The sequence below is a fragment of the Cynocephalus volans genome, chromosome 7 (assembly GCF_027409185.1).
Source record: "Cynocephalus volans isolate mCynVol1 chromosome 7, mCynVol1.pri, whole genome shotgun sequence".
NCBI classification, from domain to species: domain Eukaryota; kingdom Metazoa; phylum Chordata; class Mammalia; order Dermoptera; family Cynocephalidae; genus Cynocephalus; species Cynocephalus volans.
This window is the reverse complement of record NC_084466.1, coordinates 121,990,272-122,134,450: the sequence shown is the minus strand read 5'-3', so window position 1 is coordinate 122,134,450 and position 144,179 is coordinate 121,990,272. Positions and strand designations below refer to the sequence as shown.

At 37.6% G+C, this 144,179-nt stretch overlaps 1 protein-coding gene and 1 pseudogene across 4 annotated transcripts; both read right to left on the bottom strand.

Moving 5' to 3' along the window:
* Positions 1-29,148: 29,148 nt before the first annotated feature.
* Positions 29,149-31,728, bottom strand: LOC134381758 (small ribosomal subunit protein eS27-like; annotated as a pseudogene).
* An 18,384-nt stretch (positions 31,729-50,112) lies between these two features.
* HECTD2 (HECT domain E3 ubiquitin protein ligase 2) lies at positions 50,113-132,562 on the bottom strand. 4 transcript variants are annotated; one of them, XM_063101992.1, is made up of 21 exons: positions 132,363-132,562; positions 121,791-121,920; positions 100,037-100,175; positions 99,237-99,339; positions 98,646-98,735; positions 76,122-76,186; positions 73,003-73,048; positions 71,180-71,289; positions 69,583-69,731; positions 68,761-68,884; positions 66,274-66,370; positions 63,064-63,171; positions 61,636-61,768; positions 60,573-60,661; positions 56,898-57,056; positions 55,717-55,791; positions 54,978-55,065; positions 54,785-54,891; positions 53,562-53,677; positions 52,830-52,973; positions 50,113-51,286 (listed from the first exon to the last, which is right to left on the bottom strand). In XM_063101992.1, the coding sequence occupies exons 1-21, from the start codon at positions 132,498-132,500 to the stop codon at positions 51,166-51,168; spliced, it is 2,331 nt and encodes a 776-aa protein (XP_062958062.1). In that variant the 5' UTR covers positions 132,501-132,562; the 3' UTR covers positions 50,113-51,165. The 4 variants fall into 4 exon arrangements, 2 of the variants coding, with proteins under 2 accessions (XP_062958062.1, XP_062958063.1); XR_010024039.1 differs by lacking the exons at positions 50,113-51,286; positions 52,830-52,973; positions 53,562-53,677; ... (4 more) ...; positions 60,573-60,661; positions 66,274-66,370 and having other exon boundaries at positions 61,691-61,768; XM_063101993.1 differs by lacking the exons at positions 50,113-51,286; positions 52,830-52,973; positions 53,562-53,677; ... (6 more) ...; positions 63,064-63,171; positions 66,274-66,370 and adding an exon at positions 67,875-68,018.
* Between the last annotated feature and the right edge of the window lie 11,617 nt (positions 132,563-144,179).

The following is a 144,179-nucleotide window of genomic DNA, read 5'->3' as shown; positions in this document are numbered from 1 at the left end:
ATTTGTATCTTCCAGGGCCTCACTGCTTTCCTGCCCCTTGCTGCTGTCCTGACACTGCTCCTCATCCTGGCCCACCCAGACACACCCTTTGTGGCCAAGGCCCCTTTCTCTCAGGCTCCTCCTGCTCCCCACCCTGTCACCCGCCTTACTGCTGCCGGACATGGCTGAGAGATGACTTGACTCATTTCTGGTAAACTGTAAGCCCATCATTAGATTGGAATACAAATATGGTCACGTCTCAGTCCCTTTTTTTCCAGTTAGTTTCTCTAGCTCCTCTGCTCTTTGTAGCAGGAAGTCTAGCTCCTTTTTTTAAAAGGAAATTTATTAATTTTTAAATCGAAATGTATTGATTGTACATATTTACAGGGTACATAGTTATGGTTTTATATTTTAACACATGTATACAACATGCAATGATCAAACCAGGGTAGTTAGCAAATTCATTATCACAAAAATTTACCATTTTTTGGTGATGAGAACATGTGACGTCCTCTCTTCTAGCCATCTGAGAACATACAATAAATTATGGTTCACTATAGTTGCCTAGCACCACTGTAGACCATTAGAACTTATTTTTCCTACCTAGCTGTGGTTTTGTATCCCTTAACCTTTTTTTTTTTTTTTTTTTTTTAATTTTATTTTGTCGATATACATTGTAGCTGATTAATGCTCCCCATCACCAAAATCTCCCTCCCTTCTCCCTCCCCCCCTCCCCCCCAACAATGTCCTTTCTGTTTGCTTGTTGTATCAACTTCAAATAATTGTGGTAGTTATATCTTCTTCCCCCCCCCCCCCCCGGTTTGTGTGTGTATGTGTGTATGTGTGTGTGTGAATTTATATATTAATTTTTAGCTCCCACCAATAAGTGAGAACATGTGGTATTTCTCTTTCTGTGCCTGACTTGTTTCACTTAATATAATTCTCTCGAGGTCCATCCATGTTGTTGCAAATGGCAGTATTTCATTCGTTTTTATAGCTGAGTAGTATTCCATTGTGTAGATGTACCACATTTTCCGTATCCACTCATCTGATGATGGGCATTTGGGCTGGTTCCAACTCTTGGCTATTGTAAAGAGTGCTGCGATGAACATTGGGGAACAGGTATACCTTCGACTTGATGATTTCCATTCCTCTGGGTATATTCCCAACAGTGGGATCCCTTAACCTTTTTGAAGCTTATCTCCCTCAAAATTAGCCAAAAATCACAAGTGGGTATCAATACTGTTTCCAAATGTAGGCAGAGAGAGAACTGGGATGCTCGACCATTCCAAGAGCATCCTATTTTGGTCACAGCATTCCTCACTGTCCATAGACATCTGTCCAACGCTGCAGAGGGCTCTAGTGATCACAGCGGGGCAGCACTCTTGAATCCAACACTCTTGAATCTCAGTTCTCTCAAGTGCATAGTAGATGCTCCCAAAACATGACACTGGCTACGGTGGACAAGGGACACTGTGTCCTGTGTCCTCACCTCAGGCCAACAATTGCCTTAATTTAGTGGTAATCTCAGACACAGGTCCAGGGTTCTCTTTTCCTTGTGGCAAGTTCCTTCTGAGGCCATTGATGTCCTTTCCGCCAGCTGGACCATAGCTGGGGCTTTTTACTTCTACCCTGCTGCTCTGGGAAGAGGACTGGGGTCACGGTCCCTTTCCTCCCAGATGGCTGCCTTTGCAAATTGCTTTGTATCCTCTCCTGCTTCTCCTTCCCCAGGGCTTGGCATACAAAGGTGTGTGTGTGTGTGTGGTGTGTGTGTGTGTGTGTGTGTGTGTGTGTGTGTGTGTGTGTGTGTGTGAGGGGCAGCTTTGGCTAGACCAGACCACAGGAAAAACTCCCTGTTCCTCCCTTTCCCCGGACAAGGGGCTGCTCACGTGATTTTTTTTTCCTAAATACAAACGTCCACTCCAAGGTGACTTGCTGTCTCTACCTGGAGACACTGAAGAGACTGGCATTGCATGATTCCACTTACAAAACAGATCTCAAATATGCATCAGGGCTGGCTGGTTAGCTCAGTTGGGTAGAGAGTAGTGCTGATTAATACCAAGGTCCAGGGTTTGATCCCTGTACCGGCCACAAAAAAATGGGGTCAGTTCACATCTTGCTTGGCTCATCAAATATGCATCAGTGGCCAGCAGTGACTCAACATTTCACGTCCTGGGGCACTAGTGTCCTTCTAGGTCAGCAATTTGCTCTTTCTTAAATAAGCTCAGAACTTTCTCGTTTTCAGGCTTGTATTCTACCTCCTTCATTCTTTCTCTTCCAGAAATACTGTCTTCTCAGTCACCACCTGTGAATGCTCCCTGTCCTTCAGAGACCCAGCCTCTCCTACATATGTAAACTGAAGGTCACGAAACAACTGATTCTCCCCTCCTTTGGGTGCCCCCACTTTTGCTTCTCCCTCTCTCATCACGCTTTTGTGGTCTCCCTGGCTTGTGAGCTGCCTGGTGAGCACAGTGGGAAATGGCCCTGTCTTTGGAGCTACTTGGTCTGCAGCCTGGCTCACCACTTTTTGGTTATATGGTCTTAAGAAATGTACTTAACCTCTCTGAATCTCATTTATAAAATGAGGATGATAGTGATTCTAGCCTCATGGGGTTAGAGTGCTGCTTAGGTGGAATAAACCATGCCTGGCACACAGAAAACTATTCATTCAATAAACATTTATTTTGAGCCTGTGTGCCAGGCCCTGAGGATCTCGCGGTGAACAGAGCTAGTGCCTGCCTTCATGGGGCTTACGTTTTAGTAGAGGGGAAACACCCTAAGCAAACAAATACATCCTGACAACAGTAGCTATCGTGTGTTGAATAGTTTCTATGTGCTAGTCATTGCTCTAAGAATTTTCATGAATTATTCTAATTTTGTCCTCACAAAAACCCTCTGAGCTACGTACAATTATTATCTGTTTATGGATAGGACACTGAACTGCAGGGAGTTAGTAATTTGACCCAAATCATGCAGCTAGAAAGTGGTGAAGCCAGGACTGGAATCCGGACAATGAGACTTCAAAGCCTGTACTTAAGTGTTAGGAAGAAAATAGAGGCAGGAGAGAGGAAAGGAATTGAGGGGGTGTGTGCAGAGGGGGCAATGGAGGTCGGGGAAGGACTCTGAGAGGGTGACCTGGAGCTGGGGAAGGTCATGGTGGGCAGAGGGAAGGGCAGGAATGAACTAGACTTTGCAGAGGGGAAGAGGGTGCAAGGTGGGGTTGAAGAGCTGTTCGTATTGACTGTTTTGACTGCTATTGGTTTCCAGCCATCATAATTACAGGTTGTGCTTCTCCCATTACCTGTGAGGCAGGGACTGCACAGGGCCCAGCTCTATGCCTTGGTCATAGTAAGTACAGATGCTCCTCAACTTATGATGGGGTCACATCCTGATAAATCCATCAGAAGTTGAAAATACCATAAGCTGAAAATGCATTTAATATACCTAACCTATAAAACATCACAGCTTAGTCTAGCCTATCTTAACTGAGCTCGGAACACCTACGTGAGCCTACAGTTGGGCAAAATCATCTAACACAAGGCCTACTACATAACAAAGTGCTGCATATATCATGTAATTTATTCAATACTGTATTGAAAGTGAAAAACAGAATGGTTGGATGGGTACTCGTAGTATGGTTTCTACTGGATGCATATCACTTTCCCACCATCGTGAAGCCCAAAAAATCCTAAGGTGAACCATGATAAGTTAGGGACCATCTGTATTTAATATCTTTTTGTTATTTTTGAATTAGATTTTCAAATTGTGAAAAACGTGGGCGCTGCCAAAGACAAGAGCTGGCTTTGTGTCCTGACCCCGCCACTTACTAGTATCTGCGGGCAGCTCACTTTCTCTGTTTCCCCATTTGTGAAATGCAGGTCACATTTCCTTTATAGCACTTCGCCAGGATTAAGAGAGATAATGCACATAAGACAGCCAGTGCATAGTAGGTATTCAATAATTGTTACATCTTAATCCTTCTCCTTCTCCTAATACTTTGAAATTTGGCCTTAGAACCATCCGCAAATCACCCCCAAGAAATTTTTCTTTTAATTTCCCCAATGCCTTGGAAAGCTGGCCTGTCCTGACTCCCCAGATGATATCCACAGGCAAAACTTGTCCTCTTCCTATTGACTGGCCTCCATGGAAACTTGGGACACAACCCCAGATCAACATGGCGTTGGCCAGTCCTTGCTCCAGGTGTCCTTGGCAGGCATCACCTTGACAGCAAGCTAAGATTTCAGAGTTGTGCATTGTCTCAAAGCTCACCCAGGCAGAGCCTCACCCTCAGCCCACACATGCCAGCCAACTCAGGATCACAAGGACATCGGTGGGACCCACCTCTCAGAGGAGAGCCAGGCTGCAGCCCTCCCCTGCCGGCCGGGAGCCCACCAAAGTGTGTGGTGTCACTGACCTTTCCCTGCCAACTGGCTCCTTACAGGAGACCTCGGGTCCCTCCAGCAGACAAATGATTCTTATTTTAGCTCTGAGTTAGTTCTTCAATGATTACATTACCCACGATACCCTCAAATGGGAGGCTACCCCTACCTCTTTCAGCACTGGTCAGCCCCACTTCCAGTCACTGAAGGACTTAGGCCTTTTCCTTCTTTAGTCTGTGACCTAAGTCCCAAGACGGCTCCCTCTTCCTCCTTCTCCCTTGAACTTGTTTTGTGGTGAATCATCTGAAGCATGTGACCTTTCCAGGGTTAAATTTTATTACCCTGTGAGGAATTTCAGTGTGTACGTGATATGCAGAAAGGCAATTTGTGGGTACACCCAAAGTCTCATAGTCCAGCTTGGCCTGACTGTATGCATTCCACTCATTTCCCAGTCTGGCCAGCGAGTTGGCTTAGTCCCGCCTCTTGTTGAAACTGGGTCCACCTAGGTCCCCTGAACCAGGGGAAAGTTTTATCCATGTTCAGTATCTCCCGTTCTCACTCAATTTCAAAGAGCTACTCTTTTTGTAAGCAGGCACCCACTCCTGGACCTTCTTTTTTCTTTCATCTCCCCTTCCTTCAAAGAGAAATTTATGTTTACAAAATAATTGTATATTAGGATTATTGTTGTCTCAGCAAAACCAGGGAAGATCTACAGTGTTATCTGAATATGACTACTCATCACGCCATGGAGCAGTTACTCTATGCATTTGTGGAATTAGTTTTTTGAAGACATCAGGTTATATACTTTTCAGAAGTCCAACCCAATCCTTAGTGTGTATGTCTCAGCTGAAATGCTTTTAGCCTTATTACTTACAAGTACTTCCGTAGGAAGGTAGGAGACCCTTTTTCATGCTTCTTTCAAACGGAGCATGTGCTACTGGACTGGGGGCAGAAAGAGTAAGAGCAATGAAGGCAGCAGCTAGGCTGCAGTTTGATCAAAGCTACAACTTTTATCTTTCATCCACAGATGAACTGTAATAGGGCAGGTGGGGCACAGATGAACTGTAATAGGGCAGGTGGGGCAGCAGTGCCCTGTGCCGCCTGGCCTTCTGGCATTACAGCTATAGGTACAGGGTACTGGCAACTGTCACATTGACCAACACAGACCAATATGGAATCCTCTGGCCAGGTAGGCCCTGGAGGCAGAGGCTGTGGCCCATTTAATTTTTCATCCCCTGTGTCTGGACCTGGTACAGAGTTGGTGTTCAATAAATATTTGTTCAATGAATGAATAAGTCAAGATATGAACTATACACACAAGGATACTTCAAAAAGTTCATGCAAAAATAGGATTGAAAGATGATATGAAACTTTCCACCAACTTTTTGAAGTCCCCTTGTATAAGCACTACAGGAATTTCAGAGGAGAGATATTATAGTGGACTTTCTCAAGGCCTTGAGGGATGGACATGAGGTGGCTATGTTTTAAGTAACTGGGTAGGGAACAACCTAAAAAACAATACAGCTTTGAGTAGGAAGCTGCCAGTGTGTCTCTGAGAAGATGAACATAGCCAGTCACCTTGGTTCATGAAGAGTCACTCAAACAGTGTCTCTTGTTAAGCAAGTATAAGTAGACACCTACTGGCCTGGGAGAAAGATATAACAAGGACTTCTTTTGTGGCTTAGCAACTGCTTCTCCCCTTGATTTGCAGCACTCTGAAGAGGGTTAGGTCAATTTGCATAAGAGGCTCAGGATTCTTCTGGTGGGGAAAAATAGGAGCACAAGCTTCTTTTGCAGAGTTTGGAAGTGAGAGGAATCTGATCGGGTGGTCTAGGGTGGCTCAGACCTTGGAATGACTAGCAGGAAATCGCTCTTACATCTCCAGAAAGGGACTTACTGTGAGTGAAAGGAGCCTCTGGCTTTGTGAATCAGGCTCAACACAGAGCTTAATGATTAATGGCTGTGGAAGCCACCAGAATCAAGCTCTGGAGACATGGCTTAGAATAAAGATGTTATCAAATGAGCTATAGCTTGCAACCTGAGTCAGGATCTGGGCCAGAGGCATAGCCACAGGGCAGACAACGTCCTAGGATGCTGCAGGGTGAACCTTCAACAGCATGAGGCAACAGGAAGCAATGGCAGTAACGAATAGGTTAGATTTTCTAGTTGTCATTTCATTTGTACTTAGAAAACATTCTTGTACAATTTTTTTTTTTTTTTTTTACAAAAGATGACCGGTAAGGGGATCTTAACCCTTGACTTGGTGTTGTCAGCACCACGCTCACCCAGTGAGCTAACCGGCCATCCCTATATGGGATCCGAACCCGTGGCCTTAGTGTTATCAGCACCGCACTCACCCGAGTGAGCCACGGCCCGGCCCCTTGTACAAATTTTGAGAGAATATAAACAGGGGATAATAGTTATAATAGGAACGTGTAGGACCTTCAGAGGATTAATTAAAAAAAGATAGTGTGACTCTGTTGTACCCCAAGCTAGTGAAATAGGTCACACCAGTTACAGGTTGAGAAACAAAGGAAGTTTGTCAGGCAGGAGGCGCCAAATGAGCAAAGGGGTGGAGATGGAAATAAGTCTGCTGTGTGGTTTGTGGGGCTGTGAGAAGACCCCACAGTGAGAAGGGTCAAGTTAGTCAGTGGTCAAATATGAGCCTGTGTGGATAAATGAAGTTAGGTTATAGATGGGTTACCAAGGTAGGAGGCCAGGAATGTGGACTCTATTCTCTAAACAGGCTATGGCTTTTGGAGCATGTAAGTCCAAGAAGTCATTCTGATGCTGCCTTGAGGGATGAGTGGCAGAGGCAGGAGTTTGGAAGTGGTGAGCCAGCCAGAGGCTTCGATCCAGGCAAAGGCTACCTGATGCCTTGAGGGCATGGACTGAGTTCTCATCATTGCTGATCCCCAGTAGAGTGCCTGGCACATAGTAGGTGCTCAATAAAGGTTTGTTGAATTGAATAACAGGAATGCTGTCACATGGTGGGAAGCAATCTCTAGGTGCCACGTGGAGCTCCTGGTTTCAGAAACTGGGAGAGACCCAGATTCCAAGTTCTGGCACTTCCTGTGTACGTGATGTTGTGCAGCTCATATTTCACTGTGCTGGAATTGCAATTTCCTTAGATGTGAAGCTCATTCAGCTACTCATTCACCAAGCACTTGTTGATCATAGCCAAGTCCCACATATTGTGCTAAATTTGGGGGAATTGAAGAGGAACAATGTGGGATTCCCATCTTTGAAGAGCTCATGATTTAGTTGGAGAGAGAGATGTGCAAGCACATAATTTATTACTGCACGGAATGTTGCTTTTATCAAGGGATGTACAAAGTGCAGCAGGATTCCAGAATGATCCCTAACATTCATTGAGCACTTACAATGTGCTAGGTACTATTCAAAGTTCACACACGTATTGGCTCATTTAACCTTCGTACCAACCTATGGGCTAGGTATTTATATGATCTCCATTTTCTGGAAAGGGGACTGAAGCACAGAGATTAAGTAACTTGCAGAACAGTCTGAAAGAGCATTTTGTTTACTAGAAGGGGAAGATAGTACATGAGGCTAGAAAATAGTACAGATCCATACTATAATGGGTTTTGAATGCTATATTAGAGAATTTTAAATCGCTCTAAGAAAGCTTTCCAGCATTTTCCAAAGTATACGGAGGAGTTCAAATTCTGGGGGACATTAATAGCTGTGTATTAGTCAGGAAAACAGAATAATAGTCTGTTCTCCAGAGAACAGAAACAGACCCAATAGGCTATTTATTTATTTACCTATTTACTTAAAGAATTAGAGGTTGAGAAGTCCCAAGATCTGCAGTCAGTAAACTAGAGACTCAGGAGAACCAATGTACAGTTCCAGTCTCACTATGAAGACCTGAGAACCATGAAAACTGATGGTGTAAGTTCCAGTTTAAAAGCTAGCAGGCTTGAAACCCCAAAAGAGCAGGTGTTTCAGTCCAAGTCCAAAGGTTAGAAAAGATCCATGTCTCTCAGCTCAAGCAGTCAGGCAGCAGGAGTTCCCTTTTACTTAGCATTTTTGTTATATTCAGGTCTTCAATTGATTGGATGAGGCCCACTCATACCAGGGAAGGCAATCTGCTTTATTCAGCCCACCAATTCAAATGTTATCCTTATCCAGAAACACCCTTACAGACACACCCAGAATAACATTTGACCAAATGTCTGGGCACCCTGTGGCCCAGTCAAGTTCACGCATAAAATTAACCCTCACAGGGTGTTAGGTGTAAAGGGGGCTTATGGTTGCAGTGGACATTGTTGGTTGCCTGCCCATTCTCCTCTTTGCATTCCTAACAGAGCTCCAGTTTTGCTCAGTGATCTATTCCTATTCCATGCAGCCAATGCTTTTGGGTAATTGACCCACCTCCAGCTTGAGAAGAATTGTTCAGAGGAAAATGCTATTTCTTTTGCCAGTGATTGGTTCAGGAGTGGACATGTGACCTGATTCTGGCCAGTGAGACTCGAACAGACACCAGGGGGCTTGTGGAAAAGTTTCATCCCTCTTAAGAGAGGCCACACGAAGAAATTGTCTCTCTTCTTTCTCTATCATGTATCAGGCCTGAGTGTGATGCCTGTATCTGCCATCCACAATTGGCCTGAAGATGAAGCTGGCACTGAGGATGCTTATATTAGTCCGTTTCTGTTGCTTATAACAAAAAACATGGAACTGAGTAATTTGTAAAGAAACTACATTTATTTCTTACAGTTTCAGAGGCTGGGAAGTCCAAAGTCCAGGGAACACATCTGGTGAGGTATCACTTTGTGAGAAAGGCAGAAGCAAGAAAGAGAGTGAGCTCCTCATGTGCTCTTCTTTTAAAGCCCTCAGAACCACGCCCACAACCACCATTAAACTATCAACTTATTAATCCATTTACCAGGGCATGGTTCTCACAATCTAATACCTCTTCAAGTCCCTACCTTTCAATTACCATGAAAGGATTTCCAACCCTCTTAACACTGTCACAGTGGGGGTTAAATTTCTAGTACATGGACTTTGGGGACATAATTCAATCCACAGCATTCTGCCCATTGCCCCCAAAGTTTATGTCCTTCTCACAGGTAAATACATTCATTCCATCCCCAAAGTCTTAACTTGTTTCAACTCAAAGGTCCAATGTCCAAAGTCCCATCTGTGAAATCAAAACAAGTTGTCTACTTCTAAGATACAGTGGTGGAACAAACATATGGTACATATTCCAGTTCAAAAAGGGAGAAATAGGCCAAAAGAAAGGGGTAACAGTCTGAAACTCAGCAGGGCAGGCATTAAATCTCAAAGCTGGTGAATCATGTACCTTGACTTCATGTTCAATGTCCTCTGCACGCTGGTGCAGAGGTTGGGTTACCAAGTCCTTGCGCCCCTCTACTCCTGTGGCTTTCCTGATCTCAGGCCAACTTTCAGCTCTCCCAGGCTGGTGTTTCTCACTGGTAGCTCTACAAGTCTGGGGTTTTCATGGTGGTCCTGCTCACATAGCTCTACTAGATATGGCCTTGGTAGGGTTTCTCTGCTGCAACTTTGACCCCACATTTCCTCTTGGCATTGCTCTAGTGAAGTCTCTATGTGGCGAATCTGCCCCTGTGACAGATCTCTTCCCGGGTCCCCAGGCTTTTCTATATGTCCTTTGAAATCAGGGTGGCACAACTCTGGCATTCGTGAGCCTACAGACTCAACATCATATAGATGCTGTGAAGACTTCCAGCTTGTATCTTCCAAAGCTGCAGGTCCAGCCATGCCTGGGTTCAATTTAGCCATAGCTGAATCAGCCAAAGCAGCTGGGGTGCTGGTGCAGGAAGCATCTGAAGGTGGCCCTGGACAGCGAGCCCATGGAGGGTGCCTCAGGCCTGTTCCCCGAGACCATTCTGTCTCCTGAGGCCTCTGGGAATGGAAGGGGCAGCCTCAAAGATCTCTAAAATGCCTTCAAGTTTTTTTTTCCCTTCTCTTGATAATCGCTTTCTATTATACTAATCTTCTTAGCAAATGGTCACTGGTCTACACTATTGGTTTCCTCTCTTGAAGACACCTTTTCATGCTTTACATGGCCAGGCTGAGAGTTTTTCAATTTTTCATTGCTTCCTTGTTAATTATAAATTTCAGCTTTTCCTCATGCCTTTGCCCCCGTAACTCAGCGTAGGCTGTTACAAGTAGCCATGTAGCTTCCTGAATGCTTTGCTGCTTAGAAATATCTTCTGCCAAATATCTTGAGTCAGCACCTTGAAGTTCCACATTCCATAAAATTTCAGGGCATGAACAGAATGTAGCTAAGTTCCTTTCAAGTTTAAAGCAAGGGTAATCTTTGCCCCAGTTTCCAATAAGCTCCTTCTCATTTACACCTGAGATCTCCTCAGTATGGCCTTTACTGTCCATATTTCTATCAGCATTCTGCTCACCATCATTTAATCAGTCTCTAAAATGTTCCAAACTCTCCTCACCAGCATCTAGGCTTTTCCTAGCCTGTTCCTCAGAATTCTTCCAGCCTCTGCCCAATACCCAGTTACAAAGCTGCTTTCACATTTCCAAGTATTTGTTATAAGCAACACACCTCTTTTGGTACCAATTTTCAGTATTAGTCTGTTTCTGTTGCCTATTTAAAAAAAAATACCCGGCACTGGGTAATTTGTAAAGAAACAAAATTGCTTACAGTTTTGGGGGATGGGAAGTCCGAAGTCTGGGGAACACATCTAGTGAGGGCCTTCTTTGGTGGTGACTTCAGCGATGCTGGGTATCACATTGCAAGAAAGGCAGAAGTAAGAAAGAACAAGCTACTCACGTGCTCTCCTTTTAAAGTCCTCAGAACCATGCCCATGACCACCGTTAAACCATCAACTTATTAATCCATTTACCAGGGCATGGTCCTCACAATCTAATCACCTCTTCAAGTCCCTACCTTTCAATGACCACGACAGGATTTCCAACCCTCTTAACACTGTCACAGTGAGGGTTAAGTTTCTAATACATAAACGTTAGGGGACACAATTCAATCCACAGCAATTCTAGAGTAGAAAAATGTGAGAAAAAAATCTCCAAAGCTTGCCTTACCTCTCTGAACATCTATTTTGTGAAGCATCAGAAACAGTCCTTACCGTTTATCCCAGTTTCGAGTCAATGTTTCTGTTACTTGCAGCTGTGTCCCACCTGATACAATTAAAAATAAGATTAAGGGCTTGGCTTGAACAAAGTTAACGAGGTTTTTAAAATTCCAGACCTTCTCACTCAATGCAATAGCATTTATTATGTGGATGTACATCGCAAATATCCAAGAACAGGATATAATGTGCAGCATTTCCCAAACATATGTGACCATGGAAACCTTTGCAGAGAAGAATGCATGGGACTGATGTTTCACAGAAAAGCTACTCTAGGCAATTGGGAGACTTGGTAGACCCTGAACCAAGCAAATGATAGCATCACATGCTCAGTACCCACCCTGCCCCAGCCACACCAAGAGTCATGTCTCTGGTGACGACAAAATTTAAGGGAACTCAGAAGTAGCTCCCCAGAAAAAAGTCTGCCAGCCCCAACTTACTGTAGTAACTGATTTCTTAGTCTCCTTCCAATTCTCAAATTCTGTGGGTTGTATAATTTGGTACTTCATCTCTGAGCACTGAACAAAGTTTCCCTTCTTTTTTTAGTCACTTGCCAACATCTGTGAATGAAGTGTGTGATAAATGTGTGTGTGTGTATGTCTTTATGTATTTAATCAGTCTTTTTCTGGTGTGAGTTATTTAAAATAACCAACTGAATGAATCACTGCTCAGTGGGTCTCTGACAAACAGGCAAGTTTCAATCAGACTCTGACCACATATTTCTCTGTTTGGGGGTTTTTGTTTTGTTTTTTAGTCCAACAACCCCAGGGAAATGGCTTGAGGCCACAAAGGGCAGTTTTAGAATGCTTTCTCTGCGGTTACTTACAGGGTAGGTGAATGGCATAAAATAGAAGAATATACTCCATTCCAGATGGGGAAAAATGCTTTTCTTAATCTATGTTAAATTCATCATGGTTTTCAAACTGAAACCACTTTGGCCTCAAAAGCAAAAGAAAGAAAGGAAGACAAAAAAAAAAAAATGTGACATTAAGTCTACATTAAGTGACTGGACCCCCTAGGGATATGAACTGTGTAAATTTGGGCTGTCAATTATCCTCAGTTTCCTCCTCCACACAAAGGGGGTACTGATAATTATCTCCCAGGATGGCATGATGATTGTGTGAACTAGGGGTCTTCGCAAGCAGCAGAGCTCTGTGTTATGAGGTGGATACACTGCTGCTATTTCCTGCCCTCATGTTGTGCTGTGGTAAAGTCACCCCTGAGAATGATCTTGGCTCCAGAATGTGAGAGTGTGTATGGTAGGTGGTGACTTACCGTGAACTGAGAGCCATGGGAAGAAACACTTTCTCTGTCACAGTCTCTCTTTTGTTAGAAGAAAGGCTCCATTCTACCCCAAAGCCCAAACCTCAAAAACCTTCACCAGCTATTCCTCTTTAATTTTAAGAGTACCACTGGGTCTCATGTTGACCGGGGTTGCTCAACTCAGAAATCCCTCAATTCCTCAGCAGTTGACTGAGGCCAAACCAACATGGGAGCTGCTCTGAAAGGCTCAGCTAGGGCCATGAAGGCCAGACGAGTGGACTTTCATTGCAGGGCAAGGACTGCATGTTTCTTCTGACCAGGTAATTATGGGTTATGGAACAAAGAGGAAGCCTGATTAATCAACAAAGTGAAATTAAAAATTAACATGCTTCTGTTTGCTCAACTGTAATCTTTGAATTAGTCAATACTCAGAGATTGTGCCAGTAACCTGATTTGAGGGTGGGCACAGATTCTACTCGGAGACCAGCCCAGGTAAACAGTTAAGTCTGAGACCAGTTGGGCAAGACTAGGATTAAATAAATCTGTGAGATGGATGCTCACGAAGTACTTAGAGATTTCTTTTTGTCTTATTTTGTTTGGTTTTGGTGGCTGGACAGTACAGGGATGGAACTCTGGGCCTTGATATTATCAGCACCATGATCTAACCAAGTGAGCTAACCAGCCAGCCTGCTTAGACAGTTCTTGCTGGGGGCTGGCATTAGTGGTGCTGGTGTGGTGGGTCGGAAAAGACCCAGAGCCCCAGTCGTTCCTCCAGCCGTCCATTCTAAGGAAGGCCCAGGGCACCAGGCAGCATCCTTTCCTTTTCTCTCCACTTTTCTTCCCCCTTCTCTCTTCTCAGTCCATATTTGGCAGACCGATATGGCAAATGGAGGTATGTGGGAGCTGGTCAGAGATGAGAGTGATGAGACTGTGGGAGATTCAGTTATCATCTCGGGATGGCTTGTTTCCACTCCCTTCATTTGGGGGGCTGAAAATACCTGGGAAGTAAATACTTAGTAGTAATTGGTTTATTTGAAATACACCTGTAAGCACCGTTCCTAGCACATCGTAGGTACTCAGTACATATTTGATGAATGGATGGATCAGGATCACACAAGACTGGGAATCAGAGGACAGGAATTTTAATTGACATTCAAGCAATTATGTTCAGTTGTCAATCCCTGTATCTATCACTGTCTCCTCTCCCTTGCTCTTGTTTACTTGTTCTTTCAACTTCATTCTCACTCTGTATGTGTATGGAGCAGTGGTTCTCAACAGGGGTGGGAGGTGGGGGTAGGAAAGAGTAGGGGTGTGCGTGACTTTTGCCCCCAGGGGACATTTGGCAATGTCAGAAGATATTTTTGGCTGTCATAACTGGGGGATACTAGAGGCACCTGGTGGGTAGTGGCCAGATATGCCTAATCACCCTACAACCTAGAATTACCTGGATCAAAATGTCAATAGTGCAAGGTTGAGAAATGCTAGTATAAAGGAATGTTGCTTAACTGTTAATAATGATTATTTATGGGGAAAGTGGTGAAATAGAATTTTTAAAAACTTTGCATTTACTAAGTTAGTCATTTATCTATGGTTGGGATTTTTTTTTTTTCCTTAGCAACCCAAGTGTATCACATTTGTTATTAGAATCAATTAGAAAGTTAGAAATATTTACTGCATGCTTAGTCTGTCTCAGATATTATCCAGACATGGGGATATAGAAATGAGTGAACGGTAGATGCTGCTGTTTAACAGGGAAGATCAGACCAGCATTCACCTAGCAAGGTAAAAAGTGCTCAGAGCTTGCTGAAATACTGCCCTTTTTTTCTTTCTATTTTGTTAATTAAGAGGAAAAAGTGCTTGGTGTTCCTGGGTGTAATTACTGTGCAGTGTGGTTCCAAAGCACAGAGAGAGCCTTACAAGGAGGAGGTGAGGTTTTGCCAGGCCTGGGGAACCTCGTCTGGTTCTGGCCTCCAGGGCACCCTCCCTGCCTGCTCCTCTGGTCAGGCTCAGCCTTGGCTCTGTTCTCACTAGCTCCCTTCCAGAGCCCCCGAGGGTGCAAGGTCAGAGTTCCAGTGGGGGATCAGTATATGAGCGAGCTCCCAGCACCAAGGGAGAAGCAAGACTCACCGACCAAACCCAGTGTTTGTGCTGGAAAGGCCTAGGAACATCAGTGTTGCCACCCTCATTTTATGGAAGAGGACATGAAGCCCAGAGAGGGTAAACGCTTGCCTGAGGTCACACAATGAGTTAATGTCAGGGCTTCCCCTCACATTAAAAAAAGACAAAGAAAAAGGAAAAATACTTCTTCTTCTTAATTAAAACCCAGGCTTAAATTAAGAAAAGTCACTTTTTCTTCTTATTAAAACCCAGGTTTCTGGTCCCTAGGCTTGGGGGTCCACTGCTGCTCCAGGATATCCCTTGCTTCTTACTGGGCTGACCAATTTCCTGCCGCCCCTTCCTCACCACAGCCGTCTCTAACTGTGTTTGCCTGGCTCTGCGCTTGGTCCATGTTCTTAGGCTGCAGTTTTTACCCCAGAAGTCTGAGTGGGGTCTGGGCAGCCTGCTCAGAAGCACAGCCTGGGCCTCTGGACTGCCATTCACCACCTGTGAGAGTCAAGCCAGTGAGGTCTGGGAGGTGGTTGTGAGGGGGAACCACACAGCAGTAACCTCTGTCTGGCAGGCTGGGGCTATGGGTGGGGGCAGTGCCAGTATGAATAGCCTTGAGGATGGGGTGGGCAGTATGTATACATATACACACATGCCCGTGTTAGCATAAATAGATGTGAATTAAGTGTGTATGCAGTCATTAGAAACAGTTAGATCCATATGTATTCAGATAAAGGAATGCCCAAATACAGTGTTAAACTAACAATGCAAGTTGCTGGAAAACAGGTTCAGTAATAATCCTATTTTTAGATCTAAAATTCCTTGATGAATTTTTATATATATTTGCATCAGTGCAGAGAAAGATACAGAAGGATACACCCCAAACTGCTAACACTGATTATATCAAAGGATTAAGATTATTACTTCAAAATATTATCTTTGTAATATCTGGCCTATTACAGAGAGTTTGCTATCTTTTAATTAATAAAAAATTTGAATAAAATAGAAAAGAAGAAAGTTTATAATCATGTGTGATATGACTATGTCGATGTGTCTACATATGTACATATGTCGCTGAGTGTTTATGTGAGTGTGCTGCACATGTGTTTGTATGGGGGAGGGAGTGAGTTTCAAGGATAGCAGTAGTTTTGGTGCAAATTCCAGACACTGGTCACATTCTCAAACCCTTGAACTTTGGAAAGAAACCTCAAGAGTGTGCACCTACTTGAAAGTTTTGATCACCTGCATTGCAGGTGTGGACTGTTCTAGGCTCCTAGCTTAACTGGATGGCTTTGGATAAATTACAAATGGGAGAGGCTGGAGGAGAGGCCGTCTTCTTGCAGCCAAGACCACTGGTGGTTTATAGACTTCTCCAGGAGAATCCGCATCCCCTTGCACAGCATTTGTGGGGCACCTCCAGTGTGCAAAGCACTGTGTGTGGTAGGGAATGGATCTTCTGGAAGGCCAGAGGGCTTAGAAATCTCAGCCTAAGGCCAGCCCGTGGCTCACTCGGTAGAGTGCGGTGCTGATAACACCAAGGCCACGGGTTCGGATCCTATATAGGGATGGCCGGTTTGCTCACTGGCTGAGCGTGGTGCTGACAACACCAAGCCAAGGGTTGAGATCCCCTTACCGGTCATCTTTTTTTTAAAAAAAAAAAAAAAAAAAGAAATCTCAGCCTACATAGCTGAGATGCCTTCTACAGGCAGAACCATTTTCTTGCTCTCTCTCTGACATCATTCCTGAGATCCAGGATTTCCCAGGCACCAATATTTGTCAGTTGATTTGACTATGGCTCAATGAAATGGTTAAGGCTGATTTCTGTGCTGACCTAGGTTTTAAAATTGCCATCTACAGCTGCAAGAGTCCATTCCTACCAATTGGAGGGTTAGAATGAATTTTTCCTAATGTGAAGCAGGTTACCGTGTGTGTGTGTGTGTGTGTGTGTGTGCACATACATGTGTAAGAAGAGACAGCCCTGCCCGCTGGAGGAGACATGCCAGGGCTGACAGGGTTGTGCGGGCTGTATCTGGCCAGAGTTCTGAACACACATGCTCCCTTTGCAAGAGAAGCCAGTTGTTCTAGAGAGCTGGTGTCCTTCCTGCCCTGGATGCCACTGTGATCCCTCTCATCCACAAACGGGTTCGGCTGCAGTTGGGGGTTTGGAGAACAAGAGGGGCTCCCTGTGTGGCCTGGACCCTCCCCTTTGGACAGGTTTCTGGGGATGAGGCAGCTGGAGCCAGGTTGGTGGAAGCAGCGGGCAGAGGTGTTTTGGAATCTTCCTGATGTTGCCTGAGCCCAGTGGGAAGATGGGTCTGTCCTCCTAGAATTGAGGGTGCAGTGGGAGGGCACTCTGCTGCTTTTCCCACAGGAGCCAGAAAATTAGAAGAGGAAGAGGAGGGGAAGGCGAGGGTAAGAAGGAGAGAGGAAGAGAGGAGGGTGGTAAGGAGGAGGAGAAACAGACACTCCCTCACAGCGATTTCCAAACAGCCAGGAGGGACCTTGCCAAGCCATTTCCTACCATCCCGTGGTGTCAGTGAGGCTTCATGGGGATGAGGAGCAGCTGTGTGTCCTCAGTCTGCACAAGGGGAAATTCTAGTCTCCTGGGTGGGAAGTCCTGGAGCCAGGCCTCTTGGCCTCTGTCTATTCCCTGTGCTTAATCTTTGAGCTCTGCCGTTTCTGCCTTCATTTATGTTTCTCCAATCTGCCCATCTTCTTTGTTCTTGCTGACCCTGCCCCCTGTAGCCCCTTCAAAACCCAGGCCTCTGTTTCAGGGTGTAGGGGGGCCACTTAGTGATTCTCCTCATCTCCAGCTCCCCCTGCATACCTCTGCTGGACCATGCCACACTGCCGTCCACGATGACATTCAGCTGCTGTTGAATCTTATCAGATTCAACCCCCTCGCTCTGCTCTCCATCTGTTTTCTCTCATCCTGCTGACCAGCCAGGTTCCTTCTCCTCCCCCACGGGAGCCCTCAGTCAGTCTTCCTGCTGAGCCCTGCAAATACTGATTTCATCTCTGCCTCTGTGCCTTGCTTTGCCGTGCAGTTCAGTACCCACCCCTCCTGCACTATCCTGAAGTCAACTCATCTCTCAAGACGTAATTCAAGTCCTGTCACCAGGAAGCCTCCCTGGTCACTTCCACCCACACTAACCATTCCCATTCCTCAATTCCCACTGCTTGTATAGTTCACAGCATCGACAGTTTTACTTCTCATTGTTTTAGGCCTAGCTATATGCAGGCTTCATAAGGGCATAGACCATGCCCTTTACTGTCTTCCATCTCTGTCCCAGCCCCTAAACCCAGGACTGTGGTTATTGATTGATTGAATTGGGCAAATGATAGCCAAAGAGATTTTGGGGCAGGAAAAGTGTTTGAATAGGGTATGATCTTCTGCCAAGGTCTTCTTGAGCCAGATGTCATACTCTGAGGGTATGCTTACATGTTTGGCCGTGCTGTGTTTGGCCAACAGTATGGCAAACACTTGGCTGTTCAGTTGCATAGAGCCATTTGGATTTTCACCTTCACACATGGACAGAGCCAGGTGGTTATTCAGAGTTGGAAAACATCAGAGTGGAAATGGGTTTGGGGGTCATCTTTCCTGCTCATTCTCTGATGTGGGAATCTATCACTGAACTGCCAACCAACTTCAGGGACCAGGGCCTCCCTCTCTCAAGGCAATCCCTTAAGCCTGCAATATTTACAAGCGTGGGAGCTTTCACCCTCATTCGAAGTGCTAACCTGCCTATAGTAGGGCCATATTCTGGATATCTTGTCATTGGCATTTCGAATTTTTCCCCATACTTCCTCTCCATGGTGTTGTGTTCTCTCTTTCCATAGAATAAGAGGTCAAGGAGGGTAGATTTGAATGAGATTATCAGTAAGGGTCTACAATTTAGATTTCTATTCCAATTGTGATAAATTTCTTTATCACAATGAATAAGGAATCTCTGACTCATGGAGTCACAGAATCTTTGGTTGCAAGTGACAAAAACCCTATAGATGTCTTCAGGTGTCCTTATTCTTCAGGCAAGTATATCTGTCAATGAAGTGTCAATGTGTCTGGCAGATACTGTTGTCATTCCCCACAGCCATACCACTCTTCTTCTCCACTGATGGAACCCCAATGTGACCAGCCCCAGGGGATGAAGCATGCTTGATCTAAGACCATGGTGTTAGATCTGCTGATTTGCTAGGAAGACTCACTAGGCTGACTAGAGTCATACTCATGGCTAAGATTTATTACAGTGAAAGGACACATACAAAGCATAATTGGCAAAGGGAAAAGGTACAAGGAGAAAAGTCCAGAGGACATGGGGTTAATTTCTAGAATATACAAGGAACTCAAACAACTTAAGACTAAAGATACAAACAATCCAAATATATGATGGGCCAAGGAGCTGAACAGATACTTCTCAAAGGAAGACATACAAATGGCCAACAGACACATAAAAATTGCTCAACATCACTAAGCATCAGGGACATGCAAATCAAAACCGCTTTGAAATATCACCTCACACCAATTAGATTGGCAATTATCAAAAAGACAGAGAATAACAAATGGTGACAAGGATGCAGAGAAAGGGGAACCTTCCTCCCACACTGCAGATGGGACTGTAAACTGGTGCAGCCATTATGGAAAATGGTATGGAGGTTCCTCAAACAACTAAAGATAAATCTACCATATGATCCAGCTATCCCACTGTTGGGTATATACCCAAAGGAATGGAAATTATCAAGGTGAAAGGGATACCTGCTCTCCCATGTTTATCACAGCTCTATTTATTTATTTATTTACCGAATAGCTATTCTTCGTCTTAGCTTCCGTTTCTTCATAGTTTCTATTACTTTTCTAAATCATTAATACCGTTTATTTTTTTAAATTTAATTTAATCAATATACAATGTGGTTGATTATTGTGGTCCATTACTGAAACCTCCCATCCCCCTCCCTCTCCCCCCTCCCTCCCAACAACCTCATATCTGTTCGTCTGCCATAACAACTTCAAGGAATTGCGATTGTTGTGTCTTCTTCCCTCCCCCCCAGTATATTTGTGTATTTATTTATTTATTTTCAGCTCCCACCAATAAGTGAGAACATGTGGTATTTCTCTTTCTGTGCCTGACTCGTTTCACTTAAAATAATTTTCTCTAGGTCCATCCATGTTGTTGCTAATGGCAGTATTTCATTCTTTTTTTATAGCTGAGTAGTATTCCATTGTGTAGATATACCACACTTTCCATATCCGTTCATCTGATGATGGACATTTGGGCTGGTTCCAACTCTTGGCTATTGTAAAGAGCGCTGCAATGAATATTGGGGAACAGGTATACCTTCGACTTGACGATTTCCGTTCCTCTGGGTATATTCCCAGCAGTGGAATTGCTAGGTCATATGGTAGATCTATCTGCTATTGTTTGAGGAACCTCCATACCATTTTCCATAGAGGCTGAACCATTTTGCAGTCCCACCAACAATGTATGAAAGCTCCTTTTTCTTTGCAACCTTGCCAGCATTTATTGTTTACAGTCTTTTGGATATTAGCCATCCTAACTGGAGTGAGATGGTATCTCAGTGTGCTTTTAATTTGCATTTCCCGAATGCTCAGTGATGTTGAGCATTTTTTCATATGTCTGTTGGCCATTTGTATATCTTTCTTTGAGAAATGCCTGTTTAGCTCCTTTGCCCATTTTTTAATTGGGTTACTTGTTTTTTTGTTGTAAAGTTGTTTCAGTTCCTTGTATATTCTGGATATTAATCCTTTGTCAGACGTATATTTTGCAAATATTTTCTCCCACTCTGTTGGTTGTCTTTTAACTCTGTTAATTGTTTTTTTGGATGTGCAGAAGCTTTTTAGTTTCATATAATCCTATTTGATTGTTTTTCCTTAAGGTTGGCCATGCTTTTGGGGTCTTATTCATGAAGTCTGTGCCCAGTCCCACTTCCTGGAGTGTTTCTCCTATGTTTTCTTTAAGAAGTTTTATTGTTTCAGAGTGTGTATTTAATTCTTTATTCCATTTTGAGTTGATTTTGGCATATGGTGAGAGGTATGGGTCTAGTTTCATTCTCCTGCATATTGATATCTAGTTATCCCAGCACCATTTGCTGAAGAGGCAGTCTCTTCCCCAGTGTATAGGCTTGGTGCCTTTGTCAAAGATCAGATGGCTGTAGGTGTGTGGGTTGATTTCTGGATTCTCTATTTTATTCCATGGATCAGTGTGTCTGTTTTTAATGCCAGTATCATGCTGTTTTGGTTATTATAGCTTTGTAGTATGGTTTAAAGTCAGGCAGTGCTATGCCTCCAGCTTTATTTTTTTTGCTCAGAATTGCTTTGGGTATGCATGGTCTTTGGTTATTCCATATAAATGTCTGGATAGTTTTTGCCATTTCTGAGTAAAATGTCATTGGAATTTTGATGGGGATTGCATTGAATTTGGATATCACTTTGGGTACTATGGACATTTTCAAAATGTTGATTCTTCCAATCCAAGAGCATGGGATATCTTTCCATCTTCTTGTGTCCTCTCTAATTTCTCTCAGCCGTGGTTTGTAGTTCTCATTGTACAGATTTTTCACATCCTTGGTTAACTCTGTTCCTAAGTATTTTATTTTTGGGGTGGCTATTATAAATGGCTTGCTTTCTTGATTTCTCTTTCTGCATGTTCACTATTGGAGAATAGAAATGCTACTGATTTTTGTGTGTTGATTTTGTATCCTGCAACTTTGCTGAAATCATTTATCAACTCCAACAGGTTTTTTTGTAGAGGCTTTAGGCTGTTTGATATATAGGATCATGTCATCTGCAAACAGGGACAGTTTGACTTCATCTTTTCCAATCTGGATGCCCTTTATTTCCTTCTCTTCTCTGATTGCTCTGGCTAGTACTTCCAACACTATGTTGAATAGCAGTGGTGAGAGTGGGCATCCTTGTCTAGTTCCTGTTCTAGTTCCTGTTCTGGTGAGAGTGGGCATCCTGTTCTAGTTCCTGTTCAATACCATCCATTCAGGATGATATCGGCAGTGGGTTTATCATATATGGCTTCAATTATGTTGAGATACTTTCGATCTACACCTAATGTGTAGAGAGTCTTTATCATGAACGAGTGTTGAATTTTATCAAATGCTTTTTCAGCATCTATTGAGAGGTTTATATGGTCCTTGTGTTTGATTTTATTGATATGGTGTATCACATTTATTGATTTGCATATATTGAACCAAGCCTTGCATCCCTGGGATGAATCCCACTTGATCATGGTGGATAATTTTGTGTATGTGTTTCTATATTCTGTTAGCTAGTATTTTATTGAGGATTTTTGCGTCTATATTCATCAAGGATATTGGCCTGTAGTTTTCTTTTTTTGCTGTATCTTTATCTGGTTTTGGTATCAGGGTGATGTTTGCTTCATAGAATGAGTTTGGGAGAATTGCCTCTGTTTCAATCGTTTGGAATAGTCTGTAGAGAATTGGTGTCAATTCGTTTTTGAATGTTTGGTAGAATTCTGCTGTGAACCCATCTGGTCCTGGGCTTTTCTTTGTTGGGAGCCTTCTGATAACAGCTTCCATCTCTTTTATTGTTATCGGTCTGTTCAGATTTTCTACATCTTCTTGGCTCAGTTTTGGTAGTTTGTGTGTGTCCAGAAATTTATCCATTTCCTCCAGATTTTCAAATTTTGTTGGCATATAGTTGTTTATAGTAGTCACTAATGATTTCTTGTATTTCTGAGGTATCAGTTGTAATATCACCTTTTTCATTTCTAATTTTTGTTATTTGAATCTTCTCTCTTTTTTTATTAGCCATGCTAATGGTGTGTCAATTTTATTTATCTTTTCGAAAAACCAACTTTTTGATTCATTGATCTTTTGTATCATTTTTGGGGTTTCAATTTCATGAAGTTCTGCTCTGATCTTAATGACTTCTTTCTGTTTGCTAACTTTGGGTTTGGATTGTTCTTGCTTTTATAGTTCTTTAAGGTGAAGTGTTAGGTTGTTTACTTGCCATCTTTCCATTTTCTGAAGTAAGCATTCAATGCGATAAATTTGCCCCTTAGTACTGCTTTTGCAGTATCCCACAGGTTTTGGTGGCTGTATCATTGTTTTCATTAGTTTCAATAAATTTTTTGATTTCCTGTTTGATTTCTTCTTGGACCCATATGTCATTAAGTAGAAAGCTGTTTAATTTCCATGTGTTTGTATAGTTTCCAGAATTTCATTTGTTATTGATTTCTAATTTTAATCCATTGTGATCTGAAAAAATACTTGGAATAATTCCAATTTTTTTGAATTTGTTGAGACTTGATTTGTGACCTAACGTGCTATCTATCCTGGAGAATGATCCATGTGCTGATGAGAAGAATGAATATTCTGAGGTTGCTGCATAGAATGTTCTGTAGATATCTGCCAAGCCCAATTGGTCTAGGGTGTTGTTTAGATCTTGTGTTTATCTACTGATTCTTTGCATAGACAATCTGTCCAATATTGACAGAGGGTTGTTCAGGTCCCCTGCTATTATGGTATTAGTGTCTATCTCCTTCTTTAGGTTGAATAGAGTTTGCTTTATAAATTTGGCTGCTATGACATTGGGTACGTATATATTTATGATTGTTATGTCTTCTTGATGGATAAATCCTTTTATCATTATGTAGTGGCCCTCTTTATCTCTTTTTATGGCTTTTAGTTTAAAGTTTATTTTATCAGATATAAGAATAGCTACTCCAGCTCGTTTTTCATTTCTATTTGCATGGTATATCTTTTTCCATCCTTTCACTCTTAGTCTATGTGTGTCTTTATAAGTGAGGTGAGTCTCTTGAAGGCAGCATATAGTTGGGTCCACCTTTTTAATCCAGTCAGTCAATCTGTGTCTTTTGAGTGGGGAATTTAACCTTTTTACATTAAGAGTTGTTATTGAAAAGTGTTGATTTACTCCTAGCATTTCACTGATTTTTGTTTGGGTGTCTTAAGTAACTTTTGTTCCTTTCTTTTTGATTTACTGTTTGTCTTCAGTATTTGTTGGTTTCTTGGGTTGTAGATAAACTTTTTTTTCTCTTCATTGTTGGCATTTTTATTTTACTAGTCAGTTTTGATTTTTCTTGAATTTTTATGGTAGTTGGAGTTATTTTTCAGGTGCCAAACCCAGTACTCCCTTGAGAATTTCTTGCAAGAGTGGTCGTGTGGTAGTGAACTCCCACAGTTTTTGTTTGTCTGAGAAATATACTATTTGCCTTTCATTCCGGAAGGATAGCCTTGCAGGGTAAAGTATTCTTGGCTGGCAATCTCTGTCTTTTAGTATTTTGAATATATCATCCCATTCCTTTCTGGCTTTTAGGGTTTGTGATGAAAAGTCTGATGTTAGTCTGATTGGGGCTCCCTTATAGGTGACTTGATGCCTCTCTCTTGCAGCTTTTAAGATTCTCTCTTTGTCTTTGAGTTTTGCCAATTTGACTGTAACATGTCTTGGAAAAGACCTTTTTGGGTTAAATACATTTGGGGATCTTTGAGCTTCCTGAATCTGAAGATCTGTGTCTTTTCCTATACCTGGGAAGTTTTCTGCCACTATTTTGTTTTCTATGTTTTCAATGGAATCTCCTTTTTCTCCCCTTCTGGAATACCCATGACATGGATATTTGAGGACTTAAGGTTGTCTGATTTCTCTCTTAGGTTTTCTTCAACATTTTTAATTTTTTTTTTTTTGTCTGCCTGTGTTATTTCAAACAGCCCATCTTCAAGGTCAGAAGTTCTCTCTTCTGCTTCTGCAAGCCTGCTGGTTAAACTCTCTGTTGTGTTTTATATTTCATTGAATAAATTCTTCAGCTCAGCAAGCTCTGCTACATTCTTTTTCAGGTCATTGATTTCCTTGTACATGTCTTCTTTCAGGTCCTGTATACTTTTCCTCATTTCATCATGTCGTCTAGCTGAGTTTTCTTGTATCTCATTTAGTTTCCTTAGAATTATCGCTTGAAATTTCTTGTCAGACATTTCAAGGGCTTCTTCTTCTATAAGATCTAGAGCTTGAGAGTTATTACCATTTGGTGGTATACTTTCTTGATTTTTCATTTTTCTGCTATCTTTCCTTTGGTGTTTAGTCATTCTGGTAAGGGATTTTACAGTCTACTGGTTCGACACTATTGTCTGGCTAAGATCCTGCTGGGACTGCCAATTTGGCACAGCTGCCTCAGTGCCTGGGGCTGGAAGGTTCGGGCCTCTCTGGTCAGTGCCCACTCACCTGGGTAGGGGAGGGGTTTGCGGTGGTGGCAATGCCTGCTTGCTCAGTCACACTGGTGCCTCAGGGCACGTGGTCACTGTGGGTCTCGGGCTTCTCTGGGTGGGGGTGCCTCTCTGGTCAGCATGCACTCACCTGGGGTGGGGGTGACAGCTCTATCTACAGTAGCCGAGAGTTAGAACCAAAATAAATGTCCTTTGATGGATATCTGGATAAGGAAAATGTGGTATATATACACAATGGAATACTACTCATCCATAAAGAAGAATGAAATCCTGCCATTTGCAGCAAAATGGGTGAGCTTGGAGAAAATTATGTTAAGTGAAATAAGCCAGGCACAGAAAAAGAAATACTGCATGTCCTCATTCACAAGTGGGAGCTTAAAAAAGAAAGAAAGAAAACAATCACAATATTACATTGAACTTTCAAAAGGAGAGAACAGAACTGTGGTTACTAGAGTTAGGAAATGGAAAGGTGGAGGGGAGATAGTGAGAAATTAGTTAAGGGTCACAAAGAATGATCATGTTTTGTAATGATGAATATACTAATTATCCTATCCTGATTTGGTCACTACATATTGTACACAGGTATTGATATTCAACTCTGTACCTCATAATCAACTATGTTTCAATAAAAAAGAAAGAAAAAGAGAGAAAAGTCCAGAGGAAACCAGGCACAAGCTTCTGAAAGTTCTCTCCCAGTGGAGTCAACACATGTGCAATGTTGTCTATCAGTGAAGCTCATCAGACTTATGCCTCGGGTTTCTAACTGGGGGCTGGTCACAAAGGCACCCTTCCCCTAGTTCATACCAACATTCCAGATTCCCAAAAGGAAAGCAAGTGTTCAGCATAAACCATATTGTTTGCACACACAATTTCAGCAGTGGGCCACTCTTATCGGTTCTGGGAATGGTGGGACCCTTCCCAAAATCCAAGTTCCCAGATGCCAACTAAAGACCAAGATTGTAAGCAGGCCTTCCTAAGGAGAGCAGTGTCAGGCCTGCAATGTTGACACTTTTCTACATACAGTCCATTCCTCTTTGTCTGATACTTACTTTCTCAGCCTCCCTTGCAGCTATGCATGGCCACATAACTCAATTCTGGACAATAAATTGCAAGAGGAGAATGTTACAATAATATCTAGAGCTGTGGCAGCCATTGTGTGACAAGTGCAAGGACAGAGCCCCGATTTATCAAAGGTAGCATATGGAAGGGTGAAAAGAAACTAGGTCCTTGGTAATATTCTTAAGCCAATGCTCAATTCCAAAAACAGAGCCTCTCCACATTTCTTTCATTATATGAGACAGTTAAATGTCATTATTCCTTAAATAATTTTTAGTTGGGTTAAGTTGAATGCAGTTCAAATGCATTCCTAACGGATGTAATACATATTCTATTCTGTTATGGACTGAATTGGGTCCCCTCACCCCACCCCTAACTCATATGTTGAAGCACTAACTCCCAGCATCTCAGAATGTGACTGTATTTGAAGATAGGGTCAGATAAAGTGGTGATTAAGCTAAAGAAGCTGTTAGGGTGAGTCCTAATCCAATCTGACTGGTGTCCTTATAAGATGAGTTAATCAAGATCCCAGACAGTGCATGCACAGAGGAAAGGCCATGTGAGGACACAGCAAGAAGGCGGCCATCAGCAAGCCAAGGGGAGAAGCCTCAGAAGAAACCACCTGCTGATACCTTGATCTTGGACTTTTGGCCTCTAGAACTGTGAGAAAATAAATTTCTAAGACATTCACTTTGTAGTATTTTGTTAAGTCAGCCCTAGCAAACTAATACACTCTCCATATGTGGGCATGGAAAGGGTAAACATAGCAAATTACAACTGATAAAAACCAGAATTTAGAAGAAATGGTCAGATTTAATGGTCACATACAATACCCAGGCAAGAAAAGGATGCAATGGAGCGAGACAAGAGGATGGATTAGCCGAATGCCTCCAGAGGGGAGCTGGCCACACCCACTCAATCTCTCATCTTCCAGAGGCTAAAGCTTCTGTACAACTACACTAATTCTAATGAGATAGTAGTGAGGTGTAATAAAGCAAATGGTAAATGGAGATAGGTTATCTTATGACCATAGCTGATGCACAAAGGAGAGGAGAAGGGAGGTCCTGGAGAAGGGACAAACGCCTCTAGGGCTTGAACAGGCCACAGCAGGCTATGAGCTTTCTTCAGAGTAACAACAATAATAATTCTGTGTCATATAATATAATAGAATGTAACATACAGAGAGAAAGAGAATAATAAACATAGCAAAATATTAATCCAGGCAAAGGACATATTAAGTTCATTGTACTATTCTTGCTACTTTTCTGTAAGTATGAATTTTTTTGAATTTAAATTTTAAAAAAATTTAAAAAGGTATTGATGGTAGACCTTTATCTCTGAATATCTGTGTATCAATCTTGTGGTAGAGTCCAATTGGTTAGCCTGGATCACATGCTCCTTCATTGAGAGAAGCGGTTAGACACTGAATGACAGCTTCACCAAGGACCTTGTGGAATGGAAAGTCCCTCAAAGAATCCAAAGGAAGGAGCATGGGCGAGTGTGCTGGACACATAAAAATGAAAAGCAGAATATCCATCACATCTCTCAGTCTTCTCTTCTCACAGCTCCTGGTCCCCCAGATCCTGATCTGTTGGTCACCCCGTGTTCACATGCTACCTGGCCCCATCTTCCCAGGCCATCCCTTCCTCCAAAATGGCACCAGATAGAAGCAGATTCCTCTCAACAAATAGCTCTAGACTTGGGCCTTTTTGTGATTCCTCTCTTCTCTCAACATACCCATATGTGTCCCTTTCCTCTTGGTGCTGCTTTCTCTTAGTTTGTTGATGAAGGAATCTGTGTTCATGTGAAAAGTGGTACCAATGGTTACCTGTGTGTTCTTACCCTCAGCCTACAGATTCACACTTTGACTGGGCCTTAATCCAGAGGAGAGAAGCCAATGGTAGGACTTACATGCACAGAAACAACCCACAGCGGTAAGTAATTTTGTGCAGATGCGTCTCTGGCTTCTTTTGTATTCAACTGTGTTGGTGGCTTTTTTCTTTGTCTCGGGCCAGAGTTTCTGACAGGGAGCTGAGTGCTGTCCCTCTCAGTTGGAGGAAGCCAGGGTAGCCAAAAGGAACCAGACAACATCACTTCATTTCCTATCAGGCAACTTTGACAATTGATTTGTTCCCAACCAGTAAAGCAGAATTAGCAAAGACGTTGCTGGAACTCGATCAATGCAGTCTTGGCATGAATACTTCTACCTTCAGCCTTCTTGATTGAGGCTGGATTTAGTGAGCCCATCTGTTGAGGCTGAAACTAGTAAGCTGAAATAAAGAGAATCTATCATTCATGTATCATATATTTATCCATTCATTTATTAATTTATAAAAGCTGAATAGCACAGTGGTTAAGGTAGGCCCACACGTATATTCTTGAAGGTTGTTCTGCGTTCTGCACAACTCCAGGGGGTGCTATTCACAAGGACTGTATGTAGCAGCCCTAAGTGAGGGGCATTTGCTGTGGAATTGCATCTCCTGGTTTCAAATCTGTCTCCATCCCTCCAGCTGTGTGACCTTGGACTAGATTCTTCATGTCTCTGTGACTCAGTGGCCTCATATGTAAAGTGAGGATAATCAATTCCTGCCTCAGAGGGTTTTCATGAGGATTAAATAAGTGAATATATTCTCAGTACTCTGGAACACTTTAAATAGCATTGTAATTGTCTGTTACATTAAATGAAATTAAGGATTGGTAAACTACTCCTGGGAAGCCACCTAGGTCTGGGACTTTGGTGTGAATGTTTTTCCTAGACATTTTTAAGCCAAATCCCACACAGAATATTCTTTCACCCATAAATACTTTAATATATGCCTGTGACAGAAAAGGACTAAAAAAACCAAAACCAAAAACAAACAACCCACCCACAGACAATACCATTATCACATATACATAATTAATACTTTCTAAATATCCCTAATATCCAGTCCACATTCAACTTTCCCTGTCTCATTTACTTTTTTTTTTTTTTTTTGCATCCAAAATGTGTTTATTGGGATGGTTGCCAATCATCTTGACTCAGGGTGCTTTTAGAGCTGCTTTCATCTGAAGGAGCATTTTTCTGGAAGTCTTGCTTTTCTTCCGCAGACTGGCAGAGAACAGTGGTGCAGTCAACACACAAAACTACCATTTGTGCATGGCTAAAGATTGCAGTGATTTTATAGCATCCTGAGCATTTCACATCCATGAAGTAGTAATTGGGGCTTTGCACCAGGGGCTTCTTATGTTTCTCGTTCTTCTGTTCTGGAGAGGGATGAAGATCTTTTTCAAGAGGTTTGTCCTCATGGAGAGGTTGTCATTGCTGGAAAGCTCAATAACTTTTTATCGCTGGGTTTTAAATCAGAATCCAGACAAAGTTCATAAATAGTACTTAATGTTTTACTCAATTCACTTTTAATCTATAATGTTTATCCCCTTTATCCTTGATTTTTTTCCATGAATCATCTGTCCTATAAAATTTCCTGCCTTCTGGATTTTGCTGGTTGCTTTCGCACGGTGTTAATTTATTAAACTTTATTCCCTGTATTTCCTACAAACTGGTCCATTACATCCAGATTCTTGATTATTATTATTATTTTTTTTTTTTGCAAAAATACTTCAAAGGTAGTTCTGAGTTACATCAAAAGGCACATAATGTCTGGTTGCTTTATTTATTTTAAATAAGGTAACATTTATTTATTAATTTTTAACATTTAATTGTACATATTTGTGGGGTGCAGTGAATTGGATTAATGGGTACAAAACTATGCTATCTACCCTAAGTGAATCATTGTACAATATATTCATGTATTGATTATTTTATCTTTGGTGATTGATCAGTGGGTTCAGATATTGCCAAACTGATCTCTCTATTCAAAGTTTCTCAGAAACATTCAGCCAGTTAATGATTGTTGCCTAGGTCAATCATTTAATTAGGAGTCACAAAATGGGGATTTTCTAATTCTATCAATAGAATGCGTGTACATGTTATGTGGTTTATATTTTTTAAGTATGGTTTACCTTTGTTAGAATAACTTAAAGATTCTTAATCCTCTATTCATAGAGTCCCTATTAATTTCCTAATATGAGCAATAATAAAATTAATATATTTCTTTTCCTTTATAAAACTCCTAACTCTCACTGCCAAATTTTAGTCAATAATATTCTCTTTCTTAGTTTTTGATCTTTGTACTGTTAAATGTGCTTTACCTCTCTCTTTGATTTGATTCATCAGGTTTTCATGCTATCCTTTGACACCACATGTATTAGAAACAAGGATATCAGTGTATTACTCTGTTGCTGCCACCCTCTTTCCATTTTTCTCTCTTTTGGTTAGTTATGTCATTTCTACATTGTTAGGACATGTAGTATTTGCTGCCTTTTCTGCCACCTTAATCCCAACATTTGTTTTCATTATAGACCTATGGTTAGATAGAATCCTATGCTCTTTGCCAATCTTTTTATTTAGTTTTTGGGCTCACTGTGTGGTGCACATAAATTAGTCCTCTAGTAGATTCTTCAGGAGAGCTCATGAGAACAATTATTTCCTAAGTTCTTACATGTTAAAAACTATTTATCTACTAACTTGTTAATTGAAAAATAATTTGGTTGGTAATAAGAGAATAGAATTTTTAGTCTGTTCAGCCTTTGATTCTCCAGCTTCACCCCCACCCCAACCCCGCTTAGTATTCAGTTGCTCTACTGTCTTTCTTGCATTAAAAATTACCTTATAGACTTTTGCTTATCTTTGAAGTCAGTCAATTTACCAGGGTACATATCTCGATGTTGGCTTTTCTGGGTTGGCTTTTACTGGATTACTATTAAGACCTTTTAATATATAGATTTAGTTCTTATGAATCAAGATTTTGTAAGTACCGTCACTTAGCCTTTGCATCTCCCAGGCAATGGAAACAGTTAGCAGAAATTCCCTACTCCAGCCTCACCCCCCGTTACTAAGTTTCATTCCTCCTCCTCTTCCCGGGATACCAACTACTTTCTCCAAGTATGGCTTGTCTAAGTAATGGGTGATTTAGCCACACTCCTTCGCTTCTCAAAACCAAACCAATTTCTTTTTCTACAGCATAATTTATCTGCTTGCTCCTTTGAGTACCTACTTGATTTTCTGCTATCTCCACTACTGTTATCATGAGATCAGTGTCTTGATATGCCCATTCTACCCGACCCTGAGTTCCTTCAGGGATCATGTCTTGTATCCCTCTGCCTCCCTAGCACCCAGCACAATACCTGACACTTCATAGGTGTCTCTATCACTGAGCGTGAAAAGTTAGCTACCTTGTCAGTCTCAGCATCTGCTTCTGAAGGCTATTTGCTTTTCCCTTTCAGGTGCCCACCAGGAGAGGTCACGTTTTATTTCCCTCCATTTCCTCAAAACACTACTTGCACATAGCTCTCGGGGAGTTCAGGGAGAGTGGAAGCAGGGGTCGTATGGATGGAGAACTCATTAAACTGCAGCAACGTGTGGCACAAGAACACATCCTGGCTCTTCAACGTCCCTGTTCAACCCCTGTTGCCTGAGCCTTCTCACTGGTCTTTGCTTCTCGCAGGAATCCTGGCCTCTTGCCATCTTGCTGGGGCCCCTCGTTATTCCCCTTGTTGCAATGTCTCCCCATTCCTGTGCTTCTCTTTCCCTTGCTCTTGGAATTGTCCATGAAAACTTCAACTTCTTACGTTATTAGGCCTTTACTCTAACTCTGCCTCCGAACCACCCTCTTAATGCAGTGAAAAGGCTCATTAGAGTATTTTGTTAAGCAGAAGTCAGGGTTCCTTGCTTCCCAAACTCCCATTCTTCCATCCTCTGTTGCCCCTGCCACTGTATTAGTCTGGGCCAGCACAGTGGTTCACCAGGACTCTTGCAATGGCCTTCACCTGACCTCCCACCTGGCCTCCCAGACATCACTCCTGGTCTTTTCCAACCCATACTTTACATTACAGCCAGAGCATTCTTTCTAAGACAATAATGTGATCACACCATTTCTGCTCAAAGTGCATCATTGGTACCCCATTGTCCTTCAGATAACACCCCAAATCGTCAACGTGCTCCCAAGACTCTTCATGAGTACAGCCCTGCCCACTCCCCACTGTGTCTCACGCTGCTCCCTCTTGCTCTTGCCATCCACACTGGTTTTCCTTTAGTTCCTCAAATGCCAGACCCTGGGCATGCCTTTTCCGTGCAGGCTCTGCTCTCTTCCCACTCCTCCTTCAAGTATCTGCTTAGGGAGAGCTTCTCTTTTCTCTCCGTCTACTCTGCACTTTCCTCTCCTTTGCAGTACTTACAAAACTTATGATTTTTGTATAACATCTGCTTTCTGTGCTGGAGTATGAGTTATGAGAAGACTATTACTGTCTTGTTCATTAGACCGTCTCCAGTGGAGATACAGTGTCTGGCTCAATAAATAATTACAAATAGAATTGAACATCTAAGATGATGCTGTGATGGCCCACTGGTGCCATGGACACTGGTGATAATGGAACAATCCCAATCATTCACAAATGGAATCCTCACTCTTTTAAGGCCACATTACATTCATATGCAGGTGCCAGAATTCTGCCATTCAAAGGAGAGAAAGAAAAAGTGCATCCAAAACTGCCCAGATGGTGCTTACAGCAACACTGCTCTGGGATGTTTCTTTCTTCACCCAGGAGAGAATATTTTTTAAGCCATGTTTCCAGAATTATATAGTTGCATGTGAAATGCCTCAGCTCCTGCTGATGAAGTGATTTCCTCAGAGAACTGGCGGCCTTCCAAGAGGAAGGAAGGGCTCCAGAGATGCCTCTGAAAAACATGAAAGAATTTCCAAAATAGCAGCTTAATGTTGTACCACATATGGGATTTTCAAATTCACAGCTGGTTGGAAAATCATTTCCTATTTCAGGCCATTTGAGTTACTGTCTCCATGGCTTCAAGCACCCAGAACTTTATCTCCTGGTTGACAGGGGTTTCTCTGCCTTTTTCCTCTACTGGCTGTTCCTTCCTGATGAGTATTTCCAGTGGTGTGAAACTAGCATTTGACTAAGTGTCCACGTAGAATACAAGTGCCCTGGAGGTGGTACCACATTTATGTTTTGTCCCTTTGGGCCTGCAAATGACTGAATCTTAATATAGATTGTTGAATGAATGAGTCACTGATCAAAAGGGAATATATTAATCCAAAAAGTGTACAGGAGAAAATCAATGATTTATATAAAAGAGAACACTGATACCAACTAAACCCTCAATTTAAATATGCTCACTCATGCCCATATTACACACAGTCCCTGTTCAAGTTACTATTGCTACATAACAAACTACCCCAAAACTTAGTGGCTGAAAACAACAACCTTTTTTTTATTACACTCACGAATTCTGTGGGTCAGGAATTTAGACAGGGTACAAAAGGAATGGCTTGCCTCTGCTGCATGACATGTGGGACTTCAGCTGGCAAGACTCAAAGAATTGGGTGACTTGACAGATGGGGCTGTAATCACCTTGAGGCTCCTTCATTCACAGGTCTGGTGCCCAGGCTGTGACTCAAAGACCAGGACTGCTGGCCAGTACACCATGTATGGCCTCTCCATGCAGCTTGGGCTTCCTCACAACATGGCAGCCTCCGGTGGTTAGAATTTTTTCATGGCTGGAAGTGTACCAGGAGCAAGGAAGAAGCTGCATCACCTTTTCATGACTCAGCTCCAGAAGTAACACAGTGTCATTTCCTGCCATACTCTATAAGTCAAAGCAGTCTCAAGGCCACTGAGACTCAGGGGAAAGGGGAGTGACATCATCAAGATGGTGGAAAAGAAGATCCCCAGCATCTGATCAATTTACAACTATTAAAAAGCAAAGACTGCCAATGAGGGAGCACTGGAGCTCTGGTGAAGAGGAGGAGACATCCATATAGTTTGTGAAGGTGGAGAAGCTGCAGCGAGAAGTAGAAGGAACCACTATGAACATTCTTGAGCTCTGGCCACTTCAGGCCTGGCTGAGTGAGCACATGGAGTAGGAGTTGGCACAAGCCACTGCTGTGCCCTTTACTTGAAGTTTCTTGGTGTTTGCAAGATAGAAGATTGCCTTGGAGGGCACATACCAGTCTCCAGGCCAGAAAAACCACTGACAGGATTCCCATGGACCTGCATAGGAGCAAGAGGCCAAAGCTGACTAAAAAAAGGTACCACCCAGAGGTCAGTGAGTCATTGCAAGGGACCCATGCATATCCCACTCCATGGGAAGCATTTGGAGTGTGAGGGGTAGGCTGGCCCACTGCGGGAACATTGAGGTGCAGCATAGGCAGCTGATCTGCTCTCTTATTGGCACAGGCCAACTCAGTGGAGACTGGTCAGGGTGATAGAATTGCACGGGCACAGTTTGCTGGAAAGACTCAGTCCCAGGCCATAATTTCCGCATAGCCCAAGTATATCTGACCTCACAAGACCCAGAAGCGATTAAAAGGCCACAATTAAAATCTGATCCTCACAGAAAGCCTTTTCCAGAGAATCAGCAGCAAAAAAGCAATTTAGTTCAACATCATGGCTCAAGTACTGGTCCCCAAAGAAAGTTCCCCCAATTTAGGAATTAACCAAAGGACAACGAATTAGTTCCAGTACAGTGGTGGTGGTAGCTAATAATCCAACACAGAAGTGGGAACAAAACACAGACCTGAGACAAAGCTATGATATTAACCAGTAAAGGTCTAACACCACCAAAGAACACCTACAAAACCTAGAAGAGGTAGCAATCTCCTCAAATGCTCAGGCATCAATATAAAGACACGAAGATAGTGAAAGAATAGAGAAATATGACACCATCAAAAGAAATGAATGAAGCTCCAGCAATAGATGCAAAAGAACAGCAAATTTATGAAATGTCTGACAAAGAATTCAGAATAACCCTCTTAAGGATGTTTAGAGTTACAAGAAAATACATACCCCCTACAGCTGAAACAATCTTGAAGAAAAAGAACAAAGTTGGAGGCATCATACTACCTAGCTTCAAAATATACTATAAAGCTATAGTAACCAAGACAGCACAGTACTGGCATAAAAATAGGCAAATAGACCAGTGGAATGGAATAGAGAGCTCAGAAATAAACTTATGAACTTCAACTAACTAATTTTCGACAAAGATGCTCAGAATATACAGTGGGGAAAGGACAGACTCTTCAATAAATGGTGCTGGGAAAACTGTCCTTGAAAGGTGAGACTGATGAGAGCAAAACACTAGACAGCTCTAGGGGAGATTTCACCTTTCAAGGACACACCTTATAATGGCTTGTCCTGGTTGGGGGAGAATGTGGTGGCCACACTAATATGAGCAGATAGTCCAGTGAGAAAGTGCCAGGCAGCTCTCCAGGTTATTAGCTGGGCTGCCTTTCTGCGAAGGATCCTAGCTTAGCTCTGGGCCTCAGTGCACAACAAGAGGGTTTGCTTTCAGTGACCTCCAGAGCCCCTCCCTCTTGCAAGCTCTGGATTTTGCCCTGAAGAATGGGAAGCGGCCTATTTCTGCCCAAATGTACTGTTTTCCAAAGTAAATAAACTCTGCTTACTAATTACCTGACCTATATTCCCTGTGATTGCAGATGGCATATCTGTAGGTTTCTAAAGAGGAATTTGAAAGGAGTAATAGGAAGCACTCAGAGTGAGGCCTTGAGTCTCACACTGATTGGGCAGAATTCTGAAATTTTGGTTCATGCTATTCTCCAGAAAAGACCATAGTTTAAAAGACCTCCTTAGTCTTTAAACACAAGCAATCACTGTCCTAATTTTTTCCTGGTTACAAAAAATAATATGAGTTTATTATACACATGTACACAAACACATTCAAACATTACAGAGATTATGACTTAGGAAACAAAAGTCTCCAGGAATCCTATTGCTGCCTTCTCCCTGCTCCCCCCAGCCCCCAAGATAACATGGTTAACAGTTTGGTTTACATTCTTGTGGATATTTCCTATATAGAAACAAACATAAATCAACTACTTATGGAAATGAGATTACACTAAACATGCTGCTCTGAGGTTGCTTTTTATTTTATATTTACCCATGTATTTTGTACATCTGTCCATGTCAGCACATGTAAATCTATTTCATTCCTTTTAAGAAGAGGTTTTCAAAATGCATCAGGGAATCTAGAAAAGGAAACCATGAAGTATATAAAGCGTGTTTTCCTTCATTTTCAGTATCATTTCTACTGTATTTGGGAACAGCAGAACATCTTAAATTAATTTTAAAATACTTCAGATATAGTTAAATTAAAAAACCACCACAGGAACGAATGTTGTAGGAAATCAGTGAACAAACTGAAAAGACTCAATATGCCATTCTGGCCATTTCTTACTAATTTTTGTCCACTTTGTCTTCCGTTGAACTGTTTGAACAATGGAAAACATTCAGTGATAAGCAGATAGTGGCCCCTAAAGATATCATGTCCTAATCCCTGGAACCTGTGAATATGTCGTCTTACATGGCAAGTCGGCCTTTGCAGATGTGATTGAATTAAGGATTTTGAGAGGGGGAAATGGTCCTGGATTATGTGAGAAGGCTCCATGTAATCTCCCTATAGGTGAGAGAGGGAGGCAGGAGGGTTGATGCTATGCTGCTGGCTTTGAAAATGGAAAAAGGGGTCATACACCAAGGAATGTGGGCTGAATCTAGGAGCTAGAAAAGGAAATAGATTCTCCCCAGAGCCTCCACAAGGAAAGCATCCTTTTCGATACCTCGATTTTATCCCAGTAAGACCTGTTTAGCATTTCTAATCTCTAGGACTCTAGGATAATAAATCTGTGTTGTTTTAAGCCTCTAAGTGTGTGGTAATTTGTTACAGCAGCAATAGGAAACAAGATTATACCTTCATTCATTGGCTTGCATGCTGAGATGTCATCTGACTTTCACTTGGCAAAAACTGGATCCAAACACATATACTGTATCTGAAATCATGATGCTTGTGGTTCCAGATGACCAGGAACTAATCCAACTCAGTATAATATAGTCCCCTGGGTGAGCCAGGGTCAGCTTGTGGAAATCTTTTTAGGTTATCAAAAAAAACCCCAAAACCCCGAAACAAAAAACCAAAATCTGACAAGGAGAGCCCATTGGGCCCCAGGAGGAAGTGCTAGGCCCTGGAGGTCATGGATGCAAGGTTTTAAAAGGCTGCCAGAGAAGTAGGTAGACTTAATACTCTCACACTTGACCTCCTTAATGGTTGAGTCATGGAAGTCATTTGCTCAAGGTCACAGAGTTGGCAAGGGCCTGAGCAGGGCTGAGACGGTCTTTTCTCCCCAGTTCTGTGATAGTTTCTCTGGTCTTTAAAGGCAGCATTCTGGGGCTTGCCAAAGGACCCATCAGCACCTTCTGGGGGGCACCTACTGTCTGCCAGGTTTTGGGTCTGGGAACCACTAGGAGTGGCAGGAGGAGGAGGGGTGGGCCCAGACTTGCCCATCCAGGGAGGTGTTCCTTTGCAGCCTGCCTCTCCCTCACCTCACTGGCATTCTGCAGTTCCCTGCTCAGGATCACCAGTAGGCGGGAGTGGTGCCTCAATCCTGGTCCCCTGTGGGTCCAGATGACCAAAAGCTAACCTAGGCAGCCTCCCTGGGTGGTCAGGACTTGTGTTTGGTTTGAGTTTCCCAATGCCATCCTGCGAGGAGTCCAAGGGGGAGGGCTTTGAAGCTGGGTCCTCAGCTGTGATGTGCACAGAGAACTTCCCGACTTTTCCTTTGACCACTGGAACCTCAGAGGTAGGCCACTTGGTACAAAGTGGGGAATTCATTTCTAGGTCTCCAGATGTCTCTCTTGGACTGGGAAAGTTTCTTGGCACCACACAGGTCAAAGCTGATGGCTCCAAGCGTAAATAAGGACAGTTGTATAACTCAATGGCCATGTTTCATCCCCACTTTGCTGTCTGATTAGCCTTGTGTGTTTACTCCATCTGCTAGAACCCTGAGTGGAGCAGGGGAGATGGGCATCAGCAACCTAACCCTACTGAATTGTGCTGCTTTGTGATTATGAACAGCCCCATCAGAGCCCAGCTCATCAGTGCTTAGGGTGATTTATTAAGCAAACTACCTGTTCTATCACTGAACTCCCAAGTGCAGTGCTCCTTTGTAAAAGCAGTCTGGAGAACTGTGATTGTCTGACTGCTATCTGTCACCAAACTCTGCTTTCCCCTCTTCTTAGTCACATCACTGGACACATTTTTCAGACTCCTTTGCCGATAGGTGTGGCCATGCATGGTAGCTGTGCAGGTGTGCCTCCAGACTCCCCTACAAGGAAGGTCTTGCTGCCCAGCTGCAGGAAGTCTAGTCAGCAGACAGTCTCTGGCTGTCAGCTCCGTCAGGGTCAGCCTCGGCTGCACAGCATCAGTCGCCTTGCCCCATGTCACACCCTTCCAGGGGCCACCTACTTCTGGTGACTGCATGGGTGACATCTGCTCCAGAGCTCCCCACTGGGTGGGCCATTGCTCCATCAGGACTGTGTCACAGTTTGACTTCTCCTGCCCAATTCTGTTTCCTCCCCCTTTCCTTTTACAGGTATTGATTCTTAGTGAACTTCGTGCACCCCAAGCTTCATGTCAGCATTTGCTTCCTGAGAATATGCTGTGATTCTGTGACTGAGTTGTCTCTGATGCAGTGTGGGCAGGAGTGGTGTGTGCTATTTTGGGGTCTGTCCTCTAAAACCTTGGGGGTGGATCCATTTTGCTTTCTCTTTCAGCCACTGGATAGAGACTCCACTGGTGCCCTAGGGATGGTGGAGCCACAAGATGGAAGTAGCCTGGGAATGATGAGGAGAGACGCCTTGCTGGCTTGAACATCCTTCCAGAACTGTTAAGTGAGTTAGAAATGAACTTCTACTACACAAAGCCACCGAATTTTGGTCATCTATTTGTTACTTCACCTAGACTAGCCCTACTTATCTCTCCTCCTCACCCCTCTGGATGCACATGGAGGAGCTAGAGAGTGACGGCTCTCCATGAGGATGGCCAGTGGCCAGGGGCGACTGGAAGCACAAGTGCCCACTATGCCTGGACTCAAGCATGCCAGACATTCCTAGAAAGCTAGAGAGAAAAACAAGGCCTGGGTAGCTTTTCTGTGCAGAGATCCATATTCCATTAAAATGTGGCCCAGGGCTGCCAGGCTCTCACCAATGAAGAAGCAGCTGCCCTCCTCTGGGGGCAGGAGTCATAGAGAGAAGAGAAAGTAAGTTCTCATTCTAACACTCCCTGAGTGGAGACGAGAATCAAAGGTCTTTGTGTGTGTGTGTTGGGGGGCAGGGGGTCATAATTGGTGTGTAGGAAGAGGATTTAAGGTGTGGATTTGAGGTGGAAGAGATGAGTCATGGAGAGACCAGATTAGAGCTACTGCAATGATCAGGTGGTCAAGGCCTGGACTAGGGCAGTGGCAATGTAAACAGACACTGTGGATACAGAATTGATGGGGCTTAGCAACAGCTTGGTTGTGAAAGGGACAAGGACAAAGGAGAGGGAGCTGTTAAAAAGCAATGCCTCAAGTTAAGCTGGGGTGATCAGGCAGATGGTGTCCTCTATAGAGCCAGAGAAAGAAGGTGGAGGATGAAGAGAAAATGGGAACAGATGTGGGGGGTGGAGGGGAGGAAATGAGATCTGAGTAGCTACATTTCACAGGAGGTGCTAGGAGCCTCAGGTGGAGCTGTCTAGAGGCTGCTGAAATTTGGGAGTGGAGTTCAGAGAGGGTAGGATGAGGGACACAGTAGAGCTACAAAGAGTCCCTAAATGTGATATATAAAGCTTCGTTCCAAAGGTAAATCCTTAGCCATGTTTCTGGAGGCTGTTGTGAAAACAGCCTCTGAAATTTTCTCCTATCTAGGCATTGACAGAATTGTAGCCTTTGCAGAGCAGGAGAATCCTGGGTCCCATGGCATTCCCCTGCTATTTGCAACTGCGTCTCATTTCTACTTTAGTGTGTTTTTCCTGATTAGTATTTGCTATTTTATCAATTTTTCACCCTTTTCAAGGAAACTGCTCTTGGGTTTATGTCTCAATTATACTGTTTTTAATGTTTCCTAAATTAAATCATTTACTGATGTTTTTCTTTCTTTCTCTTTATGTTCTTTGTTACTACCCACCTCCTCCCCTGTCAAAATTTTATTTGGTAAATTCACTAATTTTATCTTTCAGTAATAAAGACTTTTAGAGCTATAAATTTCCCCACAACTCCTGCTTTGCCCATCTCCCAGGTAGTCAGATATATAGTGTTTTCACTCACGGTTTTCTAAGTGCTAGTAATTATTATAGACATAATTTTAATTTCTCTCTTGACCCAGAAGAAATTATTTTGTACTGTATATTAAAGTTCCAGGGGTATCCATTATTTTTTTTGAAGACAAAAAGGGAAGCAAAGTAAATAATCATCTTAGGTTGCACAGCCATTAAGTGTAAGATTTACGACTAGAATACAGACTGACTGACTGCTGGTCCAATTAGTGAGAAGATGTTTTCTCCACTTCCAGTGGAGTAGTTCAACCTGGGGAGTTTCTGGAAGGCCTCACTAGTTGGGGCATTATGTAAAACAGAAAATCATAATGTTTTGAGTCAGACAGATGTTCAAATTCTGCCTTGGCTCCTTGACAACTAACTGTGTGACCTTGGGCAGGCTTCTAGGCTTCTCTGAGTTTCAACTTCGTTATCTATAATGTGGGGTAAATAACATCAATTTTATGCCGTTGTTGTAAATATTAAATGAAATGTGATACTGTGTACATAAAATGCCTCATACACTATAAGTAATCCAATTTTTTCTGCTCCTTTAATAGCCCATAGATGCTCAAGGTATTGGATAAATGGTTTAAAAAATTAAACACGTAAAAGCATGCATAATCCCAGTAATAACTACTTTAACAAAGTGTGATATAATCTTTGAGAACTTACACATGCATTTTAGTCGGCCCCATATATCCATAGGTTCTGCATCTGCAGATTCATCAAGAGGGGATTGAAAATATTCTTAAAAAAATAAATAAGTAAAAAATAACAATACAATAAAAAATAATACAAATAAAAAACCATACAGTATAACAGCTATTTACATAGCATTTACATTGTATTAGATATTATAAGTTACTTAGAGATGATTTAAAGTATATGAGTCATGTATAGTTTACATAAGTGTACTCCAAAAAGCTCATGGAAAGATTCTTATTCTCTTTGAATTCCATATTTCCATGAACTTTTTGAAGTATGCTTGTATGCAAACACTATACCATTTTATATAAAGGATTTGAGCATTTATAGATTTCGGTATCAGTGGGGGTCCTGGAGCAAATCCTCCGCTGATACCAAGGGATGATTGTATACACACATACACGTTTATGCACACACACTCTCAAAATTTGGATTATATCTTAGAACTATTCTGTGACCTGTTTTGTTTGTATTCTTTTCCTTTCCTAGTTCATTCATGCACAATGGCCACCACCTCACTGTTGTTTCATTTTGTGAATGAGCCACCTGGTAGTTGGAGGAGGGCAGGCTAAGCTCTGTGTGGTTTGGAGTTGAAAGGTAGACCTGGACTGATCAGAACATGGGGTAGGTGAGTGTTTGAAAGGCATTTCCATGAGGCTGATGCACTGAAGTCTTGACAGTCAGGGTGTGAGAGAGTTGTGTGAGTCAGGGCAACAGGCAATGAATTCAAGACATATATTTACTTACCCATGCAGGTCTCTGGTTCACTGCACTGATTTCTTGAGTGTTTCACTTGCCCAGGCAAGTCAACAAGTCAGGCAAAATTTTATCTGAGTTTACTGACCCAGCACTGTGCTAGGAGCTAGGTGAGGACACAGGAAATACTTCTTTTTTTGAGCTGTTGATATGCACACACTTAACCACACACAAGTTTGAAAATACTAAGTGCCACCTGAGAAATGAAGATTGATGTGACAGGTATGAAAAAGAGGGAGATTTACCTTCCAGATAGATGTTTTTGTTTGTTTGTTTGGGGATTGGTGATGACTCAGGATAAGGTTTGGCAGGGGAGAGAGAATTCTGGTCTCGGGATGTTGTGGAAGGCAGGAGACTTGTGCTGGGTTGGGACAGACAGGAAGAGTTGGATTGTTGGAAAGGAACAGAAAGAACACCTGAGAAGGCACTGGGCTAAGCAGTGATGGAACTGAACAGGGTGTGTTCAGGAGACAGTAAAGGACCTAGCCTTTCGGAAGTTGGTACTGCAGTACAAAAATAATTATGTAAAATAAAAGTGGAAGTCAAGTTAGGCTTTGCAGTTGGAAGGTGATGGTCAAATAGCACTAGATGCATCTTAGATTCTTGATAGCAAGGCACACGATAAAAACAGAATTTTATACGGATTAACAGTAGGGACCTTAGAAAAACTGGGAGAAGAGTAAGTCTATAGTCAGAAATGTCAGTTGGCCACAAAGAGTTGACAGTCTATCTAAACCAAGGAGGAGGCTGTAGGAATTGAGTAAAAGGGTCACATTTGAGAGACAACATAAAGATGAAACTTGCTGACATGGATGTCAAAGGGAAGGAAAAGTCAAAATGAGACCAATGTTTATAAGCCAAGGGAATCAGAAGAATAAGGTTGCCAGTGACAGAAAAATACAAGGAAGTCATATTGAAAGTCTTAGTAAGTAGAGGTGGCCTATATGCAGTTGGAAACACAGCACAAGATTGTGCTGAGAAACACTCCTGAAATAGTTCTATATTTTTTCTATTGTATTTATGTGTGTATGTGAGTGTGCAAGTGCACACAGAAAATGTCGAGTTGGGTTGCAGAAAAACCTAGCAGCTTAACTCAGTGGTAACTAATGCTCCTACTGTAAATATACAACATACTCATGGTTACAGAGTCATAATATCTAAATGGCACGAGAACACTGAGTTGCATAATTGTCATGAAAACTCTGGAGAAAATTTCTTGCTATGATATACATTTTAATGTTTCATAAGATAAATATTCAGAATCACATCTGCTTCTTACATTTATAAAGAATAAGCAAATCAAGTGTGGAGCTGAAGATCAGCCTCCAGCTGACATATAATAGGCACTCAATAAACAAGTGTTAAATAAACAAGTTAATAAACATTGGTGCAAATAATCTGCAGAGAAAAATGTACTTAGAAGTTTTACACATTTGTAAAAGCCCAGCTGATGGGGTAAAAAGAACCAGTGGGCCTATTTCTATTTGCCAAGCTGAAATCAAAGAGGCTGTCCACTACCATAAACTTTTATAACAAGATTCTGAACAACACATATCTACAAAACCTTAAAACATATATGTCCAAGTTTGACAGGAAGGGAAATAATCAGATATAGAAAGTAAGGAAGAAATGAATATTTGGAACAATAAAAGACCACGAATAGCCAAAGCAATGCTCAGCAAAAAAAATAAAGCTGGAGGCATAACACTACCTGACTTTAAGCTATACTACAAAGCTATAATAACCAAAACAGTATGGTACTGGCATAAAAACAGACACACTGACCAATGGAATAGAATAGAGAATCCAGAAATCAACCCTCACACTTACTGCCATCTGATCTTTGACAAAGGCACCAAGCCTATTCACTGGGGAAGGGACTGCCTCTTCAGCAAGTGGTGCTGGGATAACTGGATATCGTTATGCAGGAGAATGAAACTAGATCCATACCTCTCACCATATACTAAAATCAACTCAAAATGGATTAAGGATTTAAATATACACCCTGAGACAATAAAACTTCTTAAAGAAAACATAGGGGAAACACTTCAGGAAATAGGACTGGGCACAGACTTCATGAATACGACCCCAAAAGCACGGGCAACCAAAGGAAAAATAAACAAATGGGATTATATCAAACTAAAAAGCTTCTGCACAGCAAAAGAAACAATTAAAAGAGTTAAAAGACAACCAACAGAGTGGGAGAAAATATTTGCAAAATATACATCTGACAAAGGATTAATATCCAGAATATATAAGGAACTCAAACAACTTTACAAGAAGAAAACAAGCAACCCAATTAAAAAATGGGCAAAAGAGCTAAGTAGGCATTTCTCTAAGGAAGATATCCAAATGGCCAACAGACATATGAAAAAATGCTCAACATCACTCAGCATCCGGGAAATGCAAATCAAAACCACATTGAGATACCATCTAACCCCAGTTAGGATGGCTAAAATCCAAAAGACTATGAACGATAAATGCTGGCGAGGCTGCGGAGAAAAAGGAACTCTCATACATTGTTGGTGGGACTGCAAAATGGTGCAGCCTCTATGGAAAATGGTATGGAGGTTCCTTAAACAATTGCAAATAGATCTACCATACGACCCAGCCATCCCACTGTTGGGAATATACCCAGAGGAATGGAAATCATCAAGTCGAAGGTATACCTGTTCCCCAATGTTCATCGCAGCACTCTTTACAATAGCCAAGAGTTGGAACCAGCCCAAATGCCCATCATCAGATGAGTGGATACGGAAAATGTGGTACATCTACACAATGGAATACTACTCAGCTATAAAAACGAATGAAATACTGCCATTTGCAACAACATGGATGGACCTCGAGAGAATTATATTAAGTGAAACAAGTCAGGCACAGAAAGAGAAATACCACATGTTCTCACTTATTGGTGGGAGCTAACAATTAATATATAAATTCACACACACACATACACACATACACACACAAACGGGGGGGGGGGTAAGAAGATATAACAACCACAATTATTTGAAGTTGATACAACAAACAAACAGAAAGGACATGGTTGGGGGGGAGGGGGGGAGGGAGAAGGGAGGGAGGTTTTGGTGATGGGGAGCATTAATCAGCTACAATGTATATCGACAAAATAAAATTTAAAAAAAAAATAAAAAAATAAAAATAAAAATAAAAATAAAAAAAAAAAAAAGAAATGAAAAGGTGAAGTAATAAGCAGGGGCTAATAAGGTGACTCATGAGGGTAATTAGCTCTCTAATGGATTTTAATGCCCATGTGAGTTCAACAGATATGCCCCCTAGGCCTATTCAAGGTGAGAAGCCAAAACCGATCCTCCTGCATAAAACCTAGAACTTAAAAAGTTGTTGCTCTGTGAAAAGGGGATAGAAAAACTCTACTCATAAATCCCAATCTATGCTACCATTAAGTGCAGGGTCTAAATTTACACAAGTGTACAAGGAACCCTAATTGAAGAAATTAACATAAAAATCAGTGTGGGAAGCCTGGAGGTCTTCGGTTGAAAACAATATGAAATTGCTCTTCTAGGGTACTTGCACTATTCAGAACACACAGAACTCCCAGAGAAAAAGACCATCCCCTCTGAAATCAAGTAAAAAATGCAAATGTACACAATTACAAATCATACAAGGAAACAAATCACTGAGAGCAAGCCAGCAGATTAACAAATATAAGAATATGTCCAGAACTTCAGAGTAGAACAATCTAAAATATCAAACAAGTATGCAGAAAATTATTAAAGAAAGAAAATCATACAAAAGAAAGAACAGTATGAAAAAGAGCAGGTGAATTTGAGAAGGAATCAAAATAAAATTTCTAGAAATGAAATATATAGTCATCAAAATAAAAAAACTCAGTGGGTGGGTTAAACAACAGCTTATGCACAGAGAGAGATGGAATGGTTGAATGAGATGGTCCAACATATGTTCAACAGGAGAGATTAGAGAGACCAGGAAAAAGCAATATCCAAAGAGGATATTGTTGAGGAATTTTCCAGAACTGATGAAAGATAGAAATCCACAGATTCAAGATCCATAGTGAATCCCAAGTGGAATAAAAAATACACAGACACATTGTTTTTGATGTTCTACATTTTCTTCAGAAAATATGTATTTTAAAAGTAGAAAGAGGAAAAAAAGAGTGACTGTCAAGGGATGACAGTTATATTGATAGCTAACTTTATGTTAACAATGCAATCAAAGGTAATGGATTAATATATTAAAAATGCTAAGAGAAAATAGCTATCAACCTAAATGTATGCTTAATGAACCTGTCTTTCACGAATAAAGGTGACATATAGTAATCATTTTCAGACAAATGAAAAAGGAATTTACTACCAACAAACCCTTATTAAAAGCTTTTAAAAGATGCCCTTTAGGAGGAAGAAAATTGCTTCAAGAAGGGTTCAACATGATGAAGGACCACAAAAGAGAATGGTGTGCAAAGAAATTATAAATTTATAGTTAAATCTAAACAAACATTATCTATATAAAATAAAAATGATGTTTTATTTTATGGATTAAATTAAAATTAAAAATTCATATTATAAAAGATAAGGTATTTTCCTTAGTTAAAAATCAGAACAAATACCAGATATTTGCCATGCATAAGCAATAATAATAATTCTTATCGCAATAATAAGACCAAACACTTAGAAGACACTTACCATGGGTCAGGCATAAATATATATCTGTTCATATAATATATATGTTGAATATGTTTATGTGTAGGTATATATTTTATGTACAAGTATATATGTATACATTTAATACATATATACACTTAAACCTATTGAACTTATATATACTACATATTTATTATATATAAGGGTACACATATAGAATATAGAATAAAATATATATGTACACATAAACACACCCACATATATATTTATATATGTATAAACTTATCTAACAACCCTATGAGCTAAATATTATTATTTTCTTTATTTTACGGATGGGTAAACAGAGGCAAAAAGATGTTAAATAATTTGTCCAAAGTCACTTAGTCATTGGAAGATCTGCGTTTCAAACTGAAGAAACGTAGTTTCTAAATGTTAACAAAGGATCGATATCCAGAATAAAGAAATAACTCCTAAAAGCCAATGAAGAAAAAAACAGAAAAAATTAGGCGAAGATTATTGAACTGGCCATTCACAAAAGAAATCTGAATGGCCTGTAAACTACAAGAAAGTGCTCAGTGTCATTAACCATTATGGAAATGTAAATTAAAACACATTGGTCAGACAAGCAAAAAACCCCAAATGTTGGGGAGAATATGGAGAAATGACAACTCTTTTATAATGCTGATGGAAATTAATGCTGGAATCACCACTCTGGAGAGCAAATAGACAATATCTGGTAAAGCTGAAGATGTGTACCCTGTGATTCAGCAATTCTACATCTGGACTATAATCTAGAGACTTGGGCACTCATGCTCAAAGAGGCACAGTGCTCCTCAGAGCCTGGTTAACACTGGAAAATACCTAAACGTTAGTGTGTAAGAGGATACATCAACAAACAGTGGTACATTCATTTAATATGATTCTATTCTGCAGTTAAAATGGGTGAATTATATCTAAATGTATTATTAGGGATAAATATAAAATGACAATATTGAATAAAAAAATTGTGGAAAGCTATGTAGAATATGATAAGTATGCAACTATAAGCATACTAATAGTGTTTACAGATAGATTCATGTATAATACAAATGTGAAGAGTGTCAGAAAGATTCACACAAACTACACATTAATGGGGAACCGAGAGGGAGTATATTAGGAGAAAGGCACAAAAAGAGGCTTCAGTTTTTAATTTTTTGTAATTTTGTAATTTTTAATTTAAAAAATCTGGCAAAATGTTAACATTTGTTAGATTTGAGTATGGAAACACAGTACTTCATTATGTTAATCTCTGAAATTTTTCTCTATATTTAAAATATTTTATTAAAAAGAAATTGCTCATTTATTTTTTAATTTTAAAATCATCTCATTACACATCTATAAAATAGTATTTAAAACTCTTAACTAGGGAGACATCTATAAAGATAAATCCTAAAGTAGTTTCTAGAATAAGAAAGATTCTCCTAACACAATTTTAATGCCTCAAAGGCACTTTGTGTTGTTTAATCTGTGGTTGAACCCAGTGTCCGGGAGTCAAAAACCCCCAGAAGGCTTCAGAAACAATGGTTGTAAGATGTTATCATATTAGTACCATGGTTCGTCCTGCATCACTTGATATTGCTTACTACATGCCAGGCACTGTGTAAGTGCTTTACACATTAATTCATTCACTCCTCTCTGCAACCTGACAAGGTAGGTAGGTAGGTTTATTATTTCCATTTTACGAATTATTTACATTTTACTACTGAGGAATTGGGAAGTTAACTTGCCCAAGGAAAAACAGTTATTAAAAGGTAAACCTAGGCAGTATGGCTCCAAAGTTCAGGCACTGAATTAAAGGATGCATGGCAAGCTTGGTGAATTGATCTTGTGTCCTATCCTGTGAAAACCCAACTCTCAGCCAATTACAGGTAGAAAAAAAAAAAAAAAAAAAAAAAAATTAAAAACCCCACCCTGGTCTTTCTTCCATTCAGTGACCTCTTTTTCCATAACATTCTCTCTGACATTTGGATAATCTCCTCTCTCCTTTCCTTAAGCATATAAAATGTGGACAAGGGAAAGAAAGGCCAAACGAATGGTTTTGGGGAGTAATACTTAAGATCTGAAGTTGCCTATCTATGGGCAATAAAATGTCATACTTAGTGCACTTCTGGTGTACTCTATTGGCATTATACATTCATTTGGTGGAATACCTGTGTGATCACCCAAATACTGAATATACATTGTTTCCTATTGAAAATATGCTAAAGAAGTTGGTTATACTTAGTGTCAACAACATACATCTTTTGAAGCTAGTTTAAGAACTAGTTTAAGAGACACGGTAGTGTAAAGAAAAGCTTGCACTTTAAGATATTTTAAACCTATCGTTTTAATTAATTGCCTAGTGTTCAAAAAATAAATTGAAACCTGACTATGTAATTTTTATATTTGAAAAATTTCATCCAGAAATTAATACAGTACAGATTTGTACAAAAGAGAGAGGCTATTGAAAACTTCTGATCATACAGACAAAAATATGACTAAATAAAGATTTAAAAAGCACAGAGCATTTTGTAAATACTGATAAATATTGTACAATGCTTTAATTTACTGTGGTAGATACAAAAATCAAGAATTCATTAACAGATCATATATAAAAAAAGTACATGAATTTCCAGCTGTTTAAATTAACAAAACATAACAGTAGTTGTTTTTAATTTCTAAATGAGGTATTATTACACTGTAAACCAAAAACAGAGCATAAATAAATAAAGGCAATGTGCAACTTAGTGATAAATGGTTATAAATTTCAACTTAATAACAACAGACAACAAAAAACCTCCAGTTATTTATGGACTTTGTCATTTAAAAATTTGGCTTGCTTGTGTACTTTTTATTTAAAAGTGACATAGCTATCAATATATAAGCACATCATTAAACATGCAGACCAAGCCAACACAATTTTTCCATGAGTCATCTCTACCAAATAAAAATTTTGTTTACATTTTAATTAAAACACTTAAATCTGGTTTCTTATACATGATTCTTTTGTGCTTATTAGTTAGTAGTAACCTACATTAAACATCTTACTTTCTAAGTTCAAGCAGTGTGAGAGAAAAGCAGTTTTATTTGCATATGGATTTAAAACAGAGCGAAACCAAACCAACCAATATGCCTTTAACTCTCTTAGGCTTTCCAAGATTTTTAAGAAGAAATACTTTTGAAATAATACACCCAAATGGAAAAGCAGAGTCGCTTCCATCTAAAAGGGAACAATAAATGAAATAACACCTTTTCCTCAAAGATTTGTAGGTTGGCTTCAGAACTGTAAAGAGAACAAGCTGATTAGTTCCTCCACCCTTGAAGAGTTCTGCTGGTTGGGTGCAGGAAGCACAGCAACAAGAAAATAGCATAACTCAGAAAGAATTTTGGGATAGTATTATTTGCATATGAACCATATGCTGGTACTAAATGCTGGTTTCATTATTATTGCAAATATAACTTCAGAGTTTTCTGAAGGAAAGCTGTCAAAGTATAACAGAAAAGTCTTGATTGGGAAATATTTGCAACATGCTAATAAAACTGCTTTGTTTGATGTAATAAGAAAAAATTCCATTTACTGTCTGACTTAAAATGCAATTTCTTTTTACATGCTACGGTATTAGAAACTCAAAAAAAGGGTACTTTTGAATTTACAATATTCAGAATCCAGTGAAAAACAAACATTTTGGCCAAAATGTTGAACTTTATTTTTACACCAAGCTACATCATTTTGACACAAATGTTATTATCGTACTCACTTTTGTCAAATACTTTTATCCTACCTTTTCCAAAAATTAGTGTTTCAGTACAACTGGTGATCAAAAAATGTAGATATGTCTTGTACATCAATCAAAATATATATAAAAGTAGTTTTTTTCTTTTGTGCTTGTAACTGACTTAATTTAAGGATTAGTAAGATCTGATTTCTTTTCTAATATCTTTACCCTTAAGAAGAAATGATCATTATACAAATACAGAGTACTCAAGTTTACTGTCAATGTACATGCAGACTAACAATAATACTTAAAAAGAATATAACCTTGAATCCAATTAGTCTGAAAATACTCTTGTACAATCATCTTTATTGATTTGTAAAAGCTGTATACACATCTAAAACCCTGAATTTACTTTGTAAAAATAAATCTTTAGCAATAAATGGCACTATCAAAATTCCATTATTCTCAGGCTATTATGTAGTTATTTACATGCTTTTCAGCAACAGTTGAAAAGAATCTTATAGGACCAAAGCCAGTATATCAAAAAACCCTGTAAACTGCATTTGCAATTATACTGTTGTTTACATCTATATGAAAATATGGCTACATGCCTTATGTGAAAGATAATGTATCTATTTGCTTTGCTACTGTGTGTTAATAGCACACTGTCTGCCACTGGGTTTCAACTATGTCATAAATGCATTCTTCTCTGCACTTTACTTTCCCAGTGGAACACCTGTGACAAACTACTGATGGAGAATGATAAAGTGCTATAAAAAAGAGGGACTGGACCCACACTTGTCTCTGCCATGTAGTGCTTTCCTCACTCAAGCAATGTCCGTGTTTATAGAAAATCATGCCTTTGTTGAACATACTTCATATTTGATTTTTTTTAAAAAACTGTTTTAAAATTGGTGAGCTTTATGAAAGTGTTTTGAGACAGAAACATGAACAGGTTAAAGGCACAATAAGAGGGAAGTGAATGCTACATATAAAATATTATATTTCAAGTCTTCTAGGTTACTCGAGTCCAAAACCTTCTGAATTTGAAATTCCAATAATCAATTTCTGTTTCAGGTCTTTTTTGCTCTTGTAGGGGGGAAGGCAAAGTTGATTGAAGCAGGTATGGGCCACAGGCAACCTAGGGAAATGTTTTTTTTCAAAGATAATAAGTCTTACAAGGCACGCAGAATGACTGCTAAGCAACTTTTAAAAATACTAGGACACATACATTCAAACCTATTTTACAATGCTAGGAGATGACTCATCCATTTCTTTACTTAACAAACATTTACTGAGTACCTGACTATGTATCAGGCACCATTCTAGACACTAGGGCTATGTTTACAGACAGGACAATCAATGTCCTTGCTCTCATGCAAATTTTATTCAAGAAACATTTTTGGGGGGGTGTCAGATGGATCTGAATTTGAGTACTGCTTCCCCCACTTACTAGCTGTGCGACCTTGTTGGAACTGCTTAATATCACTTCTATAAGATATGTGAGGAACTCACTGAAGAAATTATGACTTTGGCTTTACATGGGAAGTTGACATTAAACTGGGTCTATAAGAGAGGTAGCAAGCACATGTCACATATAAGGGGAACAACTTAAAAGTATTGCAGAAGTAAGGCACAAAATGTATTTAAGAAATTAGCAAACAGCCTGTTTAAAGATGGAAGAAATGTAAATTGATAGGCAGCTTGTGGGGAAAGACTATAGAGATTTATTTGATAAGCTCTGGATTCTAGAACTTATACTGGTGGGGAGCAATAAAGCTATGAGGGGATACTTAAAAAAGTTTGTGGAAAAATGGAATTAAAAGATATTATGAATCTTTCCATGAACTCTTTGAAGACCCCTTGCATTTTTGCCTAGGGAAATGCCATGATCAAAGCAGCGTTAAGAAAAATGAATTTAATAAGATAAGCTAATTAGAAAGGAAAGAACCTGAACAGGCACACCAGGAAGGAGGCTATTTAAATAAGCTAGGAATGAGGTGAAAAATAACTATACCAGGGTAGTGGCAGGGAAAACAAAGAAGAGATTCTAGCTCTAAAACGAAAGGAAGAACTGAAAGGACTCAGAAAATGTTCAATGTATAGGGTGGGAGAAAAAAATGATTATAATCAAAGTTGCATCTACTTTAACTTTAGAAATTGCAAGGTGTTTGGGAAAAGGTGTAAGTAGATCAGCATTAACCCATTAACACTACTAGAAAATAATTTAAAGCCATCTCTACCATCATTTTATACATGAAGAGCACGAGATTAAAGAAAAGGACTAGTAGTAGAGGTACTTGGGTTCTAATTATAGTAGCCAAAAAAAAAAAAGCCCCACAAAGAAAGAAAGAAACCCTAACAGTACTTTCCTAAAAAGGAAATACACATTTAAATAAAAAGGAAGGTTAGACAACATACTACTACAAAGTGGGCTAGGTTCTAAAAGAGACTACAAGGCAGTTGTTTGACCTAGCAAACTAAACAGTTGATGGAAACTAATTATCAGTTAATGTCTCAAAAACTAGAGAACTTTCAGCCAAAGACTCATTTCAAGGCCATATTTACTCCAAAGATTTTTCTATGAAAATGACTTCAGACTGAATGAATCCCCGATTCCAAAGTATTATTATAATAAGCAATAACTTACAGACTAAAAATAAAATTATAATCTGAAAATTTACCAGTTAGTAGAAGTTTCATTCTTTGAGATTTTAAAGTTCAAATCAGCCATCCCTCCTACAGGTACTCTGTCACTTCCTGTAGTAAAATGTAGCAACTTCTTTTGAAGATCAAGAGGAAATCCAAGCACAACATCCCAAAAGTATCTAAAGAACACCAAAGGAAATTTATATAAAATGTCTTGACAAACATCCTTCAGATCATAATAAGGTAATATAGAGTTAGCTGGAAGGAAAAAACTTAAACATACAAAATAGGCTTATTGTAAAATTAAAGAATGATGAGCTTCTATGTATGAATTAGACTTTTGACTAACATTATTATAAAATAACATTTTTTAGAACATTATATAAGTAGTTCAACATTGGATAGATAGTACTGAAGCCATTTTTCTCCGATCATATAATTTACAAGTCTTAGTTTTTAACACAGTGCTGTTAAAATGTTATTTATAAGTACAGCATCCCTGAAATTCTAGTTCCAAAGTCATTTAAAAAAGTAAAATCTCTATACTTTTGTAGAAACTTATTTATCTAATTTTCTCACAAAGGGATTGCTAAGTGATTTCATATTTAATGTTCTCATACTACTTTCTAGAGATAAAATAGGACAGTGTTGGACTCTACAATGTTTCAGCTTAGTTGATTCAAAGATGGTAAGTCACAAAAATAAACCGCCTTCTCTTTTATTTCCCTCTTCCACAACCCTACTACCAGAAAGTATAAAGAGCTCACCGTATAGTTAAGTCCGTTTTTGCATAGCCATCATACTGAGTACTTCTCTGCAGAGCATGCATATCCAGTTCAGGACTTCCACAGACCAGAATTTCAACCTCTTCTGGACGAAGCAGCTGCCGATAATTATTTAACAAAGATAATAAATAAAAATGATGGCTTTAAATGCAATTGGAACTATTTTCACTGAATCAAATCATAAAAATCATGCGTTCTTTTATAGTAAATCAAACCATTTTTGTTGAAAAAAATCTTCTTCATTTATATTTTTCCTACTGAGGCAAGATATTTTTGCACCTGAAGGTATACAAATCTTATAAAATGGTAATTAGCAGTCTGTCAGAAAAACAAGCAAATGACTGAAAATGAATGCAAATTATTCCTCCCTAAAACCCAGCATGAAGCTCCAGCATTTGATCTGCCTGCCTCCTCCTTCCAATAACACGTCCTGTGGGCAGTGTAGAGTTTGGGTACTTGGTTACAATCTGTCTTGTGTCACTCGTTTTTTCACCTTTTAGGTGGCTTAGTCTTCCACTTAAAGAGATTAAAGTTCTTAAAAACAGAGACCATGCTATGCCATTTAATTCTTATTTTCCCTTCCTCTACCCTCACAACCACCAGTGCATCACAGACAGACAAAGCTTAATTAGAGGTCAGTAAGATGCTTCTTCTTCAAAGATAATTTCAACAACAAACATGTTACAAAGCTTACTCTAAAATCAGCTGGAAAGAATGTAAACTACCTTTTCCTGCCCCAAAGTAACCTCCATAGTTCATTTCTTTCTCCTATGAAAAATAATTCAAATGGAAGACCTTACTCCAATCTCTCATAATAAAATTGCGGGAGACACACGTGGCATAATGGATTGTGCCCTGGAGCACATGTTAACTGCTTTCTGTGCCTTGTACCTCAGTATTAAGACCCTGAGAGTCCATGGGTTTCTTCATCCACTCTACTTGGGGAAAGTTTTTAAAGTCCTAAAAGACACAGTGTAAGACATAGCAGAAGAAGAGAAAAAAATGAATTGACTGAGGTTTTTTTTTCCCCCCCTAAGAATATAAGCTAAAATGGGAAAATTATTTTTATTTCTAGCTTAATTTTTAAAAAGTATAAAACATTCTCTATTTTAAAAACTTATCTACTAAAATATTTAAAGAACTCCTTTCAATATGATTGTATCACAAAAGTTAACTGAAAGCTTAATTTAAAGTTTTAAACTCACCATTAGGGCATTTGAAGCACACACACTATGAAATCCATAATAAAATGCAGCAAACTGCTTGTAGATGGATTTGTTGAGAAGGAAGTCAGTATAAAGCTGTACATATTCTGGAAAGCAATTTCATATCTGTTAAACAGTAAAAGTAAACGATAAACACTAATTCATTTTCATTAAAAAATGGTGTCCAACGTACCTTTCCTATTTTGATTGGTAACTGGAATTTTATCACCACCTGGCTTTAAATTATAGGACTTAATTATTCCAAATTCTTCTTGAAAAACCTGATGGGAGATGTCATCACACATATTTATTGGCATGGTTGATATCAATGAACAGGTTTGCAAAATTGTAAAAGAACGGGTTCCCCCCACCCCCAATTCTAAACATACAAACTACAGAAAGGCTAAGCTCTTGTGATAGTTGTATTAAGAATGAAGTGTCATGAAAGCATTAAAGGTAAAAGGTAGGGCTTTAACATAACACTATCCGTTAAATACTTTAACGATGTCCACAAAATTTGTGTAGCCATCTAGATAGGATTCAGATCTTTGGAGCTATGTGGATCACTGTAATTTCCATCTCCCAATTACTGTAAGGGGTATTGAAACGAGAGAGTTTTGATCTGATCTAATCCTAACTTCTTGTGATGAAGCTACAGGAGAAACTTATTTTTGGAAGCTGAAAGGTCTGAGAAAGTAACTGAGTCAAGGGAATATGTGACTGCCTAGCAGAGTAGCCTTACCCATGGTAAATTTCTTTAAGCGCTTTCATTGACTGCTCATCTACTTGTGCCTGATTCACTGTCTTTAAGACAGGGGATTTTATGTGTTGACTTATCCTTGTTCATCTTTTCTAACAGTGGATGTTTAATAACAAATGGCATTTTTCATATAAGAAATATATGGTTAACAGCTATTTGCCCTTAATAGTACCTGGAATGTTGAATAGAAATCTTCTTCAACATTGCCTTCGTATGATAAGAGTTCACTTAATCCATGGGCCAACTCCTGTAAAAAAGAAATACGTTATCTGTCTTTTTAAGTCAAATAGCATTACCTAAGATGGCTAAGCGGATCTACTATAGTTCACTTACATATGAGGTAAAGAGTAGATAAACTCTTTCAGATTTTGAAATAAATATTTGAGATGTATTTTTCAGGGCACAAAATGCTTGTTAATGATTTCTACCATCCAAAAGCTTGGAAAAAAGTCATTACAGGTCATATAAGAGGAAACTATTCAGGTCAAACCACAGAGGCATAACTCTGGGGTTTATTCTTAAGTAGCAAGCCAAGCACATCTCTAATGTAGTTTCCCATCATAATTCTCTGCTATCTGCTACATTATTATTTATGAATTTGTACTATTTATCACTTTCAATTTATATTCGTACAAAAATCTGCTAATGTTTTAGGATTCATTTTTAAAATATAAAACAGTTCAAACATGTTAAATAGTTTCTACATTACAGTTACAGTGCCTTCCCATATAAAGAAAAAGCTGAGAACACTGGAAGAAATGTTTTCTTACATTATATTATAATTCAAGTTATCCATGGTCAGAATTTAAAAATCAAAAAACTGATCCAATATTTCCAAAAATTTTTCGTTTTATAAAAAGTTTTAATTTATCAAAAATTATTAAATAAAAAGATAAGTAACAGCATAGTTAGAATAATCTTATGTACTTTACATAATACATTTTCCACTCCATTATAACCAGAAATTTTCATACAAATCTAGGCTGGCATACATTTGATGACTGTCATCATTTACCTGTTAATAAAAACTATCTCATTGTTCACATAAGGCAACTAGAGCTCAAAAGGTTAAATAACTTATCCAAGTTCATTGAGCTAATAAGTGGCAGAGCCTGGATTCACGTTACTGCCTTTCTGCCTTCAAATTCTGTTCTACTATGCCGTAAGAACTTACGAGTACTGCAAAGTGGGTTACGTGTCTTTGTAAGGAAGCGGAAAGGTAGATGAAGAAAGTAGATGAGCTACTAAGGTAGAGGGAAACCATATTTAAAAATAATAGCATTAGGAGGACAGAGACTATGCAGGCTATGATAAAGCATTTAAGGAACAAGATGTTAGTAACTTTATACTTACAGGCATAATTTGACATAAGTCATCAATGGTAACACTGCAGATGCCTACTGGTATATTCTGATCACTAGGAATAATGGGAGGACTCAACAATTTCTTGTAACAGCAGGGAGGGAAACGAATATCCAAGGTGATGCTGTTATAAACAGCTAGTCCCATAAGCTATGCATACTAAATGTTAAGCATTAACATAAAATCCATGACAACAAATGAGTTTTGAATTATGCATCAGTCTATTTCTTGCATACTTCTTTCAGATTTAACACCAACCTTCTAATTTGTACCACATACTTCCTTTCCTCTCTTTCATTTATTTTCCCTTTATTTTACACAACATAATTCCTTGATTACCAAAATCATGTAAAAAGGAAGGGTTCAGTTGATAGTATTTAATGATTTACCTTTAAAAGTTTATCTAAGATCACAATAGACAGCGACTTCAGACATTTCTGTAAATTATTTAACATATAAGAAAATGTTTTCTAAATTTAAACAAAGATGGTGATTTTATAAGCAGCAACATTTTATTCAATAGAACTTACTGCAGAACACACTACTGAAGATAGCCATTTTAGCTATTTTAAAGTTAAATACAGACTGTGAAGAGCTAAGCTGAATAAACATATAGGCATACACACTACTAATAAGCTAATAGGGTAAGTAATCTACTATAAAACTTGAAAGGCTTATGTTACTTGAAATTTACTTAATGTGTCTAAGTTAAAAAGTTACAGATGTTGTATTTATAAACTGCCCACTTGTATTTTATTATTAGTTATATGGCAGAATGTAACATCCATTTGCTTAAAGAGGGGTTTTAAATCAAATTGCAAAATATTTCAGCTGTCAATTATTATACAATGTTATTAAGGAAGTAATTTTATGGGTTCAAAAAGAAATCTAAACTTATGGGCTGGATAAATTAGCAAAAACAATTTTTAAAACTGGAAGACTGCCAATATTTCAATTTGCTAAGGCAGAATGAAGGCTGATAATAACTTAAGGAATAGATATGCCATTTTATAGGTAACCATGTAAACAGAGACTGAGCAGTATGTTCAAAGGGACAGATATTGAAAACATGTTCTAATATACTTATGTAATTACGATAAAAGCAGTAACAATCATAACCACAATAACGACTGTAGTTAACACTTATGATCATCTACAATGGTAATGAGTACTAAGCATTTTTCATTCAAAAATTTTTAAATTTTATAATCTTGAAGGCAGGTTTTTCACAGATGAAGTGGGCTCACAGGATTTGTTACAGGGCACTCTCACATGCAGAAGCATAACATTTCATTTCACACTAATCAACCTGCTCTGATTGAAACAGGGCCAGGGATCAGGCATTTCTTCTGCTGGAGCCACTGAGGTGCCATGTGGGGCAAACAGCAGAGATCAAAAACCCTGCACTATATACTGCATTGCCCTTCTTAATCCCAATGCTCCTTTGGTATAGGCAATCCTACTTTTAAAACGTTGTTATATTATATCTCTTCATGTAATCTTCGTAACACTTTACAATTACTATTATAGGGCTTACTATAACATTTCTTATAAACTCAAAGGCTTTAGCATATTTTAAAATTGTATTAGAAACACAATACCATCAGAACTACTAGAACAACAAATCTTTGGTTCTGAAATTTTAAAACTGCTGATATTTATGGAACAAAATATATTTTCTCAATGGCCATGCCTGTTACTTCTCAATTTTCAGTTCTCTTCATCTTCCATAGATACCCAACCACTTACATAACCACAATCTACTATCACCTCAGGTTTTTCCTATATACTATCACATTTCTTATGGCATCAATCTTGCTTTCTATAGGTTTTCTTGTGTGTGTGTGATAAATACACAGAATAATGAAACAGTAGCAATTTCAGTAATATACCTTTAGATTTAATTGTTTAACTTGAAATACACAACATGTAAACATGCTCAATATGCTCTTTTGGGTAATGACTGGATAGAAACTAATGTCTATTGCAAAAGAAAAAAATTGGCAAATTCAAGATTTTTTGTATATACCACTTTAAAAATGAGATAGCTAAGATATAATACTTTATTAAAAATATCAGAAAGTCCAAATCAACTGTGACATAAGGGTGTAAAGCAGGACTAACATATATATCAGAAAAGTTAAATAAGTCATAGTGTAGTGAGAACCATCAATGACTAGAGCCTTCAATGAAGTTGAAACATTCAACAAATAATTACTGCAGATAGAATAAAAACAGAAGTATAGGAACTGTTAAGGATTCTTCTATATTAAATTCTATATTGTAGAATTTGGCACTTTGGATCTTCGGATGTAATATATTCACTCATGTGTCACTTAAAGACAGGAATACCGCCTGAGAAATGTGTTGTTAGGTGACTTCGTCATTGTGCAAACATCATAGAGTGCACTTATGCAAACCTAGATGGTACAGCCTACCACACACCTAGACTGTATGATATAGCCCATTGTTCCTATACTACACCACTGTTGTAAAAGCAGTCAGTTGTTAACCAAAACATCCTTATGTGCCACATGACTGAATATACAAAATTTCAAATTAAGTTTACTATCTCAATGTGTAGTTTTGTGCGTACTACCTTTTCTTTCACAGATCTTTCAATTTCCACACACTTTCCTCAGAATTTATTCCAACAAATGCAACAAAGACAGACATCCAAAGCCCTCCATAAGATGGCTCTTAATTTTTTTTCTGGTGGTATCTTCCATAACTCCCACTGTGCTCACTGTAACAAGTCCAGCACAATTCAGCCTTTTTACTTGCTATTCTCTCAGCCTATAATGTCCTACTCTTTCTCCATTTTTAAATCTCTACCTTCTCTGGGAGGAATATACTGTATTTTTTTCTTCTCAGAATTCATTAGTATTTAATGCCATATGGTCATTTGACTCTGAGAATTGACGACTCTGAATTGGTGGACATCTGTGAATTTAGCTAGTAAGGTTCTTAAAGGTAGGATTTTTTCCCTCTTTTTAAAAGTACGTATCTCCAATGCTTGTTCACTTATTTACTCTGCCCTCCTTTCTTCCACAGAAATTATATTTCTTAGAATTTAAAAAGCTAATGTAGAAAGCAACTTGTCCAATCTCCCACCCAATGCCCTCCACAATACACCTGATAGGAATCAGAGGATGGAATATGGATTCATAAAAACACTTTAATGCTATACATTTTAAATATCCCCATTCCATTCAGTTCTCAATTTTTATGGGTGCCTCGTTCATGTCTCAGGATGTGGGGGCATATTAAAGAGATAGATTTAACTCCACAACTTCAGTTTAGTAAACTGAGTGAAATAAGCACAACGTGAAAAAACAGAAAAACACTTCATTGTAAGTGGAAAAAACTTTGATTTAAAAGAAGTCTTAAATTTAAGATAATTTAGATCACATGTAAATTAGAAAATATTTTTATGATAAGGTTTTCAGAAAAAAACCCCAAATAGTCATACCTTTAATTAAATCTGCTGACATTATACAGCTGTGATATTACACATAATAAAGATTACTGAAATCTATTAGTAAATCAGACAAGCATGTTTAATTCAAATAAAATGGATAAAGAGAACAGTTTTCTAAAATATAGATAAAATATTTCAAAATCTCTAGTCTATTAGCACCTCCTAGTGGAAAGTTTAAAGGATACAATTCCAACCAATCGGAATTCAGAATAGTTATCACATTTAAAGCTGCTAAACCAATGGCAGTGTGAATCCTTGTGATATGCAAACATGCCTGAAAAAAACCATATATTATTATTATTAACATGATTTATTAAAAAAATCAGAATGGTAAAAATGTACATGACATCTCATCTATTAGAAGCAAATTATTTCAGCAATAGTTCTGTTACAAACTTTCATGTCAAAAATTCCACAGATTCTTTATTTAAGGGACCATATATTCGCAAATCTCAGCAAATATAAATATATATGTATATATAATTAAGTATAAAGAGATGGCATTTTATTGTTCATTGATATCCCGAACCAAGAGTAGGAATGGGGTAAAAAGATAGAACAGAAATTAATCAGATAACTTTATAAAAACTATAGTTTTATAGTTTATAAGTTATGATCAAAATCAATTTTGAGAATTATCTAGAGATTTCAATTTATCTATATCATCCCTACTTCCCACTATCAGAAAGATAATATACATATGTATATGTAAAAAAACTAAAGAAAAACACTGAAAACTCTCCTTTGGAAAAAACATTTAACAGATACTAAGGATTATATAGGTAGTCTCTCTATATAAAATAAAAATTTCAAAGGTTTATTTTTTCTTTAAAAATTCATTCATAAATTTTTATCTATTAAAATGACTCGTTACTTAGTAAAAGAGTCTTCAAATACTAGTGTAGAGCAAACTATAGTTGTTTTTTAATTTCAAATATTTTTTATTTCAATATCAAATTAATTTTTCATGCATTTGGCTTATTCAGGAAAGATATGAATGTTTCCTCATAAATGCATACTTTCAGACTTGATATTCTTTTGTGTAGGATTCCCAGTAAGATAAATTAACATTTCAATCATCAATTTGGTCAATTTTTAAAATGTAAACAATAGTTCTTAAACAATTATTCAACATTTATGGTTGACAAAGTCTGTAAAATCATAGAGTATGCTAATAATAAGGGTGACCACTAGAAATCTAACAATTATGAAGAAATACTGTTCATAAAAGTTAGATGAAATACGCACCATAATCTGGATGAAAAATTTGGCGAATTAGAAGAAGGAACCATTCTTTGGTCAAGCCACCCATATCCAAGCCAGCTTCCCCTACAAATGTAACTTTCAACTTCTTTTTCAAATCTGCTCTTTTCCGGGTTAACTATTTGAAGAAATTATATAGTAGAGGAGAACAAAGGGCAGTGGAAAAGGGAAATAAATTTTTAATTCTGGGAAATAAGTTAGACAATCTTTATCTTATTTACAATGTCACAAAACTCCATCCATCCATCCAACCAATAAATCTGCCAGATACTGTGTGAGCTAGGTGTTATTATGTTTGTTTTATAGATCAGGGAACAGAATTAGAGAGATCAAGTGCCTTGCCCCAGGTTACTCCCACCATGTATCATATTGCCTTCAAAATTTTAATGTAGCAGATTACAATATAAAATAATTCATCTTCTGGGCCGGCCCCGCAGCGCAATCGGGAGAGTGCGGCGCTTGGGTGCGCAGCTGCGCTCCCACCGCGGGTTCGGATCCTATATAGGGATGGCCGGTGGGCTCACTGGCTGAGTGCGGTGCGGGTGACACCAGGCCAAGAGTTGCGATTCCCTTACCGGTCACGGAAAAAAGACAAAAAAAAAAAAAAAAAAATTCATCTTCTTTTATTTTACTCTCCTTTGACACTAAAATTACAAGAATCACATACCTAAATCAGTCATTATCTTCTAATTAGCCACATGAAGGTGGCTGAAGCACTGTACATGCAGGAAGTTCTATAATACATGTACATGCAATCAAAGTATGTTCCATGTTAAAAATTTCAGATTACTTAAGGGACCATATATTTGTAAATCTTAGCAAATATAAATATATATAATTTAAATATATAGAGAGGGCATTTTATTGTTCACTGGTATCCTTAACCAAGAGTAGAAATGGGGTAAAAAGACAGAATAGAAGTTAATTGAACAACTCTATAAAAACTACAGATTTATAGTTTATAAGTTAGGATCAAAATTAATTTTGAAGATTATCTAGAGATTTCAGTTTATCCTCCTATAGGCCCCACTATACCCTGCAGGTCGGACTCCTAATTTCATAGGTGAGTGATTTGAGGCCTGTAGAAGTTAGAACGACTTTTTACATACCTAACTAGTAACAAAGGTGGGTCTAAAATCCAGGTTATATACTAAGAAACATTAATTACTCATTTTCGTATTCTATATCAAATTCTTTTCTGGAGAATTAACAACAAACCATTAAAAAACATACAAAGAAATGTAAGGATTAACTATACATATAGAACTGATTTTAACTATGGTATCAAAATTTAAGAAAGCACACATGACATACAGAAATAAAAAACAGCTTAGTAAGATTTTAGTAATAAATCATATTGTAGAATTTATTTAAAGCTTTAATCAATTAATACCATTTTGGAATAAATTATACCTCATCAAGTGAATCGCTAACCAGATGTGTCCTCCTTACTTTCATATTTAGAAATAACATATTCATGTCCGGTCTCTGTCTTCGAGATACTTTATCCACCAGACTTTGCTAATTAAATAAGAAAGCAAACATTTTTACATTTATGTAAAATATAATTTCACTTAAAACATTTCAAACACTTCAGTAAAATCATTTAATTCTTTTCTACGCCATCTCTCATATAAACAATTTCATAAAAACAATTATACACATTTTGATTTGTGAAAATGCCTTATTATTATTTTATTTTGCAACACTGATACACAAAGAAGATCCAAAATGGAGAAGCAAAAATAATTCACCTTCTGTAGTAAAGAATGTTTCATTACAATTTCCATATGTCTCATCCCTTAAATAGCAAAGTTTTCTGTTTAATAAATGCAAACAAAATAGAAACATTTGTTTAGTATGTACTTCTGATAATAAACCTGGGCTTAGGCTTTTTTAGATACCGAGTTTATCCTAAAACCACAGTTAGTCTATTTTTAGAAAGTAGTTTGTCAGCATTTGTCAAAGACCTTAACAATATTCACACCCTTATAATTCTACTTCTGGGAATTCTAAACACAGAAAATATTTCATATAGTGAGATGTTCATCACAGCATTATCTATAAAAGCAAAACTTTAGAAATATCCCATATACATATCTAGCTAATGGAATATAATACAGCCACTAAAAAATGATGATTATAAAAACTATGTAAATACTGTAGTCCAAGGAAGGTACAACTGAAGAAAAGGGAGAAAACTGTGTATACAATACTGTTTCAACTCTACTGCCTGTTAAAGATAATATATAGAAAAATTATGAAAAAAAAATTTACTAAAATGTTAATAGTTATGCTTGGGTGATGAAAATATGGTGATTTTAAAAACCTATTTTTCATGGTTTTCAAAATATAAGCACTAAGTATGTAAAAAAACAACATATTTAAAAATATAAGAAATGTCATTTATCATATAAAATCTACATACTTATATATTTATTTATCTAAGTAATCAGACTACCTCATCATCTTTGGTAACAATAAAAACTAATTATTGTGCAGATTAAAGATGAACATTTCAGACATTTTAAGTATATGCAGTAACTTTAATAGATAAAAATTTAATACTGCAAATCTATATAATTTCAGGCTATGTATGATTTTGTAGATTACTATACTACACCATGCTAATTCAGAGCCTTCTCCCTCTCTCCACTATCCAAAGCTAAATGCTTTTAACAGCTTTTTGCTTCTCTGGGTCCTCTCTTACCAAAGAGATCTATATTCCTGGGACAGTATCCTATGTCATGGACTATTTTCTCTATGCTTTCCTATCTTCTGTTCCCAGTCTAGCTCCTGGGGAGCTGTCATACTGGAAATATCCAATAAACAAATTTATACTAGGATGTTAATGGCAGACAAGCATAGTAGCTACTCCTCCCATCAGGAATTTATATTTACTAGAAAATGCTCCGAATGAAAAAAAAAAAAACCCCAACCGTGGTAGAATTCTAGACGGTCTGACTGAGAAAGGTATTTTAGGTCAGAGAAGCTCTTTTGTGACTTTAGATTGTACCATATCAGCTCTTGCTTACACTGACAATCTATAAGGCTGTCCTTGAGTCAAAATAGTCACCAGTCATTAAATCCAAGTGGTATGGCGATTTACAAGTTAAAATGTTGGGAAGTACCCACAAGAACTGATAATGCCTCTTGACTCTTCAGTCTCTACTCATTTGCTTCCATGCTCTGTGGAAGACCTAGCCTATGACAGAGTCTAATACCTGCCACTCTCTTACTTTCAAGAAGAAAAATTCCACAAAAAAATATATTTGATGTCTTAAGTATGAGTGATGCAGAAAACTGCTCAGAAAAACTTAAAGTTCTAGCTTTTTAAATTTTTTCCTATAAATATACAAAAATCATAGCCCATGGTGAAAAAGTACTTAAAAGGCACATGACATTGTAAACATGTAACTAATAGAAAATGTCAAAATGACAAGCTATATAGATTAATCTTTGAGCCAATATCTTCCCAAGATCAAGTAACAATTCTCGTACTAAATATACCTGTTTAAACTCATTCTTCAGGGGGGTAGTGTGGCTTTGAAATTCCCTTGGTAGGCATAGGCAATAAAATTTCTTCTAATATTCCCACACTCAGTATAAGCTGACTTTGGGATGTCACCAGTCACTCAAATCATTTGTCCTTCTCTGTGATAGAAAAAAATACTCACCTTCTGGGAAGTGAATTACTGAAGAATAAACATTTCTTATTTTTTATAGTATTTTGAAGTATTACAATTATGCATTAGGATTCTTTTTATATTCTTGAACAAGATATGGAAATTATTTATTTTTACTCTATGTTTCTCTTTTGAAGAAGACTATAGCCAAGATTCCCTCTAATTTTTAAAGTTATAAGCAGTCATGTCACACAAGCAGATGCTTGAAATTCATGGGCATTTAAACGTATAGTCTAGAGCTCTAATTAAAAAAAGCTCACTGAATCTGATATCTAAAATACATAACTTTATTGTGCTTTGCTGAAACTGGTGGTAGAGAGTGGTAAGGACAGGCCCAGAGATAAACTTCATCCTGCTCTACAATTTGCCTAAAGTCAGCCTGATGGCTATCCTAGCTTCTATGAGCCCTCACGCATTCTGGTTTCTTAAAAACCAGTAAAACATCTTTCAGCTTCTTTGGTCATATTTCTCAGTTTCCAAGATACATAGTTTTTGTTATATATCTTCTAATTTTTTGGCTGTTTCTATTTTATTTTCATAAAACCTAGAAAATGTTTTAGTGGTTAGAATGGTTTTCCTTAAGGACACTCCTTGCTTCACTGTAGTTCTCACTGACACTCTGCTGGTTACCTGGTGCTGAAGTATGGTATCTACAAAATGAGGCCCAGTAAGCTCCCAGTAATTTGGATCTGTGAGAAGCATTTAATTTTCCTCCTATATTTATAATACACTGAGAAGCTGATTAAAAGAAATGAGGAGTGTCTTGTCTCCCATACTGTGGACAGGTTTAAGCACTTTTGGGGGGAGTATAATACAAATTTTACTTTTAACATTTCCTGATTATGCTAGAACAATTCACAAGACATTTGACTTATTTATTAAATTATTTACCATATTGATTATAGTCAGCATAAATATGTTTTTATAGCTGGCTTACCCTTGCGATGCTTATCATCTGTTGTTCTGAGTCTCTTTGAATAATGATTTTTTTTGCAGCTATAGAAATAACGAATGGGTACTGACAGAAGGAAAACCTGCTCAACAAGTGAAAACAGAAAAAGCAAAATGGTGTATTTTTAGCAAAATTATACTAAGGGAATCTAAGGTACCCCTTCTAGCAATATAAAACATTACTTTTGATTCGTGTTTTACCATTTACAAAATGATCTTATGTGCATCACTTTTAAAAATTCCCACAGCCCTGTGAAGAATGTATCATTACTAGATGTGCAGTGCCTTTATTCTCAAAGGAAGCTACATCTAATGTTCTGAAATGTGTGCTAATCACTTACATAGTTTATAAAGATAATTTCAGTTTATATAGTGTATCATCACCTATAAAAAATGTGGCTAACACCAGAAACAGGTGGCAGAAGTGTTAATGAAGGAGGATTAGGACAGAAAACTCATATGCTCAAAAAATGTAAGAATCCATTATTATAAGGCTATTTCTGATGTGTGAGCTTCAGAAATGAAGAAATCTACCATTAACTACAGTACATAAAAAACAAAGTAATAAAATAAAAGTTAGGGAAAAAATGTATGTCGCCATTAGGGCTGTATTTAGTGGTACAGTAATATGAAATAGTATGTATCTGTAAAGACACAAGGTTATGATCAAAGGTTATGAAAGAAACCTCTCTCCTGGGTCAGAGCTCATTCTATGCTATGTACAAAAGCCACAGACTACACAGAGAGAAATGTATTTATAAAGAATGAGTATGGCAGCAGTGACACTTCAGAAGTTAGACTCCTATCAGAAGTACTGTAAATGAATCCATCATTTACAGTTGGAGTCCATCTGAGCATAGTCAGGTGGTACATTTGTGACCTCTGGGTACAATGAAGGTATTATGAGGAAAGAGATAACTCTAGTGTGAATTAAAAATGAGACAGCTTTGGGACAAAGCTATTAATAAACAGTAGGAGTTGTTCAGTACTAGTGTATAATTTGAATCACTAAGGCTAACTAAAAATTTGGAAATAAAAAGAAAATACAATGAACTTAGTAGGGTATATACTGGTTTTATTATGCTTTAAAACCGTGCTTCTCAACTTTTCCTTTGTTACAGCATATAGAAAAATGATACTATGCATATAACACAGATAAATATATAAGGCTGCTCATGGCCAACGATGACTTGCCCTAGAGCCCCAGGTCCCCTTCCAGGTTCAGGCTGGCTGCTCAAGGGCTGAAGGGATTAGAGGATCAAAACTATGTAACTCATTCTTGGTACACCAATGCTGTGGCACAGTGGTTAGAGGCAGCTCTGCATTAAAGGATTTTGTCACAGAAATAAGCAAAGTAACATTGAAGCTGTTTTATTGTTGCGTCTACAACATTAAAATTATATTAAAATGGGGGGAAAAAGTATCTTTGTAAAATAAACTTTGCCAAGAAATATCCATCAGACTGACCAGGGTTATCAGAACTTCAAATCTTGCTCAGTTCTGAGAGTTCATATGTGGACTAAGGTATGTCCAGAAGGCCATTTTATGTTTTAAGTCAATTCTGATAGGGTCCCAGGAAAGTGTAACCAATTTATGAACTGATCTGGTTTTTTGATATGTTACTTATATCCATACCATATCTCTCATTCTTCTTTACAGTAAATGCAATCTCCTGGATATCTCATGGTCTGGGAATAAGTTATTATTCAAGTCTTCTTAGTTTAATCCAAACTAGAATTGTGGATAAAAAGTGCAGTGTATTAAAGAATTTGGTCAAGGGTTTTGAAAATATATTATATTATTATAATAAATAATCTGTGGTGAAGCCCTTTCTCTGTAACATCTACCCTTTTCATACTATATGTAATGGACAACCACTTTTTCTACAGAAAATAAGGGAGAAATGGAGTGAATGTACGTGTGGTGTGTACATTTGTGTGTGATCAATGTGTTACACCAGGCACTGGCAAATTATTGACCCTGGGACTAATATGGCCTACCACCTGTTTTTCTAAATAAAGATATTTAGGACACAGACACGCACATTAACTTACATATTGTTTAAGGCTGCTTTTGTGCTAAAAGAGCAAAACAGAATCTGTATAGCTCAAAGGGCCAAAAATATTTACTACCTAGTCCTTTACAGAAAAGTTTGTTCACCCCTGTGCTGGATGCTAGCACACAGAAAAATAAGATATAAGAAACTGCATACTACAACAGAACCTTTCCCTTCTTGAAAAGATGCTATTAACCAAACCAAAACCAAATTAACATCGATATAAATTCAAAATGTAGCAGCAGAAGAGAATGCTTTAACAAACATAATGATATTTCAAGGCCAGATATCTAAACTATATTTATAAGTTTATATGTAAAGGTATGTGTACACTTTATTTATACAAACTTAAAACTCAGTCATTATTTCGAATAGTATTTCATTTGGGTGAATAATCAAATGAGCTTTTGATCATACCTGTGAGAGTTTCCAAAGCTCTGCCATGTATGATATTCTTCCATGAGATCAATGTGATCCAATGTAGAATTATAGAAATCAGTATAAGGAATAAGGGGAGGGTGAACCAAATTGTTTGCAGTATCTGTGAAAATAAATTCTAACATAATGATCTTTTCCAACATGCACATGGATTCATTCTAATAATATCATTTTAATGTCTACCTGATAGTCTTGACCTAAAAACTCCTATTTTAAACAATTATAGCTCCAAATGAAAAATGTAATGTTAAAGTTGTCAAAATGCAGCCAACAATTTTTTGTCTTAAGAAAACTTGTGATATAATAGTCCCTTTAATACTAAAAGGGAGTATGCAGATGGCCATCTACTCACAAATTTCCCATCACTGTGTTCTCTCCTAGGGATCCTCAGTAATTAATGGCAGTTCCTGTATTCTCAGAAACCACTACTACTTAGCAGATAATATGCACTTACTAGCCATAATGTAGAATACTGTCCAGTAAAAGGCATAAAGCTTTTTTCGTGCTTATAAATTAATTGTGTGAGGTGATGGGTATTTAACTAGCTTGATTTAATTATTCCACATGGTATTCATAAATTATAACATCACTTTGTACCTCATAAATTCACACAAACAAATTGTCAATTTACAATAAAAAAATTAAAAAATAAATTGTAAAATCCATTATCAAAACAAAATAAATTAAACTCTCTCCTTCAAAGGAATGGTTTAAAATTTAAGAATGCCTCTATAATACTTTGAGATCCTTAAGGAATGTCCCTAATATTTAACAAAAGATGATAGAAAAATAAAAACCTACTAAGTAAAGCCAACACTTTAGATGCTGATGGAATCCACCAGGAACACTTTGTTATAGGGGGAAATTCTTCAGGCTTGGCAGGAAATAGGCGTAAAGAAATAAATTGCAGCAATCTCTCTACCAATTGTTTGAACCTCTTCTGGGATAATCTGGTAAAGATTGTGAAATAATTCCGATCAAAATGCACATTTTCTATTTTGGCAATATATTTGTTAGATGTCAAACTATATCCTATACACACAAAATTTTAGACTATTCCCCAAAATACTATTTCTTAAAATGTCAAATTTTTGAAAAAATACAAAATCTTACCTTGAATACTGCTTCTCAATTAAATAAGAAATAAACACCAAAAGTACTATAAAAAGTTAGTATCATACATTTAATTTTTAAGACTTTCAATATTCAGTCAATACTCTTTATTCACAGATTCTGTATTTGCAAATATGCCTACTTGCTAAAATTTAATTGTAACCCCAAAATCAATATGTGTGCTTTTGTGGTCATTTGCAGACAAAGAGCAGTAAAAAATTTGATTTGCCTGACATGCACATTCCCAGCTGAGGTCAAACAAGGTGATGCTCTGCCTTCTTGTTTTAGTGCTCATGCTGTAAACAAGTGTCCTTTATGCAATCTATCTGCTGTCATGTTTTTCATATTTTTGTGGTTTTTTGTTGGTGATTTTGCTATTTCAAAATGGCCCTCAAGTGTAGTAGTGCTAAAGTACTGTCCAGTGCTCCTAAGTACGAGAATGATGTGATTTGCCTTGAGAAATACATGTGTTAGATAAGATTTGTTCAGGCATGAGTTATAGTGCTGCTGGTCAGGAGTTCAATGTTAATAAATCAACAGCTTATATTAAATAAGGTGTCTTTAAACAGAAACACTTATAAAGTAAGGTTATGTACTGATCAGTTGACAAAAATGTGACCAGAGGCTCACAGGAACCTAACCCCGTATTTCCTCTAGAAGCAGTAATTCAGTGTTTGCAGTGATTTTATAGAATATAACTACACTGAAAAATGAGAATTGACTGAATTTAAAATTAATTTTGGAAATATTTTGCCTTTTTAGCTTTTATCAACTATGGAGAAAAGTAATTGTTAATGTGAATATAGTTCTATGAAAAAAAGTATTGTGCTTTTACAAACTGATATTGATGGCTAACCTGTATTTCACAATGATGTTTTTCAGTGAGGAGAAAGCACCATGTAAGTAATAGTGAATTTATTGATATATAGTTAGTAAATAAAAAGACATACATTAAAATAGTAATGCTTTAAGCAAATCCAGTCGCCAATTTCGAGATATACAAAAAAACAATGATAGGAATGTGCTATATAAAAAGGGAAAGCAGTGGATAGAAATTCTCAACAGCCTGCATAAGTAAAATGGGTACTTACATTAAAAACAGATTTTTAACTATCTTCTATGTAGTACTAAAGTATATTTTTATAATTGGCTTTTGAAGCACTGTGAATTATAAGCATCATTTCTAAAGACCTGAAAACATTCAAATATATTTATTGTAAAATTACTAATATCAAATTTAAAACTGTGATACTATAAACGTTCTTAATATCATAGAATGATTTACTTTTTAAACCAGTGAACTAAGAAATGGTGGTCAGCTTCCACTAAGGTAGCTATCTGTCGTAGCAAGTGAGCATAGATGACATACGTAGATGTGTTATTAAATTGAGGATTCTGAAAAAGATATTAAAAATAATTATGTTAAAGTTTTGTTAACATGTAAGAGAAAGACACCAAGCTTAATGAGTTAAGTGGTAAATTCAGAAAACGAAATTTGAGATTACAAAATACTTTAAAACAATAACCTATTTGTTATTTAATTAACATAGACTTTGAGCCTTGTCTCAGTTAAGACAGATCTGAGTCTGAGGGCTAGTGCTACTTTTTACTAGCTGTGTGCCCTTAGGCATGTTCCTTAAACTTCCAGTCTCAACTTTCCTCATCTGCAAAATGGAAATGATAACAACTGTCTTAAAGGTTGTTTAAAACAAAAAATGTATAAAAAGCACCTAGTTCAGTGCCTTCATAAATGGTGGCAATCACTCTCATCCAATTAAGCAAAAAACCTGGGTTTTCCCTGTTAAAAAAAAAAAAAAGAATGCTAGAAAAAGGAAATAAAAGCTGGTTGTAAAACTTTTACCACTATAACATGAGTTAGCCACGTATCTCACAAAGAACAAAGTAAGAAGCTCATAACAACAGCTTCTCACAACTTTTAAATGTTAAAGGGACATTGAAGGAGCGCTTGTAATCTTGGCAAAATCTCTAATGTTTCTAAAATCTAAACTTCTATCACAATGTACATTTCAGTGCTTCATGAAAAAAATGAATGTTACTGAAAAATAAACTAAAATTGTGAAAAATAAAAGAGCACTATGCGTTTTACAAAACTTACTTACTGGCATTAGGGAGTGACCCCAGTTGATAACTTCATCTGGTAATGGCTCTTAAGAACAACAAGATATCATGAGCAGAGCTTACTGCTAATATACTCACCTAAAAATTTGAGCTTCATGTCGTTTTTCTAGCTTTCAGTATCTCTATGCATGTTTCCTCTTTCTTTTTTTCTAGTTTTGCCTCTTTCTCCTCTTATCTATTTTCCCTTCTTACATCACTCTTTTTGGCCATTTCCTCCCCTCTTTTCCACTTTTTCTTTTTTCCTCTCCCACCCTTTGTCTATCCCTACTCTGCACATTTACTTTTATTGGGCATGATAGTATAATATCAAAATATTGAACTAAACACTATCTTATTTAGTATAATTTTTCTTACCTTTAAATGAGATAATATACAATAAACAACTTTTATAAATTGTAAAGAATACAAATGCAGTATGCTAGTTATAATCACATATTTCTTTCTCAAAAAATAATTAAAAACTAAAAATTGTTTTTCATTTGTCTGAGCCTTATTTTTGTATCTATAAGTCAATACCTCAAGAAGAAAAAGTTTATCATCTTTGCTTTATAATAAAGCAGATAAAAACTACTTTTATCTTTCCATTATAATACTAACTTAAGCATTATTGAAAAATTACACAGAGAAGTTAGAAACCTACTAGATGGAGAAATGAAAGAAACTCCCAGAACCTATTAAAACTAGTTACAAGAAAGGAGGTTTGAATGCAGGAGGAAGTGCTTCCATTCTGTTTGCTCCTGACTACCATGGCAGGTATGTAAGAACTGAATTAAAAATTTAATTTGGCATATAATTTAGCCTTTGACTGCTTACTTGTTACAGCTTTAATCCTCTAGTTACAAATAACTATAATTCTAAAAAGTATCAATAATGTTGCCCAAAATGATACTTAATATTTGAAATCATTTCATTTACACATGCACAAATTGAGATCTGAATTAGACAACTTCAATAAGTTCTTGCTCTTACCTGTAAAAGTATAAAATATGCTCTAAGATCATCTTTTGTTCGTGGACTGAAAAAGAAGAATAATTGATTACAGATTAATATTTAGTCTCACAGTATTTAATAAAAAACATAGTAAATGTTTCTATGAGGACTGAATTGAGAAAAGCCAAAAACTAGACTTAAATTAATATGTACATTTGTATATACTGGCTAGCCACCAAAAAAAAAAAAAATATATATGTGTGTGTGTGTGTGTGTGTGTGTGTGTGTGTGTGTGTGTGTGTGTGTGTGTGTGTGTGTGTGTGTGTGTGTGTGTGTGTGTGTGTGTGTGTGTGTATGTGTGTGTGTGTGTGTGTATAATCATTATTATTGAGATGGTAACATGTCCATAATCTGCTGGGAATATAGGTTCTTCAGTGACTATGCCAGGCTGTTTCTGAAGAATCCTAACAACTGATTTAACTAGGCTATAACATTTTTTGAGGTAAATATCATGACTAACTCTGGAAACAGTTAAGAGTCTAATAAACAACAATTTTAGAATACTTATGTTTTTGTTTTAATAAGGGATAATCTTTACCTAGGAATTTTATACACTAAAGAAAATACACTTGTGTTTGCAGGCCCACTCCTGAAGTGATAGATGTAGAAATGTCTGCAAAGTAATTCATACTTTAAATGTATCCTGTATGTTTCTAATTAAAAGAATCATATGTTGTATATCTCTGAAAAATAGGTAATTTTTAATTGTTTTTCACGTTAATCTGGATTTTCACATTATCAGATCTGCCTGAGAGATTCTGTTCGTCCCAAAACTGGTGAGAGTTTCTCACCTGCTCAAGATCTACTTGATACACTCACACAGATAGATACCCAGAAGAAATTTCTTGAATTAAAGTGGTTCACCTGGGGCCGGCCCGTGGCTCACTCGGGAGAGTGCGGTGCTGATAACACCAAGGCCACGGGTTCGGATCCCATATAGGGATGGCCGGTTAGCTCACTGGGTGAACGTGGTGCTGACAACACCAAGTCAAGGGTTAAGATCCCCTTACCAGTCATCTTAAAAAAAAAAAAAAAAAAGCCACAAATGTTACAAGATCCAAAAGGAAAAACAAAAAAGTCTTTAGCTTTAAAGACTTCCTTGTAAATTCAATTAAATTAAAAAGTAAGGGACGGCCCATGGCTCACTTAGGAGAGTGTGGTGCTAATAACATCAAGGCGGTGAGCTTGGATCCCTATAAAGGGATGGCCGGTTAGCTCACTTGGGAGAGCGTGGTGCTGACAACAACAAGTCAAGGTTTAAGATCCCCTTACCGGTAATCTTTTTAAAAGAAAAAAAAAGTTCACCTATATATGGCAACCAGATGCAATTCATAATCCTTGACTAGGTCCTGGATTGAAATACAAAACCCAGATATTAAATCTTTTGGTATTCCCAAAGCTGATGTTTCTTTCTCACCCATTCAAGATCTATTTGTATCACCTCTGCATCCAAGTCCTTTCCTGTCCTACCTAGAACTTCATAACCTTCATAACCCTGGTAGTGCACGGATGACAAATAGTATGAATAGGACTGATTTACTAGAATGTTTTTGATGACATTTTTACTAAAATTTTCACTATGCAGCTAACTCCCAAGTTGGCCTTAACTCATTAGTGTTCAGACACTTAACTGAGAAGTAACAGGAGTTTTTTTCTTTTAAGGCCAATAACTGATTTTCTCAAACAAGAGATATAGGAAAATATGTATAATACAAAAAGGTCAATTTTCTTAATACAAAAAGCAAGAGTTCCAAGCAGAAAAACAGGCAAATCTGCAGTGGAAAAATGGCAAAGTATGCGTTTAATTTATAGAAGAAATATGAATAGCTAATAAATGACAAAATGTTAACCTCATTAGCATTAAGGAAAAGTACATAAAAATAAGATTCATTATTCATTTATCAAATTAGACCAAATTTTGTTATAAGGAATACTACTGAGGGCTTAGGCCCTCTTATATTCTGCTGTTAAAAGTGTACATTGTCATGACAGTTTTGGAAAGTAATCTGGCAGAATGTATTAGGTACCTTAAACTGCTTACACTCTGATGCCACTTCTGGGAAAATTTTAGGTAAAGACTCAGAAAAGAAGATTTTTGTATAAATGTTCACTGTGGCATTATCCACACAAACGACCATTCTTGGAGAATGATTAGGTAAATTACAGCACATCCATAGGCTAGGTTATTAGGCAGAAATTAAAAATGTGGTTTAAGGAGGAAAATGCAAACTAATTTCTAGAATGATATACTAGGAAAAATACCATTAGGTTAAAAAATCACATACAACTATACAGTATGATTTTAATTGTTTTAAAAAAATGACTGGAAAAAAACTAACGTTAACATTTTTTCTTTCATCTTTTTACTTCTCTCCCTTCTCAATATTTTCTAGAATAAGCATGAATTTCTTTGAAAATCAGAACAAATGTTATTAAAATACATAGGGTACATTTATATTTAAGAATTCTAGTTAGAGATTTTTTTAAAAACTGGGCTTAGTATAAACATTTGAATCAACTTAATGATGTTCCTTTGGCTGTAATAAAAGCTATTATTTGAATAACATACTATTTAAATAATATAAATTTAAATGCTATGTATTCTTAAGAACACATTTTTGTGTTATGCATATATATATTTCAAAACATTATTAATTATATTATACATGATTCCTTATATAAAGATCTGGTATTTAATTCTAAGAAAAAAAATATTTCAGTAGCTACTTAATTTTCCTTATGTCAGAAGTAAGAAAAATTTTTCTCTGGCTACCAGGAAGCCCAAGGCTAAATTTAATACCCATATTATTTCACTTAGGTTACTGATATAACCATCCCACTTTTGCAAAACACATGTATCTGTACACAAAAAACTTTACATACAATTTTAAAGGATTCACAGATCTGAAGCCCATCTCTTGAGCAGTCACAAATCTCAAGTAAAACAGCTTTGTTGTAAATGGCTTATGATTCCTTTGTGATCTATGTTAGTACTAGAACTCAACTAAAATCTTTTCTGAGTAAAACACATACATATATTAAAGATATATGAGATGTGTAAGTTAACCACTGATTAGCTAAATATTGTTTATAATTACCCTTTCCATTCTCGTAACAGGCTGTTAATGATTCCCTTTAATACTGTTTTCTGAATGTCTGGAGGCTGTAGGCAAAATAAAATAATAAAGTAATTAGGATTAGCTACTTAGGTGACTTTCATAAGTTAATTATACTTAAGATTTGTCTCAATAGTTAAAATCAGACTTGATGACTGAGGACTGACACAGTGGTATTGATTTTTACATTTGAGAACTCTAGTGAGCATCAATGACATAACATTACAATGACAATGCTCCTTGGGATGTGCAGTACACAACCTGCACAAACATATATTATGGTCCTCTGATGACCAACAATAGTTTTATACAACTGAAAAACAACTTCACTTTCCCTGATTTGACAGGATAAAATTATGAACACAAGTCCAAGAGTACCATGTCTACCAATATAAAATTATTGCAATATTTTGAATATATTTAGTCCTGCCTAGTCACAATTAACAGTTAAACCCACAATACATTAAGTGCAACCAAATTATGTTTAATTAACAATATAATAAGATAAAGATTTTTTTCTTTATAGAACAGATTTATACAGCAGTCCTCTCCCCTCACTATTTCTACTGCCACCTCTGGATTCTTCCTGGGATATACTGTGCTGCTCCTTATGGTCTCCTTACTCTGCTAACAACTTTGTAAATAATCCTCTCCATGTTACCAGTTTGAATGTGTCATCTGTTTCCTGCCAAGACCTGAATAATACTGACATATTGCCTTTATTAAAAACCCCTCATTTGGACCACGTACTCTCCCACCTACCACCTCAGTTCTCTGCTTCCCTTCAGTAAAACTTCTCGAGAATTACCTGTACTATCTCTACTTTCTCTCCTCTCATTCTTTCAACCCATTCCAAATAGACTTTGTCTCCACAACTCCACTAAAATAGCTCTTAGTAAAGTCATCAGTTATTTAAACCTTATCAAAGCCAATGGCCATTCAAATCTTACTAAATCTCTCAGCAACATTTGACAAGGTTGACTACTCCTCCTTCTTGAAACATTTTGTTCTCTACTTTGCTGATGCCTGAGCCTTATCCATTTAATTAAATGGCAACACCATTCACTCAGTTTCCTCTTTCCCTTGAGCCCCACATCCAATGTATCAGAAGCTTTGTTAGCTCTTCTCCATAATATATTAATTGTCTGAACATTTCTTACTTATTTCTACTGCCAAAATATTTGTCCAAACATCAACTGCTGCTCAGAATACTGCAATGCCTTCCTAATTCCTTCCTCTTGCCACACTACAGACCATATTCTGCTAAGCTTCTACAGAGATATTTCTAATCTATAAATGTCATATTATCCCCTTATTCCCTGCTTAAAACCCTTCAATGACTTTCCATTATAATTACAATAAAATTCAAACTCATGTGGCCATATGCAGTCTGATCTCCAACTAACTCTCCAACCTAGTCCCCGCCTTTCTCCCTAATTCACCAAACTTTAGTCACACAGCCTTATTTCTGAATTTGCCAACTGTACTTCCTTTTCAGGGCCTTTGTATTTGCTGCAACTTCTGTTAGTTTGCTGCTCTCACAGATCTTTGCATGGTTTTGAGTCCTTTTCATCATTAAAATCTCAAAAGTCACCTACAGAGGCCTTCCCTGAGCTTTCTAGCCAAAGCAACCCTAATCACTCATCACATTACCCTATCTTCTTACAGCACTTATCAATACTGAAATTATCTTCCTTCCTATTTGTTTTCACATTTATCATCTATCTGCCCTCTGCCCCCATTAGAAATTAGAATGTAAGCTCCTCGGAGATTTGTATTCTATGCATTTTGTTTAAAGCTATATACCCAGTACCGAGACACTTAATACATACTTGCTGACTGACTGCTTGACTATGCTTGCTTAAGTTCTATCCTTTCAAGGTGCAAATAAAAATCAACCTCTCCTGTATAACCTTTCCATCTCCAGTGATTTCTTGTTCATCTGATCACCAGTAATAGTATTTTCCTAAAGGCTAGACTGTCTGAAATTAGTAACAGCTACTTCGACTTTCTTTCGGTTAGAAGGTCTCTGCTATATCTTCTTCCATAACTTTACTCTCAATCTTTCCATATTTCTATATATTTTAGGTGTCTCCTGTAATTAGCATGGAGCAGAATTTTTAAAACTCTGAAGTATCAGTCTCTATCTTTTAACTAGTGAGTCTAATGCATTTATATCTGTTGTGATTATTGATATATTCAGACTTGTTTATACAATCTTTTTATTTTGTATTTAACTAACTTTTTATACTTCTTTCCTTGCATTCTAAAAATTGACAGCACTTTATTTTTCTACTTGTTAATTTTTTCCCTACTCCCCAATTCTCCTGTTAAGAAAGTTATTTGCTCTATTTGCATTATTTTACAGATTACTTTTAAATTTTTACTATCCATAGTTAACAAGTCTAAAGTTAATATCCTAATCTCTCTCTAAGCTTCCTCTACTTAACATGTTATTATTCTCCCGTCTTTTCAATTTTTCTTTTTAGTCACACACTGGACATCAATTTTATGCAGTGTTTCTTTAGAGTGACATATAAATATTTACCAATTTTTCATCATTCCATCTTATATTTCAGATCTTTCTTCTGAAATAATTTTCCTTCTCTCTGTAACACATCTTCTAAAAGTTTCTTTAAGTACTTTAAGTATGTCTTTCAACAGACATATATAGGTATGTCTGTTGAAAGTAAAGTCAGTTTTTGTTTATTGTAGATGTTTTAGATCACCCTCATTCTAGGAAGTTAGTTTCTCTGGCTATGTCGATCAATGTTTATACTACTTTCTTTCAGTATTTTGAAAATATTACTCCATGTTTTTGGCTCCCATTATTGCTGTGAAGAAGTCTGCTGACAGTCAATTATTATTCTTTTGAGGGTGATCTACCTTTTCTCTTCATTTACTTATAAGATCTCCTTATTATGATGTTTCACAGTTTTACTACAATGTATCTAGGTTTGAATTTCTTTTATTTTGCTTAGTATATACGAGGGTACTTCAAGTTCATGGAAAACAGAATTGAAATATGAATCTTCCCATGAACTTTTTGAAGTACCCTTGTATTGTGCTTCCTGTGTTATTTGTGTATTCATGTCTTACATCAGTTATGGAAAATCCTCAGGTATTAAATATACCTCCATTCTTTCCATTTTCTAATTTTGCCTCCAAATAAAATGTATCTTAGACTTTCTCATTCTACTCTGTAGTATCTTTACTTTTTTTTTTCATAGTTTCTTATCTCTTTTCCTCTGTGTTCTACTTTGAAAAATTTCTTTTTTAAAAAATTATTTTATTTTATTTATTTACTTTATTTTATTTTTTATTATTTTTTTTTTAAATTTTATTTTGTCGATATACATTGTGGCTGATTATTGCTCCCCATCACCAAAACCTCCCTCCCTTCTCCCTCCCCCCCAACAATGTCCTTTCTGTTTGCTTGTTGTATCAACTTCAAGTAATTGTGGTTGTTATATCTTCTCCCCCCGCCCTGGTTTTGTGTGTGTGTGTGTGTGTGTGTGTGTGTGTGAATCCCCCCACCCTGGTTTTGTGTGTGTGTGTGTGTGTGTGTGTGTGTGTGTGAATTTACATAGTTAATTTTTAGCTCCCACCAATAAGTGAGAACATGTGATATTTCTCTTTCTGTGCCTGACTTGTTTCACTTAATATAATTCTCTCAAGGTCCATCCATGTTGTTGCAAATGGCAGTATTTCATTCGTTTTTATAGCTGAGTAGTATTCCATTGAGTAGATGTACCACATTTTCCGTATCCACTCATCTGATGATGGACATTTGGGCTGGTTCCAACTCTTGGCTATTGTAAAGAGTGCTGCGATGAACATTGGGGAACAGGTATACCTTCGACTTGATGATTTCCATTCCTCTGGGTATATTCCCAACAGTGGGATAGCTGGGTCGTATGGTAGATCTATCTACCATTGTTTGAGGAACCTCCATACCATTTTCCATAGAGGCTGCACCATTTTGCAGTCCCACCAACAATGTATGAGAGTTCCTTTTTCTCCGCAACCTCGCCAGCATTTATCGTTCAGAGTCTTTTGGATGTTAGCCATCCTAACTGGGGTTAGATGGTATCTCATTGTGGTTTTGATTTGCATTTCCCGGATGCTGAGTGATGTTGAGCATATTTTCATATGTCTGTTGGCCATTTGTATATCTTCCTTAGAGAAATGCCTACTTAGCTCTTTTGCCCATTTTTTAATTGGGTTGGTTGTTTTCTTCTTGTAAAGTTGTTTGAGTTCCTTATATATTCTGGATATTAATCCTTTGTCAGATGTATATTTTGCAAATATTTTCTCCCACGCTGTTGGTTGTCTTTTAACTCTGTTAATTGTTTCTTTTGCTGTGCAGAGGCTTTTTAGTTTGATATAATCCCATTTGTTTATTTTTCCTTTGGTTGCCCGTGCTTTTGGGGTCGTATTCATGAAGTCTGTGTCCAGTCCTATTTCCTGAAGTGTTTCTCCTATGTTTTCTTTAAGAAGTTTTATTGTCTCAGGGTGTATATTTAAATCCTTAATCCATTTTGAGTTGATTTTAGTATACGGTGAGAGGTATGGATCTAGTTTCATTCTCCTGCATATCGATATCCAGTTATCCCAGCACCACTTGCTGAAGAGGCAGTCCCTTCCCCAGTGAATAGGCTTGGTGCCTTTGTCAAAGATCAGATGGCAGTAAGTGTGTGGGTTGATTTCTGGATTCTCTATTCTATTCCATTGGTCAGTGTGTCTGTTTTTATGCCAGTACCATACTGTTTTGGTTATTATAGCTTTGTAGTATAGCTTAAAGTCAGGTAGTGTTATGCCTCCAGCTTTATTTTTTTTGCTGAGAATTGCTTTGGCTATTCGTGGTCTTTTATTGTTCCATATAAATGTCTGAATAGTTTTTTCCATTTCTGAGAAAAATGTCTTTGGAATTTTGATGGGGATTGCATTGAATTTGTATATCACTTTGGGTAGTATGGACATTTTCACTATGTTGATTCTTCCAATCCAAGAGCATGGAATATCTTTCCATCTTCTTGTATCCTCTCTAATTTCTCTCAGCAGTGGTTTGTAGTTCTCATTATAGAGATTTTTCACCTCCTTGGTTAACTCAATTCCTAAGTATTTTATTTTTTTGGTGGCTATTGTAAATGGGCAGGCTTTCTTGATTTCTCCTTCTGCATGTTCACTATTGGAGAAAAGAAATGCTACTGATTTTTGTGTGTTGATTTTGTATCCTGCTACTGTGCTGAAATCATTTATCAATTCCAACAGTTTTTTTGTAGAGGTTTTAGGCTCTTCGATATATAGGATCATGTCATCTGCAAACAGGGACAGTTTGACTTCATCTTTTCCAATCTGGATGCCCTTTATTTCCTTCTCTTCTCTGATTGCTCTGGCTAGTACTTCCAACACTATGTTGAATAGGAGTGGTGAGAGTGGGCATCCTTGTCTAGTTCCTGTTCTTAAAGGAAAAGCTTTCAGCTTTTCCCCATTCAGGAAGATATTGGCAGTGGGTTTGTCATATATGGCTTTAATTATGTTGAGATACTTTCCCTCTATACCTAACTTATAGAGGGTCTTTGTCATGAATGAGTGCTGAACTTTATCAAATGCTTTTTCAGCATCTATAGAGATGATCATATGGTCCTTGTGTTTGAGTTTATTAATATGGTGTATCACATTTATTGATTTGTGTATGTTGAACCAACCTTGCATCCCTGGAATGAATCCCACTTGATCGTGATGAATAATTTTTCGTATGTGTTGCTGAATTTTGTTTGCTAGTATTTTAGTGAGGATTTTTGCATCTATATTCATCAAGGATATCGGCCTGTAGTTTTCTTTTTTGGTTATATCTTTACCTGGTTTTGGTATCAGGATGACGTTTGCTTCATAGAATGAGTTTGGGAGATTTGCGTCCTTTTCAATCTTTTGGAATAGTTTGTAAAGAATCGGTGTCAATTCCTCTTTGAATGTTTGGTAAAATTCTGCTGTGAATCCATCTGGTCCTGGACTTTTCTTTGTTGGGAGCCTTCTGATAACAGCTTCAATCTCCTTTATTGTTATTGGTCTGTTCAAATTTTCTACGTCTTCACGGTTCAGTTTTGGGAGCTTGTGTGTGTCCAGAAATTTATCCATTTCCTCCAGATTTTCAAATTTGTTGGCGTATAGTTGTTTGTAGTAGTCTCGAATGATTCCTTGTATTTCAGATGAATCAGTTGTAATATCGCCTTTTTCATTTCTAATTTTTGTTATTTGAGTCTTCTCTCTTCTTTTTTTGTTAGCCATGCTAATGGTTTGTCAATTTTATTTATCTTTTCAAAAAACCAACTTTTTGATTCGTTGATCTTTTGAATTGTTTTTTGGTTTTCAATTTCATTCAGTTCTGCTCTGATCTTAATGATTTCTTTCCGTCTGCTAACTTTAGGATTGGATTGTTCTTGTTTTTCTAGTTCTTTAAGGTGAAGTGTTAGGTTGTTCACTTGCCATCTTTCCATTCTTCTGAAGTGAGCATTTAATGCAATAAATTTTCCCCTCAATACTGCTTTTGCAGTATCCCACAGGTTTTGGTATGATGTATCATTGTTTTCATTAGTTTCAATAAACTTTTTGATTTCCTGCTTGATTTCTTCTTGGACCCATATGTCATTAAGTAGAATGCTGTTTAATTTCCATGTGTTTGTATAGTTTCCAGAGTTTTGTTTGTTATTAATTTCTAGTTTTAATCCATTGTGGTCTGAGAAGATACATGGGATAATTCCAATTTTTTTGAATTTATTGAGACTTGATTTGTGACCTAATATGTGATCTATCCTGGAGAATGATCCATGTGCTGATGAGAAGAATGAATATTCTGAGGTTGTTGGGTGGAATGTTCTGTAGATATCTGCCAATTCCAATTGGTCTAGAATCTTGTTTAGATCTTGTGTTTCTCTACTGATTCTTTGCCTAGATGATCTGTCTAATATTGACAGTGGAGTGTTCAGGTCCCCTGCTATTATGGTATTAGTGTCTATTTCCTTCTTTAGGTCTAATAGAGTTTGTTTTATAAATCTGGCTGCTCCAACATTGGGTGCGTACATATTTATGATTGTTATGTCTTCTTGATGGATCAGTCCTTTTATCATTAAGTAGTGTCCCTCATTGTCTCTTTTTATGGTTTTTAGTTTAAAGTCTATTTTGTCAGATATAAGAATAGCTACTCCAGCTCGTTTTTCTTTTCTGTTTGCATGGTAAATCTTTTTCCATCCTTTCACTCTTAGTCTGTGTGAATCTTTATGGGTGAGGTGGGTCTCTTGTAGGCAGCATATAGTTGGGTCCTGCTTTTTGATCCAGTCAGCCAGTCTGTGTCTTTTAATTGGGGAATTTAAGCCTTTAACATTAAGAGTTGTTATTGAAAGGTGTTGATTTATTCCTAGCATTTTATTGGTTGTTTAGTCGTCTTAGGTGTCTTTTGTTCCTTGCTTTCTGATTTACTGTTTGGTTTCTTTGTTTGTTGGTTCCTTAGGTTGTAGATAGTGTTTTTGTTAGCTTGTTTTCTCTTCATGAATGCCATTTTTATTGTACTAGCGGGTTTAGATTTTTCTTAGGTTTTTATGGCAGTGCTAGTTATTTTTCAGGAACCAAACCCAGTACTCCCTTGAGGATTTCTTGTAAGGGTGGTCTTGTGGTAGTGAACTCCCGCAGTTTTTGTTTGTGTGAGAAATATACTATTTGCCCCTCATTTCGGAAGGATAGCCTTGCAGGGTAGAGTATTCTTGGCTGGCAATCTTTGTCTTTTAGTATTTTGAAAATATCATCCCATTCCTTTCTAGCTTTTAGGGTTTGTGATGAAAAGTCTGATGTTAACCTGATTGGGGCTCCCTTATAGGTGATTTGACGCTTCTCTCTTGCAGCTTTTAAGATTCTCTCTTTGTCTCTGAGTTTTGCCAATTTGACTATGACATGTCTTGGAGAAGGCCTTTTTGGGTTGAATACGTTTGGAGATCGTTGAGCTTCCTGGATCTGAAGATCTGTGATTTTTCCTATACCTGGGAAGTTTTCTGCCACTATTTTGTTGAATATGTTTTCAATGGAATCTCCATTTTCCTCCCCTTCTGGAATACCCATGACTCGGATATTTGAGCGCTTAAGGTTGTCTGATATCTCTCTCAGATTTTCTTCCATGTCCTTGATTCTTTTTTCTTTCTTTTTGTCTGCTTGTGTTATTTCAAACAGCCCATCTTCAAGTTCAGAGGTTCTCTCTTCAACTTCGACAAGCCTGCTGGTTAAACTCTCCGTTGTGTTTTTTATTTCGCTGAATAACTTCTTCAGTTCAGCAAGTTCTGCTACATTTTTTTTCAGGACATTGATTTCCTTGTATATTTCCTCTTTCAGATCCTGTATACTTTTCCTCATTTCATCATGATGTCTAGCTGAGTTTTCTTGTATCTCATTCAGTTTCCTTAGAATTATCACTCGAAATTCCTTGTCAGTTATTTCAAGGGCTTCTTGTTCTATAGGATCTAGAGTATGAGATTTATTAACTTTTGGTGGTGTACTTTCTAGATTTTTTGTATTTCTGGTGTCTTTTTTTTGGTGTTTATTCATTGTGGCAGGGGGTTTCACAGTCCACCAGTTTGAGAGTAATGACTAACTACGATGTTGCTGTGGTTGCCAATTTGGTATGGCTCCCGCCGTGACTGCTCCGTTGGCCTCTAGTGTCTTGTGTGTGTGGTTGCCTCGGGTCTTGGGCTTCTCTGGGGATCCACCTTTCTGGTCAGCTTGTACTCTGCTGGGCTGGTGGATCACGTACCACAGGGTGTGTGATCTCTGTTGAGCTTTCACTTTCTGTACAGGACTTCTCCCCGTTCCGTGTGCTCTGGCCCAGGCTGTTAGATCGTGCAGTGGCGACCCCACCGGGTGTGTGGTTTCTGTTGAGTCTCCGCCTCCCTGGCCGCACATCTCCCCACTCTGTGCACACTGTGCTGGGCTGGGGTGTGTCTTCTGCACCCCTCGTCTATCAGCTGGGCCTTCAAGACCCTGCTCAGCACCGCCTCGCCCAGGAAGTCTACCAGGTTTCTGCTAGGCACAGACGACCGGTCTCTCTGGGTGCCTTTGTAGCACTGTGTAGATGTTTCTCGGGTCTTGTTCACCTTTGTATCCCCCCGGTATAAACCAAGTCTAGTGCCCGCCTGCAGCCTGCTCTCCGGCAGGTTCAAGCGGGCCTGGGAACTCTCCTACCACACTATTCCCAACCAGAAATTCGTTAGGCTTTTTTCCAAACTGGTGGTCGCAGAGATGGTATCTGCCTCCCAGTAACAGGAAGTTTACCGGGGCCGGAGTCCAGGGTGTGGTGGAGTGACAGTCGGCCTGCCCGTACTTGCTAGCCCTCCCAACACTGGTCGGGACGTCCCACACCCCCAGCCCCGCCAGAGAACCGCGGAGGGAGTGGGAGAGGAGGCCGGCCGCAGGGTCCGGAAAGCCCCGCGCCAGGCCAAGCAAATGGGCTCAGTGATGGCCGAGCAGGGCGGAGCTGCCCGCACCTGGGAAAATGGAGACAGCACCGGGGCAGTGAGTGGCCTGGTGGTGCAGGCGGGAGCCGCGTGGGCATCCACCCCCCGAACAGAGCTGTGCCAGGGATCACTCACAGTGCTGTGCCAGGTCGGGCGCTCGCTCTGTCTCTGGTTTGTTGCCTTCCGTGTTCTCGGCGCTGCCGCCTTGGGCTGTTCAGTCGCGGCGCCGCTCGGGCGCTCCCAGGGATCTTCTTTAATGCCGGCCTGAAACCTCGAATCCTGAATAGGGCAGCTGGCCGCCTTCAGTGCGGCCCCAGCCTCCGGGATCCTGGCTGCATCCACAGCAGCCCTGGCGCCGTATTCCCTGTTTCAAGACTCGCTTTTGCAGCTAAGAATCAGTTCTTTTCCTGCTCCACACTTCAAAGCTGTTGCCTGTAAATGAGGCAGCCTCTCCTGCCGGGGGCAAAGTGGCGTTGAGCCCCCACGACCGGCCAGCAGCAGCAGTCCTCCCTTAAGAGATGGCCAGAGGAAGGTCCACAAGTTTCCTGGCTGCCTGAGGCCCAGTGGCCACCTTTTCCACCTCAGCTACTCCGCGCCAGCCGCCGCCATCTTGAAAACCCTCGCTTTCTTGATTTCTTGTTCTGCATGTTCATTATTGGATAAAAGAAATGCTACTGATTTTTGTGTGTTGATTTTGTATCCTGCTACTGTGCTGAAATCATTTATCAGTTCCAACAGTTTTTCTTGTAGAGGTTTTAGGCTGTTCGATATATTGGATCATGTCATCTGCAAACAGGGACAGTTTAACTTCATCTTTTGCAATCTGGATGCTCTTTATTTCCTTCTCTTCTCTGATTGCTCTGGCTAGTACTTCCAACACTATGTTGAATAGGAGTGGTGAGAGTGGGCATCCTTGTCTAGTTCCTGTTCTTAAAGGAAAAGCTTTGAGCTTTTCCCCATTCAGGATGATATTGGCAGTAGGTTTGTCATATATGGCTTTAATTATGTTGAGATACTTTATCTCTATACCTAACTTACAGACAGTCTTTGTCATGAATGAGTGCTGAACTTTATCAAATGCTTTTTCAGCATCTATAGAGATGATCATATGGTCCTTGTGTTTGAGTTTATTAATATGGTGTATCATATTTATTGATTTGCGTATGTTGAACCAACCTTGCATCCCTGGGATGAATCCCACTTGATTGTGATGAATAATTTTACGTATGTGTTGCTGTATTCTGTTAGCTAGTATTTTAGTGAGGATTTTTGCATCTATATTCATCAAGGATATCGGCCTGTAGTTTTCTTTTTTGGTTATATCTTTACCTGGTTTTGGTATCAGGATGATGTTTGCTTCATAGAATGAGTTTGGGAGATTTGCGTCCGTTTCAATCTTTTGGAATAGTTTGTAAAGAATCGGTGTCAATTCCTCTTTGAATGTTTGGTAAAATTCTGCTGTGAATCCATCTGGTCCTGGGCTTTTCTTTGTTGGGAGCCTTCTGATAACAGCTTCAATCTCCTTTATTGTTATTGGTCTGTTCAAATTTTCTACGTCTTCATGGTTCTGTTTTGGGAGCTTGTGTGTGTCCAGAAATTTATCCATTTCCTCCAGATTTTCAAATTTGTTGGCGTATAGTTGTTTATAGTAGTCTCGAATGATTCCTGGTATTTCAGATGAATCAGTTGTAATATTGCCTTTTTCATTTCTAATTTTTGTTATTTGAGTCTTCTCTCTTCTTTTTTTTGTTAGCCATGCTAATGGTTTGTCAATTTTATTTATCTTTTCAAAAAACCAACTTTTTGATTCGTTGATCTTTTGAATTGTTTTTTGGTTTTCAATTTCATTCAGTTCTGCTCTGATCTTAATGATTTCTTTCCGTCTGCTAACTTTAGGTTTGGATTGTTCTTGTTTTTCTAGTTCTTTAAGGTGAAGTGTTAGGTCGTTCACTTGCCATCTTTCCATTCTTCTGAAGTGAGCATTTAATGCAATAAATTTCCCCCTCAATACTGCTTTTGCAGTATCCCACAGGTTTTGGTATGATGTATCATTGTTTTCATTAGTTTCAAGAAATTTTTTGATTTCCTGCTTGATTTGTTCTTGGACCCATATGTCATTAAGTAGAATGCTGTTTAATTTCCATGTGTTTGTATAGTTTCCAGAGTTTCGTTTGTTATTAATTTCTAGTTTTAATCCATTGTGGTCTGAGAAGATACATGGGATAATTCCAATTTTTTTGAATTTTTGAGACTTGATTTGTGACCTAATATGTGATCTATCCTGGAGAATGATCCATGTGCTGATGAGAAGAATGAATATTCTGAGGTTGTTGGATGGAATGTTCTGTAGATATCTGCCAATTCCAATTGGTCTACAGTCTTGTTTAGATCTTGTGTTTCTCTACTGATTCTTTGCCTAGATGATCTGTCTAATATTGTCAGTGGGGTGTTCAGGTCCCCTGCTATTATGGTATTAGTGTCTATTTCCTTCTTTAGGTCTAATAGAGTTTGTTTTATAAATCTGGGTGCTCCAACATTGGGTGCATACATATTTATGATTGTTATGTCTTCTTGATGGACAGTCCTTCTATCATTAAGTAGTGTCCCTCATTGTCTCTTTTTATGGTTTTTAGTTTAAAGTCTATTTTGTCAGATATAAGAATAGCTACTCCAGCTTGTTTTTCTTTTCTGTGTGCATGGTAAATCTTTTTCCATCCTTTCACTCTTAGTCTGTGTGAATATTTATGGGTGAGGTGGGTCTCTTGTAGGCAGCATATAGTTGGGTCCTCCTTTTTGATCCAGTCAGCCAGTCTGTGTCTTTTGATTGGGGAATTTAAGCCTTTTACATTAAGAGTTGTTATTGAAAGGTGTTGATTTATTCCTAGCATTTTATTGGTTTTGGTTGTCTTAGGTGTCTTTTGTTCCTTGCTTTCTGATTTACTGTTTGATTTCTGTGTTTGTTGGTTCCTTAGGTTGTAGATAGCATTTTTCTTTGCTTGTTTTCTTCTTCATGAATGCCATTTTTATTATACTAGTGGGTATTGATTTTTCTTGGGTTTTTATGGCAGTGGTAGTTATTTTTCAGGAACCAAACCCAGTACTCCCTTGAGGATTTCTTGTAAGGGTGGTCGTGTGGTAGTGAACTCCTGCAGTTTTTGTTTGAGAAATATACTATTTGCCCTTCATTTCGGAAGGATAGCCTTGCAGGGTAGAGTATTCTTGGCTGGCAATCTTTGTCTTTTAGTATTTTGAAAATATCATCCCATTCCTTTCTAGCTTTTAGGGTTTGTGATGAAAAGTCTGATGTTAGCCTGATTGGGGCTCCCTTATAGGTGATTTGACGCTTCTCTCTTGCAGCTTTTAAGATTCTCTCTTTGTCTCTGAGTTTTGCCAATTTGACTATGACATGTCTTGGAGAAGGTCTTTTTGGGTTGAATACGTTTGGAGATCGTTGAGCTTCCTGGATCTGAAGATCTGTGATTTTTCCTATACCTGGGAAGTTTTCTGCCACTATTTTGTTGAATATGTTTTCAATGGAATCTCCATTTTCCTACCCTTCTGGAATACCCATGACTCGGATATTTGAGCGCTTAAGGTTGTCTGATATCTCTCTCAGATTTTCTTCAATGACCTTGATTCTTTCTTTCTTTCTTTTTTTCTGCTTGTGTTATTTCAAACAGCCCATCTTCAAGTTCAGAGGTTCTCTCTTCAACTTCGACAAGCCTGCTGGTTAAACTCTCCGTTGTGTTTTTTATTTCGCTGAATAACTTCTTCAGTTCAGCAAGTTCTGCTACATTTTTTTTCAGGACATTGATTTCCTTGTACATTTCCTCTTTCAGATCCTGTATACTTTTCCTCATTTCATCGTGATGTCTAGCTGTGTTTTCTTGTATCTCATTCAGTTTCCTTAGAATTATCACTTGAAATTCCTTGTCAGTCATTTCAAGGGCTTCTTGTTCTATAGGATCTAGAGTTGGAGATTTATTAACTTTTGGTGGTGTACTTTCTTGATTTTTTGTATTTCTGCTGTCTTTTTTTTGATGTTTATTCATTGTGGCAGGGGGTTTCACAGTCCACTGGTTTGAGACTATTGACTAACTAAGATGTTGCTGTGGTTGCCAATTTCGTATGGCTACCTCCGTGACTGCTCAGTTGGCCTCTAGTGCCTTGTGTGTGTGGTTGCCTCGGGTCTTGGGCCTCTCTGGGGAGCCACCTTTCTGGTCAGCTTGGACTCTGCTGGGCTGGTGGATCACATACCACAGGGTGTGTGATCGCTGTTGAGCTTTCACTTCCTGTGCAGGACTTCTCCCTGTTCCGTGTGCTCTGGCCCAGGCTGTTGGATCGTGCAGTGGCGACCCCACCGGGTGTGTGGTTTCTGTCGAGTCTCCGCCTCCCTGGCCGCACATCTCCCCACTCTGTGCACACTGTGCCGGGCTGGGGCGTGTCTTCTGCAACCCTCGTCTATCAGCTGGACCTTCAAGACCCTGCTCGGCACTGCCTCGCCCAGGAAGTCTACCAGGTTTCTGCTAGGCACAGACGGCCGGTCACTCTGGGTGTCTTTGTAGCACTGTGTAGATCTTTCTCGGGACTTGTTCACCTTTGTATCCCCCCGGCATAGACCGAATCTAGCGCCCACCTGCAGCCAGCTCTCCGGCAGTTCAAGCGGACCTGGGAACTCTCCTACCACACTATTCCCAACCAGAAATTGGTTAGGCTTTTTTCCGAACTGGTGGCCGCAGAGATGGTATCTGCCTCCCAGTAACAGGAAGTTTACCGGGGGCTGGAGTCCAGGGTGTGGTGGAGTGACAGTCGGCCCCGCCCATACTTCCTTGCCCTCCTGACACTGGCTGGGGACGCCCCACGCCACCAGCCCCGCCAGAGAACCGCGGAGGGAGTGGCAGGGGAGGCCGGCCTGCAGGCTCCGGAAAGCCCCACGCCGGGCCAAGCAAGTGGGAAGGCTCAGTGACGGCTGAGCCGGGCGGAGCTGCCAGCACCTGGGAAAATGGAGGCAGCACTGGGGCGGTGAGTGAACCAGTGATGCAGACGGGAGCCGGGTGGGCGTCAGCTCCCCGAACAGGGCTGGGCCAGGGGTCACTCACAGGGCTGTGCCAGGTCGGGCGCTCACTATCTGTCTCTGGTTTGTCACCTTCCCCGTTCTCGGCCGCTGCTGCCTCGGGCTGTTCAGTCGCGGCGCGGCTCGGGCGCTCCCAGGAATCTTCTTTAATGCCGGCCTGAAACCTCGAATCCTGAATAGGGCAGCTGGCCGCATTTAGCGCGGCCCCGGCCTCCGGGATCCTGTCTGCATCCACAGGAGCCCTGGCGCCGTGTTCCCTGTTTAGAGACTCGCTTTTGCAGCTAAGAAACAGTTTTTTTCCTGCTCCACACTTCAAAGCTGTTGCCTGTAAATGAGGCAGCCTGTCCTGCCGGGGGCAAAGTGGCAGTCAGCCCCCGACCGGCCAGCAGCAGCGGTCCTCCCTTAAGAGATGGCAAGAGGAAGGTCCACAAGTTTCCCGGCTGCCTGAGGCCCAGTGGCCGCCTTTTCCACCTCAGCTACTCCGCGCCAACCGCCACAGCCACCGCCATCTTGAAACCGAAAAATTTCTTATTCACTTCTATCTTCCACTTTGCTAATTCTTTTTTCAGTGTCTCTGATCTGCTGTTTAATCCAACTATTGGTTTTTTTACTTCTAAAAATTCTATTTGGTGTCAAATTAATTATTTTAGATAATCTCAATGTTGATAATTCCAATACCTGAATTCCTAGGGAATCTAAACTCACATTATTTTTGCTGACTTCCATTCATAGTTAATTTTTTGTTTGAATGGTTATTAATCATATTTAGTTTATGATATTCCATGGGAATCCAAAGGCTATAAAATGAGGATTTTTATTTTCCTTTTTGTAATACCTGGTGGGCAAGGGGGAAAGATAGTAAGGTCAGTGAAGAAAAGGAAGCTCTTCAGAATTGGGACTACTTTAGCACCTTTTTGGGGTCTTTGTTTGATCCTGAACCTCTTATTCAACTAACTCAATTAGCTGTTGGGAAAAAGCTGATATTACAAATTTTAATGTGACTCCAGGATTGAGGTTGCTTACTGCCTTTCTCCCCAGTTTCAATTGCTTTTTAAAACTTTATTTTTTAATAAATTCAAACTTATAGCAATGTTGCCAGAAAAGTACAAAGAACTTTTTGTGTATCCTTCACTCAAATTTTCCAAGTGCCAACATTTTGTACATTTGCATTATTGTTCATTGTAACTGTATAAATTATTGTTTTCTTAGCCACTGAAAATAAATTCCAGACATGTTTCCCCTTTATCCCTAAACACTTCAGTGTGTGGTTCTTAAGAACAGGTATATTCATTTATATAACTTCACTAAAATTAATGAAATTAAAGAAATTTAACACTGATAAACACCATTATACAATCTTCAGACTTTATTAAAATACTGCCAACTGTCCCAATAATGTCCTTGATAGAATTTTTCCCCCTAGTCTGGGAGGATATATGGCATTTAGCTGTCATGTCTTTTTAGTCTCCTTTAATCTAGAAATGCTCCTCTGTGTTTATTTCTTTTTTTGTCTTTCATGATACTGAGTTTTTCTTTAACAGTTTAGGGTGCTTGTTTTGCAGAATTCCTTTAATTTGGGGTTTTCTGCTATTTTCTGATGATTAGATACAGGTTATGCCTTTTTGGCAGGAAGACTCATAAGTGTCCTTTTGAGTGTATTACATCAAGAAGCACTTGATGTCAGTTTGGTGATTTAGTTAACTGGCTAAGATAATGACTAAATCAATTATTACTATGATGTTGCAAACCTTAATTTTTAAACTTTATCATTCCTTCTACACTTATTAGTCCACATTCTAATGTTAAAAAAGTACTTTCTTTCTTCTACATTTATCTATTTACCTACTAATCACCTAATTATTTGTTATTAGTATGGACTCAAAGATTAGTGCATTATAACTCATTATTATTATTTTACTAGCCAAATTGTCTCAGATTTGGCCATTGGGACTTCAAGCTGGCTCCAGTGTCATACCTTCACCATTTTTCTTTATTAATAATAGATTTTATTTTTTATAGTCCTTGGTTTACAGAAATACTGCAGAAAGTACAGTGCTCAAATATAACCTCCTCCACCCTCACACCCAGTTTCCCTTATTATTAACATCTTGCATTAGTGTGGTACACTTGTTATAATCAGTGAACCAGTATATGATACATTATTATTAACTAAGGTCCATAGTTTACAATAGGGCTCACTCTTTGTATTGTACAGTTCTATAGGTTTTGACAAATGCATAATGTATCCACCATTACAGTACCATGCAGAATAGTTTCATAACCTAAAACTCTCCTGCAATTCACCTTTTTATCCTCCCCAAGATCTTAATTCTTCTCTCCCCACAAGAACCTGATCTTTTTACTGTCTTTATAGCTTTGCCTTTTCCAGAATATCACATAGTTGGAATCACATAGTATGCAGACTTTATACTTTTAAAACATAAAGACTGGCTTCTTTCACTTAGCGATATGCATTTAAGGTTTCCCCATGTCTTTTTGTGGCTTGATAGCACATTTCTTCTTACCACTGAATAATATACGATGGTATAAATGTACCAAAGTTTGTTTATCCATTCACCTATTGAAGGACATCTTGGTTGCTTCCAATTTTTGGCAATTATGAATAAAGCTGCTATAAACATTTGTGTGCAGGTTTTGACATAAGTTTTTAACTCATATGACTAAATACTTAGGAACACAACTGCTGGATCATATGGTCAGCCTATGTTTAGCTTCGTAAAAAAATGAAACTACAACATCAAAATTTGTGGGATACAGTGAGAGCAATGGTTAGAGGAAATTGTATAACACTGAATGTGAACATATTAGGAAAAAAGAAAGATCTAAAATCAATAGTTTAAACTTCTACCTTAGAAAATTAAAACAAAAGCAAATTAAATCCAAAGTGAGCAGAAGAAAAGACATAATAAAAATTTGGGGCAGAAATCAATGACATTGAAAACAAGGAACTAATACAGAAAACCAACGTAATCAAATGCTGGTTTTTTTGAAGAGATCAATAAAATTGGTAAACCTCTTGCCAGACTAATCAAGAAAGGAAGAGAGAAAACACTGATTACTAATACTAGAAATGAAAGAACAATCATCACTACTGATCCCAAGGATAATCAAGGACTATTAAGAACAACTCTCTGCCTACAAATTTGATAATGTAGAAAGGCACAATCAAAATTCACACAAGAAGAAATAGATAATCTGAATAGGCCTATATCTATTAAGGTAATGGAATCAAAGATTGATAACTTTCTAAAACAAAAAGCACCAGGCCCAGATGATTTTACTGGTGAATTCTACCAAACATTTAAGGAAGAAATCGTACTAATTCTTTGTAATTTCTTCCAGAAAATAGTAGAAGATATAATACTTCCTAATTCATTCTTTGAGGTCAGCATTACCTTAATACCCAAACCAGAGAAGGTATTACAAGAACAGAGAATTATAGATCTATATCTCTCATAAACATATACATGTAAAAACCCTCCATAAAATATTAGCAAATCAAATCAAAAATGTATAAAAAAATTATACATCACAATCAAGTGGGACTTATTCCAGGTATGCGAGGTGGGCTCAACATTTGAAAATTAATGTAATTCATCACATCAACAGGCTAAAGAAGAAAAATCATATGATCCTATCAATAGATGCAAAAGAAGCATCTGACAAAGTCCAGCAACGATTCATGATAAGAAACTCTCAGCAAACTAGAAACAGAGGAGAATTCCCTTAACCCGATAAAGAACATCCACAAAAAAACCTACAGCTAAAATCATAATTAATGGTGAGAAACTAGATGCTCTCGTTCATCCTGTACTTTCCCTGCCTCAGTCCTGGAATTAGAAACCAAGAGATGTACACTAATGTGCTCATTGCTACTGGGGTATTATTGCTTCCAGGTCCTTTCAGTGCACAGGGATAGGAAACACACACAAACACACACCCCTCTACTAAAAACCATGAGTTCATTATGATGCCTCCAACACCAATTCAATAACCAGGTTAATGAAAAGTTATTTTTAACCTTTCCCCATCCCATATTTGTATCTCCCTTCTCCGAAAGTGAGAAATCTGACTCCCAGAATCATCAGTATATTCACTCATTTGTTAATTTAACATAGAAAATAGTTTCAGAATTATTAACCAATACCACTTAGGAAAAAAACAAACTATTAGGAAAAGTTAAAGATTTGTTTACAGTTTTTGTTTATATCTTTAGACTGAAGATATACAGTTAAAGTATAACCATCTTTCAGTATGGTTATAATATTTATTTAAAATGTACTAGGTTTAATTATTTTCTGTTTTCCATTTTAGTGAATTCTTCCCTCATGTCTGTAGGTTTACTTTTTTAGTGTATATAAAATATCAGTATTTCAAGTCAAAAGAAGTCAGAGAAGTGTACCTAGAAGTGGAACTGTTGGGTCATAGTGTGTGCATATGCTTAATGTAGCAGATAAAACCAAGTAGTTCTCCAAAGCGACTGTATCAATTTATACTCACCTCATCAAGGTATAAAAGTTCCAACTGTTCCATAACATTGCCACTACTTGACAAGATTTTCTATTAATTTTGATGGATGTGTAATGTTATTTCCATTTCTTTGATGACAAATGATGCTAATTATACCCTTTAATGTGTGAAGTACTCAGATTGGGAATAATACAAAGAGGTCTCCTATTACCTGTTCAAAACTGTACAAGAGATCCTAGCCAATGCAATAACACAAATACATCCATCCATCCATACAAAATGTAAGGATTGGAAAGAAATAAAACTCTCATTTTTCACAAATGACATGATTGTGTACATAAAAAATCCAATTTAAGTTTACTGATGCACTATTAGAATGAATGTGAATTTAGCAAGATAACTAAAGACAAATATATTAAAGTATTTCCATATATTAGTCACAATTAGAAAATAAAATTATGGTAACATGAAAAAAAACATCAAATACCATGAAATAAGTGTAACAACAAATGTGTAACCCCTCACCCAGAAAACTACAAAACATTACAGAGAGAAATTGAAGAAGACCTAGGTAATTGGAGGGATACATACTATGCTCATGGATTGAAAGAATGTCAATTCTTCACAAATTGATCAATAGCAGTGGAGTTCTCAACAGGTGGCCCCTGGATCAGAAGCATAAACGTATCCTGGGAACTTGATGCAAATGAAAATTCTCCACCTAAGACCTGTTGAATCTGAAACACTCTACTTTAACAAGCCCTTCTTGTGATTCTGATATATGCTAAAGTTTGAGAACTACTGATCTATAGATTCAGTGAAATTCCAATACAATCAAATAACTTACCTCCTTTTGCTGAGTTAAATGAAGCATGATTTTAGCAAGCTTTTCTAAACAAGGATTGAATATAAAAGTATTTTCTAAGAGAAAAGCATCAAGTCACCTATAAGGGAGCCCCTATCAGGCTAGCAGCAGACTTCTTAACAGAAACTCTATAGGCCAGAAGAAAATGGGATAATATAGTCAAAATACTAAAAGAAAAAAAACTGCCAGCCAAGAATACTATACCCAACAAGGCTATCCTTCAGAAATGAGGGAGAAATAGTGCCTTTTATAGACAAACAAAACCCACAGGAGTTCACCACCACATGACCAGCCCTGCAGAAATCCTCAAGGGAGTCTCGCATCTGGAATCTGAAAAACAATAATCACTACCACGAATATACAAGAAAGAACAAAATCCACTTGTAGAACAAAAATCCAAACAAGAAAAAGAAAGAAACTAAATTTTACCACCACAAAAAACCGTAATGACAATGAAATAAAAGCTAACAAACTCTCAGTCTCTTTGGAAGATGACAGGGAAATAATTTTTCTAAAACTAGTAAGTAAAAGGGAAGAATCAAGCATTTATCCTGTCTTTCCTATACGAATTCTTCCTCAGAGTAACCATAAATAGCTGAGGAGGGAACATACATTTCTATTTAATGAAGTATCCCAACTAGAAAATAAAGAGGGAATAAAATAATTAGAATATGGTATTTTGCAAGCCCCTGTTGAAATAATGGATTTAGCAAATGATCACCAATGACTGCTAACATCACAGAGAGACGACCAGACAAAATGGGCCTCCTGCAGTAAGAAAATACACCTCTGAAGCCAAATCTCACCTGAGTGAGACCAAGCCTCAGGATCTAGCAACCAATCATCAAAATGCAGGGGACAGTGGACCATGTTAAATGACACTACTGGGATGGAGCCAGCAAATCTAGACCTTGGGAAACTTTATGGGGTAAAGGGAAGATATTAGATGAAGGAGAAACCTATAGATTAAAAGAAACATGAGAGACAGCTGACAGAGCAACCAATAAAACAGGCAGAACTTGTTTGGATCCTGATGTAGTAAGCAAATCAATTGAAACAAAGAAAAAGGGAGGGGAGAGAATTGGAGTAACTTAAACATGTTAAGTGTTTGATTATATCAAAGAATTATGATTGATTTTTAAAATGTGAAAAAAAAATTTAGTAATTGGCATCTTACTAGTTACAGTTCTGTTCAAACTCTGTTTTCTCATAATTCAGTGTTGGTAGGTGGTGTGTTTCTAGGAATTTATTCATTTCATCTAGATGATCTAATCTGTTGACCAACAATTATTCATAGTATTCTCTTATAATCATTTTGATTTCTGTCAATTTGGATGTAATGACCCCTTTTTCATTTCTGATTTTAGTTATTTGAGTCTTCTCTCTTTTCTCAGTCCATCTAGGTAAAAGGTTTGTCAATTCTGTGGATCTTTTCAAAGTACCAACTTTTGGTTATATTGATTTTCTCTATTTTCTATTTCTTTTATCTATGCTCTAATTGTTATTATTTACTTCCTTTGCTAGGTCTGGGCTTAGTTTGCTCTTCATTTTCTAGTTTCTTAAGGTGCAAAGGTGATTGTTGATTTGAGATGTTTCTTTTTTATTACCATATGCATCTACATTAAATAAATTGCCTTTTTAGCACTGAAAAAAAAAAGAATAATGTAGTGACTAAAATCATAAATTTCAGAGCCAAAATATCTGAGTTTGAATTTTGATTTCACCAGCTGTTATATGTTGTTGGGTAGGTTACTCAACTTTTCTGTGCCTCTTTTAAGTCAGGTGTGAATGAGAATAATAATAATAATACTCATCCAGGTGGGTTGTGACTTAATACACGATAAATGCTTAAAAAAATGCTTTCACTATACACATGTCAGCTATTATTATTTTTTATCTTCATAAATGTCAAATATAATTTAAAAAATAACTTATAATTAGATATGGAAACTTTCTATTTTATTAATTTGTTGATCTTAATGAAGATTAGCATATGGGTCACAGTTTATTTTCTTCATTTTTTTTCTGTTTAATAAAATGATGTGTGCTGATTTTGGAAAATTTAAAAAAGCTTTTCAAAGTGTAAGAGAAAGGAGAGGTGTTAATTCTACCACTGTTCTGGACTCCATTACTGGTAATATTTTGAAACATTTCAATCTAGATTATTCTATTTTTGAAGAAATGGCTAAGGTAATATTGTATATGTAATTTCACATTCTGTTTTTTTTTCACTTAAGTGTATACCACAAGCATTTTCCAAAATACCGTAATGTAATAATGACTCTAATGTTGGGCATTCGGCAATTTAAAGTTCTCATTAGCATAAATAATAATAAAATGAATACTGTCATGCAAAAATAAATAAGTAAATAAAAGTATTTTCTGCTTACTCTTCAGTTAATTAGAAAAATAAAAAATAAAATTATCTAACTTTCTGCAAATTCCAACCACATTTACTATAAAATTATATCAGAGTTTCTAATGTAATTATATTACAAGGTGATTTTTACAATATTTATGTAGCTGCTTTTGAAATACAGCAGAGACACTATTTGCATATGTCCCTAAACAATACTTACAGTATTAAGTAAGGCATCATACACAGCATTCACAAATTTAGCATTAATCCCACAGTCTTCAATGGTATTAAATGAGGTGGTGGCATCTTTCTGCAAATTCGATTAAAGAATTAAGTGTATATAACATTTTAAGGACCATTCTCAGTAACATTTTTTAAAATTTTAAATTGTTATTTATTATTAACATTCATTCTTACAAATCATGATATTTCTTTATGTATTCTCAGTAATATCTGAACCACACTATTCCTTCATAATTTCCACTATTTTTTAGTCTGATGATAAAAAAGAACTGATAAGACATAATTGTTGAAAACAAAAATAAACGTATAAGAATTATTTTGATAACTTTTTTAAGACTGAAAGAATGGAGTCAAACATTAAGTACAAATAAAAACTATATTAATAATATCACTTAAGTAACATTTTGTGATATGTATAATTTCAGAAATCAATACTTATATGAGTATATGTTTGTTTAAATTGTTGCTGAAATCAATACTAGACAGAAAATGAGGTAAATTTATCACATCTTTTTTTGGAAAATTTAAAACTAAATGTGCATGAAAAATGTGTTTTATATATTGTTACCTTAAATGCAGCATTTAATTCTGGGAAAGAATCAAATGTTGTTAGATAAAAATCATGTACTGCTTTCCAATCTCCTGATGACTTAACTTTTTCTACATCTTCCCTAAAATGAAAACATACATTAACCATATACAGATAGAAATATTATTCAGATAAAATAGCATTATTTTTACAAATAAATGTTACAAAACATGTAATTTTAATAAAACTGAATACAGAAATAGGTTCATTAGTTAATGTAAATATAGTTCATGAATTTATAATTCTTAACTGCATTAAGATATTAATCCAGCTTCAACTCTCCCATTTACCTGCTTTAAAAAAAGTTCATTCTTGACATTCCCCTTCCAATGATCACTCTCTCTTGTCCCCCCTTCATACCCAAGAACTTTTGATTACATTGCCTTTACTTTCTCATTCCCATTTAGTCCTTCTAATATGTATTTGAATTTTTTGAGTGGTGACATAGTTTTTATAGTATGTGTCATATGGTAAATGAACTATTTTTTAAAATGGCAACATCCTATTATTTGATCACCACCTTTACCTCCCTTTGTCTGTTTTGACTCATATTCTCCTACTTAGTGTTTTTGTTCTTATGCTGCAACATGTCTAATCCTTATCTGTTATTTATATATTTGTCTTCACTTTCAACTTGAGACATCTTGTTTTTTGTCTTCAGTCTTGTCTAAAACCTCCATAAGTTCAATTAATTTCTCACACAAAGATATTAAATTATGTAAAGTGTTGATAAGCAGATGACGATAAGTCTACATATAATATAGTAAGCTGCAACTTACTGAAAGTCTTTCATAGTTTTGGGCTGAATAGGAAGGATAGGTTCTGGAAGGACTGGGGCCCTCATTTCCGATGATAATGCATCTATGGAGATACGCTGTTTCTGTCTAACATCAAGGCAAATTGGCGGTAGGTCTCTCACTGTGAAGTATAAAGAAGCATTCAATATAATTAATCACAAAACTTTTCCAAATTATAAAATGCTAGGCTAATTCAATATGAACAGAAAACAGATAAATTATTTTGCATTGCATTCACTTTAGGGTCACATAACAGAAAAACCTATCATATAGAAGGGCATGTACTGGAGGACTTATTCTTCTCTCTTCCTCTTCACTCCAAACAGATATTAGGCTGTATCTTACATGAACGTATATATTTAATACAGAGCTTCTTTCCTTTCTCTCTTCACCCAAAAAGTCATCTATCAAATGTAATTTAGAGTTTCTTTTTCCTCTTCCTTTCCCAAAAGTTGTCTTTCAAGGAATATTTCACTAAGGTTCACTGTTTTTAATGTTTATTAGCTTTTTGAATATATGCAAATCACAAATCATTTATGTCCTCTGCAGTTCTTTAAAGGAGTTTCAGCATTTTCTTATCAACTTGCACAAAATTTTTGTGTAGTTTTCCTTTTTTTTTTTGCAAATATTTGCCAGTTTATTTGCCGTTTGTTACATTTCATAACCTTTTAACTGTAAGATAAAACAAATACAGAAAAATTTCACAAATCAAACATATGGCTTAATGAATTATAAGGCAAATACCTTTGAAACCACTAACTAGTCAAAGAAAAGCGTGTTACCTGCTCTCCCCTTTGCTCCAGTTACCAATAAGTTGGATAGTATTTGCCTATTTCAGTTTTAGTTAATTTCTCTCAAATTCTTTTTATCTTTCTTCATTTCTTCTTAAATTTTAAACATTTTCTTCCTTTCATCTTCTAGTTCTCTTAAGTCATTATCTGTTAAGTTTGTTTGCCCTGTGTTCCTTCTAGTTTATTTCTAATTTTTTTTTTTTTTGGTCTTTCTCGTGACCGGCACTCAGCCAGTGAGTGCACCGGCCATTCCTATGTAGGACCCGAACCTGCGGTGGAAGCATCGCTGCGCTACCAGCGCTGCACTCTCCCGAGTGCACCACGGGCTCGGCCCTTTATTTCTAATTTTTAAAAAATATTTCTAATTCTTTCCTTTATTCTGCCACCTCATTTCTGAGTTTTTATAATTTTGATTAATGTTCTTTCAAGTGTATTATTTTATTGTATTTAAGCTCATTTTGTAATAGTAGAAGTCTATCTAATTTTGTGGGCATGTATTTCTGATGTGCTTTCATTGTCTAAATGGCTGTTATTTTGTTCCTTATCGTCTTTATTAGAATAAAATTTAGAATTAAAAATTACATAATTTGACCATGATCCTTTGCTATTGCTAATTTTTATTTGAAATCACTTTTTCCAAACTTTGAGACTGAGTACTTGTAGCTGTCTTTTATTGTTTTTATTTAGAATTCAAATATATGATGGCATGCTTTTTGACATTTCCAGGCCCTATATCCATTTGCATTTTTATTCAGGTATCCTCTTTCTTTAATCTCTGTGGTCCCACACTGCTCAAATTTGATTCTAATCTCATTTTGGGGCCCTGGGCTGGAAAGGAGGCCAGGTCAGTTTTGAGAATTCTCAGGGGTGTTGCTGCTCCCTTTAGAACTCAACATGCAACCTCTGCATTTAACTACTCTTGGCAAAATTCCTTCCAGTTTCAAGACTTTGTTCTCAAATGAGCCTCCTGAGCTTTCCAATGAATACCTGTTGCTTATTTTAAAGCTCTCCTGTTCTAAGACCCATCACACAGCCCATGTGCTTCCTTCTGCTTCCTCCTACCCAGAAGCTAACACCACGGAGTCACGGTTTTGTTGATTTGTCCTGCTCATCTTTTGGGGTTTATGGGGACATTTTATCAGCTAATTTTGTTGTAAATAGTATTCATAATTTAAAATTTTGCTGTACATTTGCTCTGCATATTTTTATGTGGGGATTCAGGGACATAAAAAAAATGCTGCTTTGGCTACAACACATAATCTGCTGTTTGCCTTTTAATTTTTATTTCTGAAAACAAAAATATATTTAACTAATATTTATATTAGTTCATTCTATCAACATTTTCCTTTAGTATTTCATATTTTTATGATTAGAATGCCTTCCATCTCTAGAGATCAGATGGTCATGTATCTCTTCTAATTTGTGCTTTCCTCATTACGGTACATGTGAAGCTCTCAGTACACTGCCCAGTAAATAATAATATAAACATTTTTTTCCTAAATGGTCAATTTCAGAATAACGTTTATAAAGAAATGTCATTCCACATGGTTTTTTGATACTTCTTTTATCATATATTAAATTCTTTTATATACCGGGGCTATGACTATGGTTCCACTGACATGCCAGTTACTGTATCAGTATCACACAATTTCAATAAATTCAATAATATTTACCAATATCTGGTAAGACATTAGGCTTGGTGAGATGGTCGTGGCTTACACTGGAGTGGCAGTAGTAAACCTGGTGAGAAATGGTTGGATTTTGATACATTCTGAATGTAGAGACAAAGATACGCTATTGAAATATAGGCTGAGAGAAAGGGAGAAATGCGGGATTTGTTAAAACACAAACCAAAGATGACACCAATAATTTAGCCTGACCAAGTGAGTGAATAGTGGCACCATTTACTGAAATGTTGAAAACTAGAGGAGGAAGTTTTTTGGTGGTGGGGGAAGCAAGGAAAGCAAAAGTTCTCTTTTGGACATGTTAAATATAAGATGCTTATTAGACATCTAAGTGCAGATGTTGAGTAGAGACTTGAATATATAAATATATAAATCTTGAGTGCAGGGGAGAATGCTTATAGCTTATGAAAGGTAGTAGAACTGTGGTATTAATGAAATCCCCATGGAAAGTATAAACAGTGAAGAAGCCTAAGAACTGAGTTCTGTGAACTGAGTCCTTGAGCAATTCAATATTAGAAGTCGAATATTTATTTCATTAGTTTTTCCTTTTTTATTTCATAGTAAAAACATTAAAGGCTATGACTTTTGAATATAGTTTTAGATTTATTCCATAAATATGATGAAGTGTTCTCACGTTATTTTCTGAAACCTTTAAATTTGGTTTCAATTCTTTTTTTACCCTAGAAATTAAGGAAGCTACTTATTTATTCAGTTTTCTACATTTTTATTTAACAAAACGATGTAGATGGACCAGTGTTCTACTAGTTTTGTAAAACAAAGCAAGAGAATTTTAAAGCTCTTGAATGCTTAGTGTGGCTGGGATTTATATCGTATTGATATAATGTTAATCTGATGTTTTCGATTAAGCCTTTCATTTTTATTATTTTTATTTTTATTTATCAATATACAATGTAGTTGATTTTGACATCCCTTTCCCTATTCCTCCTTTTCTTCTGCCTCCTCCCCCCACCTCATATCTGTTCACTTGTCCTAATAAGTTCAAGGAATTCTGATTGTTTTATCTTTTTTCCTCCCGTTTATTTGTTTGTATATGTATATATTTATTTTTATTAGCTACCACAAATAAGTGAGAACACGCGGTATTTCTCTTCCTGTGCCTGGCTTATTTCACTTAATATAATCTTCTCTAATTCCATCCAAGTTGCTGCAAATGGCAGTATTTCTTTTTTCTTTTTCTTTTTTTTATAGCATAGTAGTATTCCATTGCATAGATATACCACATTTTCCTTATCCACTGGTTCCAACTCTTGGCTATTGTAAATGGTGCTGCAATAAACACGGGAGTACAGGTATCCCTTTAACATGATGATTTCCATTACTTTGGGTATATGCCCAGCAGCGGAATAGCTGAGTCATATGGTAGATCTATCTGTAATTGTTTGAGGAACCTCCATACCATTTTCCATAAAGGCTGCACCATTTTGCAGTCCCACCAATAGTGTAGCAGGGTTCCTTTTTCTCCACATCCTCGCCAGCATTTGTCATTCTCAGTCTTTTGGATATTAGCCATCCTAACTGGAGTGAGATGGTATCTCAAAGTGGTTTTGATTTGCATTTCCCAAATGCTGAGTGATGTTGAGCATTTTTTCATGTGTCTGTTGGCCACTGGTATGTATTCCTTTGAGAAATGCCTACTCAGCTCCTTTGCCCTTTTTTTAATTGAGTTATTTCTTTTTTTGCTGTTAAGCTGTTTGAGTTCCTTGTATATTCTGGATATCAATCCTTTGTCTGATGTATATTTTGCAAATATTTTCTCCCACTCTGAGCAAAAAAAAATAAAGCTGGAGGCATAACACTACCTGACTTTATACCACAAAGCTATAGTAACCAAAACAGCATGGTACTAGCATAAAAACACACACACAGAATAATGGAACAGAACAGAGAATCCAGAAATCAGCCCGTGCACCTACAAGCCATCTGATCTCTGAAAAAGGCACTGAGACTACACACTGGGGAAGAGACTGTCTCTTCAGTAAATGGTGCTGGGAAAATTGGACATTCATATGGAGGAGAATGAAACTAGACCTGTACCTCTCACCATATACCAAAATCAATTCAATATCAATTAAAGAATTAAATAAACATCCTGAAACAATAAAATGCCTTAAAGAAAACATACAGGAAACAGTCCAGGAAGTAGGACTGGGTATAGACTTTATGAATATGACCCCAAAAACACAGGCACCAAAGGAAAAATAAACAAATGGGATTATAAGGAGGCTATTTGAAAAAGTTCTAAACCACTATGCTTAAATTTCTATGATTAATTTTGGTTTTATGGCTTTATAGTTTAGAAATATAAACATTACAACTCCTCATATGGGCAGTTTATTAAAAATTTGTCTAAATTTTGTTTTTAAAGAATCTTATGTTCTATTTGAAGGATACAAAGTTAGTTAACCACAGCAAACATCAAAATAAATGGGGAATTATTATGAACATTTTAAATACGACCGAGATACCACAGGAACAAGCCTACTATCAGCACTTTAATTCAGTACTGTTCTGGAGGTCTTAGCTAGTCCAAAGACAAGAAAAAGGTATTAAAGACATAGGATTAGAAAGGAGAAAATAACACCGTCATTTGAAGATAATCTGATTATAAACACAGACAAATCCAAAAGAATCTACAGATACATAGTAGAAGAGTTTACCAAGGTGGACAGATTTTTAAAGAATCAATATGCAAAGTCAACTGCATTTCTAAATATCAGGAACAAGTAGAAAAAATAATTTAAAAGAAAAACATCTGTATAAACCATAAAAAATTAAGTACTAATGAATAAATTTTAAAACCTCTATAGACAAAACAATGAAAACTTGTTTAGAGATTAAAGATCTAAGTATATAGAAAGATATACCATGTTTATGGCTAGAAAAGCTGAATATCACAAAGAAGTCAATTTTCCCTGATTGAGCTACAGATTCCATGCAATTCAATAAAGATCCCAGCAATACTTTGGAACTCAATAAACTGATTCTAAAAGTTATACGGAAGACCCAAATGGAAAGAATAGCCAATGAGTTTCTAAAGAAAAAGAGAAAGGAGGGGGATCTTGCCCCACCAGATATCAAAACTGTTGAAGTTGCAGTAACTAATATAATGTTTTACTGGACACAGAATCAGATAAATTTACCAAAAATATAGAGAACCCAGAATCATACCCATATATATATGAAACTTCAATATATAGGGCATATATATATATATATATATATATATAAAATATAGGGCAGATAACTGGAAAAAAAGGAAGGATTTGAAAATATGGTTAACCACATGAGGACAAAATGAAATAGAATCCTTATCACACACCTTAATAACTTAAAGGTCAAAAAAAAAAATCTACAGAATAGGAAAATATCCTTTTGACTTTGGCACAGAAAAAAGTTTCTTTTAAAAAAATTGAAAAGCACAGCTAGAAAAGGAAAGATTGATATTTTGACTACATTAAAATTAAGAACTTCTGATTCTGATCATCAAAGATATGTCAAAGCAAATAAAAAGACAAATTACAAACTGGAAAAAAATTTGAAAAACATATAACAAAGGATCAATACCAAGAATATACAGACATTTCCTAAGAATCAGTGAGAAAAACACAAGTAATCCAACAGGCATTTTAGAGAAGGAAACACACGTATGATACACATGTCAAAAGATGTTCAGTTTCATTGGTGACCAAGGAAATGCAAAAAAAGACAGTATGAAATATCATTTTATACCCATTCTATTGGCAAGAATTTAAAAATGTGACAATGTTGGAGAGGATGTGGATCAACAGGATATTTCACATATTGCTAGAGGAGTATGAACTAGTACAAACACACTGAGGAATGGTTTGGCATTATCTTATAAAGATGAACATTCCCAGCAATTCCACTCCTAACCAAATACTCTAGAGAAACTTTTGCCTAAGTACCTCAGAAGATATGTCCAAAAATGTTCATAGTAGCACCATTTCAATAGGAAAAATCTTAAAACTACCCAACTATATGTTACTGATAAATATATGATAAATATATAAAACTATGTTACTGATAAATACACTGTATATTTATATAGTAGGATATTACACAGCATTCAGTGCAAATAAACTATAGTTACATATAACAATTTGGGTAGATCTTAGCAAAATAATTTAATGTTGAATGAAAAAATAAATCCAAAACAGATTACAGTCACTACTATGATGGGCCTTTTTACGTTACAAAACCAACTAAAACAGAACTATGTGTTTTAAGAACGACATATGTGTTGGCTACAACTACATAAAAAGGAAAGCAAGAAAATGATGAATACAAGTTTTAAGATACTGATTATCTTGGATTAAGGAGGATCATAGAGGTAGGTCTATTACTGCCAGCATTCTAGTACTCATGCTGGGTTCATGGGTATATGGTACATTAAATGCTATTATGTTACATTACACTATTGGAGTATATTATATTAGACTAGATCATATTATTTCATAACCTATCCTACAAATCATTCAAGTAAAGCAATCAATAGGGCCATCATGAACCAACAATGACAGTGCCATGAACCAGAATTATGATTAATCAAATTCTGTACATCTGAGTATGAGAAAAAGTGTTTTTTTCTAAATCTCTAGAATTACTATACTTAATTTTTTAATTGGACTTTTAAATTTTGATATAACTGTAGATTTCCACGCAATTATAAAAAATAATACAGAAAGATCGTGTGTATGCTTTACTGAGTTTCCCCAATGCTATCATCTTTCAAAACTATAGTAAAATATTACACTAGACTATTGACATTGATAGTAAAACAGAACATTTTAACCACCACAAGTGTCCCTCATGTCACCCTTTTACAGCCACACCCACTCCCCTCCTGCCCCCACCTCCCTTAACCCCTGGAAACCCCTAATCTATTCTCCATTTCTATACTTTTGACATTTCAAGGATGTTATTTAAAGGGAATTGTACATATGTAACCTTTTGGGATTGGTTTTATTTTACTCAGCACAATTCTCTGCAGATTCATCCAGGTTGTTACATATACTGATAGCTCATTCCTTTTCATTGCTGAGTAGTATTCCATAATGTCGGTGTACCACAGCTTGTCTAACCTTTCCATCTCTTCATTTTTAATTTTATTTATTTATTTTTATTTTTTATTGAGTCATAGTGATTACACATATTTTGAGGAATTAATGTTGACATATGTTGATCAAATCAATATTATTAGTATGTATATTGTTACAAATTGTACTTGTTCTTTATGCCCCTTGTCTAATCTCTCCACATCCTCCTCTCCCTCCCAGCTATCACCACTGATAACCCTAGATTTCTTCTCTCCCTCTGAAAGAGTAATGGTTACTCTGTTGATTTGTTGCCTAGATGATCTGTCCAATGCTGAAAGGTTTGTTCAGGTCCCCCAATATTATCATAGAGCAGATGCTGCTTCTGTCACTCTGGAATGGACTTTGTGGAGAGAGACATCCTATTCTTTTCTTTGGTCTCTACTGGTGACTCCCCTTGTGTCAACGCACTCCAGTGGCTGGCAGACCATCTGCGTGGTGGTTGTGACATCTAGCCACTTTCACAGCAGCCATGGTTACTGTAGTGGCTATGGTGGGCCACCCATATGCAGGTGATGTATTTGGCATGCTCCCTGGTGCTGATGGTGCACCTGGTTGTGGTGGGGGGTCCAGTCCCTGGTTCCATGCCCTGGGTCCCCAGGAGGGCCCTGAAGCGCTGGCAGTGTGCCCGTTTGTGGGCGGGGTGTCCAGTCCCTGGCTCGATGTCCCAGGTCCCCAGGCAGTGCCCCAAGGTGCTGGAGGTATGCCTGGTTGTGAGCGGGGCGTCCAGTCCCCAACTCCATGCCCTGGGCCCCCAGGTGGGGCCCCGAGATGCTGATGGTGTGTCTGGGCCAGAACTAATTTTTTGTCCTTTGCTTACTTCTAAAACAGGGGAACTGCCTGTGGAAACCAGTACTTGAGCTTTGTTGTTGATCTAAATTGCTGATTTGCTGCTGTTTCCCTAGGGAAGACTTTTTGTGCAGTTCAGGGTTTAATGTCTGACCTTATAGGTACTTCCAGCTCATGGGTTGTATAGGAACTCTGATCTGGGCCTGAATCTTTTCATCAAACTGCACCCCCATGCAACTCTGCATTCCTGACCAGTCTCCCCTGAGTGGTCCTGTGCTGACTGGGGGGTGGATCGGCTGTCCTTGCTGTGTCTCCCTGTGGGCCCATCTCCCCCACTGCCCATGCTCCAAACACTTCCCATCGGACAGGTCCTGTGCTGGCCTCTTGCGATGACTCACTGGCCTCTGAATGGCTCCCCTTTTTCAGCTGTTCTGGTTCCTCACTCCTGTGTAGGTCCATGGGAACCCTATTAGTGGTCTTGCTGTCCTGGGGGCCACCAAGGCCCCCTTCTCCCCTGCCACCTCCACGCAACTCCATCCGAAGGGCACAGCTATGGCTTCTGCTGGCTCCTGCTCCACGTGTTCAGCAGTTCCAGCCTTGAAGCGGCCACGGCCTGAAATGCTCTGAGCAGTTTTTTCTTTCTCTCATCAAGGCTGCTCCCCCTTCATGAACTCTGTAGGTCTCTCCTCCTCTTCCCCTGAGCTCTGGCAGCCCCACCTGGCTGTTGTTATATTTTTATAGTTGTAAATTGGTTGTTTGTGGGAGCGAGTGAAGCTGAGGATAGTCTATTCCACCATCTTGACTGGAACTCTAACCTTTCCATCTCTAAATAACAACTTTTTTTAGTTAATGTGAACAAAGCTTTTATAAACATTTGTGTATAGGTTCTCGGGTGAATTGCCTTCATTTCTCTAGGACAAATGCTCAGTAATGTAACTGCTGGGTTGTGCAGTAGTTACATGTTTAGTTTTTTAAGAAACTGCCAAACTTGTTTTCCAGAGTGGTTGTATTATCTCAAATTCCCACCAGCAATATACGAGTGATTCAGTTTCTCCATATCATCACAGCATCTGGTATTGTCACTATTTTCTTATTCTGACATGTGTAATAATATTTCTGTGTGATTTTAATTTGCATTTCCCTAATGGTTGATGTTGAACATCTTTTAATGTGTTTATCTGCCATCATGTATATCTTCTTCAGCAAAATGTCTCTTCATGTCTTTGCCTGTGTTCTAATTGGATTGTTAACCTTTTTCTGTTGAGTACTGAGAGTTCCTTCTATATTCTAGATATTATTTTCATTCAGTTCCACCCTTTTTTTTTTTAATGTCCCTTGAGACTTCCTCTGACCTCTGGGTTATTTGGAAGTAAGTTACTCAATATCTAGGTGTTTGGAGACTCTCCTCTTATTTTTTTGTTACAGATTTCTAATTTGATTCTATTGTGGTTAGAGAACACACTTTGCATTATTTCAATTCTTCAAAATTTCTGAGGTTGTTTTATGACCCAGGATGCGATCAATCCTTGTATATATTCCACTGGCATTTGAAAAGGATGTGTATTCTGCTGTTGTTTGGTGAAGTGTGCTATAAATTTTGATAAGATCCTGTTGGTTGATCATGTTGTTGAGTTCTTCTATGTTCTATACACTTCCTGATTTTCCCTCTAGTTCTATCAAATTTACAATTATAGTTGGAGTCACCACGCAATTGTGAATTTTCTGTTTCTTCTTTCAGTTCTACCAGTTTTTCCTCCATATATCTTGATATATCTGTTGTTTGGTGTGTACACATTTATGATCTCTGGGTCTTCTTGGTAATTACCCCTTTTATCATTATGTAATGTACCTCTCTGTCTTCAGTCATTTTCTTTGTTCTAAGTCTACTTTAATCTCATATTAATATAGTCTCTCCTGTTTCCTTTGATTAATGTTTGCATAATATGACTTTTTCTATCCTTTTACCTTCAACCTGCCTTTATTGTTATAATTGAAGAGAATTTCATACAGCACATAGTTGAGTCATGTTGGATCAACATTTACTCTGTCAATCTCTACCTTTTATTTAAACTATCTACATTTAGTGTACTTATTGATAAGACAAGGCTTAAGTCTGCTATTTGTTATCATTTCTGTTATTTTTCCTGCCTTCCTGTGGGCTTCTTGAACACTTTTTAATATTCTGAATCATATATAGTGTTCTTTCAAGGTTGCTCTAGATATTACATTATATATACATAATTTATCAGTCTACCCATTTTTTCATTTACCAGTTAGAGTGAAGTATAGAAATATTACCTCCTTTTACATCCTTTTACCTTCCCGTTTATACTATAATTTTCTTAAGTACCTGGGTACTTCAAAAAATACATGGAAGGGGCAGACCCCGTGGCTCACTTGGGAGAGTGTGGTGCTGGGAGCGCAGCAGCGCTCCTGCCGCGGGTTCGGATCCTATATAGGGATGGCTGGTTCGCTCACTGGCTGAGTGCGGTCACACACACACACACACACACACAAAAAAAAATACATGGAAGGATTCATATTATCTATTAATTCCATTTTTCCATGAACTTTTTGAAGGACCCTTGCACTTCCTTTACATAAATTTAGAAGCATACCCCAAAGTGCTATGATTTTTGTTTCAACTATCAAACATAATTTAGAAAACACAAGAAAAGAAGTAAACTCTTATATTTATCCATATTTTTGCTTATCATATTCTTTCTGATGTTTCAAGTTTCCTTTGTTTCCTTTCTGTTTAGAGAACTTCTTTAGCTCCTTTTAGAGCAGGTCTGTTGGCAACAAATTCTTAGTTTTCCTCATCTGAGAACGTCTTGATTTCCCCTCCATTCCTGAAAAATATTTTTGCCAGGTATAAGATTCTGAGTTGATAGTCCTTTCAGCACTTGAAAAATACTGTGCCACCTCCTTCTGGCCTTCTTGGGTACTGATGAAAAATGTGCTATTATTTGAATGGTTTTTCTCTTAAAGGTGTCATGTGTTTCTTGCTGCTTCAAGATTTTTTTGGGGTGTCTTTAGTTTTCAGAGGTTTAATTATGATGTGTCTTGACATGGATTTCTTTGGATTTATTCTGGATGGGGTTTGCTCAGCTTCTTGAATCTGTACGTTTATGTCTCTTGCCAAATGTAGGAAGTTTTCAGTCATTATTTCTGAGTACTTTCTCACCTACTCTCTTTCTCCTCTCCTCCTAGGACTCTAATGATAGGAATGTAATATCTTTTGTTATAGTACCATAGGTCCTTAAGACTCTGTTCATTTTTTTTCCAGTCTATTTTCTCTCTATTGTTCAGACTGCATAATTTCTATTGTTCTATCTTCCATTTCATTTATTCCTGGCCCCTCCATCCTACTGTTGAGGTCATCTACTAAGCTTTTTATTTTGGTTATTATATTTTCTCAAGTATTAATACTTCTACATCAATAGAATAGATTAATATGTTATAAATTCTAAATTCTACATAATGAAATGCACATTTATATAATTATACTCTAATGTAATCAGGGATATATTTTCAATTGAGCAAGCACAGCCTTATCAATAATCACAGCAGTTACATAGGTCTTCTTTCCTTCTTACACATCCTCCCATTCAAGCATCTATCCTCGGATCTATCACCAACTTCAAAGGCTAAGATAAGTTACATTAATGTTAGAGTATATTCTAAAATAAACTTTCATATTAAAGGATAGTATGTAGATGCTAACTTTTTATGCTCAACAGCAATGGTTTTCAAACTTCACTGTATATCAGAATCACCTGGAGAGCTTGTTAAAACAAATTACTGGGCCCTCCCCTATTTGTGATTAAATAGGTCTGGGGTGGGGCATAAAGATTTGCCTTTCTATCAGGTTCCCAAGGTGATGTTGATGCTGGTAGTCTGGGAACCACACAGAGAAACACTGTTCAATGATTTTAGATGAGAGAACAAAGATGCTGACAATACAGATTAATTAATTTCCTTAATTCAGTTTTCTAATTGATTTTATAGTCCTTATTAAATATGGAAATATCCAACTTCTAGTTATCTGTACTATAAGCACAAATTGGACAGAGGTTCAATTTATTAGCAAGTAAAATTAGTTATCTCCACAAATGATTTCTTATGGATTAAGCTTGGAAATCTTTATTAATGGGAAAGAAAAGGGCATCTCAGTAAAAAAGAAATAAATGATAGTCATCTCCTCTCTCCAACACCAATCTTGTTACTATTATCTTTTGTGGCTCCTCTACAGTTTCTCTTCCTCTTCACCAGGCTTACCCTTTCCTGTCCCTTCCCACACACCTTTCCCAACCTGGCTATAAACACCCACTATTAAATACAAACAGACTCATTCACATATAAATGAACTTATTCATTCACAGAGCATATATACACATTTTTATACCCACTCATTTTTATTAATACCATGCTGAGGTGGAAGAAGAGTGAAATCTGAGTTACTAAGAGAACTGGATTTTGGCAGAGCCTCAGAGTGGGGAGATTCTTACATAAGAGAAATAGTAATGCCAAAGCCAAGAGGATTATAGGGGGAGGTTAGAACCAGAGGGCCAGATGGGATTTATTTTTAGTTCAGAAGGTAACTTCGACTGAAGAAGAATACGGTGTTAACACTATGTTAATGGAACTTGAGTCCAAAAGAAAGGCAGAATCCTTTGCTCACATTAGTGAATGAACACCAAACTACAGGATGTGACATTCAGCTATTAAGAATAATAACAGCTCACAGCTGCTCATGTCCCTGAATATCAAGGCATTGTTTCCAGAGACAGACTTTCTGCCTATTCTCACAGATGGTTATTAAAATCTAATTCAAAAGAGAAAATCAATAACTATGGTGACGAGAGATGAATTAAATCTCAAATTGATATTATAGATAAAACAAGCAAATCTTTGTTCTATCATATGCAACTTTTTCTGCAATATAGAATATCATAATACATTCAAAAAAACCAAAATATATTTATCAGTGAAAACCTGTCATTTAGGTTTCATTCAACTAATACTTGAGAACACTCTGTGCTAAATTGATAAGCAGTAATCATTTTTCCTTTCTTTAAATACACTGTTGCCAATTTTAGTTGGTTGCTTAGAAACATTAACTAAAAACACTTAAAGCCAATGCAAGAAAAAAAGGGCTGTGGTGAGGGATGGCAGTATGTTAAAAAATGTGAAGATCATAACACAACTATGTATAAGGGTATGAGATTATTAGCCAAATTTTGTCAGCTCACTGTTTTCATAGGCTGACTCTGGTTGGAAACTAGTAATATATAGCTTTTCAAAGCTGCAGCTACCAAAATGAAGACTGACATTTTAAACTGGCCACACGATTAGGAGATTGAAGATTGTTTCTGGCTAGCCAGCACAGATGGCAACGGCAGCATCACACGTAAATAAGACTCTTCATGTAGACTGGGTATTCAATAGGAGAAACTTGGGCCTCTATTCCTTATCCCCCTACTGGAGAGGGAGTACTGATATAAAAAGGTTTGCTGCTGGTAACACACTCTTGCGGAATGCTGTATCCTAAGCTTCATCACAAATAATTTAAACAAGTAATGGAAAAGTAACAGCCTCGGAAGGGACTAGGTCCTATCACTGGCTGGATTACTAACTTTGTTAACCTTAGACAAGTCATTAAAACTCCCTGGGCTTAGTTTTGACATTATGAAATGAAGGAGATGGTTCCTAAGATTCCAAAGAAGAACTTCAAGGGCCATCTCAGGGGAATGATGCTGAGTAGATAAGTTTACTCAGAGTAGTTTAGCTTTTCTCTGATTAATATAATGATGCTCTAAATTTTTGTTGTTGTTTTTTAAACAAGTGTTTTGCCACAAAAACCAAAAATAAGAACAAATACAGGTTTGAAAGCCCTAGTCTATATAATTTCTTAGGTAACTTTCATCTCTACAACTATTCAAGAACAAAATGGACAGGACTTATAAATCAATCAAAAAGGTAAAAAGTTCTCTATTGGAGTGACCTATGTAATGACCTGCAATAGAGAAACTGAAGAAGCATGGAAACAAAATGTATGAGTATATGTCATCTAAAAACCTACTTTTAGTTAAGAATTCTTCCTCTACAAAATGAAGAAAAGTTCTGAAGTAAGAGTCAAAAAAGCTGGCTTCTTTTTTCAGATCTACATTTTACATTCACATATGTAGTAGTCTTAAAATATGTTGATAAAATTATTTGATACTCCCTCTGTCAAAAGATGGAGTTTAATCCTCTTCCCTTTGAATATGGGCTAGACAATGGCTCCCTGCTAAGGAACAAAACGTGGCAGAAGAGACTCTGCATGACTAGCTTATAAAAGGCAATAAAATTTCTGCTTGGTTCTCTCTTTTGGGATGTTCACCCTTGGAATTCAGTCTCCATGCTGTGAGGAAGCCAAGAACCATATGAAAAGGCCACATATAGGTGTTCCAGGCCCAGTCCTATCTAAGATCCAAGTTTATGGCCAGCATCAATCATCAGGCACAGGAGTGAGCAAGTCTTCAGGTGATTCCAGCTTCCAGTATTCAAGCCACCCCAGCTGATGCTCAGGAGAACAAAAATGAGCCATGCCCACTGATCCCCACCCAAATCATACATTTTTGAATAAAATAAATGTTGCTGCTGTTTTAAGCCACTAAGTTTTAGGGTGGTTTTTTATTATGCACAATAGACACTGGAACATGTTACCTGTGTTAATCATGTAATGTCTCAGAATTTCATATTCCTCATCTGTTAAATAAGCAAACAGAGGTTTTTCAGGTTAAGGTGGCAGACTGAGAACAGACATTTAATTTCTCCCAAAATTCCACTAAAATCATGGTAAAAATTTCGTTGTTTTAAAACCATAAGCCTGCAAGAACAAAAAGAGCAGGCAATAAAAGCCAAAGCCTCAAAGGTTAAAAAAAAAAAAAAAAAAAAAAAAGCTAGAAAGCAGAGACACTTATGAAAACTGAATTAGTAGACCTGAGACAATTGAACATCAAGCCCCAATAGGGAAAGATGAAAAGTAACTTAATTTACACTGTAGAATTCTTAAAGAGCACAGAATCTGTAAATAGGGGTGTAAGTGAGGAGGCTAGAATGAGAACTATGGTGAAAATTGAAGAAAAAGTTAGATCCCTAGATCCTCTCCCTGTCACTGAGTGACCATTCCTCTTCCATCTCTACACCAGCAGAAGACTGTTGGAAATGTTTATTATTTGGAGAGGGTAAAATATAGGTACTTTGGACTGGGGAATGCTGGACACAGATGAGCAGTAAATAACTAATTGCTGAACACAAAATGATCAGTCAATCAAGCGGGTCTCTCATACCTCTTCCCCCATCAAATCAAACACTTACCATGCCCCTGCCCCAGACAGGAGACTGGAATACACTTTCCTAGGGAATCTGACTCTGACCAGCCCAAGAAGACATAACTAAAGATACTGACATCAGTGTTGCCCAATCAGTACCCCATCCATGTCACATTATAATGAAACTGAGGGTCAGCAATCCTTACCTATGCCTCACCTTCCAATCATATATTTGGTTCCCTACTGCTAACCATGAGCAGAAAACAAAGATTATCATACTTGTGATGAAAGTCTCCAATGTGGAAGATAGAAACCAAAACAAATAGACAAAAGCAACTCAGAAGAATTGGAAACCATACAGGATTTACAGCTGGCAAAATTAGCACTTTTTTAGGATTGTTCAGTTTGTAAGTTACAGAGCCAAGATTCAAACCCAGCCTGAGAAGTTACAAAATCAATGTTATTTCCATTACTAAACAATGCCAAACCTTCTACCATGTAAAAATAAGTAAAACAGAAACCTAAATTCACATAGACATAGGAGTTAGCAAACTATAAAATGTCCTAAAAAACAAAAACAAAAACAAAAAACTAAACAAGGATCAAGAAAAATCAATATAGTAGAAAATTAATCCTTTAAATCATAAAACTTAGGTGTAGTAATTTTACAACTCATCATGCCCAACTTCCTCATTCTATAAATGAGTAAATGAAGGCTCATGAGGGCAAAATTATCTGTTTAATTATCTGACAGTTACAGGTAGTAGTTGACTTAAAGACTCAGTTCTTATTTAACATCATAATTGACAATGTGTGAGTCCCAGGTAGGTAATAAATGAACTACAATTTGAAGGATCCCTCTATCAGTTCTGTATTTTGGTACTGCTTTTGACTACTTCAATAGTGGCAAGCAGCTGAAACAGGGAAAGACCAGAATGGATTAGTCACAACAGGTGGTGTTTACATCATTGTCTATAGGATGACTTTTCTGAACATTTGGCAAAAAATAAAATTGAAGGTGGGAGAGAGAAAGGAAGAAAGGGAGGAAAAAAACTCTGACTCATAGGACTATTGCCATCAGAGCCAAATAAAGAGATACACTCATTGGTTTTTGGAGATGTACTTTTTACTAAGTTCAGTGATGTGTGTGCTTATAAAACTGCAATAGAAACATGGGTGAAACATTCTTTTATGGGTCTCAGTACAAAAATATTCAAAAGTCCTTTCTATAGAAGGTTATCTTTAATGGGATAGATGCCTTATACTGGACACATCTTACAGAATTCATTACAGACTTGAGATGGGTTTGACATTCCAACAGGGCAAACAGGCCAGAAATCCCAAAAGAGTGCCTTCCCTTAATTCGCTCATTCAGTAAATTACTTACTGAGTACACACTACAACATGTACCATGGATGCTGGGTACTCGAGATAAACAGATGAATTCAAAATTCAAGGATACTATAAATGCATTTACTCCTGGACCCAACAACCTCACTTCTAGGAATATCCTACAGATATATGTGCAGATGAACAAAATGACATATGTAGAGAGTCATTCATTGTGATGGTGTTTACAATAACAAAAGAATGAATACAGCTCATTTCTTTTAATAGGGATCTGAGTAAATAAATTATAGCATATCCAATACAATGGAATATAGTTATTAAAAAAATATCTAGAATACATTAACTGAAAAAAAGCCAAGGTGCTAGACAATGTATATGTAGTTACCTTTTCTTTAAGAAAAGGTGGAAAATGAGAATGTATATTTATATTTGCTTGCATTTGCATAAAGGGCTGGAAAGACTACAAAAGACAGCAAGAAAGAATGTGAAAGTGAGACTTCTGAAACATACTTATTTTTATAGTTTTCCTTTTTGAAACACGTAGAACTGTAATATAAAAAAAGAAAAAGATAGCCCTTTCCTTCTCCAAAATAAAAGCTTAAGGAGCAAAGAGATTAGCAAAGAGACAGATAAGTAAACAAACAAATGCAGCAAAAATACTGTAAGTTCTTGACAGATAAACCTTTCCCACAGGAATATTTAAGAAAAGCCAAATCTAAAGTATTCACTAACCTCGGGAAAGGTCTTGGAGATTCAGTCCAAAATCAGTTCATTCTCCAAGGAAACCTGGAAATAGGGTTATTTGAGGCCTTGGAGATATATCTTCTATGGTAGGAATCCTATAGTAGCACGTCCTTTGCTCTCCCCAATAGCAAGCCCTGTGCTGGGTTTCTTCTTACAGCTTGTTTCCCTGTCTGCCCCTCAAAGTTGCTCTTACAGAAACTGTGAAACCTCATGGTACTTTACCTGCAAATAGATCACAGGACTACACATTTGGATCAGTATGTGAAATGAAGACCACCTTTTTCTGCCCTTGGCTACTTCAGAATGCCAAAGATCACAGGATGCATTTCTCCAGAGTGTGTAAAAGCTGCAGAGTTAGTTCATTATGTCACATCAGAGCTGTGTTAAGTAAACTCATGAAATAGGCTGAGCTGGCAATGAAACACTGGCTTCAAGGTAAATATCAGAGTTCCTACCTACTCTTTTCTGAATTACCAAGAGTGCAAAGATATTTTAAAAGGTTTGGGGAAGAACTGCCTCATTTCTTTTAAAGATGTTCTGTGCTGCTTGAAAATGTTTTAAATAAGTCTGAAAAGGGGAATAACTTTAGAAAGGAAGATATAAAGGAGTAAGAGAGACTGTACTGCTAACCCCCGCTCCATTACTTATCATCTAGATTGTTTCTCTGAAGATGTATCATCCCTAGCAGCTGTTATAGTAGGTAAAACTCCTACACTTCTCAGATCTTTAAAAGGACAGCCAACTTGACAGGCATACCTAGTCATGTGATCCACAGGGAGGAAGGGCATCCCTCAGCTGTTAGGTAAACCCACGCTGGGCTTTTGCAGCTTCTCTAATACCACTTGAAGATCAGACAGGGAGACAAGCTGTTAAGAGAATACTCAGCATAGATCCTGCTACCAGAGAAGAGGGAGGGAAATTATAACTACCAAGAATGATGCATCTTTGAGAAAACAATCTTATTGGCAAGTAAAAGAGGCTTCCCAAAGGATTTATAAACATGTTTACATTTGGAAGACTTAGTCTGACTTCCCATTCAATAAAAGAATTTTTTCTGCAGTAGTCCTGGCAAATGAACTCCATGTCACACCTGAATTCAGGTGGTATCCAGAAAGAACACCTAGGAGAAGTCAGCACCAGGAGTTCTAATAAGGTAAAGGAAGTCTGCTGAAAGGTCCATTCATCTAGAGTGGTGTATGCAAATATTCCAAGTTCAGGTTAGGGATAAGTCCAGAATCCACAACACTGGCATAGATGACAAGCAGACAAATGGTGGGTGCTCAAGGAGGTAGACCATATTCAGAGTCAATACGTCCACTCAACTTGTGGACAAACAAGTTGGCAAGCTTGTTCAGAGATCAACAAATTAGTACAGACAGAATGGAGTAGACAGAAAATAGAGTGTGTGAGAAATCAAAGGTCAAGGAATTTTAAAAAGTCCAAGGAAGGTTATGGCTATCCGTTTCTTTTGGCCTCCTTGTCATTCTCCATAGTATATATTCCAATTTTCTTAAAGTTCCTTAATCCTCTGTTGTGGGTTGAACTGTGTCCCCCAAAAAGAAATGTTGAAGTCCTAAACCCTGATACGTGTAAATGTGACCTTAAAATAGGAAGATTATTCAAGTAGCCAAAACCTTATCACACAAGCCCTTTAGAAGCAGAGTTTTCTCCTACTGGTTGCAGAAGACAGAGATTGGAAACATAAAGGGGATTTAACACAGGGATCCTGCTGCTGGCTTTGAAAGAGTAAGGAACTATGTGTGGCCTCCGGAAGCCAAGAGCAGCCTTTGACTGACAACCAGCAAGGCAATGGGACAACAGTCTTACAACCACAAAGAATTAGTTTTGCCAACAACATAAAGGAGCTTGGCAAAGGATTCTTGCCCAGAGCATAGCCCAACCAATATCTTGATTTCAACCTTATAAGAAAAACCCAGCCATATCCAACCCAGATTTCTGACCTAAAGCACTATGAGCTAAAAAATGGGTGTTGTTTTTAAGCCATTAATTTGTTATGCAGCAATAGAAAACTAATACAATGGGAATTCTAATATCTGTTCTATTTTATGTGATTATTGTGAGGCTCAAATAAAATAATATATATGAAAGTTTTCTCTGAATTATAAATATTATACAAATAAAAGTTATAATTATTATCTAATTAATATGTCTAAAACAGAAATCACTTATCTCAACTCTTCTCTCCCAACAAATAGGCTCATTTTCTTTATTTCTCTATTTGCATAATGGTACCGCAATTATAGTTTTGTTATGTTGTGGGTTAGAGGACTCTGACATAGAGGCACTGGTGCTTCCTTGGGGTAAGACCAATGTAATAGAGTGTGTGTGTGTGTGTGTGTAAATAAATAATGGAAGGAAGAAAGAAGTTATCAAAGGCAAAGATTCAAAAATGAGGTGATATAAATACTAATCCATAAGACTGTAGAATAGGTTTAGCACTAGCTTGGAGTGCCAAACAAAATCTGTACAAGAATATTTTATGCCATATGTAGCTTATAGACATAGGCAATTTACCAGAAATTATGTCCTTAAACATTCTGAGGTTTGTTTTGTTTGGATAGGGTGTGAGGGGCATTTAAACCTTTGCAGGTTTGTTTTGTCTTGTTATAGGGTAAGGATCGTAAGTAATGCATATTCCTTGTGATAAAACAATATAGAGTCATATACAGAAACATTAATAATATACACCCAATCCTATCTCCCTGAGGAAACCATTAACAGACTGGTGGGCATCCTTCTATGTTCACAGAAGTATAATAGGTTTCGTCCCACTTAAAAAAAATAGTCATATTTTACCTATAATTGTGTAACTTGCTTTTTTCATTTTACAATGTATTGGGGGCATTTCTCCTACTCACTTTATATACATATCACATTCTTCTTAATAGAAGCACAGTACTTACAATATGGTTAACATAATTTAGTTAACTAATACACTTAGACTGTTTCAAATACCACAATTATAAATAATGTTCATTCTTCCCATGTATTTTGTACCTGTTACATTATTTCCTTAGACTAAATTCCTAGAGTATATGCACATTTTAAAATCTCTTGCATCATATTCTAGTGCTTTTAGTTTTAAAAAAATCTAACATTATTATATTTGAAAGGTTAGCCAGATGGCCTAATTCCATTATAATTTAATGACACTTACACGCAATACTTTTACTGATCTATTTCCATCTATTTGGCTTTCCTGGTGGCAATGCTATCATTAGTATAGCTTTATAATATATGACACTATAGGGGAATGGGTCTCCTCATTATGTTTTCTTACATCCTCTCAGACATTTATTTTTATAGAACAAATAAAGAATCATTTTAAGTTTTCTCAAAAAACTGTTAAAAAATTTACTAAATGTAGATAGTAAATCAGGTGTACCTGATATCTCTATGCTACTTATGATTAGTTTTTCCATTCAAAACACCTTTTAGTCTTTTGATAGAGTTTTATAGATTTCTCCATATTGTTTTGCACACTTCCTTTCAGTTTATTTCTAAGTATTTCATATATTTCCCATCAATTCTTCTAATTGATTACTGCTGAAATATAGGAAATTACTGAATATTTGTATTATTTATATATTATATAATAAAAAGATACATTAAAATATATCTTATATATAATATTTATTACATTTATATTATAACTGGCTCTCTAATCAAACTTTCTTATTATTCATGAGTTTTGTATTTCATTCTCTTACTCTAGGTAACAATCTCCTAAAAATAATAATTTTGCTTTTTCTTGTAAATATTTATACAGCTTATTTCTTTTTTTGCTGTATTAACTAGACCTACCAAAACAATGCTAAATAATGAAAATCCACGTTTTAAATAATTTAATAATAGACTATGTGTAATTTTAATAACTATAAATACATTTTAAAATTATTTACCATTCTTGATGTTAGGGAAAACAAGATGTGTAGGTGAACTTCTGTTTTCAGCAGTTTCTTTCTTCTGGCTAACAGTTGAAATAAAAGTACTGAAAGTGGAAATTTGGCCTTCAGATCCTCTGTCCAAAACCTAAAAACAGAAAAGTTAAAATTGCAGCATAATTCCTACTACCTATACTTAAATTATTTTATTGCAGAAATCATATACATTTATAATAGAGAGTTTAATTTGATGACAGATAGATGATAGAGAGATAAAAACTGATGTATGTATATACAATTAACTTACCTTTTCTAGGACCAAACTTAAGTATAAAAGAGCTATACTATCTTACTGCTTACAAACCGATAAAGTTTGGAAGTGAAGATAATAATAGCACCTACCTCATAGAGTTATTGTGAGGTTTAACTGAGATAATGCATATAAAATAATTAGTACTCCTCCTTGTACACAGTACATACTCCATTAAAGTTAACTGCTATTTTATATGTACTTAGATAATACTATTTTTGTGACTTCCACAAATATTACTTTTAATAAATAACACACACGTGATAGTTCACAAGTTGATTCACTGAAGGCTTTCCTATCACTTGATGAAATTTTAAAAGTTCAGCTAAAAAAGATAAACCCTTTAGAGTATTTTTTCCTAAGCACCATGATTGTACTTTGGATATACCAGGATTAAAAAAAAAAAAATAGTGCTAAGTACTCAGGGATCCTTAGGCATACGTAACAGAGCAATCTTCCTTCCTAAAGCATAGAATCTACCCATTAATGTGTTTTCCAAAAAAAAGTATAAAATTCATTATAAATATTCAATTAATCTATTTTATAATTATAAATAAAATCATGTTACCAATGCAAGATTCAGCTATCGAGCTGCTTTAGGGCTTAACCTCAGCTCTCAGATCTTTATATACTATGTTCTTGCTTCCAGATGCTTAAGAGAATGTAGCTGCTAACTTCTTCCCTAACAACCATTTTTCAAAAAAAATTTGTTGAGGTAAGACACATATAACATAAAAATTCCCATTTTAAGCATTTTAAAATATACTATTGCATGGAATTAATTACATTCACAATGCTATGCAACCAATACCTCTATCTTTTTCCAAAACTTTTTCATCATCCTAAACATAAACTCCATATCCAATAAGCAATAACTTCTCATTATTCCTCTCCCCCTTCCCCCTATTTCTGGTAACCTCTAATCTACTTCTGTCTCTGAAATTTTTTTCTTTTTCTCTTAATTGACCCATGATAATTGTATATATTTATGGACTGCAATAGGATATTTGGGTACATTTATACTTTGTGCAATGATCATATCAGGGTGTTTAGCATATCCTCAAACATGTGTCACGTCTTTGTGGTGGGAACATTCAACATCCTTTCAACTAGCTACTTGAAGCTATACAGTAATTTTTTGTTGACTGTAGTCTCCTTGTATTGCTATAGAACATTAGATCTTATTCGTCCTCTCTACAATTTTGTACCATTGACCACCCTCCCCCCATCTTCCCACCCTCTCCCAATCCCCCCCCCTTCCTTACTAGTCGCTAGTAATTAACCACTTTTCTACTCTCTTCTTCTATGAGATCAACTTTTTTAGCTTCCACATATGAATGAGAACAAGTGTACTTCTCTTTCTGTGCCTGGCTTATTTCGCTTGTCATAATTTTCTCCAAGTTGGGGCAAATAGCAGAATTTCATTCTTTTTTTATGGCTGAGTAGTAGTATTTCATTGTGAATACTACTATATATGCCACATTTTCTTCATCCTCTAACATCCAGTTTTTACTCTAAGGGTAACTTCTTCACTTACACAGTAGAAAAAGTTTCTTTTTCATCTCCTCCTTCTTCATTCACTGGACAGATTTCCACTTACCTTGTAATCAAAAAAGCTTAAACAGCATGAAGAAAAAATTCCTTGGTTTAATAAGTCTCTTGTTTGTAAAATGACTGTGCTCTTGATACTTTACAATTGAGATGAAATTAATCATGAATATTTTCATAGGTTGACAGATTAATAAGAGCAAACCCCCAAAACAGCATTTGCTCTACACCAACCTGCACAAGAGAAATCTTGCAGATAACCTAAGACTTTCATGAGAAAAAAACAGGGAGCATGTTGTGCAATGGTGAATTGATTAACTAAAAATTAGGGAATCAAATCAAGACGCTATTGGGCATTAATATAAAATCAAACTTCAGACTAAATTAAAGGTTAGAGAACATTATTTTACAAACCTTCTGAAACCTGGACCTACCACAGATATTACATCTGGTTCCCTGAGAAGTTTTGGAAATGTTATCTGAGTCCTACAGAAGAAGAACACTAAAAATGAAGTCCTGGAATGTGGCCAACCTACAAACAGTGGGTTGGATGTGTTGAAGAATAGATAGTAGCAGGATACCCAACCAGCTGTTATAGACTGAAGATAAGTACAAATAGAGAACACAGGAGGAAAAGTACTTGAAGAATTCACTGAAGGAAAAATATCCTAAAAATACTTCAACCTGAAATAATAAATAATATACTTGACTCTCTAGGCAGAGGTTGACCATGAGTTTATTAATCTTAATGATCTCAATAAACACTGCAAACAGCAGAAAAATTTTATGTAGTAATTAAATGTAAGTAAATATGGCCAAAAATTACCTTTCACAAGTACCAAATACGGGCCTCAATAACGTTTTTGGACAATTTAATGACACAGATTATATGTAAGATTATGATATAAAATCTCAAAAAAACCTAAAAAAGACCAATACTTAGAGTACCTGTTTTGCTCCTATGAAATAGTTAAATATTTTCAACTTTATTTTAAATTTTATTTGAATTCTAAGTTCCTACTTTCAACCTTTACTGAGGAACGGACTGCATCTAAGTTAAATTTCTGATTTATCATATTTTTCTATCAGATGCCAATAAGAAGAATGTTTATGGTTTTCATTATCACTTTTGTATTGAATACTAAGTTCTATTATATTCAAAATCCTGGTAAAATTGATTTTGATCATCCTCTGCCCTCCAAAAGCTGACTTAGTAGATATTTTTGTTCACATTCTAACACAATCCTTGATTAAGGAATAACTGCTGGCTCTTTTCCATCATGAAATACTTTAAAGCCATAATATCTCACTATCTTAGAATCTCTAAATTAAAATATTTTAAATTAAATTTCTATGTCTACAAAATTCATCCTTCACTTTCAATAAGTACAGAGACAATCTATGATACATATAAAAACTACTTTTTCAAAAGAGTGAGTAGGTTCCTGAGATACTGAGCAAAGGATAATACGTCAAAAGACTGGTGAACAAATGTACATTTATATGTTTTAAGTTAGTATAAAAAACATTTAAGATACCCTGCTTTATCAACTTTGAAGGTACACTGACCTAAACTACCAGTCAGGACTATATCAGATGTGAGGCCTCAACTGTATTTAGAGTCTACAAAAGAGACTATCTTATAGGCTCTGTTACTGCGTAAAGATATTTTGTTTCTCTTTTTTTATATGCTTTTTCACAGTTACCTATTAGGATGCTGGTTTATAAAATCAGAAGTGCTAACTTTGCTCTATGCCCTTCTATTAAGATGTGAAAAGTCAGCTACTTTCAAGGTGTGAACTTCCCTCCCAAACTAAATAGCACCAGCCCAAGTGGAATTGCTTTCTTTAAGTGATATAAACCATATCTTTCAAAGGAGACTAGGAAATAAGGATGTGGATTATGAAACAAAATTCTGTCACCAAAAGAAGTCACAATGCAATTGATCTTATAGATAACTGAAAATTAACCCTTCAAACGTTAGTCCTGTCACTCAGAAATTTCAGTTTATCAGGAAAGAAAGTTGGTCAGAGATTTTATTCATTTGTTTTACAACAAAGGAAAAGATGAAATTACATCAATAGAATATGGTTATACAGTAAAATACTACTTTCAGAATGGTGATTTGATGCACTCGCAATTCCTCAATCAAGAGTCTTGTTCTTAAAGCATCTGGATCAAAACCAAGTTAATTTGCAGTAGACCTTTCTTTAGCTTCTAGATTCAAAACTTCTGATTGACTTTTCAATTCAGCTGAATTAGTAAAATTCCAGTAATGTCTTTTTTAAAGGCATATTTATTTGATTATATTCATTCCAAAAATTGTTGACTGCTTACTAAAATGTCACACTAAAATATCCTCCAAGTTACAAATATCAACTTAAGAATAACTATTTATTCATATAAGGCTCATCAGTATAACATTTTACTCCACTAGAAAGGGCACTTCCCCCTTAGAGTAGACTATAATATTTTTTTAAAAAGGAGAAGTAGGGAAATCAAAGCTTCCCAGAGCTCTCTCAGCTCTACCCACTTCCTTGTTCATCTATTGATCCTTCTCTACTCTCTTGCTCAACTAAAAATAAGCAAGTTAATTTCCAAACAATGCCAAAAGAAGTTGCTACTCTGGCAATAGTAGCTGTACCCCTTTTTGAAGCTATTTCTTTTCCTTTTCGAAAAGAAATTCATACGAACCCTGACATACACCAGCCCTGGAGAGTTAAGAGTGAATGACATCCTTCGATGGGGGCAGGGGGAAGAAGATGGGTTGATAAAGGCAATATATATTAAGTCCAAGACTTAATATAGAAGACTGTGAAGGAAAGTACACAAGTCACAGAACAGGAGTAGAAAGGGATGGTTGGCTTACACATAGCTTTTCAGCTATAGATGTTGGTTTGTAAATAATAACTACAATATCATCTAACACTTAATTGCTTACTTTGCACAAGGCTTTTTTCTAAATGCTTTATGTGTATTAATTATTTTAGACTCCATATCTACCCTATGAGGGAGGTTCTATTATTATTTTCCCCATATTATAGACAGAAAATTACAAATAGCAAAGCAGTATTATATTTGATACTTTGGAAGTTCTCTGTTTCACAATTTATAATGACCACTTTTCTCCAATTGTTAAAATAGTCAAATTATTTGTGTCCTAATATCCTGGATTAATTATGAATGAGAGAATAAGCAGGTGACTACATTATGGCTTTGCAGCTTAAAAAAAAAAAGTTGACCAATAGACTTTACAACCCACTCAAAATTAGAAACAGCCGAGGATATATTTATATAACCACAGCCCTCCCTTTTTATGTCTTAGGATCTCAGATTACCTTGCTTTAACCAGACTGTTTTAATTTACATAAAATTTAAAGATATGTTCATACTGTAATGTTAAAATTGAAATAAGATATCCTAGAACATATCTTTCTCTCCCATAATAGTTCTATCTCTGGTAACAAAATTTTGAACAAATTTGTTACTGGAACACATCCTTTTCCAAACTAGAAGTACTGCTACAGATACAGGTTCTTTGTACCACATCCCCCTATACCTATGACCAAAGATACAAAGTGTTCAGAATAGGGGAAAGAGCATGGGTTTTCTGAGGCAGAAACATCTCAATTATAAACCAACCTCTGACCTGTACTAGCCATTTTACCCTTTGGCAAGGTACATGTAACTTGATTCTCACATTACTTTTCTGTGAATTAGGAATAATATCTTCCTCACAGGTTTGCCGTTTGGTTGTTTTTGGTTGTATTAACTGACTAAATGAGAGAATACATGGAAAATGCTTAGCACAGAGCAGGCATAGTTACTATTTGTTACACCTATGATGTATTTTCGTAATATCTGTAGTTTATTAAATTACTAAAAACCCCTTCACCACTATAGCATCCTTTTCCATTTCACCTCTTGTTTAGATCATAATGAACAAAGGGTACAAGATTTTCCATATATAATATTATCCCAAAATCTAACCGGGCAGGGTTAAGGTAAGTTCACATACACCTAAACCCACACCCACAGACAAACGTTAATTTGACCTGGAAACCTTAGAGTCCATTTTCTTTACTGATAATCTTCCTTTTGTTTCACTCCTGTTAACTAGTTAGGTTCCACATCATGTGGATTCTTTCATCCCTTCCATTCTACCCCATGGCCACCGCCCTGTGGATGCACTCATCATCTCAGGAATGCACTACAAAGCTCCTTCCTTCACTTTTTCCCTCCTCCCTCCTCCAGTTTATACACTACCACTGATTTCATTACGTCAATCCTCTGTTTAAGAAATTCCAATGGCTTCCACTAACCACACACACAAAAAAATGTCCAAACTTCTCTGCCTAGTGAGCAGGCTCCAGCCCCCATGCAATCCTACTTACCTCCCACAAGTTCCCAGCATGCTTCCTTTGGGCTCGCTTTATTGCTCCCTAATTTTTCGCTTCAAGCCTTGCTCGTGTTGTTTTCCCCACTGGATTACTTTGCCCACTTTCTTTTGCCCATCCAAATCCTATCATCCTTCATTGGCCAGCCAACTTAAATAATTACCTTCATTTCAAGGCCTTTCTTCACAGTTCTGCACACACTGATCTCCTTTCTCTGCTCTCCTATAGTGCAAATTGTTTCTATGGCTCATTGTGGCTTTCACATATTGCTTTGCTTTGTGTTAGCCCTGCATACCCTGAAGCAGGGACCATTTTCTCAAATCTTGCTTTGTGTTTTCTGTAGCATCTAATACAAAGCTGAACATAATAGATGTTCAATAACTGGTAGTTACATTTTGGTCCAGGGGCTCCATTAACCCCATTTATACGCATCTGACACAATGCATACAAACTTCCCATTCCTGTTACCAATTTCTCAGCAAATCCTGTCCACACACCTTGTTTATGCAAGCTCTTCCCTTCTACCCTCCACCTAACTGACAAGTTTCCTGACCTCCTTTGTAGGCAAACTTCCCTTTAAAATTCTAAACTGATTTCCGCCATATCTCTTCACCTCTCTGACCCAAGTAAAATCTAGCTCTTTCTTGAACCCACTTCATTTTTGGTACCCTATTCCATGGAGAACCTCCCTTATCTTGTTCACCTGATGAAATGTTGAAGTGGACAGTCAAACTCATCCTCAGTAGCCCCTGTTATTTCTGTCCCTCCCTTGAGCATTTTCTCCTTCACCATTCACAACTTTTTTTATAATATCTGTATTATATCAGCAACTAACGTGTAATATTCTCCTTCATTCCAATCTGTCTACCTCAGTAAATTTAATATTCACATCATCAGCCCTTCACACACATACACTAGTTCAAGTTCTTTATTCTCCTTGATTCTGCGGACTTGCATCACCTCTCCACAGCAGCAAGGCCAAACCCCAAACACTGACAGTCCTCTGAGTACTCTACCATGAGCCTCTTGAGCATCTCTAACTAGAACCACTCTAACTGCCATTTCTTTCAATTCTCCCACCACTCCTGATTTCTGCGGTCCCTCCTTCACTTAATCCACACCTCTTGCCATCAATTTTAAATGCTGCTCTGTGAACTAGTTAAAAATACAGATTCCTGGGCCTCACCCATGGAGATTCTGATTCAGTATGTAAAGTGTCAACTTTCAATCTTAGCTACGCCAGAATTAAAAATAAATGAATAAATAAAAATAAAATGCCTGAGCCTCATCCCCAGAAATTCTAATTTAACTGGTCTGCATTTGGGTCTGGATAGAAGTTCCCCAGGTGGTTCCACTAGAAATCAAACTTTGAAAACATCTAGTACTTGAGGGTGAGATGTGGGAATCACGACTTCAATATGCTACCAAGGTAGCTCTATGGTCAGTCAGATTTGTATTAGGCACCTCTTGGCTGGAATGGACTTCTCTCACATTTAGGTAGTCTTAGGATCAATAACTTTGGGACTGCCCTTTCCAGCACTTTCTCTCCCACCCTTGTACCTTCTTTAAACATTCAGTGTCTCGGTAATACCAGAATAGAGCTCAAACTCTTCAACCTTAATTAGGGTCATAATAATCTGGCCTTCTATTTACTTTAGTGAGCTGTCACTCCAAATTGTTTCCACAATGATTCTTTGAAAAAGCCACTATTAGGGTCACTTGAATTGATAAACTCATAGATTTATAAACTCAATCCAGAAAGAGTGGTTAACGTGAGGAAAAAAGGAAGAGTCACTAAAATGGTTCAAAGGAAAAGTTATTGATGGCAATTAGGTTCTTTAAGCAAACTTTCAGGAGCTCTATATAATCCAGAAAGAGGCTGAAAAACAACTGAACAGCCCACAAGCTGGCTTTCCCTGCCTACCCCTTCCCCACATCGAGACTTTCTCCCACCCCCACCTCCACCAAGGCCTTTCCCACCTACTGGTAAACTCAATATTCATTATCTCAGCTCTCCTGGCTTTCCTGCCATTTGGAAAGACCAAAGATATGTTTTCCTGACTTAGGCTTTTCACACAAAGCTATGCTATCCATCCTGAGTCAATGTACAGTACATGCATATATTGAAACAACACACCATATTCCACAAACACAAATAAATGTTAAAATTAAAAAACAACTCATTAAAAACAAACAAATAAACAAACAATGGTATGGATGCTGAAAGACCTTATGAGGCACCAGAAACTGCTTCAGAATCTCAGGGTTTTCTATTTGTCCTCATCCTCTTCTATTCCAACCCATTTCTTTTCAAATTTTAATTCAAGATTTGAACTTTTCTCTTCTCTTTGGTTAATAGTATGAGTCCATAATCCTTTTATTTACGATTCCCAAATCATACACATTCTTGAAAATTAAATGTTTTGTTGCAGTTCATTTGGTGGCAAAAACATGTACTGACCTGAACTGACATGAGGCGACTAACCGCCTGACTTTATCCTGTATAGGTTTAGCATGAACACACATAAATTTCACTGCAGCTATAATATGCTTGATTATGGGGAAATGGGCAGGTCCCCACTGTTGGTATTATATAATATACGGTATATGTACAGAATTACTTTTCTAAAATCTGAAAAACTTATAATTCCAAAGCCCAGGGGCTTTAGATAACAGACTGTAAGCCTATACTCACCCTGTATCAATTTTTTATTTCAAACCTTCAATATTTCGGTTACAGAAATAGGTAGGTTTTAGGGAGGATGCTTGCTTGAGGATCTAAACCCACTCATGTAACTATTTCTATTAAGCTGGTGCATTTATGGTTTTAAACAACCAACTTAGATTTTGTAATGATGCATATGCTAATTATCATGATTTGATCATAAAATATTGTACACAGGTATTGATATTCAACTCTGTACCCCATGAATATATATAATCAATTATGTTTCAATAAAAGAAATTAAAAAAAATTTTTTTTAAATATACAGAAAAAAATCCAAAAACCACCAACTTAGAAATTAACTGTCAGAACACTATGTGTGAGTTAAGAACTTCCTATGTATTAGCTCTGAAAACCAAGGGTACCAGCAGTAGGAACCAGATCTACAAACAGTTGGGTGGCAAATTCCTTCAAAGCATTTCCCATGGTAATCCCTAACAGCAGCTCCAACTTACCCATTGTTGCTATACTTTAAAATGTATCATTACTGTCCATAATTTGCTGCACTGATTGAACTTAAAGAGCTTGTTTTAACAATTTCCCTTAGATATTTTTGAAAAACCTACTGAATCAAAACATTATTCCTAATACTAATACTTTAAAGAAGAGTGAGCTATTTTAGTAAATTCTTAGTCATTTAAGAGGAAGGTTTTAAGACGCGAATTGCAGGTAGGAATAAAGAAAATGTATAATGTTCAGTAAACTTTACTATTTTGTCACATACAACTGCATGACAAGTCATGACCTTTAAATATATCAAAGCAAACTTCCAAAAAGCATTTAAATATTATGTCCAATAAAAATCTCAAAATCAGAAGCTGATTTTTTATTGTGTTCCAATGTAACCAGAGGCACAACCACCAGTAAAAACAGGGAAGGGGGGAGGGGGCTAGCCCATGACATCATCCGGCAATATGCAGTTTGAAGCCTGAGAGCGCTCTCCAAAGAAGCCTTAGGAAAATCCAGCTGGAAAATCATCTCTGTCAAGCTTAGATAACTTGAGTTTCAAAAAAAAAGGTTCAAAAAGCCCACTCCCCTCCCCCTTAAGTCACATGTCTGTATCATACGAAAAATAAAACCATCACTGATGCGTCTTCCTCCCACTACCCTGACAGCAACGGAAAGGTCACAATTAAGTGGAAACTCGCTGCAGAGCCTGTTCAGTCTGGAGGGGGAAGGGAAAGAAAAGCGAAGAAAAGGCACAAATCTCCGCGCCTCCAAGGCAGGCGGGTACCTCCGCGGAAAACCCACTCCCGCCTGCCTGACACCTAAGCTTATCCAACAGATTATGCCGACTCCAAGATGCAGGGCATTCCCTTAGAGAAAGTGGGGGTCAAAATCCCAGCAAACGACCCAAAAAGTCCAGCGGAGCCACCCCCGCCTCCTCCACCCCATTTCCCGAAGGTGGAAGGTGCAGCTCGCAAAGTGTTCGGGGCTGCCCACCAGGCACACCTCTTATTTCGGCCCAGGGCAGGGTGGCCTGGCTGCATCTTCCCGGGCGGCTCGGGGGTTCCCGGGGAAGACGCGGGCTTCGGGGCGCCCGTCGCCCGGTCGTCCTCCCTCCCGACGCCTGCCGTCGGGGCGCCCCGCGGCCCCCTCGCCGCACCTACCGCAGTCGCGCCAGCGCTGGCCGACACGATGGGAGGCAGCTTCTCGCGTTCCGGCTCCTTCCCTTTCTTCTCCTCAGGCGCGGCCGCCTCCTCCCCCGGCGGCGCGGAGGGCGAGGGCACCCGAGCCGCCTCACTCATGTCGGGCCGGGCGGCGGGAGCGCGAGGCGGCGGCGGCGGCCGGCCGGCCTGCTGCTGCTGGGGCTGGCGCTGCTGCTGCCGCGGCCGCGAGAGGGCTCTGGGATGCCGCTTCCAACCGCCGCCGCCGCGCCACCCCCGCGTCCGCGACTCCGCGCGCGAGCCCGAGGCCGCGCGCCCGGCCCGCCCTCCCGCCACCCCCGCGCGCGCCCGGCCGGCGGAAGCCGCTCTTTCCCTCTCGCGCGGGTTCCTCTCGCTAACCTCCCCCGCTTGGCCCGGAGCTCGCTGGTAGCGAGTCTGGGGCTCTGGACGTAGACACCCTCGTCAATCCGAGGGCTGGGAGAGGAGGTGCCGCGGTCGACGCCCGGCCGCCATGTTGTTTGCAGACTGTCGACCGAGATGACGGAGAGGGGACTCGGCGCCGGGCCCTGCACGAGGGCCTAGACGCGGGGGAAACAGGGCGAGGCCTGCCAGGGTCGGGCAGGGACAGAGAGTGTCCAAGTGGCACTTAGAAGACTGGGTGGAAGCACGGCCGACCCTTCACGGACAGCCCTGGTCCGGAGCGCTTTGACTGTTAGCGAGAGCCCTGCGCCCAGGGATGAGGGCTAGTGGCCTTTTGCCGTTTTCTCCCCAGAGCCCACGAAGCCGTCTGCCTTGGGCCGCTGCTTGTCCGTCTTATCCCTGCCCGCCCTCCTGGGCCGCAGGCCTGCGCATCCTCGGGGCACAGCCTTGCCTTTCTTAGCGACCGACCCTTTCTCTCTACACGCTCCGATGGCCTTCAGCTATAAAAATCCTGGGGGTTGGGGTAGAGCGACGTAGTGAGCCCCACCTTTTCTCCTCTCCTCCCCGCCCATAGGGCAGGAAGGCCAGGTCACACTTCACATTCCTGTTCCTCTCATCCCCCTTTTTGACTGCCAGATCCGCCTCTGTCTTCCCGTCCCCACGTGCCTACGTGTCGCTGCCTCCCCGCATCCCTTTGTCTCCTGTCCCTTCCTTGTTCCTTTCCTTTTACAAGTTACAGATGAACATGCTCCAACTCTGCTGCATAATCCTCAATGTCAGATCATTAGAAGATATGGGTAAGAACTTTAAAACTGAGGAGAGCTTTTAATCATGATATTAAAATACCGCCCCCCCCAAAAGAATTTCCTTTCTCATCGCCGGCTCCTTTCCTTTTCTCAGCCTACTGGAGCGGCGGAGACACCTGCTGATCTAAGAGAAGGTAGAAAGTAAGAATTCGCTGTATCGCCTATGAAAAGTAGGAAATTTTCGACATTCAGGTCTTCAGATTTTTAGGTTGTGGCTTCATTATTTTACTCCAAGTTGCGTGTATTTTCAGATCAAGGATATCCAGATTCACATAAGAACCAAAAATATCTTTGAAACAAACCGAAAGATGATTTGGGGGTTATCGTTTTACATAATTCAAGTTATTAGTATAATTAAGTACTAGTTACAGTGCATCATGAAATGAAGTTGCATGTTTTTCAAACCCAGAGTTTGTAACAAGCAGATCTGAAGCAAGCAATGTAATGAATGCAATAATTAGTATTCAAGATTGCCTTCTAAATGATAAATTCTGACTTTCATGTGTAGAAAGGCTTTCTATTTTCAATACAGTGGAGGTCACCCCCTATTTACTTGTTAATTAACAAAAGGTATGGAGTAAGTGCCATATAGTCAACAGAAAGTATTTCAGTGCTAACTAGCCTTGGAGGGAAATGATGTATACAGACATTACTTTGAATCCTCCTCCTCCTTTCTATTGTTCTTGAATTCTGTTTCAGAGTTTTCTTTCCTTCTTAAACCTCCAAAATACTCATCCCTTAGAGAGGAAATACCTTTATTCTTTTAGCAGGTCAGCATGTGGATAATTGATACAGCAACAACTCAAATGTTCTTTTATAAAATAAAGCCGTTACTTTAACTAGAATTCGGGATATTCTGTGCTGCTAAATCTAGTTCATAGAACAAATACTGGGGGAAAAGTGTTCTCTTTCCTATTGTTTTCAACTAGATTTAGTAATTTGCTATAAAAATGCTTGGATGAGAAGCCACTTGGATTACATGCCTTATGCTTTCTCTTCTCATGTGTGAGACTAAATAAAAGTGTCTGTACATGTCGTCACATTCAACAGGACAAAATGCTTAAATATTGGCAAAACAAGGCAAGCCAGAATTTTAATTTCTGCTACTTCACCAAAGTAGATAATAACCCATTTCTAAACAAGTTCACTGATTGATTCACCTGTGAGTTTCATATCAAAAGTAATTCATTGATGTCTGCTTTTACTTCCTATTAAATCTGTTGCTCTCAATTCACCACCTCATCTGTCCTTCATACACACCTCTGGATGGGAGTTGGAGGGTGGGATTGGGGGCTACTGGAAAGCTGTAGAAAGTTAGCTTTGAGGGGACTTGTGGTTTTGAAAGCAACATTCCCAGCAGCCACCAACGTGCTTCTGGGAGCCCAGGTAGGAGAAGAGAGGGTTACGGAGCAGGATATACAGAGAGTTCTGGCCCTTCTCTACAAAGGTGTGGAGAAGATACTTCAGTTATGCTAAGTGTCAGTGAGAAGGGCAGCAGTGATGGCATCCAGGTGTAAACTCATTAGCCTTGGAAAAACTGGGAGTGAGGTAGGAGAAATATTTCACCTTTCTTAAGTCCAGATGGAAAACCTGAGCTCATGGGGAATCGGATTTTTTATTTATTCCATGATGAATAGGGTTTTGAGGAGTGGGGGCTAGAGAACTCGTTTAATTGCCAGAGAAGGAAAGACCAAAGTATAAGGTAATGGAAGGTCTAATTATAGATAACATTTTAATTTCACATACTAATACAAAGTAGGTCCTGACAGGTCATGGAAGAATGGTTTATAATTAATACTAATACCATAATTATGGAAAGTATAACTGTGAACTAGTACAACTTTATTTTTTAAGAAAACAACTTTTTCACATTTCAACTAAGTAGTAAACTTGGGGAAATACACTTATTTTAGCCACGTTGACATTGTTTAAAACATCGCTAAAACTCTTCCTTAGTAAGTGGCCCCAGCTCTCTGAAGCTGGGGTGATGAGGGTCAAGGGCTTCAGCCACACACCCCTGACATCTGCACCCAGCCCAGCAATGACCAAGACACCGCTGGAAGCCCCTTGGTCTCCCCTGCAGGAATGTGGGGGGTTCCACAGGCCTCAACCCCACCCCTCTTCCTTCCTCCTCCCACACTATTTCCATTCCTTTCCCCTCTCCCCCTCCCCCCACCTGCTCTGCAACAACATCATAGAATGTTAAATAAATAAATAAATAAATAAACTTAAAAAAGAAACCAACTCTTCTTTAGGTAGAAAGATTGTGGCTTTAAAAAATTACTATTTAAAAAGTAACTTTTCTTTGTAAAAAATACATTGTCATTACAGAAAAAAATAGAATGTACAAATTAGCAAAATGAAGAAAATATTTCCACAGACTGCCAACTGGTCTTTCCTTTAGTTTCTTACTTGCTCTAATTGCTACCAGAATGACCTCTTCAAAATAATTTCTTGCCAGTCCTTTGTTTAAAAACGCTTCAATACTTCAATAGTCTTTAAAAACCTTTCTGATAAAAACCCAAATCCCCTAGTATGGCATTCACCTAAATCCTTTGAAAAGAAGGCATTTTCTTTTCTTTCTTTCTTTTTTTTTTTTCTGACCGGTAAGGGGGTCATAACCCTCGGCACGGTGTCGTCCACACCACGCTCAGCCAGTGAGCGCACCAGCCATCCCTATATAGGATCCGAACCCGCGGCCTCGGCGCTACCAGCGCTGCACTCTCCCGAGTGAGCCACAGGGCCAGCCCAGAGGGCATTTTCTTAATGCCCTAATTAGAATCATTTCTTTCTTTCTACTCCCAGAGCATATTATACATACTTACCTTTGTACACTTGTACATTACATCTTAGTTGTTTTTTCCACTAGTAAGTCGTGGCATAGAGGGGAAGGACCATGTCTAATTACTCCTTGAATCCCCCACATGTAGCAACTATCTGGAGTATGCTGTTGAGAAGCACACTCAATAAGCTCAGGATAAATGAAACAAGATGTTTTCTTCATGGGCTTGTAAAGGGGCTCTGCAACCGTTTCCAAAGAGGAATTACAAAAATGCTCCAAGTGATGGACTGCTGTCATTCAGATGATTTGGTCCTGATACTACTTCTTAAAAATTTTGAGCTTCTAGAGCAATGCTATCAATAGAACTTTCTGTAATGATAGAAATGTTCTATGTCTTGTACTGTTTAATATAACAGCCCATAGCCACGTGTGGTTATTGAGCACTTGAAATGTGGCTATTGTGACTGAGGAATTTTTAATCTTAATTTATTTAATTTATATCTGAATACCTACACGTAATTAGTGGCCACCATATTGGACAGCACAGCTCTAGAGTTGCACCTCAACTATGAGAGAGCACTTCTAAATTAGTGGCACCCTAACTGAGCTTCACCATGTCTTAACCTCATTCTTCAGAATATATGCAAGCAAACCTTCACCAAAGTAATAAAGGCCCATCTGAAAGAACTCTGATAACAAGCCTAAAAGTCTAAATAGCTTCTTTTTTCGTTTTTTTTTTTCATACTGTTTTCGCAGAAATTTACATTTACAGGTGAAACAAACTACATATGGCTACATCTTGTCTTAGCCCGGTGCTATGGAAGAATGACCTCAACTAGAAGAAAATTTTAATTGCAATAAAAAATGAGATCGATGTATGTGTTTTCAAATTGGTTTTGGATGCCCTCCTTAGACATTTCCAAAGGAAGATTACATTTACACACACACACACACACACACACACACATATACAAGAGGGTACTTCAAAAAGTTCATGGAAAAATAGAATTTAAACATAATACAATTTTTCCCATGAACTTATTGATTAGATGGTATTATAGATGGGATTGTTCTTTTGATTTCTTTATGAGATATTTCCTTGTTAGCCTGTAGAAATGCCACTGATTTTGTATGTTGATTTTGTATCCTACAACTTTACTGAATTTGTTTATGAGTTCTAACATTTTTTGGTGGAGTCTTTAGAATTTACTTTATATGAGATCATGCCATTTGAAAATAGAGACTATTTTGCTTCTTCCTACCCTACTTGGGTGACTTTTATGTCTTTGTCTTGCATAATTGCTCTGGCTAGGACTTCCAGTACTATGTTGAATAAAAGTGTACAGAGTAGGCATCCTTGTCTTGTTCCTGATCTTAGAGGAAAAGCTTTTATTAGCTTTTCACCATTGAGTATGATCTTAGCTGTAGGCATGTCATATGGCCTTTATTATGTTGAAGTACATTCCTCTGTACCTGATTTTTTTAGAGTTTTTATCATGAAAGAATGTCATATTTTGTCAGATGCTTTTTCTGTATCTGTTGTGATGAACATATAATTTTTATCATTCATTATCTTAATATGGTATATCACATTTATTGATTTGCATATGTTGAACCATCCTTGCATCCCAGGGATAAGTCCTGTTTAATTGTGGTGTATGATTTCTTTAATGTGCTGTTGAATTTGGTTTGCTAGCATTTTGTTGAGGATATATATATTTGCTTCTATGTTCATCAGGCATGTTGGCCTGTAATTTTCTTTTTTTACAGTGTCTTTGTCTGACTTTGGTATCGGGGTAATGCTGGCCTTATAAAACAAATTTGGAAGTGTTCCCTCCTTTTTAATTTTTTGGAAGAATTGGTGTTAATTCTTCATTAAGTATGTGGTAGACTTCACCAGTGAAGCCATCAGGTTCTGGGCTTTTCTTTTTCTTTTTTTCAATTTTATTTATACTTATTTTTGTGAGATTCAGTTTGTTGTTTCAATACATGCATATACTGCACAATGATTCACTTAGGGTAGATAACATTAGAACATCCCTTCTCCTCCTCTCCAAGCCTCTGGTAACCATTATTCTACTCTCTACTTCTGTGAGACCACTATTTTTTTTTTTTTAAGAATCCACATATGAGTGAGACCTAAGAAAGAAGAGGATGTCTCTCTCTACAGAGCCCATTCCAGAGTGACAGAAGAAGCATCTGCTCTATGATAATACTGGGGGATCTGAACACACCTCTCAGCATTGGACAGATCATCTAGGTGACAAATCAACAGAGTAACCGTTACTCTTTCAGAAGGAGAAAAGAAATCTAGGGTAATTAGAAGGGATGGGGGAGGGACTGGGGGATATGGTGGGATTGGACAAGGGACATAAAGAATAAGTATGATTTGTAAAAAAAAAAAAAAAGTATAAGTATGATTTGTAGCAATGTATATGCTAGTAATATTGATTTGATCAACATATCTCAATATTGAACCCCCAAAATATGTGTAATCAATTATGATTCAATAAAATTTTTTTTAAATTAAAAAATTAAAAAAATAAAAATAAATAAATAAATATCTAATAAGTGGCCAGCATCAGAACACCTAAATATATACAGCAAAATATTAACAGACCTGAAGAGAGAAATAGACAGCAATACAATAATAGTAGGGGACTTCAATACCCCACTTCCAACAATGGATAAATCATCTGGACAGCAAATCAAGGAAACAGAGAACTTAAGCAACTTTATAACCAAATGGATGTAACAGATGCAAATAGAAAATTTCACCCAATATCAACACAACGCACATTGTTTTCAAGTGCGTGTTCTGTGAACATTCTCAAAGGTAGGTTATGTTAGGCCACAAAACAAATTAACAAATATAAGATTAAATTTATATTAAGTATCTTTTCCAGTGACAGAAGTATAAAATTAGAAATCAATAACAGAGATCATCTGGTATTTGTCTTTCTGTGCCTTACTTCACTTAACATGATGGTTTCCAGTTCCATTCATGTTTTTGTCCTTTGCTTACTTCTAAAATGGGGGAACTTGCTGTGGGGACCAATACTTGAGCTCTGTGGTTGAGCTAAATTGCTGCTTTGCTGCTGATTCCCTAGGGAAGGCTTTTTGTGCAGCTCAGGTTTTAGTGGTTGACCTTATAGGTACTTCCTGCTCTCCAGAGACCTGGTGCACCTGGGTTGTGTAGAAATTCCAATCTGGGCCTGAGTCTTTTCATCAAACTGCACCCCATGCAATTCTATATTCCTGACCAGTCTCCTCTGAGTGGTCCTACACTGATTGGGGGACAGATCAGCTGTCCTTGCTGTGCCCCAGTGTTTCCCCAGTGGACCCATCTCCCCCACTGCTCGTGCTGCAAACACTTCCCATGGGATGGGCCATGTGCTGGCCCCTTGCGATGACTCACTGGCCTCTGGGTGGCTCCTTTTTTTCAGTTGTTGTGGCTCCTTGCTCCTATGTGGGTCCACAGGAACACTATTAGTCATCTTGCTGGCCTGGGGGCCACTAAGGCCCTCCTGTCCCCTGGCACCTCCACACAACTCCATCTGAAGGGCACACCTGCAGCTTTTGCTGGCTCCTGCTCCGTGTGCACAGCAGCTCCAGCCTTAAAGCAGTCATGGCATGAAATGGTCAGAGCTTTTTTTTCTTTCTCTTATTGTGGTTTCTCCGACCTTTATGCAATCTGTGTTTCTCTCCTCCTTTTCGCCTGAGCTCTAGTGGCCCTGGCTTGGCTGCTGTTGCTTTTTTATAGTTGTAAATTGGTTGATTTGTGGGAGAGAGTAACACTGGGGGCCATCTATTCTGCCATCTTGACTGGAAGCCCACCACTTATTATATATTTAAAATTGTTATATCCTCTTAATCAACCCCTTTATCAGTTATCATTATATAATGAACTTCTTTGTCTCTTTTGACAATTTTGACATAGTCTATTTTGTCTAAGTATCTACTTCTCCTCTCTTTTGCTTACCATTTATGTGGTATAACTTATTCTCTTATCTTTTCACTGTTAGTTTCTGTTGTCTTTAAAGCTGAAGTGAGTCTCTTCTAGGCTGCATATACTTGGATTTTTTTTTTAAATCCATTCAGCCACTCTTTATCTTTTTATTGAGGAATTCAATTCATTTATAATCAAAGTAATTATTGACAGGTAAGGACTTACTATTGCCATTTTGGTAATTGTTTTATGACTACTTTTTAGTTACTTTCATCCTCTCATGCTGCCTCCCTTTGTGACTTGATAATTTTCTGTAGTGGTATGCTTTGATTCCTTTCTCTTCATCTTTCATGTATCTAGTATGGGTTTTTTTCTTATGATTACCATGAGGCATACATAAAACAGTCACAACAGTCTATTTTAAGCTTATATCAACTTAACTTTGACTGCATACAAAAATTGTTTTTTAACTTCTCCCCAACCACATTTTATGCAATTGATGCCAGAATTTACATATTTTTATGTTGTATATCCATTAACAAATTATTGTAGCTAAACTTATTTTTAATACTTATGTCTTTTAACTTTTATACTAGAGTTGAAAGTGATTTATGCACCACCCTAGTACAGTATTAGAATATTCTGATTTTGACTATATGCTTCTTTATAATGAGTTTTTAACTTTCATATATTTTAATGTTACTAATTAACATTCTTTCATTTCAGCTTGAAGAACTCCCTTTTTAGCATTTATTTATTTGTTTATTTATTTATTTATTAAGAATATTCATGAGATACAAAGCTAATTGTCCCCCTCCTGCCCATGATGTGAGGGCCAGATTCATACTGGGGGCATACCCATTACCAGAAATTACTTTTGTACACTTTGTCCCCTCCCAATTATCCCCCAACCTCCCTCCCCCACCCCTTCTCCCCTCCACTCCTATTTGTAGCCCTAGGAATGTTCCCTCCCTTTGTTAGACCATGGCACTACTATGGTCTTTCTTTCCTTCCTTCCTTTCTCTCTTAGCTCCCACATATGATTGAGCACATTTTGAGTTGATTTTAGTGTATGGTGAGAGATGCATATCTAGTTTCATTCTTCCGCATATGGATATCCAGTTTTCCCAGCACCACTCATTGAAGAGGCAATCTTTTCCCCAATGTAGATCTTTGTTGCCATTGTCTAATATCAGATGGTTATAAGCCTGAGGAGTGATTTCTGAGTTCTCTATTCTATTCCACTGGTCTGAATGTCTATTTTTATACCAGTACCATGCTGTTTTGGTTACAACAGCTTTGTAGTATAATTTGAAGTCATGCAGAGTTATGCCTCTGGCTTTGTTTTTTTTTCATTTTGCTCAGGATTGCTTTGGCTATTTGGGGTCTTTTGTTTTTTCATATGAAAGGTCAAATTGTTTTTTACATTTCTGTGAAGAATGTCATTGGTATTTTGATGGGGATTGCATTGACTCTGTAGATCACTTTGGGTAGTATAGACATTTTCACAATGTTAATTCTTCCAATCCAAGAGCATGGAGTATCTTTCCATCTTTTTGTGTCTTCTTTAATTTCTTTCAGAAGTGTCTTGTAATTCTCATTGTAGAGGTCTATAACCTCCTTGGTTAAATTGATCCCTAGGTATCATATTTTTTTGGTGACAATTGTAAATGGGCTAGCTTTCTTGATTTCTTTTTCTGCATGTTCACTGTTGGAGTATAGAAATGCTACTGATTATTGTGTGTTGATTTTGTATCCAGCAACTTTGCTGAAATCATTTATCAACTCTAAGAGTTTTTTTGTAGAGGCTTTAGGCTGTTTGATATATAGGATCATGTCATCTGCAAACAGGGACAGTTTGACTTCATCTTTTCCAATCTGGATGCCCTTTATTTCCTTCTCTTTTCTGATTGCTCTGGCTAGAACTTCTAACACTATGTTGATAGGAGTGGTGAGAGTGAGCATCCTTGTCTAGTTCCTGTTCTTAAGGGAAAAGCTGAAAGCTTTTCCCCATTCAGGATGATACTGGCAGTGGGCTTGTCATATATGGCTTCAATTATGTTGAGATATTTTCCATCTATACGTAACTTGTAGAGAGTCTTTATCATGAACAAATGTTGAATTTTGTCAAATGCTTTTTCAGCATCTATAGAGATGATCATATGGTCTTTGTCTTTGATTCTGTTGATATGGTGTATCACATTTATTGGTTTGCTTATGTTGAACCAACCTTGCATCCCTGGGATGATCATGGTGGATAATTTTGTGTATGTGTTGCTGTATTCTATTAGCTAGTATTTTATTGAGGATTTTTGTATCCATATTCATCAAGGATATTGGCCTGTAGTTTTCTTTTTTTGTTGTATTTTTATCTGGTTTTGTTATCAGTGTGATGTTTGCTTCATAGAATGGGTTTGAGAGAATGGCCTCTGTTTCACTCTTTTGGAATAGTTTGTAGAGAACTGGTATCAATTCCTCTTTGAAGGTTTGGTAGAATTCTGCAGTGAACCCATCCGGTCCTGGGCTTTTCTTTGTTGGGAGCCTTCTGATAAAAGCTTCAATCTCTTTTATTGTTATTGGTCTGTTCAGATTTTCTACATCTTCTTGGCTCAGTTTTGGTAGTTTGTGTGTGTCCAGAAATTTATCCATTTCCTCCAGATTTTCAAATTTGTTGGCATATAGTTTATAGAAGTCTCTAATCATTTCTTGTATTTCTTTTTCTTTCTTTTTTTTTTTTTTTTGTCTTTTTTGTGACCGGCACTCAGCCAGTGAGTGCACCGGCCATTCCTATATGGGATCCGAACCCGCGGCGGGAGCGTCGCGGCACTCCCAGCGCCGCACTCTCCCAAGTGCGCCATGGGCTCGGCCCCATTTCTTGTATTTCTGAGGTATCAGTTGAAATATCACCTTTTTCATTTCTAATTTTTGTTATTTGGGTCTTCTCTCTTCTTAGTTAGCCATGCTAATGGTTTGTCAATTTTATTTATCTTTTCAAAAAACCAACTTTTTGATTAATTGATCTTTTGTATCATTTTGGGGGTTTCAATTTCATTAAGTTCTGCTCTGATCTTAACGATTCTTTCCATCTGCTAACTTTGGGTTTGGATTGTTCTTGTTTTTCTAGTTCTTTAAGGTGAAATATTATGTTGCTTACTTGCCATCTTTCCATTCTTCTGAAGTAAGCATTTAATGCAATAAATTTCCCTCTTAGTACTGCTTTTGCAGTATCCCACAGGTTTTGGTATGATGTATCATTATTTTCATTAGTTTAAATAAGTGTTTTGATTTCCTGTTTAATTTCTTCTTGGACCCATATGTCATTAAGTAGAATGCTGTTTAATTTCCATGTGTTTCATTTGTTTGATTTGTTATTGATTTCTAATTTTAATCCATTGTGATCTGAAAAAATACATGGGATAATTCCAATTTTTTGAATTTGTTGAGACTTGATTTGTGACCTAACATGTGATCTATTCTGAAGAATGATCCATGTGCTGATGAGAAGAATGAATATTCCGAGGTTGTTAGTTGGAATGTTCTGTAGATATCTGTCAAGTCCATTTGGTCTAAAGTGTTGTTTAGGTCTTGTATTTCTCTGATTCTTTGCCTAGATGATCTGTCCAATACTGAGAACAGGGTGTTCAGGTCTCCTCCTATTATGGTATTATTGTTTATCTCATTCTTTAGGTCTAAAAGTGTTTGCTTTATAAATCTGGCTGCTCTGCCATTGGGTGTGTATATATTTATGATTGTTATGTCTTCTTGATGGATAAATCCTTTTGTCATTATATAGTGGCCTTCTTTATCTCTTTTTATGGTTTTTGGTTTAAAGTCTATTTTATCTGATATAAGAATTGCTACTC

Bases quoted from the DNA above. Each gene is read 5' to 3' on its own strand.
- HECTD2 (XM_063101992.1), bottom strand. From the start codon at position 132,500: ATGAGTGAGGCGGCTCGGGTGCCCTCGCCCTCCGCGCCGCCGGGGGAG. The intron at 60,662-61,635 runs GTGCGTATTTCA...GGTTTTTTTCAG, and splicing joins AATTTTTCATCCAGATTATG to GCATGTTTGCATATCACAAG. The intron at 54,892-54,977 runs GTACGTTGGACA...ATTGCTTTCCAG, and splicing joins TACCAATCAAAATAGGAAAG to AATATGTACAGCTTTATACT.